This window comes from Myxine glutinosa, chromosome 7 (assembly GCF_964187855.1).
Source record: "Myxine glutinosa chromosome 7, kmMyxGlut1.1, whole genome shotgun sequence".
NCBI lineage: Eukaryota > Metazoa > Chordata > Myxini > Myxiniformes > Myxinidae > Myxine > Myxine glutinosa.
In genome coordinates, this window is record NC_136267.1 from 115,733,443 (window position 1) to 115,848,818 (window position 115,376).

The window sequence follows — 115,376 nt, forward strand, 5'->3', positions numbered from 1 at the left end:
GGAGGGGGGAGGGGGAGAATGGAGGGGGAAGGGAGGGGGAGGACGGACGGGGGAGGGGGAAGGGGGAGGGAAGGGGAGGGCCAGTCAACAATGACGTTGCAGTTCTCATGGTCGGAGAGCAGCACAACAATCGCGACATCGTCCTGCATCTTCGCAAGAGCACGAAGCGGATTTTGGAGACTCACCGATCCTGTGACCCACGCCCTCCAGTACCGGTGTTGCCGGGCGGGGGAAGGGAAAAACTTCCGCGTCCGGAGAGGACGCTGGCGTCGCTTGCTCGCCGCTTCTCTGACTGGACCATTGTCCGTATCTTGCTTTTCTGGTGGTCGTGGCGGATTTTTGGCCATTGAGTCTGCCCTCTGCATGGTCCCGGCTCTGCTCTGCTGCTCCTAGCTTCACCTGCTCGGCTCCTTCGCTGTTTCCTCGGGCCCGCTCCCGTGGGTTGTGCCCATTGTTTGCAGCGGTGGTGATGGCGGTTTGCCGCCGTGATCTTGATTAGCGGCGGCGGTCGTTTGCCGCTGCATTTGCCGCTTTGCCTCCTCAACCTTGGCCTCGTGCTCGTCTCTTCGCTCCTGTCTGCCCTCTGCATGGTCCCGGCTCTGCTCCTAGCTTCACCTGCTCGGCTCCTTCGCTGTTTCCTCGGGCCCGCTCACGTGGGTTGTGCACATTGTTTGCAGCGGTGGTGGTGGCGGTTTGCCGCCGTGATCTTGATTAGCGGTGGCGGTCGTTTGCCGCTGCATTTGCCGCTTTGCCTCCTCAACCTTGGCCTCGTGCTCATCTCTTCGCTCCTGCTGGCATGGCTCTGCGGTACTCCGCCGCAAGGCTTCTCCTGCTTAATACCCGCTCCACCCCATCATGCATCTCTGCAATCAAATCCAATGGACTCCTGCGTCGACCCAGGTACATTCACCATGGCTCCGGTCGTAAGTTTGTTTATTTACAATCAGGTCACTCCATACCCATCCTCTGGTCGGCTCAGCGCACTCCCACTCATCGTCCCAGCGCACCTGGTCACAACAACGCACACAATCGCACCTCCTGTCTGCGAACCCTGGCCAAATCACCTGAATTCATACCCGCCGTACAAAACAACATCAAGCTCACCCTGTTCAATACCCGGTCCCTCAACAACACATGCCTCATCCTGAACGACTACATCCTGGAAAATAAACTGGACTTTCTCTGTCTCACTGAGACCTGGCAACAACCTCTGGACTACTTCGCACTCAACCTCACCACACCCAATGGATATTCTTACATCAATAAACCACGCTCGGAGGGCCGAGGTGGTGGAATTGCCGTTATTCACCGACAAGACATCAGGACCAGCCTCATCTCCATCGCATCTGATCCATCATTTGAACACCTGGCTTTTAAACTCTCTGGTCACACACAGTCAGTCATGGCTGTTGTCTACCGCCCTCCCAAACCACACCCATCATTCCTGTCTGACTTCTCCTACTTTCTGACCCAGCTATGTTCCCTCTCCCCCTCAATCCTCCTCCTTGGTGATTTCAATATCCACATGGACTCCACTGACTCCACGATAACCACTGACTTCACTGATTTACTCACCTGCTTTAACCTCACTCAACATGTCAACTTTCCTACCCATAACCGTGGTCACATTTTGGACCTTGTCTGCTCTACTGGACTAATTTTGCACCATCTCTCTGGCTCTGACCTCATTCTCTCTGAGCACTTAGCCATCACTCTGACCATCAACATCCCCACCCCAGCACTAAGGCATTATCGCACTATCAACTTCCGTAAGCTAAACGCTCTTTCACCTACCTCATTCTCATCCACCCTCTCTGAAAAAATGTCCACTTCTCCCTTCGTTGACCTCCACACCCCTTCTGACCTCACTGACTACTACAACCACACTCTCTCCTCCTGCCTTGACCAGCTTGCGCCTATGAAAACCAAAACAGTTTCTTTCACCCATTCTGCTCCCTGGTTTACCCCTGAACTCCGCCTGATGAAAACTCGTGCTCGCCAACTTGAAAGACTCCGCAATAAAACAGGTCTCACAGTTCACTCCCAGGCCTACAAGGACCACCTACAACACTATAAAGATGCCCTCTCCCGCGCCCGCTCCGCCTACTACTCTCAAATTATCCACTCTGGCTCCGGAAACCCAAAAGCACTCTTCTCTACAATAAACAAACTCCTCAGCCCCCTGAACACCACCACCCAGTCATTCACAGTAGACAACTGCATCTCCTTCCTTTCATTCTTCCAACGCAAAATTGAAAACATCTACAACAGCTTGACCACCGCTGCACCCGCTCCCCCTCAAACCACCTTTGTGCTTTGTGCCCTTATCCTGCCATCCCCTGTCTCAATTCTCCCCAGTCTCCCCTACTGACCTCTCTGAACTCCTCATAGGAATGAAAACTGCCACCTGCACTCTTGACCCCATCCCCTCCAGCTTTATCAAGGCCTCCCTTCCTGCTCTCTCTCCACTTATCATTGCAACAATAAACTCCTCCCTGTCTACAGGCATCGTCCCACCGTCCCTCAAAATTGCTGCTGTTACCCCCATTCTGAAAAAACCTGGACTAAACCCTGACACCCTAAATAACTTCAGACCCATCTCCAACCTACCCCTTCTGTCAAAAGTTTTGGAGCGACTCAACTCAAACATCACCTCTCTGCCAATAACCTGTATGAAACATTCCAATCCGGATTCCGCTCCAACCACAGTACTGAAACTGCTCTCCTCAAAATCACCAACAACCTTCTCCTCTCCTCTGACGCTGGAAACCTCAACATTCTCATCCTCCTCGACCTCAGCGCCGCCTTTGACACCATCGATCACACCATCCTACTCACCCGACTTGAAACCACCTTTAACATTACCGGCACTGACCTCTCTTGGATTAAATCATACCTCTCTGACAGACGCCAGTTCATCTCCATCAATAACTGCAAATCCCCCATTGCTCCCCTCCCCCAAGGTGTCCCCCAAGGTTCAGTTCTTGGCCCCCTCCTCTTCATCCTTTACCTGTCCCCCCTCGGTCACTTAATCCGCCGTCATGGTCTCCAATTCCACTGCTTCGCCGATGACATCCAGCTTTTCATCTCCACCAAGTCCATCTCCACCGCCAACCACTCTATCCTGACAAACTGCATCACTGAAATAAAATCCTGGCTTCAAATCAACTTCCTCAAACTTAACTATGATAAATCTGAAATAATCATCATTGGCCCAAAAACGCTCATAAAATCCACCCATAACTTTGCCCTCAACATCGACGGTATCCCAGTATCCACCTCCCCTCACATCCGGAATCTTGGCATCATCTTTGACCGAACCCTCTCCTTCGACAAACACACTAAACAGATCACAAAGACAGCCTTCTTTTACCTGAAAAACATCGCCCGTCTCTGCCTATCCCTCTCCTCCGTGGCTGCAGAAACCCTCATCCACGCCTTCATCACTTCCCGTCTGGACTACTGCAATAGCCTCCTTTATGGTTCACCCTCAACAATCACCAATAAACTCCAATACATTCAGAACTCCGCTGCCCGTCTACTCACCCATTCCCGGACCCGTGAGCACATCACCCCCGTCCTTTACAAGCTTCACTGGCTCCCCATCTCCCAGAGAATCCAGTACAAAATCCTCCTCTTGACCTACAAAGCCCTCCATAACCTGGCCCCATCCTACCTGGCTGACCTCCTCTCCAGACACACTCCCACCCGCAACCTCCGCTCTGCTGGTACCAACCTCTTGACCCCCCCCCCCCCCCTATCCGGACAAAATTCAGATCCTGGGGGGACAGGGCCTTCTCCATCGCTGCTCCCACCCTCTGGAACTCACTACCTCACACCATCAGAGACTCCTCCTCACTCACCACATTCAAAACATCACTAAAGACCCACCTGTTCAGCACTGCATTCAACATTCAACCCACAGCATTTAACCCCTGACTATCACTTCTCCTTCTCCCTCCTTTTGCTTTAAATATTTCCCTATTGATTCTTGTCTTTTTGCAATTGTTGTTTTCATGTTTTGTTATGCATTATGTTTTGCACTCTGTCAAAGCGTCTTTGGGCTTCCTGAAAAGCGCTATATAAAATAAATGCATTATTATTATTATTATTACATTCCCAACCCGTACAATCGCCCTCTCGACTCAAGCTCGTATTCGATTCGTATTCGAAATCGAAAGGGGAAAGGGGAAATCCTTCGTATTCGAATTAAAATTTAATTCATATCGCACAAAATCGACACAAAACACGATCGCATAATGGTGAAAAAAGACAATCGCTTTTCGCCCTGAATCACGTGCAAACGTGTGACGTGTGACGGGATGGAACATCACGTGATCGCTCTGAGCGAATCAGCGAGCTGCTCGCACTGGCTGAGATTAGCGGGTACTTCGCTGAAATGCGCTGAGGTAAATATGAATAAAAAATATGGATCTCGTCAAATATTGTCTCGGCCATGTTCGTCCCAGGCTCAATGGCCATGTCTATGCCAAATATCAAGCACGTGAGCCTCTCCGTTTCGGAGTCTATCGGTAACATTACACACACACACACACACACACACACACACACACACACACACACACACACACACACACACACACACACACACACACACACACACACACACACACACACACACACACACACACACACACACACACACACACACACACACACACACACACACACACACACACACACAAACTGTGTTTTATATATATAGATGAATACGCGACATTGTGCGGGGTCTGTAACCAGGCCTTTGAATTTGATGTAAATTGTAAACTTGTGCAGTATGTAATTTGTGAGTCGACAGATGAATACTTTTTATTCTTCTTTTTCTTCGTTGGTGACGAAGGATGCGAAACGTCATCAATAATTCAGAAAGGCCATAGCCATAGCGAAATAAGCTTTTAACAAAAAAAGGAGCTTCTGAGAAATAACTTCACAAACAGTTGAAGAGAGGTTGGTGAAATCCTTGATTTTTATTTTTATTTTGTATATTAAGTCGAGGCTCGTGTAAGGGCTAATACATAGAACATATAATAAAGGGAGTGGGAAACGAGAGTTGAGTGGGGGAGATTTGAAAGAGGTGGATTTGGGGTGTTTTAACGGGGGTAGAAAAGATTAAGGTTTTGGATGGGGGAACATAAGAGATGGTGGAGAACAGCTGTTTTAAAGACCTGGAGGGAGGAGTGGGATTGAAGAGAGTGTGGGAGTTTGTTCCAGAGGTGGGAGAAAAGAGGAATGAAAGAGTGAAGGTGAGCAGAGAGTCTTGATTTTGGCAGTTTCACCAGAAGAGGGTTGCTGGCAGATCTTGTGCGTCCTGAAAGAATATTTGGGGGGACAGAACACAGACAGAGCTGGGGGAGCAAGGCCGGAGAGGAGTCGGTAGAAGACAGAAAGACCACCAACCTGCCTGTGGTGAGAGTGAGAGGCCCTCGGAGTGTGCTTCATCACAGGAGATTCCAATGATTCTGAAAGCTTTGGTTTCAACAGCGTGAAGACGAGCTAGGTGTGAGGCAGGAGCACCGGCCCAGAGGAGGGAACAGTATTCCATTGAGCTGCGGATGAAAGCCTTGTATGTGGTGAGGAGCTCAGGTGTGCCAAGGAAGGACTTCGCACGACAGAGGATGCCGATCGACGACTGGCTTTGGAGGCCAGCTTGGAAATGTGGTTTTCCCAGGAAAGATCTTCACAGATAGTGAGACCCAAAAGCTTGAGTGGCAAAACCTCTTGGAGAGGATTTTTGAGAAAGTAAATGGGAGGGTTGTCCAGACGGTCTTTTCAGAGAGACAAAGTGAGTGTGAGATTTGTCAGGATTTAAAGACATGTTATACTTGTTTGACCAGTCTGTGCCATAGACTGATAGGCCGGATCTGGATTTGGACCTGAACTAAAATTTCATTGGCTTGTTCTCATCGCCTAACCAACTCATCCACCAAGGTTTGTTATAATCCGTCCACAACATTTTGGAATATCTTGCTATATATCGTTTTTGGCTCTATCTCTCAATGGCAAAGAATCATTTATAAAATTAAAATAAAATTCTCTTATCCGGCTACGGATCCAGATCTTCACTAAAATCGAATCAATTCGTCTTTGTCACACATTCAACCTGTCCACCAAGAGTCCGTCCGTGACCTTTTTGAGATGTTCTGCTCACAGATAAACAGACAGGGGTGAAAAGAACCTCCATTCAACTTCTGTAGCAAATGTAGAGAGCATTATGCAAAGCCCGGCCACATATGACTTGTACTCAAACTAAACTTGACGAAAACAGCAGTATATATATATATATTGTTGGGGTTTTGAGTTTTGGTAACAGTCAGTATAATAAAGGTTAAATTTCCCCCTCATAGTTAGTCACACAAGCAACATGTAGCCTCGCGATAGTGCAGTTATCTCTTAGTATTTGTGAGAATAGTCCTTTTCCTGTGTTAGTTCTGCATTGAGTTGAGTAAGGAGAATAGGTCCTACTCCTACTTCCATTGACTGATCCCGCCTCCCTAGCCTCATGCCTCCTTGTGCTGCCTTTGATTCTTTTGGCGCGAATTAACACGAGGCAGGCCTAGGAGGGTCGGGGCGGGACCGAATGAGGGCGGCAGAGAAGCTGACGGTAAGCGCGAGCCGCCAATCAGGGCTCAGAGGGTGTGGCGGCAGGACTGCGTCACAGGGCGTGGTTGGAAGGTTCGAGGGGGTTCGAGAAGGTTCGGGACGTATCGATATAAGCGGTTGCACAAAGTCCCGAGGAGGACTCTCGAGTTGAAGCAGTGCGGTGAGTTTGAGTTGAGTAAGGACTGACGAGAAGGACTCGCGAGCAGCTGGATTGAAGAGAGCAGTAAGAGGACTGAGTTGGCATTAAGTGGAGAAAGACGCGCATGAACCGGGATACGCGCTCATATGAAAGTAACGCTCGATTGAGCTTGGAGCCGAGCCGCGTACAGTGCATTGAGCTGCGCGAGTGATAGCGCGCTGTGTAACTGCCAGCCGCGCTGAGAGATGCGTATTTTCCTTCCTACCTCATCGGCTGCCTTTTGTTCGGGAGACACGCTACGAGGATCCTTCCACCGCCTGCGCGCCTTCTTCGCGGGACGTGCTGGGACCGTGGAGAGCCGGATGGGGCCGTTCCTGGACGACCACGTCGACGCGGTTGGCCTGAACATCAACCTGCCTGCAATTCCCTGTGTGAGTGTGACGGGCCTGAGTCTGGGTGTTAAGAATAAGACTGTTTAAGGCTGCTCTGTGTCTCTGCTCCTACCGATCATTGTACATACTAGGGCATGCCCGTACTATATATATATCTAAAATTATATCCCCCCCCTCTATTTACATGAAATGGTTTGGTCCAAAGCGAACGGCTTGCGAGTACGGTGACAATCCCCCCCCCCCCTCTATTTACATGAAATGGTTTGGTCCAAAGCGAACGGCTTGCGAGTACGGTGACAATCCCCCCCCCTCTATTTACATGAAATGATTTGGTCCAAAGCGAACGGCTTGCGGAGTTTGGTAAAGAAATCGCCATAGCGTGCACAAACGCGCAGGAAAGCGAAAGAATCGCAAATTAGTTTTAATTAGTTTTAAAACATAGTTTAACGCCAACATAGCGCCAACATAACGTACGGGCACGTGAAATAAATGAATACGCTCTCAAATGTGCCGTCCGAGACAGAGTCTGTTCGCCACGTTCGGCACACGTGATAGCTCGCTGCTCTCTGATTGGTTGAATCGTTTTTTGGACATAGCTCGCTAACTACTTGTCCGATTAATATGAAACCTTGAAAAGGCACATCCTCGGGTCCCCAGCAATATACCTGGCAAGTTTCAAGTATATCGGACCCGTGGTTGTCGAGAAACAGCGGTCACAGACAGACACACAGAGATTACTGGCATTATAGATAGATGTGTGGGAATAATAATTAAACCTGTGTTCTTCCTTTCCATTCGATCTTTCCTGTGATTTCCTCATTGACTAAGCGTGGTACGAATAGAACCGCTCAAATCGGGGTCCAATAATTAATGGTGACTGTACGGATCACGTGGTAGTCAATCCGCTCGGTGTACCCAAATCACACGTGGCTCATGCGAGGCTTGCTTCCCCGCTTCCGTGGCGGCGCAGGGATTTAGGTACGAGCGAGGATTGTCCTGAAACCCTACCTTGCGTTTGTCCGGAAGAGGCGTTTCAAGTCTCTCGGTTCCGCCAAGCCCAGAAAGAACAAGGGGCTTAATCCCCCCTTGGTAAGGGTAAGAAGGGCGGCGGAGAACCGTAACAATTGGTGTCAGGAGTGGGATTTGGAACCCTAACAAAAAAAATTTGGACAAATTGGCCCCAAAATTGCAAGCGACTGAAATTTAGTATTAAAAACAAATTTAATTCGTACCATGGCTAGCCAAGACAGTCGAATGCCGGTGGGGGTAGATGATGAGGAGGAATTAATGACCCAGGGCCCACAGGAAGGGTTGGTAGAAGAGGAGGAAATTGATGAGGGGCCGGCAGCAGGGGTAGAAAATGGCGGCGCCTCGCACGTGGCGGCGAGAGCCGAGCCCGCGGTGCAAGGGAATTGGGACCTATTTATGGCACAAATGAGGGCCTACATGGTCAAGTCGGGTGAGGACATGAAAGAAATGAAGGGCGAACTGAATGCGAAAATGGACGCCCAAAAGAATGACATAAATAAAATAAATGGAAAGATGGATACCCAGAGTGACAAATCCACCAAGGAGATGAAAAATGGGTTATTAGGGTTGGAAAACAAAATGGACGCCCGAAGTGACAAATACATCCTGGGAATAAAAGAAATTGGGGAGGACATTGGGTGCAGGTTGAGCGAGGAGGTCGCATTGGTACGCGACGAGGTGACTCGATGAGAGGAACGCGTGGGGAGCGAGCTTCGGCAGAGCGCAGCTAAGTTGACCGAGGGTATAGAAATCGCGACACGGGGTGTAAAAAAAACCGACGGTCGCCGAATTGGACAGGGAAAATTCATGTGCGCCGGCGGTCGTCGAGGAAATAATTGAAATAAAAGAAATGATTGGGGCCGAAGAGACGGCAGAGATAGAAAATGAATCGCGGGAGAGAGTAATGGAATGCACACAAAGTTGGTGTTCACATCGTGATGTCGTGCTTGCTGACAAAATGAAAAGATTGCAGGTGCTGCCGGAGAAGAAGGTCCCCAAGGTGAGTCGGAATAATGGCGGGAGTGTGTTTGGCGCGAAAAGGGTTTTGGCGCGCTTGGGAAAGAAACGAAACCCGGGTGGTCGTGGAAGGTCCATTGTGTGGTCTACGAGGGCGACTGGCGCGTGTGAGAGAAAACTGTGCACCGGAGTGCGAGTGTGAGCGAGAAAAGTGTGCTGCCAGAGTGTGCGGTGACGGAGTGTGTAACAGGAGAGTGTGTTACAGAGAGTGTGCAGGAGTGCACACCCGAGAGTGGGGAAAAAGAGTGTAGGATGATTGGGTGTGTACCAAGGATTGGGTGTGTACCAGGAGAGTGCACACCCATGGGTGTTAGAGTGTGTAACAGAAAAGTGTGTAACGGATTGTGTGGAAGGTATGAGTGCGCCTAGGTGTGCAGGTGCGAGTACGGTGTGCGAGGGAGAATGCACACCAGCGGACGTGGAAGGAGAGTGTGCTGTAACAGAATGTATGGAGTGTATGGGGGTGCCTGGGTGTGCGAGGCCGGAGTGGGTCGCGAGTGGTGAGAACGCGGCTCAAGCATCGACACGGACCGGGGTAGCGTTTAGCGCGACGGATAGCCGACGTGAGCCCTCGGTGAGTTGTGTGCGGCAGGGACCGGCGGGGATCGATGCCACGGCCGTGTCACAAGAACGGACGTGCACGATTCGTGCCGGCCCCCGCCCTATATGGTTGGTGCCGCGCCGTGGCGGTAAATGCAATTGGCGAGGTTCAAGGGGAGGTAGGAGAGTTCGGAGCCGCGCACCTTTGCGGGTGTGGTGCTCTGACCGTGGGCGGTTGGGCCATCGTGCGTGGGACCGCGAGGCCCCGCGCAGGGATGGGGCCCTGAACCTTGGCCCATCCATGCCTCCTCCCCTGGATCGAAAATGCCGGACGGACCCAACCTACAGGAGACAAACCAACCGAATGGATCGCTTGGCCTTTCGAAGCCGAGCTGTGACGATGTATTTCCGCACGAAGAGGCTGGCTCGAGTGTAGTGGACGAATGGAAGTAGTGTACCCTACGTGTGGGAATGGTAATTTAACCATTCCTCACACGCTCAGGGCCCATGAGCATTAGATTAGGGGGATGGCAGTGACAGGCACATGGGGGGCCAGCGATGGTTACCTCCATGGGTCACCGAAGCTAGCCGAGGGAGGGCTGGGATAATTGATAGGGAATTAGAAGACCTTAGAGACATGAGAATTAAGTAGGGACATCTGAACTATAGTGGGGACGTAGGTAGTTTAGATGGATGATAATGACGAAGGGAGTGCTTAGTGTAAAGGGAAGACGGGGAAGCAGGAGTTTTAGGGGAAAAGCAGGTAGATAGATGATGCTGTGTGTGTGAGAAATTGTGATGAGAATAAATGGAATTGTGTTTGAGGTGTGTGAGGGGAAAAAGGGTGTGTGAGATAAACAGGCGTGTAAGCACAAAAGGTGTGCAAGATAATTGGTGTGCGAGGCAAAAGGTGTGTGAAATAAATGGTGTGCGGAATATTTGGTGTGGAATGCTTGGTGTGGAATAAAAGGTGTGGAATGCATGGTGCGAAGGACTGAATGGGGGAAGAGTGGAACCCATTCGCGAAAGCCCGGGGTGGGTAGTGTAAAGCCAGGTAGAGGGCCTAAGCAAAATTTGTAAGGATATTGACACCTGTGGTGCAGGTAGTGGCAAAGTAGTGCTTTGGAGGGTGCATGAGTCAGTGAAATGGCTGGGCGTGTGGTTTAATTGGTGCGTATGGTATTGGGGCACTCCGCCAATGGTAGTTTGTCGGGCAGGTGAGGCCGCAGATAGGCTCTGGGAGCCAGTTATGGTAGTTGTGAGTTGTTGAGTGGGGCCCGAGGATCCAAGAGAAGGACCCTGGTTGCCCAATGCCAAGGTGGGCATCAGGGGGTAAAGAGCCAGGAGGGGCCTTCCCCAGTTTAGGTAGTCGCAGGAGCAGGTAAGCTCAGGTGGCGACTTCAGTGGCGGAGGTGCGCAGGTAGTTGGACCTGCTAGTGGAGCCACACGACCCAGCCCCGAAATTGTGCAAGGGCACAGTATGAAAATTCAGTGGGAGTGAGACCCAAATTTTGGAGAGCATCACAGGGTGGGCAATGGGAATTCGGTTTTTAGAAACACATAGTTTAAAGATGGCCAATTGGCAGGGTACAACCCCGGGTAGTTTAAAAGTAAGTGTCAGTAGAGTAGTTAGGAATTGAGGAATTCCCTTCGCGCCATACACAGCCATTCACCGAGGAGGACGAAGCTCCACACCAGGGCCAAGTGAGCTGATTTGAGTGAGTGAGACGCATCACGATGTAAGAGGACATTGTGGTTGTTCCATTCCTTCCTTCCTGGTAGGGATTGGGAGACGAATTTGAGATAGAGGGGGATATGGGAGACAAGACGTAGAAACGAATTTGTAAATACAAAAAGGGCTAGGGTCATGTAAGCCGACGTTGGGGGGGCACGGACGGCTAGGGACGAGCCTGCACTGCTCGCTCCTCCGCGCCCCTCACGCTGCATAACCTTGTATTGCTGTGTACCTTTGTGCCCTTTCCGCTTTGCTGGTCGTGCTTTGTCTCTCCCCCCACCCCAAGGACCATTTTGGAGGTGGAACTGTGCAGCACCAGCGACCTGTGCAGCACCCCGGATGCACTTTACTACATCTGTGCAGCCAAACTGTGCGGCACTTTGTTGCCGTATCCTGTGTTTTAACTTTGCTGCACCTGTGCAGCACCTTGCTGCCACAAACACTTTGCTGCACATTATTACACATTATGGACCACAAGTTTTGTGGCCTTACACCTCACCTGTGCAGCACTTTGCTGCAAATTCACCTTGCATCTTCGGACCACTGGTTTTGAGTGGCATTAATGTCACACAGTCGGACCACATAGGGTTGGCCCTGCTGGCAAAATACAATAAACACAGTTTTTGTGTGTTTTTATTATGGTGTGCTAGGGACGAGAAGATTTGTAAGGTTAATTAGCCCTGAAGAGCAGGAATGGCCTGTATGCCGGTCCGGGGGCTTGCCGGTTTGATATATGCACACAGAAGATGTAAGAAGCAATATGCAAGATGCAAGAAGCAAGCAGCAAATATGAAATATGAATTCATGTGTTTTGTGTATTTTGATGTGCTTTCTCTCCCCTCCAATCTTCCTTCCAAAAAGGACAGGTCCTGGGTCATAGAATTGTAAATAAGAGTAGGTTTTGTGCTTGTATATAAAATGCTGCCCACCGGCTTTATGTTTAGTTTGACAAATTCCGGATTCGGTTAATTGTGGGCGTGATTCTGTTGGAGTAGCTACTCAACGCAGTCGGTGGGACATATTTAGTGTTTTAAAACTGTCGCATACACGGTTAGAGTAAATGTTAGAGGGAACCACATCTATATGTCACATGTAAAAGTAAAAGTTAGTTCCCAGATCTTTCTCAAAACCGGTCGTTCCAATTTTTGTAGGTTCGACTCGGGGATGAGTCTGACGTGGGAGAGGGGTAGTGTTGCGGTTTTGAGTTTTGGTAACAGTCAGTATAATAAAGGTTAAATTCCCCCCTCATAGTTAGTCACTCAAGCAACATGTAGCCTCGCAATAGTGCAGTTATCTCTTAGTATTTGTGAGAGTAGTCCTTTTCCTGTGTTAGTTCTGCATTGAGTAGAGTAAGGAGAATAGGTCCTACTCCTACTTCCATTGACTGATCCCGCCTCCCTAGCCTTATGCCTCTTTGCGCTGCCTTTGATTCTTTTGGCGCGAATTAACACGAGGCAGGCCTAGGAGGGTCGGGGCGGGACCAAATGAGGGTGGCAGAGAAGCTGACGGTAAGCGTGAGCCGCCAATCAGGGCTCAGAGGGTGTGGCGGCAGGACTGCATTACATGGCGTGGTTGGAAGGTTCGAGAGGGTTCGAGAAGGTTCAGGGCATATCAATATAAGCGGTTGCGCAAAGCCCCCAGGAGGACTCTCGAGTTGAAGCAGTGCGGTGAGTTCGAGTTGAGTAAGGACTGACGAGAAGGACTCGCGAGCAGCTGGATTGAAGAGAGCAGTAAGAGGACTGAGTTGGCATTAAGTGGAGAAAGACGCGCATGAACCGGGATACGCGCTCATATGAAAGTAACGATCGATTGAGCATGGAGCCGAGCTGCGTATAGTGCATTGAGCTGCGCGAGTGATATCACGCTGTGTCACCGCCAGCCGCGCTGAGAGACGCGTATTTTCCTTCCTACCTCATCGACTGCCTTTTGTTCGGGAGACGCGCGACGAGGGTCCTTCCACCGCCTGCGTGCCTTCTTCGCGGGACGTGCTGGGACCGTGGAGAGCCGGACGGGGCCGTTCCTGGACGACCACGTCGACGCGGTTGGCCTGAACATCAACCTGCCTGCAATTCCCTGTGTGAGTGTGACGGGCCCGAGTCTGGGCGTTAAGAATAAGACTGTTTAAGGCTGCTCGGTGTCTCTGCTCCTACCGATCATTGTACATACATGTCGGAATAATAATTAAACCTGTGTTCTTCCTTTCCTTTTGATCGTTCCTGTGATTTCCTCATTGACTAAGCGTGGTACGAATAGAACCGCTCGAATCGGGGTCCATTAATTAACGGTGACTGTACGGACCACGTGGAACTCAATCTGCTCGGTGTACCCAAATCACACGTGGCTCGTGTGAGGCTTGCTTCCCCGCTTCCGTGGCGGCGCAGGGATTTAGGTACGAGCGAGGATTGTCCTGAAACCCTACCTTGCGTTTGTCCGGAAGAGGCGTTTCAAGTCTCTCAGTTCCACCAAGCCCAAAAGAACAAGGGGCTTAATGCCCCCTTGGTAAGGGTAAGAATGGCGGCGGAGAACCGTATCAATATATATCTCAATTGATGGTTCAATTGATGGAAAAGATGGTTCAATTGCTCGCTTTAAAGTCGCCCGATCAACGGGAGGGGCTAGGTCAAGTAAGGGTTGAAGGCGTGCCAAATCGGGCCATATCTCTCCACCGGACACTATGTAGCCCAAAAGATCTATAGTTCTCACAGAGTAGCTACACTTGGCTTCATTGAATGACATCGGTATTTACGAGCCACTTCCAAGAAGCGCCGCAGATTAGCATCATGGTCCTTCTGGTTCTATCTGCACACAGTCACATTATCAACATACACGAATACATCTTTCAATTGTTCCTTTGAAAGGATATCATCTATTGCCCGTTGAAAGCATGAACTCCATTTGTAACGCCGAAGGGGATTGTACGAAATCGTTACAACCGCTGGCCAGACTCGAAGGCCGTGTAGGGCCAGTCGGCTTCCCTTATCGGAATCTGATGATAGGTGCTATGAAGGTCCAGCGTACTGAAAACTCGATATTTCGATACTGCCCGGACCATGTCATCCATTCTCGGGAGCGGGTCGGCATCGAGTTGTGTGAAACGGTTAATCGTTTGCAAGTAGTCAACGACCATGCGTTTACGATGATTAGCGCTATTCACGACCAGCAGTTGAGCTCACCAAGGTGAGCAACTGGGTTCGATGATTCTCTGAAGCAAAAGACGTTTAGTCTCGCCGGCTATAAACTGGACATCAGGCTGAGAATACCGCCTAGATTTCACGGTGACAGGGTGGCAATTAGATGTGAAACTTGAGAACAGCGGGGGAGGTTCGATAGCTATCTCTGCTAAGCCGCATACCGAGCCCGGCACGGAACCTACAGAGAGTGTATGCGCACCACCGAACTGCATCTCTAGGCGTGTATGCTGGTTCAAGAAATCATGTCCGAGAAGCACGTCCAAGCAAAGGTTCTGAAACACCATTAACTTCACATCTGAGTACGTAACATCATTGGCAATCAGCTTAAACGCACAGAATCCACGTGACGCTGCCACAAGGCCCCTGAGGCCATGTATACGCACTGTGTCACAGCAACGGTGGACCACCCATGGCGAAGTGACCTTTTTCCCTGCAATTGTGGCACGTCGTCTCCCAAGCAGGACATAATGAGCGGGGGTGGCGGCGATTTCCACAGACGTAGCATTTGGCCGTTGCCGCAGCAGGGGTAGTCGCGGCTGCGGTGCTTGGCTCTCTCCCCTCGTCGTCCGAGCGCTCTCCATGGGAACCCCGGCTGAGTACGTACCTCGCGATACCTCGCGCGGGCACTCGCTCGCCGGCAGATTCGGACTCCCTGTGATCATCGCCGTAGGCCGTAATACCAGCAGTTACGAATGGCCGGCTGTACATTTCAGATCTGACTTGAGCTGACTGGAGGACTCGGGCTCGGTCGAAAGCCGTTTTGAAGTCCAGCGTTTCGCTCTCGAGAAGACGCTGTCGGATCGCGGGAGACTGGAGCCCAGTTATGAAAGCATCGCGCACTAAATCATCAGTGCACTCTACGACCGTGCAATCTGGGATGGCACACTCTTTGCCAAGCTGTCGTAAGATCTGGGCATATTGCTCCAGTGATTCCGTAGTCTCCTGTGTGCGCGGCGCCAGAAGATGCCGCACATATAGAGTGCTGCGTGGTTTAACATAAAGAGCGGTCAAGGTTGCTACGGCATCAGCATAGGTTGTGCAATGGGAAACATATTCATAAATGGTATGGGACGTTGCAAGACAGAATGTTCAGTCGCTGGGCCTCTGTAATCTCTGGGACTAAGTCTGTGTAGAGCCCCAAGGAGTGAAGCCAGTGGGCCGGCTGGCCGACGGCGTCGCTCACGTTGGGGTCTCCGCATAAGCGTTCCACCTTGATGAGCTTGTCCATGGTCCTTGAACATCTCAGAAACGATTTCAATAAATTGTATTGCAAAAGCTTTCAGACCTCACTTCAAGATACGAGGCGTTATAGAAATCGATCTTTGGCATCCTACACAACATGCAATAATTTAATCAGTCCTACAAAGCTAATAAAGCATTATAAAGCAAAATCAAGCATTCTAAACATTAGTCTTCAATCCCAGTCACTTCTTACCAAGAAGATCCAGCGCTCATCTCTGCATAACTCATTCAGCAGACAAGATACTGACCCCCCTCGCTCACCGAGCGCTCGCCCATAAATAGGCATCTTTATGCCCCACGCCTACGAAGGCTCTTCTTCTCCTTCATTTTAACCACAATAGTCCTTAGAAGGAACATTTTCCAAAAAATCCATTGGACATGAAAAAAATTCAATGTGACTGCCAATTTCAAGATGGCCTGCCATCCAATACCTTGGCCTGTCATCCATTACTGTGCCCTGTTATCCGATTCCGTGACTAGCTAGCTATCCAATTCCATGACGTGTTATTGGATGCCATTGAGCCACTGTCTGATACCTTAACCATGTATCCGATTCCATGACTCATTCAATTCCATGATCCACTCACTACCTGATGGGACTGAGTCTCAGGCAATTCTCCTGACAATAGCAGCCCTTTGATCGACAACCATATCTTCTTGTGATGTAAGCCAGTGGCCAACTTGCTAGTATCAACAACAGTGGGGCCATAGTTGGGCAAAACAAGTGAGGGAATGAGTGAACAACAAAAGTTGAGAGAGGGGAGGGGAGGAAACCCAGTAACCTCCAAATAAGAGGGTTGAGTAGGGGAAGATTATTGTGGGCAAAGGAGATTGCGGTTAGGGATTGGGGACATGAGACATGATACTCAGTACTGCACATTGTGGGAGTAATGTGTGTTGCCATCATACTGAATGTATTTCCCATTTTCATTTGGGTGCAAAGGAGAATTTTTGGTTTTGTAGTGAAATTACGTTTTTCAAACTTATTGGGATAAAAAGAAAGAGTTCAATTAATACAGGATGAGAGGAAACAATGTCACTGATGATAGGCGGACATGACGTCACAATTTAATGTTTTTTGATATTGCTATCAAATAATCACATCGATTGCAGTAATTTGATGGTATTTTCAAGGGAGGATATTGTAATAGTATATTATATTATCTTAACTCGTTCTTTTTTATGAGATGGCAGTTTATAAGATGTTTCCTGCTTTTATGTTGCTGCAGATTCAGACCCGGATAGCAGACGAAATGTACCTGCGCTCACATCCAGAAATCCAAATCCTGCTGATTGACTTTTTGGAGTAAGAAGCTGCTCAACAACATATTATTGTGACAATAAGATCTGCTTAATAGAATTGCAAGTAAAAAACTGGAAAGCATTTGAAAATGGAAAGCCCATCCGCATTGTCTGTTTTTTGGACTTCTTCCTCTTCTTCTGTTTAATAAACATAACAAAAACAGCTAAAAAATACAAAACAATTGATTTACGGCGAACTTGACCTTTTGACCTCAACAACAATAGACTTCAGTGATACAATATGCAAACCCTTCTCAAATTACTGGTTAATCGGATGAAAATTGGCGATTTCATGCAACCTTGACCTTTGACCATTTGATCTAGAATAAAAAAAAACAAAAAATAAACAATCGGCTTAAAGATTTTGATTGGTGAACCAATTCAGTGACCCGATATGCAAATTCTCGAAATCTCTCAAACTGAAATCCTCCCTCCATCCCATGCGGTTCAGGTTGTTGCGATTCTCCAGGTCGTTCAAAATGCTTGACAACGGCCTTTGCTTATCGATACAAGGCGCTGAAAGAGAAAGTGAGGGTAAGAATTGGAGGGACGGGGATGAAAGAGCGAATGTAGCACTCCTATTTGCACAAATAAGCATCACTAAGGTTTACTAATCCTGATGTTGACTTAAGATATTACTATTAGGGTCGTGAGTTTGAGCTCCTGTCGTGCCATTAAATAACACTTGGTGGTTCATTCAGCCTGTCATCCTCCCGAGGTTGACAAAATGAGTATCAGCCTCCTGGAAACAGGGGCACTGCATCAGCAGCACAGCTGTGCTCCCAGCAATGATGCAACCAGCAACCGCAGGCTACAGCACATTAGCCTTTTGACGAGACCCACTCATAAACATCACAATAATGACGCAACTTATCTATATAGTATAATGGAGCAAGTGTTTGTATGTATGTATGTCCGCTCTTCACCCATTGGTTGGACAGCTGACCTGACTCCACCTACAAATGTAACCTGAAATACTTAAGCTAAAGTACCCGGAGGACCCAAAAGACCCTTCCCTCGCCCCCCCCCTCCCCCCTCAAAACCCCGGGGACCTTCAAGACCGAGAAGATCCAGAAAAACCCCGACATCCCTTAAAGACTCCGAAGACCCAAAAGACCCTGAATACCGAAAATACTCCAAAGACCCTTAAAGACCCAAAATACCCTGAAGACCCAAGATAACCAAAAGACCATGAAGACCCCTAAAGACCCCGAAGACCCAAAAGACCCCGAAAAGACAAAAAGACCCCGAAGACCCTTAAAGACCCAAAAGGTCGAAAATACTCAATGCACCCCCCAAGACCCAATATACCCCAAAGACCCTTAAAGACCAAAAGACTGAAAATACTCAAAAGACCCAAAAGATCCTTAAAGTCCCCAAAAACTCCAAAGAATGAAAAGACCCTAAAGAATGAAAAGACCCCAAAAACCAAAAAGACCCCAAAGACTGAAAAGACCCTGAAGACCCAAAAGACCATGAAGACCCAAAAGACCCTGAAGACCCAAAAGACCCCTAAAGGGGAACCCAAACACAATTTTTTTTCTGAAAAACCATTGGTAATCATTAATCACGTTCTAATTTGAAGGGATTTTTTATTTTATTTGCGAATCACAAAGTGCTGAAAAGACCCATAGACTGTCGATTTTCAAGATTGCCAGTGACGTCACATTATTAACTCACCGTGATCCTGCCGGCGATGGTACATAGAGAAACAGAGCATTGCGAGCTCGGATTCCGCTACTGATTGAGGATGGTGAAGAGGGGGGACCTTGTGGGGTGGTCGTGGGGTATTGTTATCTAGGGTGACGGTTGATGGGGGATTGTGAGTGGATGGTGGGTGTGGGAGGTTGGGGTCGTGGGTATTGTTAGCTAGGGTGATGGTTGATAGGGGATTGTGAGGGGTGGTGGAGTAGGGTGAGGGGTGTGGGGCGGTCATGGGTATTGTTAGCGAGAGTGACGGTTGAAGGGGGATTGTGGGGGGAAGGTGGAGTGGGGTTGTTATGGGTATTGTTAGCTAGGGTGACGGTTGATAGGGGATTGTGAGGGGATGGTGGAGTTGGTTAAGGCATGTGGGGTGGTCCTGGGTATTGTTAGCGAGGGTGACGGTTGAAGGGGGATTGTGGGGGAAAGGTGGAGTGGGGTTGTTATGGGTATTGTTAGCCAGGGTGATGGTTGATGGGGGAATGTGAGGGGATGGGGGAGGGGGAGTAAGGTGGTCATGGGTATTGTTAGCGAGGATGACGGTTGAAGGTGGACTGTGGGGGAGGGGGGGGAGTGTGGGGTTGATGCTTGATGGGGGATTGTGAGGGGATGGTGGAGGTGAGGGGAAACAGGGGGTGTGGGTTGGTTGTGGGTATTGTTAGCTAGGGTGATGTTCGATGTTTTTTTTTTCTGGAAAATTGAGATGCCTCAAAAACCAAGGCCATCTAAGTTGAACAGAAATCATCAAGAGCAATATTACCAAAGGAAATCAGCAAATATTCCAAGTCAAAGCAGTTGTGCAAGCAGAAATATCCAATGGCAAAAAAATGTGTTGCACACCTGGAACAAGATCGCCCATAGGGTCGCCCTTGGGCGGGTACTCTGCTAGTGTATACAATTAGCGATATATACCAAGCTTACTACCAGTGCTGACAATATCCATGTACCCCTCTATCCCAAATGCTTCAAATATCGTGAATGTTCATACAAAGACAGACAAGACCGCCATTCTAGATATCGGTTAACGTTTTGAAGATGATGTGGTGTGATGGAAATTGATCAGTATGGACTTCTGCTCAAATGTAACCTTCCATTTTTCTCATTCCAAGCAGAACAGTGCTTCAACAGAAGCCTGAAGATGTAAAGGAACTTGCTGCGGGTGAGTTGAACAAGAACATGAGGACAAATGCTGGTTTGTAAAAAATATATGGGATTCAGTTCCTGCTTCCATCAAGTGAATGCATATTTGAATGACATTCAATTACAAGGAGGATCCACTGGTTGCATCATTATTACTGAGGTGTTGCTGTACCGTTGATGAACTGTCTCATCAACTTATTCGAATTTGACAAAGGTTCCAGCTCACGATGTCATACTCTTCATATTTACTGCTTAAATAGTTATTTGGTTATGCTGGTAATTGTGTTTAACAATAACTGGACATCATTTTCATTCCTACTGATCTCATTATTGTGAGAATATGATATACAGTTATCACGAGGCTTTGTGTGTGTGTGTGTGTGTGTGTGTGTGTGTGTGTGTGTGTGTGTGTGTGTGTGTGTGTGTGTGTGTGTGTGTGTGTGTGTATATATATATATATATATATACAGTGCGTATCAAAAAAAAGGTAATCCGAATTCAAGGGGTTAATATGCAAAGGTTATTTAGTTTGACAATTTACATGTGGTTTACCAATTATGAGGAGATCCTCAGCTTTCCATTGATGCCTTTCATGCATCATTGCTGTCACACATGACCGAGTACATTGAAAATGACAAGTTCAAATCGCATTTTTACAAGTTTGGCTAATCGGTGCAAGACAGTTTGAAATGGACGCATTACTTGTCGACTGCCAAGTTGATTATGTCAAATTGTTAAGCTGGTCTGGTAATCATCGGTTGCGTCATCCTTTGTTTAAGATGAGTATTTAAGATGGGCCTACAGTGTATGGGTTCAGAGACAGTCTGAGTCATTGAAAAGATGGTTCAACTTACAACTGAACAGCGGACCTTCGTGGTTAACTGAACAGCGGACCTTCGTGGTTACAACCTTTCACCAAACTGGAAGTTTGCAGCAAACTCGTATGCGTTCAGGGAACGTTTCCCAGAACGGGAGCCTCCAGCAGCCAAAACCATCTGGGCGAATGTTAGAAAATACCAAGGCATGGCACTAGCCTCAACCGCAACAAGGGGAATTCTGGTAGGAGGCGCACTGGGCGATCGGAAATGAACATTGCAGCAGTAAGGCAGCAAGTTTTGGAGCATCCTCTGGATACCAGCGCAAGACGAAATGGGATGGGATTGCCTTCGGCAACATTCAACCGAATCACAAGACTGGACCTCCACCAACATCCATATCGGATTCACATCCGGCATCAACTTACGCCAGGGGATTTTGCCAGGAGGCTGGTGCTTGCCGGATGGTTGACAGCACGTTGAGAAGCAGATGTCAATTTCCTGCGGTATCTCGTTATCGGCGACGAAGCTGCTTTCGCCATGGACGGCAAGGTCAATACCCATAATGTTCTTGAATATGCACCGCCAACTCATCCCGGACAACCCCCGGAATTTAATTTTGACACCAACATGAATCGACAAAAGTGGACTGTTTGGTTGGGACTTTCTGGAAGTGGTCAGGTGATCGGACCATTTTTCTTTCAAAGGAATGTCAATGGTAACAGGTATCTGCAGATGATCAATGATGAAGTTTTACCGCAGCTGGAGGAGAACTTTGAGCGACAGGTTCGTGGTGTCTTCAGATATCTCTGGTGGGCCCAAGACGGCGCCCCAACACATCATCTTATCGCTGTCCGAGATCGACTGGGGGAACTCTTTGGAGACCGAGTCATCGCCCTCAACCATGCAGTGGAATGGCCGCCATGTGGACCTCACACCTCAACCTCAACCATGCAGTGGACCTCACACCATGTGATTATTTCCTTTGGGGAAATTTAAAGAACAAGGTGTTTGTAACTCCTCCCCGTGATCTTGACGAATTGCAGGGCCGTATTCGACATGAAGTGGATGCTTTGCGCAATGACCCGGCTATGGTGAGACGAGCAGTTCAGGGCATGCTCCGCCGCTGTGAGCTTCGTGTTGAAAGGGGAGGTGGACATGTTGAAGGTGTGGGTGCATAAAGGCCAATCATTCCTGAGAAAAGTTCACATCTGACGTTCATTTTGCACCAATTATCCTGACTTGCATCGATTAGCCAAACTTGTAAAAATGCGATTTGAACTTGTCATTTTCAATGAACATGTACTCGGTCATGTGTGACAGCAGTGATGCATGGAAGGTATCAATGGAAAGCTGAGGATCTCCTCTTAATTAGTAAACCACATGTAAATTGTCAAAATAAATAACCTTTGCACATTAACCCCTTGAATTCGGATTAGCTTTTTTTTGATACGCACTGTAAATGTTGTGTGTGTGTGTGTGTGTGTGTGTGTGTGTGTGTGTGTATGTGTTTGTGTGTATATGTGTGTGTGTGTGTGTTTATGTGTGTGTGTTTATGTGTGTATGTGTTTGTGTGTTTATATGTATGTATATGTGTGTATATTTGTGTGTGTGTGTGTGTGTGTGTGTGTGTGTGTGTGTGTGTGTGTGTGTGTGTGTGTGTGTGTGTGTGTGTGTGTGTGTGTGTGTGTGTACGTGCATTTTGGAAAAGCCAATTTAGTGAGTTAAATATGTGAATGGTTATCTTAATTATCAGAAGAATTTTTATTTTTCTCAACTTTGGTTATCTGTTTCCAAAGATAGGTCTCTGTTGACATCGGTGTGCTGAAGCGAGTCGCAAAGTATTGTCAGAAAGGTGGATTGTGTTATTGAAACAATCACCCCTCTCGAGCTGGAGTGCATTATTAATGATTACATTAATTTGTCTAATAGGAAACTGGGCTGGCATCAGTGCCCAGAGCTGGTGAACTCGCCTTGAGATGTCCAGCGTGGGTTTGAATCCCGACCCAGCTATAAGGCTATCAACCTGGTGTTTCGATGCTGGGCGATACCTCAATGTGTGCACCGTCCGTCGAGAAGGATGTTAAATTGGAACACTCGTCCACCAGCACTGGTAGTTTATGGATCTTAAAGCTCTCCTTTGCAGAGTGTGTGAGTTATCACCGGCACCCTGAGAAAAATATCAATTCCTGCCAATTTTAGTCAAGTTTCTTGCGATGGAGTGACGATCTGTGCAGGATCGGTTCTTGCCTTGTAATGTTTCTTAACTTGCAATGAACGCACTAAAACTCTGTCAAGAGTTTAGACGTCTATTATCATTATTGTTTATTCAAATATTATTATTAGAAACCAAATGTCAATAAACAAAAAAGGTCAAAGCATCTTGCACAGAGCTTTGAAGACATCATAACAAGAACTTGTTAGAACATCTTTTACCTTTTACTATTTCTTTGGAGCAATTAAGACTAATGATAATGAATATGTTGGTTCTCCAACATACACATTTACCCTTCCTTTCAAAGAAACGAGATGAAATGTAAATGATATAGTGACACAATGTTTCGCAGCGTACTTCACTGAAGAGAGCCTGATAGATCGGATTCTGACCAAGACTCGAGAACTTCATGACATTCCCCCATCCAGTGACATGTCCTGAATCTGCACAACGTACACATTGCTGTGTTTTTCTTTTTATTGTTTACTGTGCATTTCACACCATGTTCTGTTTCCAACCTTCCTTTATTCCATTCAAGATCCAAAGAAAGCATGGTTAATTAAAATTTGGTGAGTAAATTAATGCGATTAAAGAAATTAATTGAAATATTTCTTATAGCATTCCTGATTTCAAGAAAGAACACATTTCGTTGTATATACTGATGATTCGGGCTCAAAACCGGAATAAGGTACTTGTCTCAAAATAAAATGAGAGACGACATTAACAAAAAGAAATGCAGAGTGAATAATTGATGGTACTTTGTTAACAAGAAATACAGGAGATTGAGGTAAATAATTTGTGTGTAAGCAAGATCATATATACAGTCACGTGAAAAAGTAAGTACACCCCATGTAAAGTTTCGACTTTTTCAACGTATTTCAACATACAGCTATTTGATCTTCATTTCAACAATATTGATAGATAAAGGTGATATAATATAACAAATATCATGAAACATTTACATTTTGCAGTCCATTGTATAATTTAAATAAACATAAATGCAAATTTTGCATGTGGAAAAAGTAAGTACACCCCTACATTTATCACTACTTCAAATACCTAAAATTTGAATCAGGTGCACCAGCTCAGGTGCAAATGATTAGAACATCGTTAGAGAGGATCTTGGAGGAACCTGTCTTATTTAAACCTCACACATTTAGTTTGGTTTGCTCTTTGTTGTTGAAGTGTGTGGCGTCACCATGCCTAGATCAAAAGAGCTCTCTGAGGCCTTCAGCAATAAGGTTATAGACGCCTACGAGTCTGGGAAGGGGTTTAAAAAGATCTCCAAACAATTTGACATCAATCATTCGACTGTCTGGAAGACCATCTACAAGTGGAGAAGATTCCAAACAACTGCCAACTTGTTCAGGCCAGGCCGCCCCAGCAAGTTCAGCCCGAGAGCAGGCCGCAAGATGTTGAAAGGAGTCTCTAAGAACCCCAGAATGTCATCATGGGACCTACAGGTAGCTCTTGCCACTGTTGATGTCAAAGTGCACGAGTCTACCATTAGAAAGAGGCTGCACAAATTTGATCTACATGGGAGGTGTGCCAGGAGGAAACCTTTGCTGTCCAGAAAGAACATCGGGGCAAGACTAAAGTTTGCCAATGGACACCTAGGCAAAGACCAGCACTTCTGGAACAATGTGCTCTGGACAGATGAGTCAAAGGTAGAGCTCTTTGTCCACAGTACCAGAAGACATGTTTGGCGAAAACCAAAGACAACATTTGACCACAATAACCTGATACCAACTGTAAAGTATGGTGGTGGAAATATTATGGTTTGGGGCGGCTTTGCTGCATCAGGGCCTGGGCAGCTCACCATCATAGAATCCACTATGAATTCTTCATTGTACCAGAGGGTGCTTGAGGATAATGTGAGGCTATCTGTCGGAAAGTTGAAGCTCAACCGAAGGTGGACCTTGCAACATCACACTGACCCTAAACATACCAGTAAATCCACCAAGGAATGGCTGAAAAGAAAGAAATGGAGGATTCTGGAATGGCCAAGTCAAAGCCCGGATCTAAATCCCATCGAGATGTTGTGGGGGGATTTGAAACGAGCTGTGCATGAAAGAAACCCCTCAAACATCGCACAGCTGAAAGAATTCTGCATGGAGGAGTGGGCAAAAATTTCTCCCAGTCGATGTCAGAGACTGGTAGACAGTTATAAGAAACGCCTGCTTGAGGTTGTTTCTGCCAAAGGGGGCAATACCACCTATTAGAGCCAAGGGTGTACTTTCTTTTTCCACATGCGAAATTTGCATTTATGTTTATTCAAATTATACAATGGACTACAAAATGTAAATGTCTCATGATATTTGTTATCTTATATCACCTTTATCTATCAATATTGTTGAAATGAAGATCAAATAGCTGTATGTTGAAATATGTTGAAAAAGTCTTAACTTTACATGGGGTGTACTTACTTTTTCACGTGACTGTATATATACAGTGCATTCAGAAAGTATTCAGACCCCTTCACTTTTTTCACATTTTGTTATGTTGCAGCCTTATGCTGAAATCGTTTAAATTCATTTTTTCCCTCATCAATCTACACTCAATACCCCATAATAACAAAGAGAAAACAGGATTTTAGAAAGTTTTGCTAATTTATTGAAAAGTAAAAACTGAAATATCACATTGACCTAAGTATTCAGACCCTATGCTATGACTTTTGAAATTTATCTCAGGTGCCTCCCATTTCTCTTGATCATCTTTGAGATGTTTATTCACCTTGATTGGAGTCCACCTGTTGTAAATTCAATTGATTGGACATGATTTGGAAAGGCACACACCTGTCTATATAAGGTCTCACAGCTGATAATGCATATCAGAGCAAAAACCAAGCCATGAGGTCGAAGGAACTGCCTGCAGATCTCAGAGACAGGATTGTGTCGAGACACAGATCTGGGGAGCCTCCAAAAAACAATTCTGCTGCATTGGAGGTTCCCAAGAGCACAGTGGCCTCCATAATTCTTAAATGGAAGAAGTTTGGAACAACCAGGACTCTTCCTAGAGCTCCCCGGATAATTTTTTTTAGTATTGCCTAGTCATCCAAAATATGCCTTCAAACCATGGTCCTGAGAAAATGGTCACGGAATCTATAAGCTGGTCCCCTACTAATAGCTCTATTGCATTGGTAATAAATAAAAAATAGTTGAAAGTAATTACATGAAGAACTAGATGGTATTCATTCCTGCCAATTCGTTTAAGTCTGAATACTTACCCTACACAGTCAACTTGGTGCGAGCCAACTCTTCTGTTTTTTAACGTTTTGTTTTTTTTGATCCAATATGGCTGCCAGACCATGTGAGCGATGATATCATAAATTTATATTCTCTAAATAATTGTTGCAGAGATCATGCTCAATAAATTTCAAACTGATCAGACTAAGCGATGTCCCTGTCAAATCATGACGTCATAATTATGGCACCAATGATGTCATCATTAACAACACCTATTCCCCATATGGAGTTCTTTACAATGAGCCACGTTTAAATTTTTTCCATTGAGCGGTTTCAGAGATAGAGGTGCAACGTTTTTCGGTTTTTCCAAGTTGGCACATGTGCCATGTGATCTATGATGTCATAACTATCATTTAAATTTTCTGCAGGAAGAGGCGCTCCTATGGTGAAAATTTTGTGCCCATCAGATAAACGGTTGCAGAGAAAAAAAATTCATACTGATCGAATCAAGCGTTGTACTTGTCGAATTATGACGTCATAATTAAGGTACCGATGACATCATCATTAACACATCTTATTCCCCAAGGGGAGTACTTGACAAAGCCATGTTTAAATTCTTTCCATTGAGCAGTTTCGGAGATATAGAAATGCAACTTTTTTCGATTTTTCCAAGATGGCACCTGTACCACGTGACCTATGACGTCATAATTATCATTAAAAAATTATACAGGAGGAGCCGCTCATATTCTGACCATTTCTTGTCCATCGGTCTAACAGTTGCAGAGGAAATTTTTTTTTCATATTGATCAGATCAAACGTTATACTTGTCGAGTTATGTCATAAAGAAGGCACCGATGACATCATCATTAACGTATCTTATTCCCCATGAAGAGTACTTGACAATGAGCCAGGTTTCAATTTTTTCGATTGAGCAGTTTGGGAGATATAGAGCTGTAACGTTTTTCAAATTAAAGAAAACAAAATGATGTGATAAAGCATTAAACAAAATGTGATTAAAGATTTTTTTTTTTTTTTCTCATTTTTAAACTTCCCCAACTGGATTTCTCTCAGACCAATAGAGAACTCCCGCGACCCTCTCAACTGCCAACACATCCAGTGCAAGGGTAACAAGAAAGGGCAATCAGAGATTGCAAACCCTCACCAGGACGTATTTTCAGTGGTTTTTAAGGCTTTTGTGTCAAAACAAATATGGCTGCCGAACCACGTGACCGATGACGTCATCACTTTTTTTTTCTAAACTAATTTATTCCTAGATTATGCTCAAGAAATTTCATCTTGATCGGATGAAGTTTTGTACTTGTCGAATTATGACGTCATAATGGAGGCACCTATGACATTATCATTAACATATTTTATTCCCCATGGAGAGTTCTTTAGAATGAGCCATGTCTCAATTTTTTCCATTCGGAGCTTTCCGAGATATCGAGGTGCAACGTTTTTCGTTTTTTCCAAGATGGCGGCGGAAACACGCGATATATGACGTCATAATTATCATTAAAAAATTATACACGTGGGGTTGCACCTATCGTGAAAATTTCCTGTCAATTGGACCAACGGTTGCAGAGAAAATCATATTTATTCTGTGCGGACAAACAAACAAACAAACAGACAAAGAAGGCGAGGGTAATAATCGTGAATCCAATCCGAAGCTATTCATTCAATCCAAAGCATCGTACTTACAGAATGCCAGCAGCTGATTTACAAAAGTAAAGTATCTTAGGGAAAATGAAAATAAGATGCAAGCAGGAAGACTTCACATTCTGCTGCTACTTCAGGAAGTGTTAGTATGTAGAAAAGGCCTTGAATGTTGTCATTCGGAAACGATGCTTTCCTGATTTCTTCACCTTTTGGTAGTCAACCCCATCCCCACACACCATATTTTAGAAAATCTTAAAATTATTGCATCATTTGTTTTCCGAGTGTCAACGTTTTGTGAAAATATCTCCATTTTGATCTGTGAATAATGGTGTTTATTTCTTAAAATCCGCTGTTTTCCCCCATCGAATAATTCGTGTAAAAATGAAGAGTTGTAAATCGTGGACATTATACTGGGGAGACAAACTCAAGGATGTTGCTGCAATATGGCTGAATGCAGAAAGTTATGCAGTTCATGTGGGGATGGATACCTGTGGAATCCTTGTGCATGTGCCGATGGCTTATGGAATCCTGCTTTACCTGTTAAAATTGCCTCTCGTAATACAACACCGAGGACGGTATTTAGCCCTCATGTTGAAATGGAAAATCCAACTCCATATTTGTATTCACAGTTACAATCAGCTCTGGCCAATTAATGAGTTGTTGGCCACAGTTGCCATCATGGGTGAGAAATACGATTGGCACCTCATTTATTCATACGATTGGCCATCAATATCAATCTTTTAAGCTCCTTATGATTGGAGTGGATGCAATTGCGCTGCCATGTGTTACCTGCCCTTTATAGTCTACAGTGAAGAAACAAGAAATATACTGTACACATATTACACTTGAGAATGTTTTTTTTGATAACTATTTTATCACAATGTGTGTTGTGCTGGCAGGATGGCTTTGAGGTTTACGCACTTGTAGGAGCTATGCTCCAACGTAAATCGAAAGAATGGACGCGACAAAAAGCTGGAATTCGTCCGAGTTTCTTTATTGTGTCAAATCAACTCGGGTACTCTGAAAAGCCCGTTTATCGGGCAGCAATATCTATACACATTATCCCGGAGCGTTTGCCCGGGAAAGGCGAGAGGGGGCGTGCCCGGGCGTCCTGGACGAGGCCTGGCAAGTCGAGAGCGGGCATGCCCGGGCGTCCCGGACGAGGCCTGGCAAGTCGAGAGCGGGCATGCCCGGGCGTCCTGGGCGAGCCCGGCATGGTGATCGCTCCGCGTCCTCGGTAGGTGCAAGGCGATTGTGTATACCCAGCGGTAGCCGCTACACACTCACCTTTGAGTTGTCTAGAGCCACGTTTGGAATCTCGGAACCAGCTATAAACTGCCATCGTGGTGTTTTGCAGGTGGGGTTGGGCATCGAAGTGTCTGCCGTTCATAATAAAAACAAAGCCGGAAAACGTGCCTGCCAGTATTGTACTAAACTTCCTGGGAAACTTCTTCTTCTGCTTCTCCTTCTTCTTCTTCTTCTTCCTGGGAAAACCACATTTCCAAGCTGACCTCCAAAGCCAGTCGCCGCCTGGCCATCCTCCGTCGTGCGAAGTCCTTCCTTGGCACACCTGAGCTCCTCACCACATACAAGGCTTTCATCCACAGCTCATTGGAATAGTGCTCTCCCCTCTGGGCTGGTGCTCCTGCCTCACACCTCGCTCGGCTTCATGCTGTTGAAACCAAAGCTTTCAGAATCATTGGAATCTCCCGCGATGAAGCCGATTCTGAGGGCCTTTCACTTACTCACCGCAGGCAGGTTGGTGGTCTTTCTGTCTTCTACAGACTCCTCTCCAGCCTTGCTCCCCCAGCTCTCTCTGTGCTCTGTCCCCCAAATATTCCTACAGGTCGCACAAGATCTGCCAGCAACCCTCTTATGGTTAAACTGCCAAAATCAAGACTCTCTGCTCACCTTCACTCCTTCATTCCTCTTTACTGCCGACTCTGGAACAAACTCCCTCACTCTCTTCAATCCCATTACTTCCTCCAGGTCTTTAAAACAGCTGTTCACCACCATCTATCTTCCTCCCATCCAAAACCTTGATCTCTTCTACCCCCGTTAATTCACCCCAGATCCACTTTTCTGAAATGACGACTTCTTTACTGGAAGTCCTCGCAGTGTCCACGTTTGTTTTGTTTTTTTACCTCTCCCACGCCCCCCCCTTCCCACGCCTCCTCCGCCCCACAGATCACCCGATGACCCTGCTCTCAAATGTTGAACTTGCGTGCTTCCCCTTCTCCCTATCTCGTCTCCCGCTCGCTTTATATCGTCTTATGTGTCCGTTTGTTTTTTTTGGTCATTAATGTTAGCTCTTACACGAGCCTCGATCTTGTATGCAAAAAAACAACATTAGTGGACGTTAAATATCCCATGGTGTCAATCACCAACAGAAGGTGAGTTATCACCAGCACCCTGAACCAATTACCAATGACGGGACGGGGTGAAAACATATCCTCCACCCACCTTCGGTGGATAGATGTTGTAGATTCACCCCTGTATTTGTTTGTGATCAGGATCTCAAAAGTTGTGTGCGGATTCAGACCAAATTTGGTGGACAGGTTGGGTGTGTGACAAGGACGAAATGATTAGATTTTGGTAAAGATCCGAATCCGGATACTAGAATATTTAAGTGATTCTTCCCCATTTTTAGATAGGGCCAAAACGATATACAGCATGAAAACTCAAAAAGTTGTGGAAGAATTAAAACTAAACTAGGTGGATGAGTTTGGATATGTGACTATAACAAGCCGATTCGATTTTGGTTGAGGTCCGGATCCAGATCCGACCTATCGGTGGATACAAAACATAAACTGTGCAACCTGGTGGAGGTATGCGTGCTCTATCTAGTGTCGTTCTACTTCCGACTCTGACTGACTGATGGGAAGGCAATGGCAAACCACCCAGCATAAACCTTGCTGAGAGATTGGTTCAGGAGGACCGGACGCTCTGTAATAAAGAGTATGACACAATGATTATGGTCATAATTTAATGTATAGGAATTTTAAAGATTTATACACACAGCATAATATTTAGAATCACAGAGCTTTCTTGCATCCCCAATAAAAGCTTGGCATTATGGCAACATTATTCCCAGTATATTATCAGTAAAATGCTTTTTATCATTGCTGTATTGTACATAGGACTTGCGTAATCAAATGCATTCTCAATCAGTGGCCTCCACATGTTACAGACAAAATGGTGACATTTTAAACCAATCAGGGGCCTCCACATGTTACAGACAAAATGGTGACATTTTAAACCAATCAGGGGCCTCCACATGTTACAGACAAAATGGTGACATTTTAAACCAATCAGGGGCCTCCACATGTTACAGACAAAATGGTGACATTTTAAACCAATCAGGGGCCTCCACATGTTCCAGACACTGGTGACATTTTAAACCCTCGTCCACAACTCGTACAGCTATCTCGGTTTCATCCATTCAGTTCCTCTTTCTTTCTTGCGATCCACAAGCTCCGCTATATTCCCCTCCCTCCTCTCCAATGCCCCTTATTCTCCCCTTTCACCATTCTTCCCTTAATTTATTTTATTTCAAAAATCGATGCCCCTTCCTATTTGGGTGTGCAACACAAAATGGACTCCTGCACTATGCCCTCTCATGTGGACAGAATAATGGAATATTTGAACTATGCCAGAGAGACGTGCGAATTGTCCACGTCAACGTCGATTCCACAAATTCCCAAATATTCTTCACGGTCCGGTATTACCAATTTAATGTAGTTTTTCTCCATTGCCGAGCACACAGCAGTTGTCGCACCACCAATACGAATAAAATGATGGAGTCCACACCTGTTGAAGAAAGAAGAGTCGGGATTGATTGAAAAGTTTATGAAATTAAAAAAATTGTTTTTTGCTAATTAATGGCCAGGGCTGCCCATAAATTAACCATTTATAGCCTAACCATGGCCCTTAATATATAGTACATGTTTACCTGTGATAAAATGTATTCATGTGTTAAAACTAATGCAATGTACCGCAGGGGCGGATCCAGGGGGGGGGGGGGTGCAGGGGGTGCGCACCCCACCCCCTTCGATCCAGGATAAGGGTGGAGGCAGTGCGAATCTGCCGAACTGTTGGACCAGGGAAGAACACAAGGAACTGCAGAAACTTCCAAGAACGCACGAAATGCCGCCGTTTCTGATGATCAATTTTTTAAGATTTCCTGGGGAAGGACCCCCAGACCCCCCCCCCCCCCCAGCGCTCTAGTTTCATGCACCCCCCCCCCCATCTTGAAATTCCTGGATCCGCCCCTGTACAGTATTATGTTTATTGGGGTGAGGAAGAGGAGGAAGGGCGCGGTGTGTGCTCCGAGACAGTATTAAGACTTCGAAAGAGCCGCTCCATTCACGGCATGAGGACTTACAAGCATTTTCTGTATTAAAATTAACTAGTGGGGTCTCCCGTGGGAATCCCACGGGCATGGAGGTGTATCGTTGTGATCGGTGCAGCCGTTTTTGCGGTAACCGGGAGTCCAAAGCTGAAAATGCTTGAGACCAAAGCTTAAATTGGAAAAACAATATAGCCTATTTTACTCCAGGGTGTCCCAGGATTACCCACCCAAAATTTCGCTGCGATCGGTTGAGCCGTTTTTGCGGTACCTTCGAACGGACAGACAGACAGATGGACAGACATTTGGTGAATTATAGTAAGATGTATAGAGAGAAGGTGTCCTTCGTGCCATCGCTAGGGGGATGGTGTTATCAAAACCAGAAGGTAAGGATGTCCTGTCTAGTGCAACAGGCTTCCCAACGAAGACTGGGCCTCACGTACACCGATTGGTGTAGGGATCACGCTTGTATGCCGAAGCAAGCATAATTAAATAACGCAGGCACCCCCCAAACCCCCCAACACCCATTGTTTGTCCAAGTCTCCCCCTTCAACCCCAGTGCTGGTGTGTCAACTCTACTGTTCCTTTTGCCCTGTTACGTCCTGATCCATTCAGTCCACTAGCTCTCCCACGAGCTTTCACATTAAAGCATCAGCAGAGATGGAAGATGCTACTGGGATATGGAATTATTTGATATCATAGGAGTCATCTACGAAACGGAAAAGCATTTTCCTGTCCGTAAAACAAGTCACGAAAGTACAGAAGGAAGACTGGGCCAAATATGCTATCTTCGGATACTCTATGGCCTCTGGAGAAAGAGAAAAAGAAGAAAGAAAGAAAGAGCGTCATGAAAGCGCTAATGGCGAAGGCAAATATGGTTACACGGTTGGGACTCGCACATGAAATAGATACAAAACCACAAACTAAACATGAGAAGATGCAGGAATTGATACCATAGATCCACAACATCTTGATATATCCTGCTATTCATCGTTTTTGGCACCATCTCCCAATGGTGAAGAATCACTTTTAAAATTCTAGTAGCCGAATCCGGATCTTCACCAAAATCGAAACATTTCGTTCTTATCACATGTGTTACATCTCTGCCAAATTTAGTCCGAATCCGTCCACAACTTTTTGAGATATTTTGTTCACAGACAAACGGACAAACAGACGGGGGTGAAAACATAACATCCATCCACCTTTGGTGGTGGAGGTAACGATACCATCTTTACCTAATGCTTGCTTCAAGGCCTTAAACACACTCTTAAACATACCCTCGCCGACGTGTAAAGGCTTCTTTGTTATTTAAACGCTTGTGATTAGACTGTGATTGCGCATTAGATAAACACCTCGGCGAACGGCGACTAACTTTGAACGGTCATCATCGCACGATTAGCCACTCAACACGTGTCTAACTCTTAAACGCCTTTCGTAAATTCGGCCTCATATGTTTAACATTATAAAATCGATTTTTAAACTCACTTGACTCCATGTTGCATTTCACGATGTACTGATATAGTGATTCTGATATTGAAATTCCGAATGCCATGGAGGTCGTTCCGGTTAAACAGGGTCACAGAGTTAATTAGATATTCTTCATCGAGTTCCAAACGCAGCCAAGGGTTCCACTCAAGCTGGGTGAGGCTGCACAAAGTCAAGCACTCTCTGGCACCAAACGCGTTGTCCAGAACATTCTCAGCTTCAGTTTCGCTGTTGTATGTGCTAGACTGTGTGACTTTCCCATAGACAATGGCATCTATGGTTTCAAAAAGAAGAGGACAAAAACATTAATCTCATATGGTAAATGTAGCTCACAATGAAGTAAGTGCAATTTTTACAACATCTATGCCTGGCCATGTGTGTGTCGCCATTTTTCTCAGATGGCAAAACCGATCTGCATCAAACTTTCCGAGGTTCATCATTGAGTGACGTCAAGGGGGGGGGGGGGGGGGTTACTTTTTTTTGTATACAAGATCGAGGCTCGTGTAAGAGCCAACATTGATCACAAGACAAACCGACACATAAGACATGAGATAAAGGGAGCGGGAGACAAGATGGAGAGAGACAGGGAAGCACACAAGTACAACATTTGAGAGCAGGGACATCGGGAGATCTGTGGGAGGGAGAGGGGATGGGGGGAGGAGGCATTGGAAGGAGGGGGGGTGGCAGAAGTAACAAAAAAGAAACACATGGACACTGCAAGGACTTTCAGGAAAGAAGTTGATCTGAAAAAGTGGATCTGGGGTGAATTAACGGGGGTAGAAAAGATCAAGGTTTTGGATGGGGGAAGATAAGAGATGGTGGTGAACAGCTGTTTTAAAGACCTGGAGGGAGGAGTGGGATTGAAGAGAGTGAGGGAGTTTGTTCCAGAGGTGAGTAAAAAGAGGAATGAAAGAGTGAAGGTGAGCAGAGAGTCTTGATTTTGGCAATTTCACCAGAAGAGGGTTGCAGGCAGGTCTGGCAGAAGGGGGGGGGGGGGGGGGGGGGTAGTGTATTTTATGCAAAAAAAAATAATTAAGTTTTGGAAAAAATAGTTTGATTTATATTTTATGTTTCAAAGTACGATTTTTGAGTGTTATCGTGCCTCTGTTATCTATAGTGCCGAAACATTTGTAGCTATGTGAAAAATAATATGAAATTTTTCCCTGACCCCATTCCATAGTAGGTGGAGGTAAGTGCTTTAGGCCCCCCCCAAAAAATGTATTTCTTCAAAATGCCAACATGATTAGAACAGCACTAGACAACGCCGGGTATTCCTCCTGCTAGTATGATAAACAAATACAATACAAAAGTTTGTACAACGGTAAAGAATTTCTGAAAATAAAAGCAAATTTCCACAAAAAGGAAAAATGTATTTTTCACCATTCCTTTGAAGAAGGTTCAAAAGCTGGCAAATTAAAATGGTACGTGGTGTAGAAATCAGTCTTTGCTGAGAGATGCCCAATTGTCTCTGATACACCAACAGCAAGAATTTACTCTCGCACTCTTAAATAACACCAATCACACTCCAAAGAGCAAAGGCCTCGAATACTCTTGTACCTGTGTGTGCAGATGTGCAAACAGACAAAACAGCCACACATGCAAGACATCCAGAATTAATGAATACAATAAAATTATTAGGCACAAGTTGGGTCACCGATCAAGATCAGGTTATTTAGACTTTTGTAATGCTATTTTTTACGGAGTAGTCCATAGGGCAAAGCCATCTAGAAAGAAGAGTGGTTGTTATTGGCAAAAAATAAATAAAATTTTTTGCAAGTATGTTGATCACTCCAGTTTGTGTGTTCTTGTTTGTTTGTGTTTGTCTGTCCACTCACTTATACTTGCCTACAGGTCACAATCTTAAACCGATATTCAGGAAACTTCACCAAATGGTAAAGTTCTTGGTCCGACAAAATCCTATATATTTTGAGGTCAAAAGGTCACAAGGTCAACATAGGCCAAAGGTCAACCACTTTTTTTCAAATTTCTAAAATCCTCAATTTTCATCCAATTGACTTGAAATTTGATTAGGATTTGCATAACGGCCAACTGAACTCAACCACCAACTATTTTTGAGATCAGCTTAAGCCAAAAGGTCAACATAGGCCAAAGGTCAACAACAATTTCAAATTTCTAAAATCCTCAATTTTCATCCGATTGACTTGAAATCTGATTATGATTTACATATCGGCTAACTGAATTCAACTAACTATTTTTGAGATCAGCATAGGCCAAAAGGTCATAGTCCAAAGGTCAACCACTTTTTTTGAATTTCTAAAATCCTCAATTTTCTTCTGATTGACTTTAAATTTGAATAAGATTTTCATATCAGCTAACTGAATTCAACCACTAACTATTTTTCAGATCAACATAGGTCATAAGGTCAACATAGGCCAAAGGTCAACCAATTCTTTCAAATTTCTAAAATCCTCAATTTTCATCCGATTGACTTGAAATTTGAAAAGGATTTTCATATCAGCTTACTGAAACCAACCACCAACTATTTTTGAGGTCAACATAGGCCAAAAGGTCAACATAGGCCAAATTTCTAAAATTGACAATTTTCATCTGATTAATTTAAACTTTGAAGACGATTTGCATATTAGGTCACTGAATTCAACCACAAATTGTTTTTGAGGTCAAAAGGACGCTCCACTGAGTGCCATTCTACTTTGTTCTGTTTTGCCAAGTGTCGCTCTAAGAGTGATTTTTCATCTGTCTGTATGTATGTATGTATATTGTATGTCTATCTATGTATGTATGTCTCTCTCAAACGCACACCAATCTGAGCTGAGGATCTAGTCGCACGACAGGGGTGATGTGATGTGATCATATCTGTGATGTCATTACGGCATACGTTTTGCCATTTTGGTGTAAGTTTTGCCACTCCACACTGCCATTTTGATTTATATGCCATTCAACCCAAACATATCGTTGAACCTGTAATATATCACAATCTGCATGCTCTACCTTCACGTTTTTTCATTCAGTGTGAAACACAAACAAATTGATTGTTAAAATGACCATCAAATATTGAAAGCATAGGCGTTACAGGTCTTCCAATGGCACATTACATATAGGCCTTAAGCTTCATGCCTTCATGCCTCATCTTAAGGCCGCTTCGGACAAATTAGCCCAGGTTTCTTAATGAAGTAGTGTCATTTTCATAAAAATAATAATGATAACGTTGATAATAATAATATAATAAATATAATTGTAATGCTGCAATCCCTTTGTCATGACTGCAAAGTTACTGGATTGAAGCAGTGTATGTTGTTGTTGACTTCATTGTTGGTTCATTGTTGACTCGAAACATATAGAGTAAACCATTGTCTCAATGCAATCTCTTCACTTCCATGGTGACAGCTTAGAGACCTACAGTACTTCAAAACAATTCAATACTTACATTATTTGCTTTTGCTTATCAAACAAGCCCGGCTACACCGCTATTAGACTTTCGGTCTTATTTACTTTAACCTACCCATGATCATGACCTACCCATGACCTATACCCAACATGACCTACCTACCCATGACCTATACCCAACAGCCTGGTGTTGGCTTAGCGGTTAGTGTGCCGGCTTGGGATCCTAGGATCCTGGGTTCGAATCCCGGTCGATCGCTGAATTAACGCCAGGGGGGGTTGACTCAGCCTGTCATCCTTCCGAGGTCGGCAAATTGAGTACCAGCTTGCTGGGATGAATGATCCCGGTGTCTACCCCGGTTTAGAATAGGTACACCGTATCCCTGCGCATTGTAAGAGGCGACCAAGGGTTGGCGTCAGGAAGGGCATCCGGCCATAAAAACATTGCCTCAAACAGGGAACCATGATTGTCATGGGGCCCGCAAGGGGCCATAAAAACATTGCCTCAAACAGGGAACCATGATTGTCATGGGGCCCGCAAGGCCAACCCCCGCTCTAGCGGGGAAAATGGCCTTAAAACGATCATTCATATTCATTCTTTCTACCCATGATCGTCCAACAGTGGCACATCAGGAGAGAGACAGAGCTTGGACTGCGCAAGTTTGTTTGGTCGGAAGGAGATGCAAGGTCCAAAAAGTCACTGTTGGTTCACGAGTTATCAAACCACTATATTCGTCATGTGTGTGCGTCTGTCTGTGTGTGTGTCTGTCTGTCCGCAGCATAACTACCCGATGATATCATCCGATCTTGATGAAACTTGGGTGGGAGGTTGATATCATGATCTAGTTGTGTCCTGCCTAGAGTGGGCGTATTGCGCCCATTGTGGGCGGAGCCACGCCCAAAAAAGATGTCTTTTTAGAGGTAATCGCGTTCAAGCTACATCTTCTCCGAGGGGTTTGGTGGAATCTGACAGGGGTTTCGATATTTGGTTAGGCCAATGTCATGTGTCTAGTGTCATGTGTCCCCACGAAGCTCGATTTTTCAGTTTTCATTTTTTTTTGTTTTTTCATTTCATTTTTCACCGAATTTTCGGTATTGTGTAGCTAACTAACCTCATAACTGATTAGACATTATTTTCTATCTCATTTCAAGGTCAGTAACCTACGTTTTGACATTTCCGGGCCTGTCCTGTCCGGGCCTGTTTCGGTTATAGTCCGTCCTTTGTCATTGAAAACCGCTCGCTCGTGAACCATCGTCGTCTCCCGACTTGTTATTTATTGTTTTTACACAGATTTGATCAGTAATTGAAATTTTTTGTTATGATGTTGACCTTCCACATGTGAAAATTATACAGCACCTAAAATATCAGTGAAATTGTAAACGGATAAGGAACAACCAAGGATAATACACACACACACACACACACACACACACACACACACACACACACACACACACACACACACACACACACACACACACACACACACACACACACACACACACACACACACACACACACACACACACACACACGTACTGTACATACAGTTTAAAATCCAGGTCTGTCTATACACAAGACTACATGATTTAATTCCTTCAAAAATAGAACGTAATGAGTAATTCTTACTTTTGGTCTTGTTCACAGAAGTGATTGTGGCTTTGATGCTGGAAATTGTGCCCTTGTTAGGGCCACAAACTGTGATGTGTTTGATTTTCCTACCAAGGCAGATGAAAGTCTTACCTCGGACGTCTTCAAGAACTGCAAGCTCACAACTGCCAGGGCATGCCATGCGAGTGCAAGTGTGCAACACATTATTCAAAGAAGAATCGAGAAAAGAAAAACTCATTTAAAAGTGAACAGTATTGTACGTTGAAAGGTAGTACTCAGTTTTCACTTCGTTTGTTGTTGTACACCGCTTCTGTCCTATTCCATCTCCAGGCACCATATGGCGTCATCGCCGGGCACCGAAGGGTGCCTGGAAATGACGCATGCCGAAAGAGAGTACTTGGTTTTCACGCTGTTTCTTTGTTTGTCCAGGCGATATCTCAGCCATCCTTTGAGATAGGAAGCTGAAATTTCGGCACAATAGTGAGCAAGTACTTTGTCAAAAACATTATTCTTTGTTTTTTTCTTTAATCAATTATTGCATTGGTTACTTAATTATTATTGATTAATTAAGCATTATTTATTTCCTTTCTCACCTGGGCAATATCTTAGGCACCTTTTGAATTACAACAACAACAACAACAACATGCATTTTTCCCTGCTAGAGCAGGGGTTAGCCTTGCGGTCCCCATGACAATCTTCTCCATTTTGCCCTATTTTCTGCATCTCTCCTTGTTAACCCCCTTGCCCGCATTTCTTCTTCCACCATCTTTAGCCAAGTCTTTCTCGGTCTTCCCCGTCCTCCACCTCCTTCTACATTCATTTCTATCACTCTTCTCAACCAGTCACTTTCATCCTTCCTCAACACATGACCAAACCATCTCAACCTGTTCCTCTTCACAGCATCAATCACAGGCTCTATTCCCATCATCTTTCGCAATTCATCATTTGTCTTCCTCTTTCTCAACGATACTCCACACATCCACCGAACCATTCGCATTTCCACCCTTTCCAGCCTACGTTGCTGCTCTACGTTCATTACCCATGTCTCGCTCCCATAAATCATAACACTTCTCACACATGCAGCATACACCTTTCCCTTCAGCTTCAACGACACTCCCCTCCTCATCAGCACGCCACTCAGTTCCCGAAACTTCTTCCATGCATATCTCACTCTAGCAACCGTTGCCGAGTCTGATCCACCTTCTCCATTCAGCATGTCTTCGAGGTAGCAAAATGTTTTCACACCTTCCAGCTTCACGCCGTCTCCAAGATCCAACTCAACATTTCCTCCATCTGCAGCTCCCTCTGTGCACACCTTATGCCCCCATTCCACTTATGCCGATTGGCCCCGATTAGCCCCGATTAGCCCCGATTAGCCCCGATTAGCCCCGATCTCCAGGTCGGGAGCGATCGGGACACTTTGGGAAAAAACTGGTCATCTACGCTGTATCTACGCTGTATCTACGTCCTAAATACGCTCCGATTACGATCACTACGCTGTAACCACGCTCATCGTGGGTAGATCGGGTCCCTGAAGACCCGATCGAAGCCGTTTAGAGCCGCTGTGTTCCCGCTCGCGGACGCCGTAACCACGCTGCATTCGCGATTGCCGCCGCTCTGACACGATGCATTCCCGATCGCCGCCGATCTAAAACTGACCCAACGCCGATGCTGCCGATCTATTGCCGTTTCAACTACGTCATTCCCGACCAAACCGATCTAACTACGCTCTATTCCCGTCTTTAAGCCGACTAAAAAGCAGATTTCAGGTCCCGATCCGTATAAATAGGGCCCGATTTGCTTGCCGATCATCAGTATCGTCGAAGACAGCCATGGATCAACATCAGAGAAATGGCCGTCTGCAGCTCGCTCTACTTCTCCAACAATATGCAATTAATGAAAGAAGAGCTGCTCAAGTGAGAAGAAGAATGAGAAGAGGAAGAAGAGCCCCTCAGTTCTGGGTCCGGCCATGGTTGACAGAAGAAAGAAGATTGCAGTTTGGGCACTACGACCGCTTGATGAATGAACTGAGGCTGGAGGACATCAACTCTTTCCAGAACTTTGTGAGGATGCCACCTGCTCTCTTTGATGAAATCCTCCACAGAATCACCCCCAGGATTGAGAAAAAAGATACCAGGCTGAGAAAGGCCCTACAACCTGGAATGAAGCTCGCCATCACCCTGAGGCATCTGGCTACAGGAGACCTCTACCCAACTCTCTCCTACGACTTCAGGGTCAGCAGAAACACCATCGTCAAGTTCATTCCGGAGGTGTGTCAAGCCATCGTTGCAGAGTTCAAAGAAGAAATGGTGAAGTGCCCTACCACCCCAGAAGAATGGACAGAAGTCGCTGATGATTTCGAAAGTAAATGGAACATCCCTCATGTGCTCGGAGCTCTTGATGGCAAACACGTCGCCCTCAGATGCGCACCCAACTCAGGCAGCCTCTACCACAACTACAAGGGCTTCTTCTCGATCGTGTTGATGGCACTGGTGGACGCCGACTATAAGTTATTGTGGGTGGATGTTGGTGGAATGGGACACATGTCAGATGCTCAGATTTTCAATGCTTCGGAGCTCAAAGAGTGCATAGAGAATGAAACCATTGGATTCCTCGACCCCCTGGCCATGCGGAACGATGATGAAGAGATGCCATTCTTCATCCTTGGAGATGATGCCTTTGCTCTCCGCACCTACTTGATGAAACCCTATGCCAGACGTGGACTCTCTCCTGAACAACTCGTCTACAACTACCGCATCTCAAGGGGTCGACGAGTGGTGGAGAACGCCTTTGGCATCTTGGCAAACCATTGGCAATGCTTGCTCAAGACACTACAACAGTATCCTGAGGTGGTGCGTGACCTGGTCGAAACTGCTATCTGTCTGCACAACATGCTCCGCATCCGGTTCCCAAGTATTCAGCATGCCGAGGTGGACCAGGAGGATTATCGACACAACATCATCCCTGGTGAATGGAGAGATCAAGCCAACATGTTAGAGGTGGAGCAGGCAGTTCGAGGTAACAGGGACAGTGTAGAGGCCAAGCGTCAGATGGAGGTACTGAGACTCTATTTTAACAGCCCTGCTGGTGCAGTTCCATGGCAGGAGAGGATGGTGAGACATCATTAGAGACACTATGGGAAGGAGTTGAAAGACATTTTGGAGGACATTGTTGTATTGTTATGTATTGCATTGATAATGATTTCTATTGATAATCATGTGACAATAAACATTATGAAACTTGATATTCAATGTTTGCCTTGTGTTGGTTGGAAAGGGAGAAGTTATTATTGCTGGGTTGAGGGGATGAAAATGCATTGCAAAATGAAAGGTCTTCAAAATAAAAGCTAAAAATTTGACAAGTTTTTGCTGGGTAGAGGGGATCAAAGTTTGCATTCACTTAATTAAAAGGTCATAAAATTAAAAGCGGTAAAATTGATCATTAATAATATTTGTTTAACTTGTACCGCTTTTAATTTTAGACCATGGGGTTATTGGGCAATGCAATTTGGCTCATGCAGTTATCAATTCCACTTAACAACGTTGACAAAAAGTGTTCTTTTTTCAACTTTTATTCTTCATTCAACACAAAGCATCACTTTCACTCATACATCATCAAAACACAAAGACTCATAGATCATTAGCAGTGTCTCCATCTCCCTCCTTCTCCTTCTCCTCGTCTTGGCGGATCTGGCGGAGCAATCTCTTCTTCCTCCTGGTCTGTGCAGTTCACGTGGAGCCGGTCTTTCTTCTGCCTCTTCGTGGGAGCACTCTCTTCTTGTTCAACAGGCTCTGAAGGCAGCTCCTCTTCTGCCTCTTCTTTCTCCATTTCAGGCTCACGCTCAGGGGCAGGGGCAGCTTCAACAGGTGCAGTTTCCTCCGGGGGGTAACAACAATCTTCTTCTTCGTCGACTTCTTCTTGGTCCTCGGACCCCTCGGTGCCATTTTTGATCGGAGATATTGCGAGCGATGTTGTCGTGTCGAAATACTTGATCGGGTGAGGCTGATGCAATCCGGACAGATTTATATACAGCGGCTTTGATCGGCATTGGAGCGGGACGGATAGGTAACGATCGTCGTCGAAACGGCACAAGATAATCCTCCCGCTGCAACGACGCTGTAATCACGATCAAGCCGTTCTAACTACGATCAAGCCGTTCTAACTACGATCATTCCGATGGACTACGTTGCATTCACGCTGTAATCACGATCAGTCCCGCTATTTCAGATCGGGATGGAAATTTTAAACATGTTTTAAAAATCGCCCCGATCTATTTTTTTGTCCCGATCGACAAAGATCGAAGACGTTCCGTTTACGATCATGCCGATTGATCCCGTTCCAAATAGGATCGTTCCCGTTGTGCAGATCGGGGTCGATCGGCAGAAGTGGAATGGGGGTATTAGATTTGAATGTAGCTGCCACACTGGTTAATGACCCTCTCAGACCACTACATTTTTGATGAACCCACTCAGCGCACATTGTACATTGAATGGAGTTCACTCCGACACCCTTCCTGCACACAGCACATGGCCACTTCCCAGTTCTTTCCACCTCACCACATGCTTTACCACTTGCCATCCGCTTCGTCTTTCCTATATTCACCTTCAGACCTTTTGTCTCCATACATTCCTTCCACTTGTTCATCTTTTCCTTCAGTCCATCCATACTTTTCGCAATCAACACCAGATCATCTGCATACAAAAACTCCCACGGTAAACCCTCCTTTACATTCTGAGCCAGCACCTCCATCACAGCTACAAATAGTAGTGGACTTAGCACCGACCCCTGATGCACTCCCACCTTCACCTCAAACTCACCACTGTTCCCGTCCTTCGTCCTTACAGCTGTGCGCGCTCTTTTGTACATTGCCATCACTACTCTGATCAACCATTCCTCCACTTCTAATTTCCTCAATGCCCATGTCAATACTTCGTGTGGAACCCTATCGAATACTTTCTCCAGATCAGCAAACCCAAGAGACAACTTCTTCCTCTTCTCCATATACTTCTCCTGCAACTGCCTCACAATAAAGAGCGCGTCTGTCATTCCTCTTCCTGGCATGAATCCAAACTGCATTTCGTCGATCTTCACCTTCTTCCTTATCCTCCTCTCCAACACCCTTTCCAATACCTTCATTCCATGCTCCAATAACCTTATCGTTCGGTACGAGCCACACTCCAGAGGGTCACCTTTCCCCTTGTATAGAGGGACGAGGGTACTCAGTTCCCAATCCACTGGAATGCGGCCTTCTTTCACCACCAGATCACAGATCTCTCTCATTCTCTTCACACCCCAACTTCCTGCTGCCTTCAGCATATCTCCCACAACTCCCGTCGCCCCTCCCGATTTTCTACTCTTCATTTCTTTTATCGCTTCCTCAACTTCCTTCTCAGTTATCTTCTCTGCCGGTCCTAAACTTGTCTTAACCTTAATTAACCCGAAACAATAACATAACCCTTACCCTATTCACAGTTTACGTTATGTTTCTCAAGCTGTTACCCAATTCAATTCATTTCCCGATTCATCCCGTTTCTCTTTACACCTTATATTCACGGTTCCCCGATACCTACCCAATTCAACGAATGTAGAATTGAAGCTTAAATCTCTACTCTATTAAGATGACTGAGAGATAGAGAATATCACTTTCTTGTGAACGATTTAATCAAAACTTTCTTTCACAAACTCACTTCGAGTTTACACCAGATACCTTTCATTGCACAGCACACAGGATGTCCAGCAAGGTTCTCTCTTCTTCCAGGGTACAGCTGGCTTTTTATACTTTGTGCCGCTCCCTGAAATCCGTGCGAGGGCATACAGCAATAGAAAAGGTCATTGTATTCGCAGACGAGCTGACGCCAATGTCCAGATGTTCCCCATTATTAACAGGGTGTCGCTTTTTTTTTTTCTTTTTCTTTTTTTTTTGTATACTGAATCGAGGCTCGTGAAAGAGCTGACATTTATTTCACAAACAAATCAACCAGACAAACAAAATATATAAAAAGAGTGAGCGGAAGACAAGAGAAGGGGAAGCACACAAACACTTGAGGGCACACAACATTTAAGAGCAGGGAGATGTGTGGGAGGGAGAGGGTGGGAGAAGTATAAAACACAAGGACACCAAGGACTTCCAGGACAGAAGTTGGTATTTCAAAAAAGTGGATTTGGGGTGAAATTAGCGGGGGTAGAAAAGATCAAGGTTTTGGATGGGGGAAGATAAGAGATGGTGGTGAACAGCTGTTTTAAAGACCTGGAGGGTGGAGTGGGATTGAAGAGAGTGAGGGAGTTTATTCCAGAGGCGGGAGAAAAGAGGAATGAAGGAGTGAAGGTGAGCAGAGAGTCTTGATTTTGGCAGTTTAACCATAAGAGGGTTGCAGGCAGATCTTGTGCGACCTGTAGCAATATTTGGGGGACAGAGCCCAGAGAGAGCTGGGGGGGCAAGGAAAGAGAGGAGTCGGTAGAAGACGGAAAGACCACCCACATGCCTGCGGTGAGTGAGTGAAAGGCCCTTGGAGTTAGATTCATCGCGGGAGATTCCAATGATTCTGAACGCTTTGGTTTCAACAGCGTGAAGACGAGCTAGGTGTGAGGCAGGAGCACCAGCCCAGAGGGGTGAGCAGTATTCCATTGAGCTGCGGATGAAAGCTTTGTATGTGGTGAGGAACTCAGGTGTGCCAAGGAAGGACTTCGCAGGACGGAGGATGCCCAGTCGGCGACTGGTTTTGGAGGCCAGATTTGAAATGTGGTTTTCCCAGGAAAGATCATGGCAGATAGTGAGACCCAAAAGCTTGAGTGACAGAACTTCTTGGAGAGGATTATTCAGAAAGAGGATGGGAGGGTTGTCCAGTCAGTCTTTTCGGAGAGACATCATAAGAGTGTGAGATTTGTCAGGATTGAAAGACATGTTCCACTTGTTTGCCCAGTCTGTGATTTTGTCCAGGTCTGCAGAGAGTGAGGAGGCTGCAGACTGCTGATCTGAGGGATGAGGAATGGAGCGACAGGGAGTAGAGTCGTCAGCAAAGAGATAGAGAGGATTTTCAAGAGAGTCAGAGAGATCATTGATGAAGACCAGAAAAAGCACAGGGCCCAGAACACTGCCTTGGGGAACTCCAGCCTGAACAGGAAGCGGAGATGAGAGAAACCTATTCAGGGCCACACGTTGACTATGACTAGAGAGGAAGTCCGCCAGCCATGCGTGGAGATTTCCATGGATACCAAAGGAGGAGAGTTTGGTGAGCAGAGTGGGGTGCCAGACCGTATCGAAGGCATGTGATATGTCAAGGGAGACAGCTCTAATTTCCTGTTTGGCATTGAGGACCTCCATCCATTTTTGAGAAAGCAGAAGCAGCATGTCCAGAGTAGAGTGACCAGGTCTGAAACCAAATTGATGATCAGAGATCAAGCCATTGGAGAAGAGGAAAGATTTCATATCTGAAGCAATTATGGATTCCATGACTTTGCTGATAATTGGGAGAAGGCTGATTGGTCTGTCGTTGCTAGGATCTGTTTTTGCACCTTTTTTGTGCAAAGCGGTGATGTTGGCTAATTTCCAAGCAGATGGCAGATGACCTTGAGCAAAAGAGAGGGTGAAGAGAGCAGAGAGAGGGAGTGAAAGAGCGGAAGAACAGGATTTTAGGACCCGTGGACTGATGCCGTCAGGTCCAGTTGCAGAATCAGAGTCGAGGGTTGACAGAAACTTTTCCACCTTGTCAGGAGGAAAGGACACAGAGTCCAGGAGCAGCTGGGTACGACTGGGTATGGTGGGTACAGAGAGGGATGGGTTTGGGACACAAGATTTCGAGGCAAACACAGAGTTGAGGCCTTCAGCTTTTTCATGTGTGGAGTCAGCTGTATAGCCGTTTGAGGTGAGGGAGGGGATGGAGGGGGAACAAATACCAGAAACAGATTTGACCAGACGTCACCAGGATTTGGAGGAGGGAGACAGATAAGAGAGTTCGGTCTTGAGAACGGAGAGATATTGTTTCCTGGCTCTCCTGAGGGTGGACACACACTTGTTTCGGGCTTTGTGAAAGGAAATGAGATTTCCTTCCGTTGGATTTGCTTTCCAGGAGACTAAAGCAAGTTGTTTCTGGACAACAACCTCACCACAAGATTCCGTGTACCATGGACGGGAGGAAGGGTATGACAACTGAAGACGAGATGGGATAAATCTGTGCATGAGAGAGAGCAATTTACTTTGGATGAATTCCCAGGATGAGTTGATGTCAGAGGCGGTAAAGATGGGAGACAAGTCCAGATGATTGATGGCTGCTTGAAGACCATGCCAGTTGGCCTGAGTGAAATGCCAGACTCGTCGACGCTGAGGAGGCTCTCTGAGAATGGTCAGACAGATGCCCACTTTAACCAGCACATGATCAGATGAGCCGATTGGAGCAGATGAAGAGCAGCAGACATTTTCAGGGAAGTTAGTCATAACCAAGTACAGAAGAGAAGATGCTCCGTTGACTGAGATCCGGGTCAGGAAATTGACAGATTGTGTCAGTCCCAGTGAGTCGCCGAAGTCCTTTGCTGAAGAGCCATGGCTGGTGAGAGAGGTACCCACACCCAGCCAACTGGCATGGTGACAATTGAAATCACCACATATGAGGAAGAGAGAGTTGGGATGGGTTGATAGAAGTTGGTCCATATTGTCAGACAGCGAGATGTAGATGGAGTCATCACTGTTTGGTGGATGGTACAACACACATATGAACAAAAGGTGGGAGCGAAGGGGAAGCCGCAGCCAAAGGTATTCCTGGGGGTGAGGTGGAGAGAGGGCAGTGCAGGGCGAGTGAGGAAGAGTTTTTTGAGGAAGGTGCACAATAAATGTGAGGAAGGTGCACAATAAATTGATTGATTAATTGCATAATTAAAATCAATAAATAATTATCATAAAATATTTTCTTAATCAATTGGCAAATAGCATACCTAAACCACCAGTGCTTCATCCGAAGCTGTAACTTTTTGAAAATTAATGAAATAAGTCATTAATCGGGAAAAAATTAATTGATTAATCAATAAATAATTCATCGATTATATTGATTAATAAATCAATCAAAAATATCCATTATAGCCACATCACTTGGTCACTGTTGTGTCCAAATATCAGCTTCCGAGCTCAAAAGGTGCCTGAGATATTTCCCAGATGAGAAAGAAAATAAATAAATGATTAATAATGAAAATAAATAAATAATAATCATTAAATAGTTAAATAATTAATCAATTGGCTAATAGAATACCGAAAGCACCACCGTTTCATCCAAATCTGTAACTTAATTTTTTTAATATTAAGTCATTAATGGAATAATTAATCGATTAATTGATTAATCAATAAATCAAAAAATAGCCTTTACAGCCAAATCACTTGGTCATTGTGACGTCCAAATATCAGCTTCCTCACTCAAAAGGTGTCTGAGATAATGACCAGAAGAGAAAGGAAATAAATAAGTACTTAATTAATTGATAATAATTAAGTAACTAATTAATTAATTTATTAAACAAAAAATACTGTTTTGCCAATGCACTTGCTCACTATTGTGCCAAAAATTTAACTTCCTAGCTCAAAGGATGGCTGAGATATTGCCCGGACAAACAAACAAACAAGAAAGAAACCGGAGTGAAAACCGAGTACTCCCTTTCAGTGCGCGTCATCGCCGGGCCCCCTTCAGTGCCCGGCGATGTCGTCATTCAGCACCTGGAGATGAAATATGAAAGGCGTGGTGTACAAAAATTTTCCCTGGAAAATATCACCATTTTAACAAAACCAAGAACTATGAAATCTAAAGACTTGTTTTAGTGCATCACACAGTTATAATACGGCTTAAAGTAATATAGAAACATACGTGCTGGAGGCAGAGTTGTCTTCGTTTGAGACATAAATTTTAAATTTTTCATTATTTCCTTTGATTGTCACAGCTCGAACATAAAATTCCTCCTGAAGCTCTTTGTTCCACCAAAGGGCGTCGCCTTCACAAAGTCTTGCAGCTTTACTTGATGAGGATGAAACGTCGCCATCAGTCTGAGCAGCATCAGTTGCAACATCTCTTCCTGTATGAATTAATTAATAAATATAATTAAAAACCACAAAATATAGTGATGGTAAAATATCAAAAATAAATATAAACATGCAAACGTTTCAATGTTTTATAAGTTTTTAAACAAAGACCTCCATGATGATGAAGATGACCGATAATGCATCAAATGAATGGCATGGCACAACCTGCGGATAACAGGTTTTGCATACTCTCCAGATGTGGCGGAGAATAAACATGTATCAATTTCCCTCGTGCAAGCGAACATGTTTTCACACGAAACACACTATCAAATGACCTACTAATCGTGTTGTTTACAAAGTGAGCCTTCCCATGTTCACAAATCAGACACCTCTTTCAATATTGATTCGATCTTGCCACTGTTTTGGTGCAGTTTCATCGTCATAGTTTCACCATTGTATACCTCACTTGATCTATTTATGTATCTGGAGTTGACATTTGGTGATGAAGACCTTGTATGGCAACATTTGTTACAACATTGTCGGAGGCGTTTTAATAAACTATGAATGGCTTAATGGTTAGGGTGTAGCGGCTACCGCTGGGTTTTCACAATCGCCTTGCACCTATCAAGGACGCGGAGCGATCACCATGCCGGGCTCGTCCAGGACGCCCGGGCAGGCCCGCGCTCAACTTGCCAGGCCTCGGTCGGGACGCCCGGGCATGCCCGGGCATGCCCGGGCAGGCTCGCCCTCAACTTGCCAGGCCGCAGCCAGGACGCTGGGCCACGCCCCCTCTCGCCTTTCCTGGGCAAACGCTCCGGGATAATATGTATATATATTGCTGCCCGATAAACGGGCTTTTCAGAGTGCCTGAGTGTTTGGTTTGATTAAAGCAACTCGGATGAATTCCAGCTTTTTGTCGCGTCCATTCTTCCGATCGACGTGGGATCCCCAGCTCCTTCATTGGTGACCTACCGACATGGACATGGCAGTCGCCCTTAAACTGCCTACCTTCTGGGAGGCTCACGCGGCGGTTTGGTTCGCACAGGCGGATTCCCTGTTCGCCCTGCGAGGCATCACGGCCGACGACACCCGCTTCCACCATGTGGTAACAGCGCTCAGTTCGGCCACCGCGGCCCGCGCCCTGAGCCTCCTCGAGAGCCCGCCAGCCGCTGACAAATACGGCGCGATTAAGAAGCTTCTCCTCGACGCTTTCGCCCTCCCATCGGCGGAACGCGCACGGCGCCTGCTCGACCTGCCCGAGCTCGGCGACACGCGCCCTTCCGAGCGAATGGACTACATGCTTTCACTGCTCGGCGAGCACTCTCCGAAATTCCTGTTCCGGGAGCTGTTCCTCCGTCAGCTGCCTAACCCGGTACGCCTCGCCCTGGCAAGCACGACGATCACAGATCCCCGGGCCCTTGCCAGAGAAGCCGACAAGATCTCCGCCGCAGGACAGCGCATCGCAGCGGCGACATGGGACCCACCGCCGTCCGACGCAACACCCATGGCGCCCGAGCACCCGGCACGGTCGACGACCGAACTGCCGACGCAATTGGCGGCCGCTACACCGAGCCGACCACCTCCAGCACGACGACCGGGGCCTCCACCTGACCAAGCGTGGTGTTACTATCATGCCAGGTTCGGACAGAAGGCCCGGACATGCCGACCCCCGTGCACCTTCGGCAGGCCGGGAAACGGCCGGGCCGGCGTTCATTACCAGCCATGAGCGCCGGCCACACGGGCAACTTACTGTTCATCATGGATAAAGCGTCTGGACGGCGCTTCCTGTGCGACACCGGCGCCCAACTGAGCGTCATACCCGCCTCTGACCAGGACAGGCAATCCGCGGTTTGCGGCCCCTCCTTGGTTGCGGCCAACGGATCGACCATCCGCACCTTCGGCCCACGCAACGTCACCCTCTGCTTTGGCGGCCAACGCTTTGCTTGGACGTTTGTAACCGCAAACGTGCCCATGGCTCTGCTAGGCGCCGACTTCCTCTGCGCACACAGACTGCTGGTGGATGTCCAACGGCATCGTTTAATCAACGCCGAAACCTTCAGCTCCCTGGTATGCACATTGAGCAGCTCCGCGCCGACCGAACTGGCATGCGCCGTCCCGGCGGCGAAAGAGTTTGCTCGCCTGCTCACGGAGTTCCCGGCCCTCACGCGGCCGACGTTCTCGGCCGTCGCAGTACGGCATGGGATCGAGCACCACATACCAACCACGGGCCCGCCGGTCTACACCAGGGCCCGCCGCCTCAACCCAGCCAAGCTCGCCGTGGCGAAGGCCGAATTCGACGCGTTGGAGCACCTCGGCATCGTGCGGCGCTCCGATAGCGCGTGGGCCTCGCCACTGCACATCGTGCCAAAGCCGGGGGGTGGATGGCGCCCGTGTGGCGACTACCGCCGTCTCAATGACGCTACCACCCCCGACAGGTACCCGATCCCGCATATCCAAGACTTCTCCGCCCGTCTGGCGGGACGGGTCATTTTTTCGAAAATTGATCTCATACGGGGATATCACCAGGTACCTGTCAGGGCGGCCGACGTCCCTAAAACGGCAGTCATCACGCCGTTCGGCTTATTCGAATTCTTGCGGATGCCGTTTGGTCTCAAGAACGCGGCTCAGGCGTTCCAGCGCTTGATGGACGGCGTGCTGCGTGACCTGCCGTTCCTTTTCGTTTACCTGGACGACATCCTCGTCGCCAGCACGTCGCGGGCCGAGCACCTCCTCCACCTCCGAACACTGTTCGGGCACCTCAGCGAGCACGGCCTCATCGTCAACCCGGCCAAATGCCACTTTGGCACGACGGCCGTTGATTTTTTGGGCCACCACATCACCAAGAACGGGGCCGTGCCGCTGCCAACCAAGGTCGAGGCCATCACCACGTTCCCGCGTCCCCGCACCATAAAGGCCCTGCAGGAATTCCTGGGAATGGTGAATTTTTATCACCGCTTCGTGCCCCGCGCTGCTCAACTCATGCGGCCCCTCTACGAAGCCCTCCGGGGCAAGCCGGCCAAGCACGACATCGCCTGGTCCGCAGCAATGGATGCGGCCTTCCAAAGCTCAAAGCGGGCCCTCGATGACGCAACACTGCTCGCTCACCCGGTGCTCAACGCTCCCATCGCCCTCACCACGGATGCCTCCGACTACGCGGTGGGTGCCGTACATGAGCAATGGGTGAACGGGGTTTGGCAGCCACTCGCTTTTTTCAGCCGGCAGCTCCGGCCGAACGAGCTCAAATACAGCACGTTTGACCGGGAGCTCCTCGGTCTACACCTGGCCGTCCGCCATTTCCGCCACCTCCTGGAGGGCCGACCTTTCACGGCGTTCGTCGACCACAAGCCGTTGGTTTACGCCATGGCCAAGGTCACGGAGCCGTGGTCGGCCCGCCAACAGCACCACCTCTCCGCCGTGTCGGAGTTTACCACGGACATCCGGCACGTCGCCGGCAAAAACAACGCCGTGGCCGACTGTCTTTCCCGGGCCAGCGCGAACGCGGTCCACCTGGGCGTGGACTTTGCGCTTATGGCGGCGGACCAAACCACCGACACCACGGTGCAAGCCCTCCGGGCGGCGGACACGGGCCTCCGCCTGGCCGAAATCCCCTTCGCGGACACTGTCCTGCTCTGCGACGTCTCCCAAGGCCAGCCTCGCCCCATCGTGCCCGTCACCTGGCAACGCCGCATCTTCGCCTCCCTCCACGGCCTTTCCCACCCGGGCCGGAAAGCTTCCCAGAAGCTGGTGTCGGCGCGATTTGTCTGGCACGGCCTTCGTCGGGACGTCCGCGATTGGACCAGCACCTGCACGGCCTGCCAACGGGCCAAGGTCCACCGACACACCCAGGCCCCGCTGGCACCTTTCACCGTGCCTGAACGACGTTTCGACCACGTCAACGTGGATCTGGTGGGCCCCCTCCCCCCATCACGGGGGTTCACACACCTGCTCACCATGGTGGACAGGACCACCAGGTGGCCGGAGGCCGTTCCCCTCGTCTCTACCACCACCGCCGACGTGGCGCAGGCTTTCATCGCCACCTGGGTCGCCCGCTTCAGTGCACCGGCGGACATCTCGTCAGACCGCGGACCACAGTTCACCTCCGAGCTGTGGGGCGCGGTCGCCCGCAACCTGGGGGTCAAGCTCCACCGTACTACGGCCTACCACCCCCAAGCAAACGGGTTGTGCGAGCGATTCCACCGCTCCATGAAGGCCGCGCTCATGGCCGGCCTTCAAGACGGCGGTTGGGCCGACCGGCTGCCGTGGGTCCTTTTGGGCCTCCGCACGGCCCCCAAGGAGGACCTCCAGGCATCCACCGCCGAGCTTGTCTATGGCCAGGCGCTACGCGTCCCGGGCGAATTCGTGCCCGACGCTACCAGTCCCTGGTCCGCAGCTCACCAGCGCTCGGACCTCCAGGAGGCCGCCCGACGGTTTGCCCCCGTGCCAACATCCCACCACGGTGACCCCCAGTCCTACGTCCCCCCAGCACTTCGCACAGCGGAGTATGTTTTTGTGCGTCACGACGCACATCGGGGGCCACTCCGGCCGCCGTACGACGGGCCCTTCCGGGTGCTGCGACGGGACGCACAGTAGTTCGTCATCGACATCGGCGGCAGGTCGGACCGGATTGCGGTGGACCGCCTCAAGCCGGCGCACGTGGACGTCGACCACCCACCACGGGTGGCCCTTCCGCCGCGGCGAGGCCGCCCCCCGTCCACGGTGCCCCCCACTCGACCGCCCACCACCACACCGGACCCCTTCCCACGACCCGCCAGGGGTCGCTTCGGCCGGGTCATCAGGACCCCCCTCAAATTGACCCTGCCGGTGCAAGTCGATTCTGGGGGGACGTGTGTAGCGGCTACCGCTGGGTTTTCACAATCGCCTTGCACCTATCAAGGACGCGGAGCGATCACCATGCCGGGCTCGTCCAGGACGCCCGGGCAGGCCCGCGCTCAACTTGCCAGGCCTCGGTCGGGACGCCCGGGCATGCCCGGGCAGGCTCGCCCTCAACTTGCCAGGCCGCAGCCAGGACGCTGGGCCACGCCCCCTCTCGCCTTTCCTGGGCAAACGCTCCGGGATAATATGTATATATATTGCTGCCCGATAAAAGGGCTTTTCAGAGTGCCTGAGTGTTTGGTTTGATTAAAGCAACTCGGATGAATTCCAGCTTTTTGTCGCGTCCATTCTTCCGATCGACGTGGGAGCCCCAGCTCCTTCAAGGGCATCTGCACCGAATCTGGAAGGTTGGTGGTTCGTAACCCCAGTGGAGTCATACCACTTACGTTTTGTATCACACTGATAGGCTGGATCTGGATCCAGACCTGAATCATAATCAAATTGGCTTGTTCTTGTTACCTACCCATCTCATATGCCTAGTTTTCTCATAACTCGTCCACAACCTTTTCAATTATCAATAGTGACTTTTAAAATGGTATATGACGCTTCCTTGCCCGACACTCAACATTTAGTTTTAGAGGATAGACATCTCTTGAACGTCTTGGATCTCTTGGAAGGTGGAGGGGAAAAAAAACTTATGCACTTTTCAAGTGGACTTTTCTGAAGGGAAAAAAGACAATAAAAATGGTGCCACTGGTACCCACAGTGCTCAAAGACTCCAAGCTCATGACATTCGTCAGAAAACAATGCGGTAAAATCATATATATATCCTCTGGAAAATCCTCTAATATATCCTCCGACTCTCTGGAAAATCCTCTATCTCTTTGCTGATGACTCCACTCTCTGCCGCTCCATTCCTTATCCCTCAGATCGGCAGTCTTCAGCCTCCTCACTCTCTGCAGACCTGGACAAAATCACAGACTGGACCGACTGGAAAACCCTCCCATCTACTTTCTCAACAATCCTCTCCAAGAAGTTCTGACCCTCAAGCTTTTGAGTCTCACGATCTGCCATGATCTTTCCTGGGAAAAACACATTTCCAAGCTGGCCTCCAAAGCCAGTCGCCGACTGGGCACCCTCCGTCGTGTGAAGTCCTTCCTTGGCACACCTGAGCTCCTCACCACATACAAGGCTTTCATCCGCAGCTCAATGGAATACTGTTCTCCCCTCTGGGCCGGTGCTCCTGCCTCACACCTAGCTCGGCTTCACGCTCTTGAAACCAAAGCCTTCAGAATCATTGGAATCTCCTGCGATGAAGCTAACTCCGAGGGCCTTTCACTCACTCACCGTAGGCAGGTTGGTGGTCTTTCTGTTTTCTACCGACTCCTCTCCAGCCTTGCTCCCCCAGCTCTCTCTGTGCTCTGTCCCCCAAATATTCCTACAGGTCACACAAGATCTGCCAGCAACCCTCTTATGGTTAAAACTGCCAAAATCTAGCCTCTCTGCTCACCTTCACTCTTTCATTCCCCTTTTCTCCCGCCTCTGGAACAAACTCCCCCACTCTCTTCAATCCCACTCCTCCCTCCAGGTCTTTAAAACAGCTGTTCACCACTATCTCTTATCTCCCCCCCCCCCCCATCCAAAACCTTGATCTTTTCTACCCCCACTAATTCACCCCAGATACACTTTTTTGAAATTCCAACTTCTTTCCTGGAAGTCCTTGCAGTGTCCATGTGTTTTATACCTCTCCCACCTCCCCCCAAGCCCTCCCCCTCCCGCAGATCTCTCGATGTCCCTGCTCTCAAATGTTGTGTTTGTGTCCTTCCCCCTCTCACCGCATCTTGTCTACCGCTCCCCTTATTATATGTTTTATGTGTCGATTTGAATTTTTGTGTGATTAATGTTAGCTCTTTCACGAGCCTCGGTGTCTTGTATACAATATATATATATATATATATATATATATAGTATATATATAGTATATATATATATTATATATATTATATATACATGTATATATATATATATATAATATATATATATATACATTATATATATATACATACATATATATATATATACATGTATATATATATATATATATATATATATATATATACATATATATATATACATACATATATATATATATATAATATATATATATATATATACATATATATATACATATATATATATATATATATACATATATAATATATATACATATATATATACATATATATATATATATATATACATACATATATATATATATATACATACATATATATATATATATACATACATATATATATATATATACATATATATATATATATATACATATATATATATATATATATACATACATATATATATATATATACATATATATATATATATATATACATATATATATATATATATATATATATATATATATTTATATATATTATATATATATATATATATATATATATATATTGTTACGGTTCGCGGTTAAGGATGTTATATTTGCCGAGCGGAGGCCCCGCGACCTAACAGTTTCCCCGATTCACCCAAACGTTGGCCCAATCGCGCCACAGCTATTCGATATGGAAACCTCTAAAGCGACCGAATGTAAAGAGGAAGAAGAAGAAGACGTACGGAGGAATAACAGGTTTTATTATTACACACACAAGCAAAAAGGAGCAGTCGCGGTTATGTACAGGGACATGAAAGGAGCAGGCACACAGTGAAATCTTTAGCTTACCTATACAAGCTTAATTAATAAACCCCAGGACAACGTTGAAGACAGACGGACGATCACACTTACACGGGGAAATGCAGGTCAGGAATGAATGGCTTGGAGATGGGTGGCTTTTAGAGGCAAGGAAGGTTCAGCGGGTACTGTACTGGGCACGGTCGGGCCAGAAGGCACCGCCGTCAAGAAGCCGAGGTTTGGTCCCAAACTGCGCGGGCGAAGTTCCTTTCTCTGTACTGCTGCCTCGTGCGCTCCTTGCATTGCTCCGGTCCGCTTTTCCTGCAGCGTGGCACGTTTCACGGCGGCTCGGTCACACCTGCTCGTCTCCAGCGCATCTCCTGGACCCATCTCCGTAAAAGCTCATCTCAGATCCCTTTGGGGAGCGTCCCGCGGCGGGTTATATAGGCCCTGCCCTTCACCCTTTTTCGAACCTTCCCCAAACGTTCTCTCTCCGCCCTCTCAAGCCAAACCCCTCGTTCTGGGTTGGATGAGCAGGGCTGACTTACTCCTCCCCTCTATGACGAGGTGGAGACCCGCCTTTCTTCTTCGGCGTTACCTCGTGCATAATGGAGTCAAATGCAGCACAGTGGACGGCAGATGGAAATGCAGCAAAAGTGCCTAAAGAGGCAATTGCAGCAAAGTGGCGAACCTGGCACTTGGAAGCTGCCATGGGGCGTCAGAGGGCCTACTCTTATTTAATTCGGTGCAATGAAGAGTCAAACTAGTGGGAAACACATCCTTAGCCTACACAGAGAATAAGGGACTAACTATTTAAAAGGATATATCGTGTCCTGTGTGTAGGTTTATGGAATTAACTAAAGAGGACGAGCTGTGACCATTCTTTACATTACGAGGGTCACTTACACACAACAAAACCATACTTTTCACATTCGTTACACTTTCTCAAAATTGTTACACTTCTCAAATTCGTTACAATATATATATATATATATATATATATATATATATATATATAATATATATATATATATATATATATATATATATAGATTAACAACCTCATAGCCAAGAATAAAGATATATTATTTACATTCAGGTTTGAGGACTTGATAATTAATTTAGCAAAGGCCAAACTTTAATATAGGAGGATTAAATACAAAATTATTGGCAATACAAACTTGAGCAAAGGCTAAAGTTTGTTGAATTGCACTGCACACAGGTGGAAACTGGCATCACATTATCACCTTGTGGAGATTTATGTAGCAAGACTTAACTAAAACAAGTACAAAAAGTTTTAATTAAAACAAAAGCCGCGTCGATGTTACACAATGCCTAGATGCAGCTGTGCCTATAACGTCGATGTTATAGGCACAGGACATTCCTATTGATTCGATTACTTGATGTTATTTTGTGCAAAGTGAAAATATATCTCGGCAATTTCCCGTGTGTGGCGACGAATTTTTAATATATCTCGGCATTTTCCCGTCTGTTATTTCAGGCGGTGTATGACTGACCATGCCGCGATTAAAAAAAATATATTTCTCGGCAATTTCCCGTGTGTGGCGACACGTGAACGAAGCTATGCTCCTCTCTCCACATTATTGTGACGACGTATAAATTAAATATTTCATCGTGACGATTGTCATCAAATGGACGAATTTTTAATATATCTCGGCATTTTCCCGTCTGTTATTTCGGGCGGTGTATGACTGACCATGCCGCGATTAAAAAAAAAAAAATCTCAATGGACTTGAAGTTACAGGCCTTTGAGAATTCATTTCGTTCTATAAAGGGCAACTTTCATCGGAATTTCTTCCCGTTTTTTTTCAACCGAGTCTAAAACTATGTTAGCGACTGAAAAATGAAATGATATATCGAATTTGATTTGAAATAAAACTGTGTGAGAGAGGAAGACACCACAGGCCTACAAAACAGGCCTCAAAGCTATGCGAGTTAATAAAATGGTGGATATTTGTTTATATGAAGCCTCTCCCACAATGGGTGGAGCTATGGTTCCCAGAATGGGTGGAGCTTTGAGGTTTTGTCTTCTCTGCAAGAAGAACAAGAAGAACAAGAACAACAGCAGAGTGCACTCTATGACCAGCATCTTGCGACGCGGCTAAAAATAAATAAACAAAATAAAAAACTTTATACTCTTTAAAAACTATTACAGTAATTATATTTGATGTTTCTACACCAACAAGATGAGAAAAAATAACTTGCGTATCTGTGCGTTGATGCTTCCACAGCCTGAAATCAATGTGACTAGGATTCCCAGCCATAGTCGAATCATCAACTCTGAAAACAAATCAATGGAAGAAAAATGAAAAAGCTAATACCACATTTCCAACTTTTTGGTCTGACAGCACATTTTGCTAATCTCTTCCATAACTTCATTCCTTTTGGAAAAACTTTCAAAAAGTACTGAAAACAACATTTCAGAGTGAAATATCAACATCCTTTTCTTGATGGTGATCAATTATGTTCCATCTTCTATTCATGGACTAAGTTTCACTTCATACGACTTTTACAATCGTATTCATACGACTTTTACAATCGTATTCATATTCGTATTCCTACGACTTTTACAATCGTATTCATATTCGTATTCATACGACTTTTACAATCGCATTCATATTCGTATTCATACTTTTACAATCGTATTCATATTCGTATTCATATGACTTTTACAATCGCATTCATATTCGTATTCATACGACTTTTACAATCGCATTCATATTCGTATTCATAAGACTTTTACAATCGTATTCATATTCGTATTCATATGACTTTTACAATCATATTCGTATTCGTATTCATGACTTTTACAATCGCATTCATATTCGTATTCATACGACTTTTACAATCGCATTCATATTCGTATTCATAAGACTTTTACAATCGTATTCATATTCGTATTCATACGACTTTTACAATTGTATTCATATTCGTATTCCTACGACTTTTACAATCGCATTCATATTCGTATTCATAAGACTTTTACAATCGTATTCATATTCGTATTCATATGACTTTTACAATCATATTCGTATTCGTATTCATGACTTTTACAATCGCATTCATATTCGTATTCATACGACTTTTACAATCGCATTCATATTCGTATTCATAAGACTTTTACAATCGTATTCATATTCGTATTCATACGACTTTTACAATCGTATTCATATTCGTATTCCTACGACTTTTACAATCGTATTCATATTCGTATTCATACGACTTTTACAATCGCATTCATATTCGTATTCATATGACTTTTACAATCGCATTCATATTCGTATTCATACGACTTTTACAATCGCATTCATATTCGTATTCATAAGACTTTTACAATCGTATTCATATTCGTATTCATATGACTTTTACAATCATATTCGTATTCGTATTCATGACTTTTACAATCGCATTCATATTCGTATTCATACGACTTTTACAATCGCATTCATATTCGTATTCATAAGACTTTTACAATCGTATTCATATTCGTATTCATACGACTTTTACAATCGTATTCATATTCGTATTCATACGACTTTTACAATCGTATTCATATTCGTATTCATATGACTTTTACAATCGTATTCGTATTCATACGACTTTTACAATCGTATTCATATTCATACAACTTTTACAATCTTATTCGTATTCGTATTCATACGACTTTTACAATCGTATTCGTATTCATACGACTTTTACAATCATATTCGTATTCGTATTCATAAGACTTTTACAATCGTATTCATATTCGTATTCATATGACTTTTACAATCGCTTTCATATTCGTATTCATACGACTTTTACAATCGTATTCATATTCGTATTCATACGACTTTTACAATCGTATTCGTATTCGTATTCATACGACTTTTACAATCGTATTCATATTCGTATTCATACGACTTTTACAATCGTATTCATATTCGTATTCATATGACTTTTATAATCGTATTCGTATTCGTATTCATACGACTTTTACAATCGTATTCGTATTCGTATTCATACGACTTTTATAATCGTATTCGTATTCATACAACTTTTACAATCTTATTCGTATTCGTATTCATACGACTTTTACAATCGTATTCGTATTCATACAACTTTTACAATCTTATTCGTATTCGTATTCATACGACTTTTACAATCGTATTCATATTCATACAACTTTAACAATCGGATTCGTATTTGTATTCATACGACTTTTACAATCGTATTCATACAACTTTTACAATCGTATTCGTATTCATACGACTTTTACAATCGTATTCCTATTCATACAACTTTTACAATCGTATTCGTATTCATATTCATACAACTTTTACAATCTTATTCGTATTCATATTCATACAACTTTTACAATCGTATTCGTATTCGTATTCATACGACTTTTACAATCGTATTCGTATTCATACGACTTTTACAATCTTATTCGTATTCATATTCATACGACTTTTACAATCGTATTCGTATTCATACGACTTTTACAATCTTATTCGTATTCATATTCATACGACTTTTACAATCGTATTCATATTCGTATTCATACGACTTTTACAATCGTATTCATATTCATACAACTTTTACAATCGTATTCATATTTGTATTCATACGACTTTTACAATCGTATTCGTATTCATACGACTTTTACAATCGTATTCATATTCGTATTCATACGACTTTTACAATCGTATTCATATTCGTATTCATACGACTTTTACAATCTTATTCGTATTCATATGACTTTTACCATCTTATTTGTATTCATACGATTTTTACAATCTTATTCGTATTCATACGACTTTTACAATCTTATTCGTATTCATACGACTTTTACAATCTTATTCTTATTCATACGACTTTTACAATCTTATTCGTATTCATACGACTTTTACAATCTTATTCGTATTCATACGACTTTTACAATCTTATTCGTATTCATACGACATTTACAATCGTATTTGTATTCATACGACATTTACAATCTTATTCGTATTCATACGACTTTTACAATCTTATTCGTATTCATACGACTTTTACAATCGTATTCGTATTCATACGACTTTTACAATCGTATTCGTACGACCTTTACAATCGTATTTGTATTCATACGACTTTTACAATCGTATTCGTATTCATACGACTTTTACAATCTTTAAACCTTGATTTAAATTGAATTATACCTTTGAACATGAGTACATAAATCGCATACTTTGAAATTCTAAGAACCTCCAGTTTAGCAGTACTTAGACATGTAGGTTGTTGTTGTTGTATAGCCCCGGAGAGTTCTCTCGACCAAGCCAGCGGCATGGAGACAGCCGATTGATCCTGCAGGGACAACCCAGAGATCCCCCACATCCAGAATGGTGTACCTCTGCCTTCACAAGGTTAGAGCCACGACAGACTTAGAGAGTTATCATGGGAGACAAAGAGAAAACGACCAAAAAAAAAAGAGGCAGAGACAAGAAGAAAAGGTCTGGTCCAGTGGACCGATCAGTACTCTGACTGTGACCGCGCTGCCTTGACCAATCCGGGCAGCAGGGGAAGAATGGGGAAGATTTGGCCCCCAACTTGTGTTTGTCGAGTTATTGTTGAATGACCACTCTGCTTTCCTCAGTTTGAACAGTATGAGGCTTACCTGGTGACTGTTTTGGAAGAATGCTGCCGGTTTCATCAAACTGCTCGTTACCTTGCGCTCGTAAAGTGAAAAGCGGGGTGAAGCATTCAGTTATGTACGTGTGTGCCGTACGTGTCTGCTATTTAAAAATTCTTTTTCTCGTCAAACGTTGGTCCGATTGACATGAAATTTTCACCATAGGAGCACCTCCTCCTATCGAATATTTTAATGCTAATTATGACACCATAGGTCACATGGTACAGGCGCCATCTTGGAAAAACTTCGCACCTCTATCTCTGAAACCGCTCCATGGAAAAATTGAGACCTGCCTCATTGTCGACTACTTCCCATGGGGAATAAGATACGTTAATGATGATGTCATCGGTGCCTTCGTTATGACGTCATAATTAGACAAATACAACACTTATCCATCCGATAATTATTTTAAAAATTTCAGCAACTGTTGGTCTGACGGACACGAAATTTTCACCATCGGAGCACTTCCTCCTTTAGAATATTTTAATGATAATCATGATGTCATCGGTCATGTGGTACAGGCGCCATCTTGGAAAAACCGAAAAATGTTGCACCTCTATAATCTCCAAAACCGCTGCAGGGAAAAAATTTAAACATGGCTCATTGTAAAGAACTCCATATGGGGAATATGTGTTAACGATGACGTCATTGGTGCCATAATTATTATGTCATAATTCGACAGGGAAAACGCTGAGTCTGATCAGTTTGAAATTGAGCATGATCTATGCAACAATTATATTAGAGTGTGGGGGTTACCCCATTGGGACATAATCCACAGGCATGGGACCAGTGGGGCTATTGATGGTATGGGCATGGAGTGCGCTCGGTTGTTGGAGCCACGCCCCCTTAAGAGTGATTTGTGTTATAAAAGATGCATGAGTTCCGGTCGTGAGTTAGTTCTGTTGGAATAAAGGCGCTTTGAACAAGCTAAGAAGTGTCTCGCCCTCTCGTCATCCGCAACTCCTACATTGTTGACCCCGTCTTGCTCTCAAACGTTTTCAGAGCTTCAAACGAACATGGCGACAAGCGCAGTTTCGATTAAACTGCCGGAGTTTTGGGAACGACAAGCTGCCGTTTGGTTCGCACAAGCTGAGGCCCAATTCGCCATTCGGAGCATTTCTGCTGATGACGCAAAGTATTATGTCGTGTCTGCGCTCAGCGGCTCCACTGCGACCAGAGTGGTGAGCCTTCTCCAGGATCCTCCGAAGGGCGGCAAGTACAAGACGCTAAAGGCGCTGCTGCTCGGGACCTTCGAGCTCACTGAAGCCGAGCGCGCCCGCCGGCTACTTTCTCTACCCGGGCTGGGCGACTCCAAGCCGTCGGAGCTTATGGACCACAGGTTGTCTCTCCTAGGCAGCCAACGACCATGTTTCCTCTTCAAAGAACTGTTCCTGCAACAGCTGCCAGGTCAGGTATGGACAGCCCTGGCCAACTCGTCTGTTAAGGATTTCCGCGCCCTGGCCAGGGAAGCAGACAAGTTTTTCTCCGCCAGACAGCAATGTAGTGCAGCTGCATGGGACCCCGGCCCTGTCGAGCCTACGCCGCTGGCGGACACCGTCGCGGCCGCCATTACAGCCCGGCGGCGGAAGGCCGCAGGCTTGTGCTTTTACCACGCAAGGTTTGGGCCCAAGGCCAAGGCATGCCGGCCACCCTGCAGCTTCAGCGAGTCGGGAAACGGCGTGGCCGGCGCTCATTAACTGCCATGAGCGTCGGCCATTCAGGCAGTTTGTTGTTCATTTCGGACACCGACTCCGGGCGTCATTTCCTCTGCGACACAGGGGCCCAGGTGAGCGTTCTACCTGCGTCGGCATTGGACCGGGAGGCCGGGAGTCACGGCCCCACCCTGGAAGCCGCCAACGGTAGTGCTATTCAGACTTTTGGCAAACGGACTGTGGCATTGTGCTTTGGCAGGCAGCGGTTTACATGGGATTTTGTCACGGCGAGGGTTTTCACCCCCCTTGCTGTGCGCTGATTTCCTCTGCACCAACGGCCTATTGGTGGATGTTCAAAATCGGCAGCTCATTAATGCGGAAACATTCGGTTCTCTTCCATGCTCGCTGAGCGGGTCCGCCTCGACGAGGCTTGCGTGCACGCTCTCGACCTCTGATGAGTTCGCCCGCCTCCTCACTGAGTTCCCGGCCCTTACACGGCCCACCTTTTCGGCCGTTGTCGTCAGACATGGGGTGGAGCATCACATTCCGACAACCGGCCCGCCTGTCTACGCCCGGGCTCGACGCGTCGACCTGGCGAAACTCGCTATCGCAAAGGCGGAGTTCGACACGTTGGAGCGTCTTGGCATCGTGCGATGGTCCGACAGCCCGTGGGCCTCGCCTCTCCACATTGCGCCGAAGCCGGGTGGCGGTTGGCGCCCATGCGGGGATTATCGCCGCCTTAACGACACCACTACCCCTGACCGCTACCCAATCCCACACATCCAGGATTTTTATGCCTGCTTGGCCGGTAAAGTTTTTTTTTGAAGGTGGACCTCGTTCGTGGTTACCACCAGGTCCCCGTCCGGCCGCAGGACGTTCCTAAGACTGCGGTGATTACACCGTTCGGGCTTTTCAAATTCCTCCGTATGCTTATTGGGCTCAAGAATGCGGCCCAGGCTTTCCAGCGCCAGATGGACAGCGTGTTGTGGGATTTGCCATTTGTTCGTCCACCTGGACGATATCCTCATCGCCAGCCCTTCCAGGACGGAGCACATGCTTCATCTCCAAGCGCTCTTTGAACGCCTCAGTCAGCATGGCCTGATCATTAACCCGGCCAAGTGCTTGTTTGGGGTGGCCTCAATTGACTTTCTCGGCCACCACATCACGAGGGAGGGGGCCGTCCCACTGCCATCTAAAGTGGAGGCTGGGAAGGATAATACGGTCGCCGATTGTCTCCCCCGGTCCATAGCTGGCGCGGTTCACCTTGGCATCGACTACGCCCGCATGGCGGCCGATCAGATCTCCGACCCGGATGTCCAGGCCTGCAGGGCGGCGGTCACAGGGCTTCGACTGTCTGATGTGCCGTTCAAGGACACGGGCACCATGCTACTGTGCGACGTATCTTTGGGACAGCCTCACCCCGTCGTACCCACCAGCTGGAGATGGCTGGTTTTTGATGCCGTCCAAGGTCTTTCTCACCCGGGCAGGAAGGCGTCGCAAAAGTTGGTGGCGGCGAAGTTCGTTTGGCATGGGCTCAGGAAGGATGTGCGCGACTGCGCCAGCACCTGCGTCGAGTGCCAACGCTCGAAGGTGCATCGCCATACCTAGGCCCCATTGGCGCCATTCACAGTGCCCGAGCGACGGTTTGACCCTGTTAACATGGACCTGGTAGGGCCCCTCCCCCCCTCGCGGGGATTCACCCACCTCCTCACGATGGTCGATAGGACCACCAGGTGGCCAGAGGCCGTCCCGCTCACATCTACAACGTCCGCCGATGTGGCCCGGGCGTTCATCGGCACTTGGGTTGTCCGTTTTGGCACCCCCTTGGACATCTCTTCAGACAGGGGGCCCCAGTTCACTTCAGAGCTCTGGCGTGCTGTCGCCCAGGGGTTGGGGGTAAAGCTCCATCGCACCACTGCATATCATCCCCAGGCTAATGGATTGTGTGAGAGGTTCCATCGCTCTATGAAAGCTGCTCTCAGGGCCAGCCTCCGGGATGACAGTTGGGACGACAGACTCCCGTGGGTCTTGTTGGGCCTCAGGACAGCCCCAAAGGAAGACCTCCAGTCCTCATCCGCTGAGCTCGTCTATGGCCAGCCGCTGCGGGTTCCCGGGGAGTTCATGTCTGACGCCACAAGCCCCTGGTCCACTGCCAGTCAGCGGCCGGTTCTCCGGGAGAATGCCAAGATGTTTGCACCAGTGCCCACATCTCAACATGGTTTGCCTCAGGCCCACGTCCTGCCGGATCTACGTACAGCGGAGTATGTCTTTGTTCGCCATGACGCACAACGGGGGCTGCTTCGGCCGCCTTACAACAGGCCTTTTTGCACGTTCTGGAGGCCGGGGACAAGTCCTTCATGGTCGACATCGGCGGCAAACCGGACCACCTTTCGGTGGACTGCCTCAAGCCGGCTCACTTGGACCGAGACCAGCCCCCTCGGTTGGCTCAACCCCCACGGCTGGGCCGTCCCCCGTCGGGTAAGTCCCCCGGTTGGCCCGCCTACCGCCAAGCCGCTAACAGTCCCTGCTCGGGTCATCAGTCATTTCGGCCCGGTGGTTAAGGCCCCCCGAAAACTGACATTGCCCTTGCGAGTGAATTCTGGGGGGGCGCATGTGGGAATTACTCCATTGGGACATAATCCACAGGCACGGGACCAGTGGGGCTATTGATGGTATGGGCGTGTCGTGCGCTCGGTTGTTGGAGCCACGCCCCCTTAAGAGTGATTTGTGTTATAAAAGACTAGCAGAAGTACCCGGCATTGCTGGGCGGGGGAGGGGAGGGAAACGGGGGGAGGGGGAAGGGGAGGGGAGGGGAACGGGGGGGGGAGGAGAGGGGGAGGGGGGAGGGGGGAGGGGGAGGGGGGAGGGGGGAGGGGGAGGGGGGAGGGGGAAGGGGAGGGAGGGGAGGGGAGGGAGGGGAGGGGAGGGGAGGGGAAGGAGGGAGGGAGGGAGGGGGAGGGGGGAAGGGGAGGATGGAGGGGGGAGGGGAGGGCGGAGGGGGGAGGGAGAGGGGGGAGGGGAAGGGGAGGATGGAAGGGGAAGGGGAGGATGGAGGGGGGAGGGAGGACGGAGGGGGGAGGACAGAGGGGGGAGGGGAGGGAGGGAGAGCAGGGAGGGGAGGGAGAGGGGAGATGCGGAAGGGAGGGAGAGGGGGGAGGGAGAGGGGAAGGGGGAGGGGGAGGGAGAGGGGGGAGGGGGAAGGGGAGGGAGAGGGGGGAGGGGGAGGGGAGGAAGGGGAGGGCCACTTCAACAAAGACGTTGCAGTTCTCATGGTAGGAGAGCAGCACAACATTCACGACATCGTCCAGCATCTTCGCGACAACAGCACGAAGCGGATTTTGGAGACTCACCGATCCTGTGACGCCTTCCAGTACCGGCGTTGCCGGGCGGGGAAGGGAGACCCGTACATTCTCAACCCGTACATTTCCCCTCTCGACTCAAGCTCACTCGGACAAAAGCCTCGCACAAATTACACCGTGAAGGCCCAATGGCCATGTCTATGCCACAAATCAAGTACATGAGCGAGTCTGGCGCACTGAATTGAAAATATATAGAACGCTCATACTCAGTGAAAAGTGTAGCCGCCGTGTCGCCATCTTGGTTAGCACGACTCGACCAACTCGCTTCGCGGATCTCGTTTGTTTTGAACGTGTCCCATATTTTAAAGCCAGACAACTGTTAAAATGCCATTTTGAGCAGCAATAAACTGCTCCAATCGGTTACGGAAGGGTTGTGGAAAGACGTTTCACAGCTGTTTCAAAGACGTTTAATTCATATCGCAGAAATCGACACAAAACACGATCACACAAAAGGTGAAAAAACGCAATCGCTTTTAACTCTGAATTACGTGCAAACGTGTGATGGAAATCACCATCGCCCAGCATCGAGTGCCAACCAAGATGGCGCCCGGTAGCTGCATCTCCACCGATGTGGTGTGAATGGCAATGGTCATTGATTCGATATATTTTCCGTTCAATGGTCTGGCGGCGGGATGGAACATCACATGATCGCTCTGAGCGAATCAGCGAGCTGCTCTGCCACCGGCTCAGATTCCGTGTATAATATTCCTCGCTGAAATGCGCTGAGGTAAAAATATGGTATAAAAATATTAGGAAATTATTTTTTTTAGGTAGGCCATGTTCTTCCCAGCTCAATGGCCATGTCTATGCCAAATATCAAGCACGTGAGCCTCTCCGTTTAGGAGTCTATCGGTAACATTACACACACACACACACACACACACACACACACACACACACACACACACACACACACACACACACACACACACACACACACACACACACTGTGTTTTATATATATAGAAGATGCATGAGTTCCGGTCGCGAGTTAGTTCTGTTGGAATATAGGAGCTTTGAACAAGCTAAGAAGTGTCTCGCCCTCTCGTCATCTGCAACTCCGACAAGAGAATATAAATTTATGATGTCATCGCTCACGTGGTCTATATATCTTTGTATATATGTATATATATGTTTATGTGTGTGTATATGTATATATATATATATATATATATATATATATATATATATATATATATATATATATATACAGTATATATATGTTTATGTGTGTGTGTGTGTGTGTGTGTCTATATAATATATATATTAATATATATATATATATATATATATATATATACATATATATATATATATATATATATATATATATATATATATATAGATATATATATATATATATATATATATATATATATATATATATTATATATATATATATATATATATATATATATATATTATATATATATATATATATATATATATATATATATATTATATATATATATATATATATATATATATATATATATATATATATATATATATATATATTGTTGCGGATATGGGATTTGCATCCATCCATATCCGCTTGTAAATATTCCCCTATTTCCTCAATACTTACCAACTCTCCCCAATCCCCCATTCCCTAGTCCAATTTTCTGTAAACAACACTCTGTAGACCCGACCTCCCCCTATTTCCCCCATTAAATGTCGCACCTAGGTTCACCGCATCTCATGTAAGACAACTATAGGACATCTTGCTAGTTATTCTTAGTCTATGTCAGTTAAGGATTCGTTTCCATTAATTCTGACCCTTCGTTGCACCAGAATGTGATTGTATGGCACCGTTAGGAAGTTTAGGACCTCCCAATACCTCCCCGCAGCTCTTCCTCACAGTTCAGCAACAACAACAACAACAATGAGCGCAGGGAGTGCACGTCCTCACTCCGGCTCGGTTGGTAGGGGTGGTGGGAGGGCACCAGGCCTTCCCAACGAGCCGCCATCGGACATGTGCTCGACGGGGTTACCAAACAGGGGCTCCCTGTCGGCTCCTCATCAAGGGCGGAGCCCGGTAACCCCCGCACCCAATGGAAGCGGCGGACCGGCCCCAGTGGGGCGGAACCAACCAGCCGAGGGCGTGTCACTCCCCGCTGAGCATGCGCAGTGAGAGGGAGGTGACGTCAGATGCGCGCTGAGCTTGGAGCAAGCAAGACCACCTCCGAGCGCTGTGAGACCTCCCTGCATCTTTGAACCGTGCTTTATCCTGTCCCCGAGCCAAGGTGCACCTTGTGCCATCGACCGACCTGCCCATTCCCGCCATCAATCCCTGTGTAAGTCTACCTTGTCCGTTTGTCCGTGGTCTGTCTGGGATAAGATAAGACTGCATTTAAGTGCCCATCTCTTCTGTGTCTTTACCTCACTCTGCCTTGTAATCTACCCCCTTTTCTCCACCACTGTAATTATACCCTCCTCCGGAGGTCTTGAGAACTGTACCCCCCTTGCGTCGTTTCCTCTTTCCCAGTCGTCGTGTCCTTTCCATCATTGATTTAGCATAGCGCGATTTGGCCAACGTCTGGGTGAATCGGGTGAGTGTAAGGGAAGAAACGGGGAGCAACTGTTCGGCCGCGGTGACCTCAGCTCGGTAAATAACATCCAATCCGCGGTCCGTAACAACTGGTGTCTGGGAGTGAGATACGAGGCCCGAACCAAATTTAAAAAAAACAAAAACATCTAGACAAAATTTGGTCAAAATTATAAAGTACCGAAATTGCTTTTGTTTTACAAAAACCCGAATTTTGAAAGTCGCGCTATGGGAGATCAAGACGGCTGGGTTCCGGTAGAGGAGAGTGAGGCAGGGTCGATCCAGGACCAAATTGAGGGACATGAGGAGAGCGAAGCAGTGAGGGTGGCAGGTTCGCAAAATGGTGGCGCTAGGCATGGGGAAGAGGAGCGCGAACAACAGGTCGGCGCCATGCAGGGGATAGCGGTAGCTGTACCCGTGCCGCCGATGGACATGCAAGTCCTCATGGCGCAAATAGGGGCCCTGTTGGCCCAGAATATCGAGAAATTGAGGGATGACATGGGAAACCAGATCGGGGGTTTAAGGAATGACATGGGGTCCAATAGCGAGAAATTGAGGGAGGACATGGGGGCCCAGATCGGAGGGTTAGGGAGTAAAATAGAGGGATTAGACAACAGATTAGGGGAAATACAGGAGGGGTTAACGGGGGTAGAAAACAGAATGGCCGCTCAAGAGAATCAAATGGAAGGGATGAAAAAGGGGTTAGAGGGGTTAGAAAACAGTATGGAAGGCAAATTGAGGGACATGAGGGACCAAGCGGAAAGGGAAGTTAAACAAATGGGGCAGCAGATAGAGGGGGTCAGAATGGGGGTAGAAACTAAATTGGATGCTCACAGGGAGGAAATGGAGCAGATGAGGGTGGCATCTGGGCAGGAGATGCAAGTGATGGGAGGGGAGATCAGAAGAGGTGTGAGTGAGGAGGTCGGAGGAGTGCGCGAGGAGGTGAGGCACTGTGAGGAGCGCATGGAGAAGGAGGTGAGAAAGGGGACTGTAAAATTGCAAGGTGGTATAGAGGAGTTGACGCTGGGAGTGGAACAGCTGACGGAGGGACAAAAATAACTAACGGAGCAGGTTCAAAGGAACACTGCGGTACTAGGAGGGTTAAAAGCGACACAAAACGACATAAAAAATGACTTGATAGCGACACAGAGGCAATGTCAGATGGTACGTGAGGGACTGACAACGAGGTTGGACGAGGTGACAGAGGTAATGGAGACGAAGGACCGGCAGGTGAGGACGCACATAGAAACGGTCAAGGTAGCCTTAGAGGACGAACTTGAGGAGACGCACCGGGAAATAAAAGAGGTGAAGCAGAAATTAGAAGAAGAGGAAGAAGGGGTGAGCGAAATTAAGAAGCGACGGAGAGGGGATAAGAAAGAGATAAAAGAGGAAGTGAAAGAATTGGTCCAAATTCTGTGTTCGGATCGTGATGATGTGCTCATTAACCGGGTGAGGGATTCGCAGGTGATGGAGGAGAAGCGAAGAGAAAGAGGACCCGGTGTAAGTGGTGACCAATATGGTCGTGCGTATGATGCGCCAGGTGATTTAATAAGCTTGGGGGTCGAGATGGACCCGGGTGTTCGTGAGAGGCCGTTGGTGAAGTGTGCGACAGGTCTGGCGTGCGAAAAAGGAGGTGTGCGAGAAAGTCCGACTCTGGGGTGTGTGAGGAAAAAGTGCGCGCCAAGGAGTGAGGGTGCTGTCGAGAGTGAGTCGGTCATAGCGCGTGTGCGAGGGAGCACATGGAAGCGCGGTGTGGTGAGTGTTACGGAGGAAGTAACGAAAGAGTGTGCGCAAGAGGATGCGCGAGAAAGGTGTGTAACGGACAGGTGCATGGGGAAAGAGTGCGCTGTCAAGAGTGAAGGAGAATGCACGCCTGTGGTGAGTGTTACAGAGGATGTAACGGGAGAGGGTGCGTGAGAAAGGTGTGTAACGGACAGGTGCATGAGGAAAGAGTGCGCTGTCGAGAGTAAGGGTGAGTGCGCTGTCAAGAGTGGTGGTGAAAGTAGTAAGAGTGGCACGGAGCGTGAGTTGGTGGTGGCAGGTGAGAGAGGATGTACACCTGGAATGGAAGGATGCACACCTGGAATGGTAGAGCGTGTGTGGGAATGCACACTTGAGTTGGTAGTGAGGCACGTGGTTGGGTGTGCGAGTGAGAGCACACCTGTGATTGTCACAGAGGAGGTGACCGAGGAGGGGGCGCGAAGATGTGTGTTGGTGAGGTGTGCGAGCGACGGATGTGTGCCAAGGTGTTCGGTGGTCAGGTGTGTGACCAAGTCTGTGAGCGGAATGAGTGTACCTGGGTGTGTAAGAGAAGGTGCAATGACCAAGAGCAGGGAGAAGGCTGGATGTATGACCAAGAAATGGGTAGCGTATGCGTGTAAGCATGCAGGTGAGGCATCGACGGTAACCGGGTTAGCGGTTAGAACGACATTTAGCCGAATCGGGCCCTCGGTGCGCGTCGGGCAGCTTCGCGTGCCGCGAGGACCAGCGGGGATCCGAACCACGGCGGGTTCGAAAGGACCGCCGTACGCGATCCACGCTGGGCATCGCTTTGAACGGCCGCGTCCGTGCTCTACTAGGCGGAGCGGGCAGCCCGATAGGAAGGGTCGTCATGGCGACCCCCTTTTGTTGACGCGTTCCAGCAGGTCGAGATCGGGCCATGGGATGGCTCCGTGCCGAGGTGGTGCGTGGGATCTCGGCCCGGGTAAGCCCCCGTCCCTGCACCGAATGCGGGACGTATCCAGCCGCTGGCACCAAACAACCCGCATCTTCATTGCTCGGCTTTACGAAGCCGGGCTGTAGAAGTGAATTGGCGCACCGAGAGGCATTAGTAAGTAGACTAATGATGAGGATAGTGGTCTGGACCCGAAATTAGAAAAACAAAATTTGATGATTGGCAAAGGATTGGCAGTAATGATTGGCAGATGATGGGTAGTGACTGGCAAATTTTTGATTTGTTGAAATTTGATGTGCAAAATTGGTAGTGGGAGATGCCCGATGTGGTGGGATGGCAACTCTGTCATCCCTCACAAAGTGGGGGCAAATGCGCTATAGTTTATGGGGTGGGTATGACAACCGAGCCAGGGAGGGCTTGGTTATATTGATAGGGACTAGAGGTGACTATAGGTGACAAGATTTAAGTAAGAGACTTGGTACCTGTAGTGGGGACGTAGTAGCTTAGTGTTTGATAATGACGTGGGAGCGCTGAGTGTAAGGGAAGACGGAGGAGCGCGAGTTTTAGAAGGGAGTAGACAGAGCAGATGATGCAGTATGAATGGAAGTGCTGGTGAGCAGCTTCAAATGAGGCATTGGTGAGGCAATGCTCCGAGGTGTGTGTGAGTGTACAAGTGATGAATGAGAGAGCATTGCGGATGAGTGTCATGGTGAGTAGTGAGTGTTGTGGATCAGCGCGAATGTGCTTGGGGGAGAGAAGGGTGCAGGCGGCACCAAGTATGAGAGCACAGGTGTGCAAGTACAGGTGTGTGGAATATATGGAGCAGAGAATGAGTGGTGTGGAGAGAGTTGGAGTAAGTGGTACGGAGTGGTGTGCATGGTGCGAAGGTGTGGATGGGGGAAGAGTGGACCCCTTTCACGAGTACCCGAGGAGGGTAGTTTAAAGAGTAGTTAGAAGGTATAGGTAAATTGTGGTTGGATATTGGCATTTGTGGTGCGGTTGCAGAATGGTATTGTGGATGGGTGCATTAGTGTTGTGGAAATGGCTGGGCGTGTAGCCTGTTAGTGTGTGTAGTTGGTTTGGGCACTCCACCACTGTGAGGATGTCGGCCAGGTGAGGCCGCAGGTGGGCTCTGGGAGCCGGTAGAGTAGTTGTGGATGGGGCCTGAGGATCCGGAGGATGGACCCGGGTAGCCCAGTGCCAGAGGGCACCAAGGGGTGACAGAGCCAAGAGGGGCCTTCCCCAATTAGATAGGTTAGGGTGAGGAGCTAGGTAAGCTCGGGTGGCAACTACAGTGGTGGAGGTGTGCAGACCTGCTGGGAGAGCTACACGTCACAGCCCAGAAATTGTGCAAGGGCACCGGGAGATGAATCGGGGGAGTGAGACCCCAAATTGAGCAGCACCACAGATGGTCAATGGGATTTTGGTTCTTCGAACCACATAGAGTAATGAGGGCCAATGGTTTGGCAGGAGAAAGACCCCGGTTAATGTAAAGTTGTTAAAGTCATTTAGGAAATAGTTAGGATTGATGAACCTGTCGCACCATACGCAGCCACGTACCTGAGGTGATGATGATGACTCCACACCTGTGTTTTCTTTGTTTTGTGTTGCAGGAAATGAGAATTGCTGTTTGGATTTGTGAGACGCATCACGACGTGGATGAGACATTGGGGTGATTCCATCTCTCCCTCCTTAGGAGGGACTGATGATGAATTGGTGATGGCAAATTTTGATGAGAGTTGGAAATGGCAAATTTGATTGGTTAGGAGGGAGAGAAGACGAATTTGGTTTATGGGAGGAACGGGGAAGACAGTAGGGACGTTTGTTGATGTGTAAAGTAGATGTTTATGGGTAGTGTTGTGTTTTGTGGATACAGTAAGGGGTAAGGGAGGGGCAATGTAGGTTACCTGGTGGGGGGGGGGGGGGGGTGTACGGTAGGAACGTACCTGTCTCACCTGGTTCCCATGTGCCCCCAGTGTGCATTACCTTGTATTGCGTGCACTTTTGCGCCCTTACCACCTTACTCACTTGTCTTCTTTTGTCTCCCACCTCCGAGGATCTGGCTTTGGGGCAGAGAGAGAGGAGAGAGAGGTGCTGGTTCCGCAGTTGTGGGCCTGTACTTCCGCTGCTTGCTGCCTGGATCGATACACCATATGGACCGCAATTTTTGTGGCCGCCCACAATGGACCGCAGTTCTTTTGCGGTCAAGCACCACCCGTGGATGGACCTGGGTCAACGTGGCACCTATGCCATACAGGTGAACCACTTTTAGTTGGCCCCCTGACGGCCACAATTAAGAAATGGACGCGGTTGGCACCTTTCTTTATTTCTAAAGAAGCCAGAAGGCCAAGTGCACTCCATGAAGGCAAGACCAGCGGCAGAACATCGGCCGGCTGCGACACCACCGGTGACCATGGACACTTGATGGTGCATTGTTATTGAACACTTTTTGGTGCACTGGATGGTGCTGACTGTGCATTATGGGGTGGTGCTTTTGGTGCTTGGAAGGGGTGCTCTGCACATTATTAAAGGCTGTAGGGCCACAGGGCACTCGTGGGTTGGTGTATCGATGCTGGCATGCGTGCTCTCCCTATGCATAACATCTGCATGTGTTCCTCAAAGAACAGGTCCTGGATCGTAGTGTAAATATCAGTGTAGTCTTGTATAAATGATGCTCCCTACCGGCTGTATGTTTAGTTTGAGGATGCTTTCCGCGATTCGGTTATCCTGTGGGTGTGTTTCTGTTAGGAGAAGGGTGCAACGTCGCAGGGGGACATATTTACTCATTTGTGAACATCTGTAAAACTGTCGCACTCAGGGTTGAGTTAATAGTAGAGGGAACTACATCTGAGTGCCACACTAAAATAGGTAAAAATTTATCGGGTCGGGCGCCCCGAGGTCGAGAAGGGTGCAGTGTTGCGGATATGGGATTTGCATCCATCCATATCCGCTTGTAAATATTCCCCTATTTCCTCAATACTTCCCAACTCTCCCCAATCCCCCATTCCCTAGTCCCATTTTCTGTAAACAACACTCTGTAGACCCGACCTCCCCCTATTTCCCCCATTAAATGTCGCACCTAGGTTCGCCGCATCTCATGTAAGACAACTATAGGACATCTTGCTAGTTATTCTTAGTCTATGTCAGTTAAGGATTCGTTTCCATTAATTCTGACCCTTCGTTGCACCAGAATGTGATTGTATGGCACCGTTAGGAAGTTTAGGACCTCCCAATACCTCCCCGCAGCTCTTCCTCACAGTTCAGCAACAACAACAACAACAACAACAATGAGCGCAGGGAGTGCGCGTCCTCACTCCGGCTTGGTTGGTAGGGGTGGTGGGAGGGCACCAGGCCTTCCCAATGAGCCGCCATCGGACATGTGCTCGACGGGGTTACCAAACAGGGGCTCCCTGTCGGCTCCTCGTCAAGGGCGGAGCCCGGTAACCCCCGCACCCAATGGAAGCGGCGGACCGGCCCCAGTGGGGCGGAACCAACCAGCCGAGGGCGTGTCACTCCCCGCTGAGCATGCGCAGTGAGAGGGAGGTGACGTCAGATGCGCGCTGAGCTTGGAGCAAGCAAGACCACCTCCGAGCACTGTGAGACCTCCCTGCATCTTTGAACCGTGCTTTATCCTGTCCCCGAGCCAAGGTGCACCTTGTGCCATCGACCGACCTGCCCATTCCCGCCATCAATCCCTGTGTAAGTCTACCTTGTCCGTTTGTCCGTGGTCTGTCTGGGGTAAGATAAGACTGCATTTAAGTGCCCATCTCTTCTGTGTCTTTACCTCACTCTGCCTTGTAATCTACCCCCTTTTCTCCACCACTGTAATTATACCCTCCTCCAGAGGTCTTGAGAACTGTACCCCCCTTGTGTCGTTTCCTCTTTCCCAGTCGTCGTGTCCTTTCCATCATTGATTTAGCATAGCGCAATTTGGCCAACGTCTGGGTGAATCGGGTGAGTGTAAGGGAAGAAACAGGGAGCAACTGTTCGGCCGCCGTGACCTCCGCTCGGTAAATAACATCCAATCCGCGGTCCGTAACAATATATATATATATATATATATATATATATATATATATATATATATATATACAGTGGAACCTTGACTTACGAGTGCACCAACTTACGAGTTTTCCGAGATACGAGCCGTCGCTCGGGCGGTTTATTGCTTTGAGATGCGAGCCGAGATCTGAGTTACGAGCTTACGTCACCCGCCACCAGGTGGTTATCTTGCCGTGCAAGCAGCTCTGCCGTATATAGCTGCTGCTTTGTTTTCGCATTTTGGTTATTTTGGAAAATTTCTTAGTTTTAACCATGGGTTCTAAGAAATTGAGTGCCAAGGGCAGTACTGAGAAGAAGAAGAGGATGATGTGCTTGGATATAAAACACGCAATCGTCGAAAAACATGAGCGAGGTGTGCGTGTTGTCGACTTGGTGAGGCGGATGTGAAGGCAGCTGAAGATTTTATTATAACTTTTGCTGAACTGATAGAAGCCGAACGATACATCCCCCAGCAAATCTTCAACTGTGACGAGACAGGGCTCTTCTGGAAAAAGATGCCGAGGAGGACGTATATAACGGCAGAGGAGAAGAGCATGCCAGGCCACAACTTGTTCAGAGTGCCGGCGATAGCTCGCCTTCTCTTTGTGGAAAACACGGTGAGATCCTTAACATCCAACAACTAATGGGACGCAACGGGGCGCCCAGTTTAGCGGTACACGGCAGAGCATGCCAGGTTTAACACGGCGGTTTAACGGCAGAGGAGAAGAGCATGCCAGGCCACAACTTGTTCAGAGTGCCGGCGATAGCTCGCCTTCTCTTTGTGGAAAACACGGTGAGATCCTTAACATCCAACAACTAATGGGACGCAAACGGGGCGCCCAGTTTAGCGGTACACGGCAGAGCATGCCAGGTTTAACACGGCGGTTTAACGGCAGAGGAGAAGAGCATGCCAGGCCACAACTTGTTCAGAGTGCCGGCGATAGCTCGCCTTCTCTTTGTGGAAAACACGGTGAGATCCTTAACATCCAACAACTAATGGGACGCAAACGGGGCGCCCAGTTTAGCGGTACACGGCAGAGCATGCCAGGTTTAACACGGCGGTTTAACGGCAGAGGAGAAGAGCATGCCAGGCCACAACTTGTTCAGAGTGCCGGCGATAGCTCGCCTTCTCTTTGTGGAAAACACGGTGAGATCCTTAACATCCAACAACTAATGGGACGCAAACGGGGCGCCCAGTTTAGCGGTACACACATTGATGAATCACCCTGCCTGTGATTCACCCATGACAGGTTATAGCTGGGTCGGGATTCAAACCCAGGCTGGACAGTTTAGAGTCAAGTGTGCGTACCTCCAGTCCAGGCCATCCTGCCAACTTGTATGCTGCATACAGGTGAAATATAAAGCGCGAGATATTTTTATATATACTGTATATTTAAAAAAAAATTGGTGTGGTTTTTGGCGGGCTGGAACGGATTAATAGCATTTCAATGCATTTTAATGGGGAAATTTAATTTGAGAAACGAGCAAATTGAGTTACGAGCTCGGTCACAGAACGAATTAAACTCGTAAGTCAAGGTTCCACTGTATATATATATATATAGATATATATATATAGATATATATATATATATATATATATATATATATATATATATATATATATATATATATATATATATATATATATATATATATATATATATATATATAGCTATACATACATATATATATATATATATACACAGACTTGGCACTTAATATGGATTATTTTATTTTCCTTGACTTGGGCTTACTTTCTTCACTCAGTATATCAATCTGGTGAGTTTCTTTTACACTTTGGTGATTTATTTGTTAAAAGAACCATGTCACTGATTGTGTTTCACAGCAAGAAGTCAATAACAGGATAATATCACAGGTGGCGTGACAAAATGTAAGGACAGGTACATTTGACGATTGGCTTCACAATCGGGTATATAAGGGTTGTTGCGTTCTGTATTAGTGGAAAACAACTGCTGCACGTCTCCAAAAGTTATTGCCGCTTCCTCTGGAGATGGTCCGTCAACTCGACAATGCTGTTTGTCATGGAGTGGTGGCTTTACGAAATTACGGCATGAAACAGCGTGCTGTTGCTTGGCAGTATGGCATCACTCAAGGTCAGGTGTCAAAGATCCTGAAACGAAATTCTCAGAGGGATGTCCCTTCTCCAATACCGAGGCCAGGACGTCCCCGCAGAACCACAAGGAGGGATGATCGCCAGCTGCACCGGTTAGTCCGCAATGGCCGTACCAAGTCAGCTAATCGGCTTAGGGCTGAGTGGCAGCAACTGACAAATGTGCCTGTATCCAGAAGGCTAGTCAACTAACGACTGGTTCAAGCAGGCTATCGTGCCAGGCGTCCCCTGAGAAAGTCACGCCTGACCAGACAACACCGCCAGCGCCGATTGCAGTGGGCCAGAGAGCACCGTCAATGGCAGCCAGGACACTGGAATCATGTGATCTTCAGTGACGAGTCTAGATTTCTGGTCTATCGTCAAGATGGCCGCGTCCGAGTGCGCAGACAAGTGCATGAAGCCTCCAACAAAGATTGTATAGTGCCAAGAGTCCAAGCTGGAGGTGGTGGGGTGACAGTTTGGGCTGCTTTTCATGCAGGGGGAAAAACTGACCTGGTTGTTCTGAATGGAATCCTGAACCAGTTCAAGTACAGGGCCATTCTGGAAGAAACATTGCTTCCATTTGCTCGTGCAGCCTTTCGAGGAAACTTTCTTTCAAGATGACAATGCATGGCCTCATCGTGCTCGCATGATCCAACACTTTCTTGCTGACCGTGGTGTAGAGCATATGGGGTGGCCTGCCCTGTCCCCGGATATGAATCCGATAGAGAACTTGTGGGCGGAATTAACGCGTCAAATCGACCACTTGGACCAGCAGCCGGCCTCTGTGCGTGAATTGCAGCAGGCTCTGGTCACTGCATGGCAAGCGATTTCTGTCCAAACCTTGGCAAATCTCGTGAACAGCATGCCTCAACGTGTACGTGCTCTCCTGAATGCTCGTGGGTGTTACACGAAGTACTGAACTGTAATTTTACTGTCCGTAATCCCAGTTGTAATTTAACTTTTGTTTAAATTTTTTTTGGCTAATGTGCAAAATAAAGAGATACTTATGGAAAACGTAGAGAAGTTTAACACAGTACTGTCCATGAATTGAGTTCGATATCAGTTTACATCACTTTCAAGGATCAATTTATTTGTTTCGAAATGTCAAATGTGGTTTTTGTTTCTTTTAAAGGTCACATTAACAAAATCTAGAATAATTTCAACATAATTCCAAAGAACTTTTGGTTCTAAGAGATCTTGAAAAGTAAGTTCACCCCACAAAACAAATATTCCATATTAAATGCCATATATATATATATATATATATATATATATATATATATATATATATATATATAATATATATATATGAGCTGAACGCTCACGTGGCAGTATGGATTTATGTGTGTGTACATAAATCCATACTGGATGGTGTATATACACACACCACCAAATGGACCACGGTGTGTGTGTGTGTGTGTATATATATATATATATATATATATATATATATACACACACACACACACACACACACACACACACACACACACACACACACACACACACACACACACACACACACACACACACACACACACACACACACACACACACACACACACACACACACACACACACACACACGAACATATATATATACACACACATAAACATACATATACATATATACAAAGATATATAGACCACGTGAGCGATGACATCATAAATTTATATTCTCTTGTCGGAGTTGCGGATGACGATATATATATATATATATATCGATATATATATATATATATTGTAACGGATTTGGGAAACCCTGCACTTGGTGTAATTGTTGTATATATCAACCTCTGTAAATAACAATTCTTTGTAAATACCTCCATTCGTGTAAAGGTCAAAGGTCGTCCCCTAGTTAGTCCATCGCACCACGTAGCGAACCATAGGATCTCTCCATAGTTATATCCTTATTATGTGTGTCAGGTAAGGCTATGTTTCCACGAGTTGACCTTACGTTGCATCAAATCAAATAAGGATAGGCCCTACAGCTCCCTCAACATCAGCGCGATTGATTTTCTAACCCATGCGCCGCCATTACGCACGCGGTCGTCTTGGAGAAGAAGGGGGAGGAGTCAGTCAAGCGCCAGGAACAAGGCATGGCTCTGCCAACGCCTCATCAAGGGGCGGGACCGGTGAGCCCTCACGACCAACCAAGGCCGAGGCGAGCTCACCGGTGGGCGTTTCCAAAAGGCAGGCGGCCTGATACGCGGGCGGCCAATATAAGCGCCGCCGCAGACTACTTACAGAGGTCGAGTGGAGCGAGCAGTTTGAGGGAAGATAGGAAGGGCCGGCACGGTGCCCCCTGGTGGTTGCGGCATTCCGGCTGGGCAAGATTAGACCATCGGGCAGGAGACCGCAAGGCTCCGCGCCGAGGTGGACCGTGGGATCTCGGCCCGAGCAAACCCCCTCCCCTGAACCGAGTGCCGGATGGATCCAACTGCAGGAAACAAACCACCCGCGTTCATTGCTCGGCTTGGCGAAGCCGAGCTTTGAGCATGTAACGACGCACCGAGGCTCAGAATAATGGACGATGGTCAGGGTAGTGAAATTTGATTGGCAAAATTGATGGGCAAGAGTGATTGGCAGTGATTGGCAAATTTGATTGGCAGAAAAATTGGATGGGCAAAATTAATAGTGAGAGATAGCCGATGTGGAGGGATGGCAAATCCACCATCCCTCACATCATCCCGGGCACATGAGCACTATTTATGGGGTTTTGGCAGTGTAAGCTCGCCGAGGGAGGGTTTGGATAATGGATTAGGGATATAGAGAAATGACCATAGGTAACGGTAGGGTTAAGTAGCGACATGATACCCGTAATAGGGTACGTAGCAGATTAGTGGATTATAACGACGAGGGAGCGCAATAGTATAAGGGGCGACTGGGAAGCACGAGTTTTAGAAGGGCACCAGGTAGATCAGATGATGCTGTGTGTGTGTGTTGAAAGTGTATGGAGCAGCGTATTGTGAAAAGTGTGAGGTGATTGTGCATTGTATTGAATGAATGAATGAAGAAGCCTGGGAGGAAGGAGGGTGCAGGAGGCACCAAGAGTGTGGACACAGGTGTGCAGATACAGGTAAGAATGGTTTTCGGAATGAATGGTCTGGGATACATGGAGTATGGAATGGATGGTGTGGAGTGAGTATGGTGGAAAACATGGAGTGGAGTGGTTGGTGCGAAGGGAGTGGATGGGGAAGATGGGCCCCCATCACGAATACCCGGGGAGGGTAGTTTAAGAGTTAGGTTGAGGGGTATAGGTAAATTGTGGTTGGATATTGGCATCTGTGGTGCGTGTGGAAGAATGGTGTTTGGATAGGTGCATTAGTGATGTGGAAATGGCTGGGCGTGTGGCCTGTTAGAGGTATGGTTGGTTGAGTGCTCCGCCGCTGGTAGTCTGTCGGCCAGGTGAGGCCGCAGGTAGGCTCTGGGAGCCAGTTAGAGTTCAATGGGGCCCGAGGATCCAGAGGAAGGACCCAGGTAGCCCAGTGCGAGAGAGGGCACCGAGGGGGTAAGCGCCAGGGAGGGCCTTCCCAAAGTAGGTTAGTGAGGAGCAGGTAAGCTCTGATGGCAACTTCAGTGGTGGAGGCGCACAGGTAAGTAGACCTGTTAGGGGAGCCACATGACCCAGTCCTGAAATTGTGCGAAGGCACAGGGAGTTGAATCGGGGGAGTGAGACCCCAAATTGATGAGCACCACCATTTGGTCAATGGGAATTGGTTTTTAGAACCGCGTAGAGTAAAGATAGCCAATGGTTTGGCAGGGAGAGACCTCGGGTAGTGTAAAGTGTGTTAAAGTCATTTAGAGGATAGATAGGATTAAAATCTCCTCACACCATCTACATCCACTCACCTGAGGTGATGACGTAACTCCACACCATGCCATGTTTTGTTATTTTATATTTGTTGCAAATGTTTTTGGGAATGTGAGAAGCATCATGACGTGGGTGAGACATTGTGCTGGTTGTTCCATCTCTTCCTCCTTATGAGGAATTGATGAGGAATTTGAGTGATGGCAAATTTGATTGGAGGGATGGTAACGAATTTGGAATTAGGGGAGCTATGGGGAAGACGTGACGATAGAGACAAATTTGTAAATGTGTAGATTTTGTAAATACGGGGTAAGGGGCGAGGGTAGAGTAGGTGACAGGTGGGGTGGCGTACGTTAGGGACGAGCTTTCTCCGCTCGCTCTTCGTGCGCACCTTGCTCTGCATTACCTTGATTGATGTGTACCCTTGTGACCTTACCCCTCGCTAACGCTGCTGCTTTGTCTTCCTTCCCTACCCATGGACCGTGCTCTCTGGGCACTGAGGGGGAGTGTGCGGGAGCCCGCATTTGTGTGCCCGAATTCCCGCTGCCAGCTGCCTGCATCCATGCACCACTTATTGGACCGCACGTCTTCCGGCCATGCACCACCATATGGACCACGGTTCTGTGGCCGGGCACCACTGATGGACCCCACGTGTTGGGGCCTGGCCCCTCTGCTGGGACCGACCATTGCGGCCAGAAATCTTCGCTTGCGGACCTCGGTGAGGTGGCACCATGCCATGCAGGTGGACCACCATAGTTGGCCCCCTGCTGGCCATAATTTAAAAAAACAGACCCGTTGTGTGCCTTTCTTTTTTTATTTATTACCATCAAATAGGCCGCAAGCAAGAACAGCAAGAGCAAGAACAACATCAAGAACGACGGACCAGCAGAGCAGGAGCAGAAAGAAGACCACCAGTTGTGTTTTTAAAAATGTGTTGTGCAATGTTGCACCGATTGGTGCTTTTTATTGGTGCTTTGATTGGTGCTCTTTGATTGGTGCTTTGGTGTTTGCATGCTTGGGGATGCATGACAGAATCTCAATTCTGCATCCCCCAGGCATGTGAGGTGGTGCGTCGATGCAGTGCATGCTGGCTCCTCCCTCCCACAGGATTCTCCTTGTTTCCAAAAACAGGTCCTGGGTTGCGTTTTTTAAATAATGTAATAATGTCACCTGTAAATAATGCTCCCCACCGGCTAAATGTATAGTATGAGAATTAATTCCGCAATTCGGTTAATTGTGGGCATGAATCTGTTCGGTAGGATGAAACGTAATAGGGGGACATATTTAATTGTGTTTTAAAACTGTCGCACTCAGGGTCAGATTAATAGTAGAGGGTATTACACCTGTGTGCCACATTAACTTAAAGTTTTTTCGGCCCGGGACGTGCCTGGAGAAGTGAGGGTGCAGTGTAACGGATTTGGGAAACCCTGCACTTGGTGTAATTGTTGTATATATCACCCTCTGTAAATAATAATTATTTGTAAATACCTCCATTCGTGTAAAGGTCAAAGGTCGTCCCATAGTTAGTCCATCGCACCACGTAGCGAACCATAGGATCTCTCCATAGTTATATCCTTATTATGTGTGTCAGGTAAGGCTATGTTTCCACTAGTTGACCTTACGTTGCATCAAATCAAATAAGGATAGGCCCTACAGCTCCATCAACATCAGCGCGATAGATTTTCTAACCCGTGCGCCACCATTACGCACGCGGTCGTCTTGGAGAAGAAGGGTGAGGGGTCAGCCAAGCGCCAGGAACAAGGCGTGGCTCTGCCAACGCCTCATCAAGGGGCGGGACCGGTGAGCTCTCACGAACAACCAAGGCCGAGGCGAGCTCACCGGTGGCGTTTCCAAAAGGCAGGCGGCTTGATACGCGGGCGGTCAATATAAGCGCCGCCGCGGACTACTTACAGAGGTCGAGTGGAGCGAGCAGAGGCGAGCAGCAGAAAGAGAGCCACGGAGATTGACCGGCAGAGATTTGAATTGCGTATGCAACATACCAGCTTTCCCCCACTAGATTAATTGTCCGGTCGCGTCCAATGACACGTGGAGCTGTTTGCCGGGTTTTGCCTCGACCCCAAAGCGTGGACCGGAGCGCGCGCTTGGAGCCGGACCTCGACGCCTATCATCTGCCTGGACCCTTCTCTGCCTTCCCATACCATCCCTGCCATTCCATCCTTTCGTGTAAGTGTGTTTGTTCTGTGCTGGGCGTTTGATAAGTTAAGCCTGTATAAGCTTGCCCTGTGTCTGCTTCTTCTTCTTCCCTTGTACATGCCCTTCTTTTGTTTCCTCTTCGGGTTTTTGTGTGTAGTTACTAAATCTTTGTTCTCCCTTTACTTTGGTTTCCTCTCTTATTCGATCGCTTTCGTGATTTCTGTCAATTGAGTACCTGTGGCACGATTTTGGCAGAACCGCTTTACAATCGGGTTAGTCCTTTGCTAACGGCTCGGATTCTGGATTGATAAACCGCTCGGCAATTACCATCTTGTCCGGGATTCGAGTGGGGCCACCCACCTGCTTTGTGGAGGGATTGGCGGAGGTGTCCGGGAATCCCTTGACCAATCACCTTGGCCAATCCTATCCCACTAAGGAGCGGGGTGAGTCCAGGAACGGAGACGGCCAGCTTAACGACGAGGGGATTAAACCCCCCTCGGTAAGGGGAGTGCCGTACTCCGATTCCATAACAATATATATATATATATATATATATATATATATATATATATATATATATATATATATATATATATATATATATATGTATATATATATATATATATATGTATATATGTGTATATATCGATATATATATATATGTATATATGTGTATATATCGATATATATATATATATATATATATATATGTGTATATATCGATATATATATATATATATATATATATATATATATATATATATATATATATATATAATATATATATATATATATATATATATATATATATATATATATATATATATCGATATATATATATATATATCTATCTATAATTCCAGTAATCTCTGTGTGTGTGTCTGTGTGTTTGTCTGTGACCGCTGTTTCTCGACAACCACGGGTCCGATATACTTGAAACTTGCCAGGTATAAACTTGTCATAAAAAGCTGAATTTTATTTTCTAAATATTAGCTTATTGCACCCAGAAATCCTAAAATACTCCGGACAATATTGTTGGCACCTTTTAGAAGTTGTGAGAAATAATTGGATTTCAAGCAGGTGATTCTCCTTTACTTTGGAATTGAACTCACTTCTGGTGAATTGCAGGTGCCTGCAATATAAAAAAAATAATCACTCATTCAACCAGTTTGAATGGAGAGAAGGAGTCATTCTGCTGTTTGGTGTCACTGTGTACCGCAATGAGCATGGAGAAAAGAAAAACCAGAGAATTGTCTGAGGATGTCAGACACAAGATTGTAGCCGAGCATGGACAATCTCAAGGCTACAAGTTCATCTCCAGAGACCTGTGTCCACTGTACGATATGTTATCAGGAAGTTTAAGGCCCATGGCACTGTAGCCAACCTCCCTGGACGTGGCCACAAGAGAAAACTTGATCGAAGATTTCAGCGAAGGATTGGTCGAATGGTGGAGAAAGCACCTCGATCAACTGCCAAACAGATTCATGCTGACCTTCAGACACAAGGTATGACAGTTTCAACTCGCACAATCTGTCACCAACTCAATGAAAGGGGGTTCTATGGGAGGAGGCCCAGAAGGACCACACTGCTGGGAAAGCCTGACTGGAGTTTGCCAAATCACACATGAACAAGCCAAAATCCTTCTGGGAGAATGTCCTGTGGACAGATGAGACCAAATTAGAGCTTTTTTGTAAAAGACATCTGTTTACAGAAAACAAAATGAAGCCTTCAAAGAAAAGAACACCTTCCCCACAGTCAAACATGGAGGAGGTTCATTGATGTTTTGGAGTTGCTGTGCTGCCTCTGGCACCGGGTGCCTTGAATGTGTGCATGGCATCATGAAATCAGGAGATTACCAAGGCATTTTGGAGCGCAAAGTTCAACCTGGTGCCAGAAAGCTGTCCACCATCAACTTGCTCTTCAATTTTGTATGAAGAAAACCAACCAAAAGGTGACAACATCCTTGAAATATTTATTATTGTCAAATTAATAGGAACACAATCATAAAATCATTATTACTATCAAGCAAATTACATTGACAAAAAAACACATGCGTACGTGAACAATGTCGTCGCCTAAACGTACCTGACATTTTGAGGCGACGCTCAGGTGATCGATCCAGTTCAAAAAAGCCCTCACGAGTTTTTATGGAAAACATTGTTGTAATCGAGACGCTTCCTTGAGGTTAAATTACAAGCATCACCCAAAACAGACACAAATAACTTTTGTAGTGAAGGATATCTGAAAACGGGTTTCTGATAACAAAGGAAAATTGAAACGCAAAAGGTAAATACTAAAAATATAATTTCTAGAAACGAATGTGTATATTTATGAAAGGGTTCACTCATAATGGAAAGTGAAAGAGATATACCAGGGAGGAATAAGAAAACAACTGCAATTGAGAGGAAATAAGATCTCATAAAGAACGAGACCGACACTCTGTAGAGAGCATACCTCCACCGGGCTGAACAGGTTACGTTTTGTATCCCACTGAGAGGCCGAATATGGATTCGAACCTGAACCAAAATCTAATCGGCTTGTTCTCGTCACCTGCCCAACTCGTCCACCAAGTTTAGTCATAACTCGTCCACAACCTTTTGAAATATCATGTTACATATCTATTTTGGCCTTATCAATCAATGGTGAAAACTCACTTTAAAAATTGGTGGGTCCGGTGGTCCATTGGACCAAATACATTTTCATTGGTCTTCACAGCCTTGTGGCATGCATGCCCGCTATAGTAGTGCGGATTAGTGTCACAAACGGTAAAACAAGCACCAAACTGCATATACACCCCATTTGGGTCACTCATTAAGAAAATCCAAGATGACCGCCATTTTTCAAGATGGTGGCCCCAATCATAGCCTAGCATGATTTTTTCAGCCAGAGAACTCGACACAGGTAACCAATTTAAATGATCTTGGTGTTAATTCCGATGTTTTTTACCATGCTGAAGCCGATTCTGCATATTGGAGACCTCTCAAATGCTTTATTTTATCATTTGTGACCATTTTAACCCTCGCTGGTGGGTTTACAGCAAGGGTTCTTAACCTTTTTTGGTGCACACACCCCTTTGGTTCTTCGAATATTTTGTCGTACCCCTTAGCAAAAATCAATGACTTTGGACAGGTCTGAGAATTAAAGACTTTGAACTATATTCCTCGCACTCCTTTGCGGCACTGAGACAGGGGTGAAAACAACCTCCATTCACCTTCGGTAACGGTAGTAAAAAGACAGAGAAAAATAATTCTATTTTGCATCCTCTTAACTTGGTACTAAGGCGGTTCACCAATGGGTGAGGGGTGGGGGGCGGATTTTGATTATGGCTGGTGACCCTTAGGTGTTACTGCAGAAGGCTCTCAGACAGAACATCTTAGGGGTCTAAGGGGTTTAAAGGGTCTTAATGGATATAAAGTTTATGGAGGATCTTAAAGGTAAATACTACGGGGTCTTAGGGGTCGAGAGGATGTCAAAGGGTCATTATGGTCATGGAGGTCATAAAGGTTCATGGGGTCTTGAAGGGTCTTTGGGTATTAAGGTGTCTTCGTGGTGTCAAGGGGTCTAAATGTATAGAGGGGTCTGGAAATCCAATGCATGCACGGCCGGACACACACACGGCTCCCTTTGTAGTCGAGATTACATCCATTTTAGGTGAGGGAATATAAGAAACAGAAATGCAGTCCGATTTTAGGATGTAAAAATCTGAATATTATGTTTTTAATTACACACCATGAGCCTTCTACTTGGTCATCAATTCCTTTTTCATAATTTGCGAGTTCTTAGTCTCAAAAAAAAATAGCAGTCTAAAAAAAAATTGGAAATGTTGCTCAGTGATATAGTTAGGGAAGCACAGAGACATCTTTTGTTTCTTCCTCTTCATCTACGGTTTTTGCTATTGATGCCTAAAATAAGAAAATTACCTCGACGTTGAGCCGCGAAGTGGTAGGCCACACAATGTCACAGAATGGGACTGTCGAGTGCTGAAGCGCGTAGAGCGCACAAATAGTCTGTCCTCGGTTGCAACACTCACTACCGAATTCCAAACTGCCTCTGGAAGCAATGTCAGCACAACAACTGTTCGTCGGGAGATTCATGAAATGGGTTTCCATGGCTGAGCAGCCGCACACAAGCTTAAGATCACCATGCGCAATGCCAAGCATCGGCTGGAGTGGTGTAAATCTCGCCACCATTGGACTCTGGAGCAGTGGAAACACGTTCTCTGGAGTGATGAATCATGCTTCACCATCTGGCAGTCCGACGGACTAATCTGGGTTTGGCGGATGCCAGGTGAACGCAACTGCCTGAATGCATAGTGCCAACTGTAAAGTTTGGTGGAGGAGGAATAATGGTCTGGGGCTGTTTTTCATGGTTTGGGCTAGGCCCCATATTTCCAGTGAAGGGAAATCTTAACGCTATAGCATACAATGACATTCCAGACGATTGTGTGCTTCCAACTTTGTGGTAACAGTTTGTGGAAGGCCCTTTCCTGTTTCAGCATGACAATGCCCCTGTGCACAAAGCGAGGTCCATACAGAAATGGTTTATCGAGATTGGTGTGGAAGAACTTGACTGGCCTGCACAGAGCCCTCACCTCAACCCCATCAAACACGTTTGGGATGAATTGGAACGCCGACTGCGAGCCAGGCCTAATCGCCCAACATCATTGCCCGACCTCACAAATGCTCTTGTGGCTGAATGGAAGCAAATCCCCACAGCAATGTTCTGAGATTGAGTGGATAGCCCTCCCAGAAGAGTGGAGGCTGTTATAGCAGCAAGGGGGGATGGATGGGGGGGGGGGGGGGGAGGGGTGGGACCAACTCCATATTAATGCCCATTCATTTTGAATGAGATGCGTGATGCTCAGGTGTCCACATACTTTTGGTCATGTAGTATATAATTATACATACATATTGTCGTGTGGCCGCCTTTGATTAAAATCAGACGATCACAGAAGCCGATTACGAAGGCCTTAGCTCTCGAGGCGAAAACTCAATGGCGGAAAGCTACATGACATTGCGCGGGATGGAGGGGTGGCGCAAGATCCCTGCAGTCTTGCCTGTTAAATAAACCACACGGAAACTGCTTTCAGATATATACAGAAAAATAATACAAGGGTTTATTCACAAGGATAGCGGGACAGGAAAAGCATGTGCCGGTAATAAATGTCCTAACCGGAACGTCCCCACACACAGATTTCGGATACAGACGAGGGAAAATGAATTCAGGAAAATAAAACGTTCGTTATGCTCGGGAAATTTGTGGGGTGTGGCCTTATCTGTTCATCGTCTTGCCCACACGCGGCTCCAAGCTCCGGTGCGAAGAAACCCTTCGTCCGCTAGCACGCTTCGCCAGGCCCCGATGCGACTCGCTCCGCTGCACACCACGAGGTCCCACCCGCTCAGCACCAACACTCGCTCCCTGCACCAACAGCACCACTCCAAGCACCACTCCACACCAAGAGCGAACCGTCAGCACGAAGAAGAGAAGCGCAGAGACCAAACGATGTCATGCAGCGTCAAGAGACCAGCGAAGAAGAACGGGCCAAAAGGGAGAGAAGGAGCAAGAGACCAGCGAAGAAGAACGGGCCAAAAGGGAGAGAAGGAGCAAGAGACCAGAGAGCAAATGCGACTGCATGCTGTGAAAATCCAGAGCCAAGAGAGAAAATGTCGTGCAGCGTGCGCTTTTATGACCTTCGTTGACTCTCCTCCAATGTTCTCTTTTGCTGGCTGCCTCTCATTGGCCGGGTGCCTCCCGCCTGTGGTGTTGCTCGCCCTTCCCCCTGCCCAATCAACAGTCCTCCTGGGCGTGGCTCCCAGCCTTGCCACGAGGCTGGTTCCTCGGCCAGCCGGTGGTGTGGCTGGCTGCGGCCCCAGCCTGGCTTTCTGCCTGTTTTCCAAAGTCGTTGTGGTAAGGGAGGGGAACTAATTAATGTGTGCACTAAGGACCTATCTAAGTGTTTATAGGAGTGTGTTGCCATAAGGGACAAAGGAATGATTTCCAGGTCTGACACACAGGGGCTTATCTTAGTCCCTACACTATTTAACACCCGAACATCCTTGTATGTTCACAGGTATAATCTTATCCCGACAAACTGCCTAAAACACAGAACTTATTACAGGGTAGATTCCCGATCACGAAAGTCGAATACCTACCTATACAGATCTACCTGGCTCAAGATATTCCTTTAACCCCCAGACATAACAATAATATATATATATATAAACCAGCTGCGCTCGCCTCACCACGTCGTGTTAGAGGAACGGGCTTCTTTTAGCTGAGGATAATGACTGTACCTGAGTTGCTGTGTTGTCATGAGTTACACCAATCATAATACAAACAAGTACAGATACATTCAAAGTACACCGCCCCCATGCCAAATAATTAAATATCCTACAGCGCAGCATTGCCGGGGCGCCTCAGGCGCCCGGCAATACCGCAGTGCAGCTCATAGAGACTGCATTGGGAGGGAGAGGTGTATACTAATTGATTGATTAATTGTATAATTAAAATCAATAAAAGATTATCACAAAATATTTTCTTAATCAATTGGCTAATAGCATAACTAACCCACTAGTGCTTCATCCGAAGATGCATCTTTTAGAAATTTAATTAAATAAGTCATTAATAAAAATAAATAAATAAATAATTGATTAATCAATAAATAATCAATTAATCAATAAATAATTGATCGATTAAATAATTAATCAATAAATCAAAAATATCATTGACAGCCACATCACTTGGTCACTGTCATATCCAAATATTAGCTTCCCAGCTCAAAAGGTGCCTGAGATATTGGCCAATTGAGAAAGAAAATAAATAAATGATTAATAATGAAAATAAAGAAATAATAATCATTAAAAAATTAAATTATTAATCAATTCGGTCACAGAACACATAAACCACCACCATTTCATCAGAATCTGTAACTGAAAAAAAAAAATTTTTAGTCATTAATCGAATAATTAAATAATTAATCGATTAATTGATTAATCAATAAATCAAAAATATCCTTGATAGCGACATCACTTGGTCACTCATGTCCAAATATTAGCTTCCGAGCTCAAAAGGTGCCTGAGATATTGCCCAAATGAGAAAGAAAAGAAATAAATGATTAATAATGAAAAGAAATAAATAATAATCATAAAAAAATTAAATTATTAATCAAATCAGTCAGAGAACACATAAACCACCACCATTTCATCACAATCTGTAACTTAAAAAAAATTTTTTTTACTCATGAATCGAATAATTAAATAATTAATCGATTAGTTCATTAATTGATTCATTAATAAATCAAAAATAGCCTTTGCAGCCAAATCACCTGGTCATTGGCATGTCCAAATATCAGCTTCCTAACTCAAAAGGTGCCTGAGTTAATGGTCAGAAGAGAAAGGAAATTTGATTAATTAAATAAGTACTTAATTAATCGCTAATAATTAAATAACTCCTCAATTATTTGATTAAGCAAAAAACAAAAAATACAGTTTTTGACAAAGGACTTGCTCACTATTGTGCCGAAATTTCAGCTTCCCAGCTCAAAGGATGGCTGAGATATCGTCCGTACAAGCAAGAAAACAAGAAAACACACAAACAACCAGAGTGAAAATTGAGTACTCCCTTTCAGCGTGCGTCACTGCCGAGCCCCCTTCGGTGCCCGACAGTGACGATTTGCAATGCCTGGAGATGGCATAGGAAAGGAGCGGTGTACAACAATTATTTTGCACAAATTTATTTGTAGTGTTTGTGATAGTACATTTTTATAAGCAATTTAGTTTGAAAAATTTTTTTTTTTTCAAAAAATAACCCCTCAGCACATACATCGGGGAGGGGTAGCTGCAGACTTGAAGTTTGGGACGATCACACCTCACCACCACATAATCTAAAACACCTCACCACCACATAATTTAAAACACCTCACCACCACATAATTCAAAACACCTCACCACCACGTAATTCAAAACACCTCACCACCACGTAATTCAAAACACCTCACCAACACGTAATCCAAAACACCTCACCACCACGTAATTCAAAACACCTAACCACCACATAACTCAAACCATCTCACCACCACATAATGTAAAACACCTCACCCCCACCTAAATCAACACACCTCACCACCAATGAATTAAAAACACCACCACCACATAATTCAGTTCTTGGCCCCCTCCTCTTCATCCTTTACCTGTCCCCGCTCGGTCACTTAATCCGCCGTCATGGTCTCCAATTCCACTGCTTCGCCGATGACATCCAGCTTTTCATCTCCACCAAGTTCGTCTCCACCGACACCCACTCTATCCTGACAAACTGCATCACTGAAATAAAATCCTGGCTTCAAATCAACTTCCTCAAGCTTAACTGTGATAAATCTGAAATAATCATCATTGGCCCAAAAACGCTCACAAAATCCACCCATAACTTTGCCCTCAACATCGACGGTATCCCAGTATCCACCTCCCCTCACATCCGGAATCTTGGCGTCATCTTTGACCAAACCCTTTCCTTCAACAAATACACTAAACAGATCACAAAGTCAGCCTTCTTTCACCTGAAAAACATTGCCCGTCTCCGCTCATCCCTCTCCTCCACGGCTGCAGAAACCCTCATCCACGCCTTCATCACCTCCCGTCTGGACTACTGCAATAGCCTCCTCTATGGTTCACCCTCAAAAATCACCAATAAACTCCAATACATTCAGAACTCCGCTGCCCGTCTACTCACCCATTCCCGGACCCGTGACCACATCACCCCCGTCCTTTACAAGCTTCACTGGCTCCCCATCCCCCAGAGAATCCAGTACAAAATCCTCCTCTTGACATACAAAGCCCTCCATAACCTGGCCCCATCCTACCTGGCTGACCTCCTCTCCAGACACACTCCCACCCGCAACCTCCGCTCTGCTGGTACAAACCTCCTGACCCCCTCCATCCGGACCAAATTCAGATCCTGGGGGGACAGGGCCTTCTCCATCGCTGCGCCCACCCTCTGGAACTCACTACCTCACACCATCAGAGACTCCTCCTCACTCACCACATTCAAAACATCACTAAAGACCCACCTGTTCAACACTGCATTCAACATTCAACCCACAGCATTTAACCCCTGACTATCTCTTCTCCTTCTCCCTCCTTTTGCTTTAAATATTTCCCTATTGATTCTTGTCTTTTTTGAAATTGTTGTTTTCATGTATTGTTATGCATTATGTTTGCCACTCTGTCAAAGCGCCTTTGGGCTTCTGGAAAAGCGCTATACAAAATAAATGAATTATTATTATTATTATTATTAATTCAAAACACCTCACCACCAAGTAATTCAAAACACCTCACCACCAAGTAATTCAAAACACCTCACCACCAAGTAATTCAAAACACCTCGCCACCAAGTAATTCAAAACACCTCACCACCAAGTAATTCAAAACATCTCATCACCAAGTAATTCAAAACACTTCACAACCATGGAAAAAAAGTTTCAGGGAGTAGTTGAGTGACAACACAACAAAAGTGCCCAGATATGCAGATATATCTATCTATAATTCCAGTAATCTCTGTGTGTTTGTTTGTTTGTACGTTTGTACGTTTGTTTGTTTGTTTGTCTGTGACCGCTGTTTCTCGACAACCACGGGTCCGATATACTTTAAACTTGCCAGGTATATTGCTGGGGACCCGAGGATGTGCCTTTTCAAGGTTTCATATTAATCGGACAATTACTTACCGAGCTATGTCCAAAAAACGATTCAACCAATCAGAGAGCAGCGAGCTATCGCGTGTGCCGAACGTGGCGAACACACTATGCCTCGGATGGCACATTTGAGAGCGTATTCATTTATTTCACGTTTGCAAACTATGTTGGCGCTATGTTGGCGTTAAACTATGTTTTAAAACTAATAAAAACGAATTTGCGATTCATCGTAACTGCGATTTGCGAACTTCCGGACAGTGAGGACTGCACTTCCGGCACCCAATCACAGAACGCGTTATTGCGTAGGCGTGGCCGATGTGAGAGCGAGCTGATGCTGAGCCCAGCGCGTGCGCCATTACGGTACGTAATTCGATTTCTTCCGGAGAAAATAATAATTCCTCGATTTCTTATGCGCATTATTTCTCCCAATTCAGTCAGAGCGAAGGGCGGAAGCGAAGAGCGTTGTTTTTTTTGTTTACGGGCGTACGGGCGGGGTTAAAACTAATTTGCGATTCTTTCGCTTTCCTGCGCATTTGTGCACGCTATGGCGATTTCTTTACCAAACTCCGCTAGCCGTTAGCTTTGGACCAAACCATTTCATGTAAATAGAGGATGGCGATTTCTTTACCAAACTCCGCAAGCCGTTCGCGTTGGACCAAACCATTGCATGTAAATAGAGGGGGGGGATATACTTTTAGATATATATATAGTACGGGCATGCCCTAGTAGATATTAATTCCAGTAATCTCTGTGTGTATGTTTGTATGTTTGTATGTTTGTATGTTTGTCTGTGACCGCTGTTTCTCGACAACCACGGGTCCGATATACTTTAAACTTGCCAGGTATATTGCTGGGGACCCGAGGATGTGCCTTTTCAAGGTTTCATATTAATCGGAGAAGTAGTTACCGAGCTATGTCCAAAAAACGATTCAACCAATCAGAGAGCAGCGAGCTATCACGTGTGCCGAACGTGGCGAACAGACTCTGCCTCGGACGGCACATTTGAGAGCGTATTCATTTATTTCCCGTCGGCAAACTATGTTGGCGCTATGTTGGCGTTAAACTATGTTTTAAAACTAATTAAAACTAATTTGCGATTCTTTCGCTTTGCGATGCGATTTGCGATTGCGTTAAACTCGCTCGGGCGTTAAACTATGTTTTAAAACTAATTAAAACTAATTTGCGATTCATTCGCTTTCCTGCGCGTTTGTGCACGCGATGGCGATTTCTTTACCAAACTCCGCAAGCCGTTAGCTTTCATTTTTCATTTTTTCATCTTTCATTTCATTTTCATTCGCTTTCCTGCGCGTTTGTGCACGCGATGGCGATTTCTTTACCAAACTCCGCAAGCCGTTAGCTTTGGACCAAACCATTTCATGTAAATAGAGGGGGGGGATTGTCACCGTACTCGCAAGCCGTTCGCTTTGGACCAAACCATTTCATGTAAATAGAGGGGGGGGGATTGTCACCGTACTCGCAAGCCGTTCGCTTTGGACCAAACCATTTCATGTAAATAGAGGGGGGGGATTGTCACCGTACTCGCAAGCCGTTCGCTTTGGACCAAACCATTGCATGTAAATAGAGGGGGGGGATATACTTTTAGATATATATATAGTACGGGCATGCCCTAGTGCCCTAGTACGGGCATGCCCTAGTGGCATGCCCAAGTAATTCAAAACACCTCACCACCAAGTAATTCAAAACACCTCGCCACCAAGTAATTCAAAACACCTCACCACCAAGTAATTCAAAACATCTCATCACCAAGTAATTCAAAACACTTCACAACCATGGAAAAAAAAGTTTCAGGGAGTAGTTGAGTGACAACACAACAAAAGTGCCCAGATATGCAGATATCTATCTATAATTCCAGTAATCTCTGTGTGTATGTTTGTATGTTTGTATGTTTGTCTGTGACCGCTGTTTCTCGACAACCACGGGTCCGATATACTTTAAACTTGCCAGGTATATTGCTGGGGACCCGAGGATGTGCCTTTTCAAGGTTTCATATTAATCGGACAAGTAGTTACCGAGCTATGGCGATTTCTTTACCAAACTCCGCAAGCCGTTCGCTTTGGACCAAACCATTTCATGTAAATAGAGGGGGGGGGGGGGGGGATTGTCACCGTACTCGCAAGCCGTTCGCTTTGGACCAAACCATTTCATGTAAATAGAGGGGGGGGATTGTCACCGTACTCGCAAGCCGATACGATTCGATATATATATAGTACGGGCATGCCCTAGTATAGATAAATTACAGTACCTGAGTAGCTGTTTTGTCATGGTTTACACCAATCATTTTTCAAACAATTATTTTGCACAAATGTATTTGTAATATACGTGATATTACATTTCATAAACAATTGAAGTTGAAGACAAGTTGAAAAAAAAATTTTTTTTCCAAACAAAAAAAAGAAAATGGAAATTTTTTCAAAACAAATACCCTCATGACGTACACACGGGAGAGGTAGGTACATACCTGAAGTTTGGTAGAATTTCACAAAAGTTTGAGGGAGTAGTTAAGTGACAACACAGACACTGCACATATATATTGATGCGGTTTTGTGAATAAAGGCAACCCCCCTATAGTTAGTTACACCACAACATGTAGCCTCCTATAGTTAGTTATTTCTTATTAAATGTAAAGCATAGTCCCCTTTCCAGTGTAAGGATGCGTTGATATGCGTTGAGGCAGGCAGGATAATAGTTGGCCTCATTGAAGCCTAAAGTGCCTCGTCATAGGACTAGGCCAGGCCCGAAGGAGGGGCTAAAGGGAGTGGTCAAGGAGGAGCAGTGAGCAACCAATGGGAGCTAAAGGGAGTGACGGAGGGAGTGGCCAATGAGTGAGCAACCAATGGGAGCTAAAGGGAGTGGCCGAGGGTGACCAATGAGGGGCTGTCACGACACGTGACCCCAGGCGGCCAATGGAGGCCCATGGAACATTCGAGTGGGGTTTCGGGGGGTTATAAAACACGGCCCAGACTCCCCGCTCTCTCTCTCTCGCTGGGCTCCTGATATACTCTCTCTTGCTGGGCTCCTGATATACTCTCTTGCTGTGTTCCTGCTCTCTCTGACACGCGCGCTGGTCTCGTGCTATACTCTCCTTCACTCGTTTGGCTCCTGCAGACTGAGTGCTCCTCTGGTTCCTGCAACGTGCACGTTACTGATTGTCGTCCCCCGCCGCGATCATCTCCGGCTGTGGTGTCCAAGGTTGGAGCGATTCTTGGGGCTTCCGTCCAACGAGCCCATTCACACGAACTGCAGGACCGAGCCCATCTGGGCGAGCTGCACAAAGCGGCTGCGCTTCTGGCGCATTCCCCTCTTCCCCTCTTCCGCGAAATGTCGATGATTTTTGGTAAAATTACTTCAGGGTAAAGTTACATAGGAAAACTCCATGTTAAATTTTCGTCGCCGAGGGACTTTATTTTTATTCCGCAGTTCATCCTGACTTCGCCTCTTGGAGGATAGAGGGTTATCTGTAGGCAACGGGAACCTTTATTTGGCGAGAATTGGACTGGAATTGACCGAGTTATTCAAAATATTAACTTATATAAAATTGCCGTTTAAGGCTGTAAACGCAGTGACGTCATCACGTGTCGCGGCACGACTTTGGATTCTGAAGAGATTTTGGTTCATTGTGCACGGCTTCATTTCACAACGAATTTGAATTCTGTGTCCAGTTTTGCCACGAAAATGAGGTCCCTGCATGGAGTGTGGTATCTTATTTGGTGAAATTCGGTCGATTTGAAGTGGTGAAAATAAAATATGATCGTGGAAAATCGTAGCGAGGGGCCATTTTGAATCGATTTTCGATTATTACACCGGGTTGCTTGTGGTGGATAGGAACACCACTAGGTAAGTAAGGATAACCTTTATTTAGCAAAGATTGGGCAAAAATTGACCGACTAATTCAAAATATTAAGTTATATCAAATAGGTATTTTAAGGTGAAAACGCGATGACGTCACCACGTCACGCGGCACGAATGCGCACCTGTGTCGTTGGAGGTATTGACTTATATAGGGTTGGTTTTCTAAGGCTGGGGCGCAGTGGCGTCGTCGCGTCACCAGCACGAGGGTCGATTCTGAGGAAATCTTGTTTCATTGTGCACGCAAAAATTGACCGAGTTGTTCAAAATATGGACTTATAAAAAAAAAAATTAGTCTCTTAATGCTGTAAACGCAATGACGTCATCACGTCCCCGGCACGACTCGATTCCGAGGAAATTTTGGTTTTATGGGGCACGGCTCCATTTCACAACGAATTTGAATTCTGTGTACAGTTTGCCACGAAAATAAGATCCCTGCATTGAGTGTGGTATCTTATTTGGTGAAATTCGGTCGATTTGAAGTGGTGAAAATAAAATGTGATCGTGGAAAATCGTAGCGAGGGGCCATTTTGAATCGGTTCACCGGGTTACTTATGGTAGATAGGAACACCATTAGGTCAGTAAGGACAACCTTTATTTTGCGAAAATCGGACAAATATTGACCGACTTATGGAAAATATTAACTTATATAAAATTGCGGATAACTGCGTTGTAGTCGTTGGAGGTATTGACTTATATAGGGTTGGTTTTCTAAGGCTGTAGGCCGCACCTCATTTTGTTGAATAAAGTGGTATTCGGGTGGTTCCGGTATTTGGGACCGCAGGGACGGAAAGTGCAGGTATGGGGTGCCAGTCACTCCCCAGCCGGCCCGCTCTGAAGGTTCGGATCGGGACACCGGGATTCATTCCGGTCGCCTGGTCGGCCCGGAGGTGGGGGTGCGGGGCCTGTCACGGAACGTCAAAACAAACGGCCTGCCGGGGCCGCCCAAAAGTCGGGCGTGAGGGGCGCGTCCACTAATGGAACGCCTCTCGCTTCCCAGATCGAGGGCCACGTGGTCAGGAGAACCTCGTCCCTTCCGGTTGCCTTGCCGTCCCACCGTGAGCGCCGGTCAGGGTGTACTTCAAACTAAGCTTAAGTGTCAAGTGTTAAGTTCCTCCTTGCCCTCGCAAGGGAAAGGCTAGGGTCAAGCTCTTCCAAATTTCCAAACACTAGAAATCGGACGTCTCAAATTAATTAATTAATTTGTTAATACATCTCAGTCGCCCGCGACCTCTTCAGCGCGGGCGTCGAACCAGTTCATTTCCGGTGCGACCGGGCCGAGTATCGGCCCGGCCGTGGCCGAAGCCGTTGATTCCGCCGTAGCACGCTAACGCGTAGGCTCGCGCGTCCCTGGTCCGCCGGGGCTCCGCGGGTGTCCTACCGTGCCTGGCGCCGCTATTCTCTCAACTTCCGGGAGTAGGTGCCGGTGCCCGGGGACGGATCTCGCTGTCTAAACATGGCAGCGCTAGGCCAGTGGGACCGCCAGGACCCACGTGCACTCAAGTTGTTCTGCGCGTGGGTGGCAGTATCAGACCGGGGCCCCCAAATGCTCCCCGGCTAAAGTTCATCCTGATGCGCCCACATTGTGCGGACAAACCCCACCAAGTCGAGGGCCACGTGGTCAGGAGAACCTCGTCCCTTCTGGTCACACTGTGCCTATCGGCCGGCCTCGAAGACCGAAATTGTGTCGGTTACCGATCCTTCGGGTTCGGAACTATGCCACCCTGAAAATCGTAAGATTCTTTACTTTGTCCGTTTCTGTACATACTGTGAATAAATACTGTGTTTGGTTTCCAACCTGGCCGTCATTGTGCTTTCCCATATTGACCTCGCATCGCCCCAAATTAAAACCGCTCGATCGGGTTCAATATCCTAAACGGCACGGGTCACGCGACGCACAAACCGCTCGGGCGTTAAGAATCAGCGTGTCTCGTGCGGGGTTCAGCCCCCGTTCTCACGGCTGCGTGTCCGAAGGTATTCGGGTCGTGACCGTTAACCCTTCCACGCACAGCTGCAGGCTCGGAAGCTGGAATTGCCCAGCAATGTGTCCACCACGAGTGTAGTTTTAGTAGGCGGCCTCGTGGACCCGGAGTTCGAAGGGAGGCAGGGCTTAAACCCCCCCTTAGTACGTCGACAAACTCGGGATCCGCAACAAAATTGGTATCAGGAGCGAGATTTGGACCTCTAGTGCACTTCACGTAATCAAAATTACGAGCGTGTAAAATTTAGTTTAAAACAATTTTTTTTGAATTCGGGCGATGGCAGGCCAAGATGACCAGGTACCGGTGGGTGTAGAGAATGTGAATGAATTAATGACCCAGGACCAGCAGGAACAATGGGAAGGGGGAGTTGATGAGGGTGCAGCAGGAGTGGGAGCAAATGGCGGTGCTTCGCACGCGGCGGCGGAGGCCGGGCCCGCTGTGCAAGGGTGTTTTAACATTGAGTTGTTCTTGACTCAAATTAAGGCATGCTTTGAGGTGCAAATGGAAAAGATGATTGATCGGATGGACACCATGATAAACGAATGAAGGTGTTACATGAAAAAGATGGGGGAGGACATTGGGCGTAAGCCGAGCGAAGAGGTGGCAGTGGTCGGCGACGAGGTGAAGCGGTGCGAGGAACGTGTAGAAGGGGAGATTTCGGGGGCGCACCAAAAAATAAAGGAGGTAGAAGACGGAATAATTGAAATAAAAAAGACAAGTAGAGACAGGGCGTGAATTCAGGGAGGAAGTGATGGAGTATGTGCAAGGTTTGTGTTCGCACCGTGATGAAATGCTTACTGACCAAATGGAAAGTTAACAGGTGCTGGAAGAGAAGCGGGGGAAGGAAAGCCCCGAGGTGAGTGGCGATGATTGCAGAAATGTGTTTGGTGCGATGGGAGGCTCGACAAGCTTGGGGGTCAGGATCGACACGGGCGGTCGTGAAGGGCCCAGTGAGAGGTGTGCGACTGGTACGGAGTGCATGGAGAGAGACTGTGCACCGGTGTGTGTGGGTATGGAGTGCGTGGAGAAAGAGTGTGCACTGGTGTGTGCGATGACGGAGTCTGTGAAAGGCGTGTGTGTGCCGGGGTGTGCGAGTATGGAGTGGGTAGCGAGATGTGATGACGCGGCTCAGGCATCGACACCGACCGGGGTAGTCCTTAGTGGGACGAGTAGTGCACGCGAGCCCCCGGTGAGTGCTGTGCCGTGGGGACCGGAGGGAATCGGTGCTGCGTCGGTCACGCAAGGACCGGCATGCACGATCGCAAGAGCGATCGGCGGGTTTTGAGGGGTAATTTTGAGTTTCGGACCAACGCACCTTACCGGGTGAGGTGCTCTGACCGTGGCCGGTTGGGTCATCGTGCGTGAGACCGCAACGCCCCGCGCAGGGATGGACCCCGGCACCTGCACCCATCAATTCCTTCCCCCTCGGATCGTCAATGCCGGATGGATACCACCCCATACAGGCGACCAACCACCCGCATGGATCGCTCGGCCCTTAAAGGCTGAGCCGCGACCAAGTACCTCCATGGATGGGGGCTCATAGTGTAGAAGACTGGGGGGAGTATTGTACCCCACATGGGGGAATGGTAGTGTGACCATTCCTCACACGGGGGGGGGGGGGGGGGGGGCACGAGCACCAGTTTAGGGGGATGGCAGTGTTAGGCCCATGGAGGGGCCAGCAATGGTTGCCTCCATGGGGCACAGAAACTAGCCGAGGGAGGGCTCGGATAATTGTTAGGGATTTGGAGAGACCACAGGGACTGAGAGTTAAGTAGTGACATGAACAGTAGTGGGGATGTAGAGAGTTTAGCTGGTTGTTAACAAAGGGTGTGCATAGTTTAAAGGGACGACGAGGGAAGCACGAGTTATAGGGGAAATTAGTTAGATAAATAATGCAGTGTGTAAGTGTGAATGGAATTGAATAAATGGTGTGAAAATAAATGGTGTAGAGTGATTGGTGTGGAATGCATAGTGCGAAGGATTGAATGGGGGGAGTGGAACCCATTCATGGAGGCCCGGCGGGGTAGTTTAAAGCTAGGTAGAGGGTACAGGTAAATTGCATGGATATTGACACCTGTGGTGCTGATTGTGGAAGGTCGTGTTTTGTGAGGTGCAGGAGACAGTGAAATGGCTGGGCGTGTCGTTTAATTGGTAGTTATAGTTATTGAGGCACTCCGTCACTGGGAGCTCATCGGCCAGGTAAGGCCGCAGGTAGGCTCTGGGAGCCAGTTAGGTTAGCGTGTGAGTGGGGCCCGAGGATCCAGGGAAAGGACCCAGGTTGCCCAATGCCAAGGTGGGCATCGAGGAGGTAAGCGCCGGGGAGGGCCTCCCCCAGGTAGATTAGAGTAAGGAGCAGGCAAGCTCGGGAGGCGGCTCCAGTGAACGGAGGGGCGCATGTAGGTAGACCTGCTGGTAGAGCCACACGACCCAGCCCTGAAATTGTGCGAGGGCACAGGGAGAAAATTTGTGGGGTGAGACCCAAATTCAGAGGGCACAACAGTGTGGGCAATGGGAATTCTGGTTATTAGAACCACATAGTTTAAAGAGGCCTACTGGCAGGGTACGACCCCAGGGAGTTTGAAAGAGTAATGTTGTTAGTGTCGTTAGGAAGGGGTCTCCCTTCACACCATCCACAACCATTCACCACGGAGGACAAACTTTACACCGAGAGGCTCTGTAGGCTGTTTGAGAAGTGAGATGCATCACAACGTGAGTGAAACATTGTTTTATTCCGTCCCTTCCTTCCTGGGAGAACCCGGGAGGGATTTGGGGATGAATTTGGCATTAGAAGGGGACATGGGAGACAAGACGTAGCGACAAATTTGAAATACAAGGGGGGCTCGGTGGTGTAGTCAACGGTGAGGGGTACGTACGGTTAGGGACGAGCTTACTCCGCTCACTCTGCCGAGTTCCTCTCACCGCACCAGGTATACTGGTACCTGGTCACCTTGTTTTTGCGTGTGCCACTGTTGCTTTTCCTTGTGCTTGTTGCGCCTCGTCTTCCTCCCCGCCCAGGACCATTTGGAGACCCACATGTCACAGCAACTTGCTGCCAAACCATCACTTTATGGACCACGAGCCTTGTGGCCCTGCACCGCTGCTGTGGTAGCTTTTGGCTGCCCCATCATTTTGCACCTTCGGACCACCTGGTGTGTGGCATTCTGGCCAACCATGGACCACCTGTTTGGTGGCATTCTGGCCAACCTTCAGACCACCTGTTGGGTGGCATTGAAACCCACCTTTGGACCACGTGTCAGTGGCCCTGTTCACCAGAGAAACAGCTCAATCTTGGAGGTGAAAACTTAGATGCCCCTTTTGCTTCAAATGGCCTGTATGCCGGTCTAGGGCAGCCGGTTTTTGTTAGGGAACCTCTCAAGAAAAGAAGCCGCAAGATAACGCAAGCAGCAAGTGCCTCCATTTCCTTCCTCCATTTCTTCCTCGAGTCCAGGTCCTGGGTTATAGTGTTTGTAAATAAAGGTTAAATTTTTGTAAATGTAAGAATGTTGCCCACCGGTTATGTGTTTAGTTTCAAAATTCCGGAAATGTGCAAACAGTTGTGGGTGTGAGTCTGTTAGTTAGCTGCTCAACGCATTAGGAGGGACATATCTAGTGTCAATGATGTCGCACACATGGGGTTAGAGTTAAATGTTAGGGGGATGACATCTATGTGTCATTGTGTCCCACTAATGGTAAAAGTAAACTTTGAATACCGACTCCACCTGTCGCTCCGGCTAAGGTCGACTCGGGACGCGTCTTGTCAGAGAGGGGGGTCGTGTTGCGGTTTTGTGAATAAAGGCAACCCCCCTATAGTTAGTTACACCACAACATGTAGCCTCGTATAGTTAGTTATTTCTTATTAAATGTAAAGCATAGTCCCCTTTCCAGTGCAAGGATGCATTGATATGCGTTGAGGCAGGCAGGATAATAGTAGGCCTCATTGAAGCCTAAAGTGCCTCGTCATAGGACGAGGCCAGGCTCTGCAGGCCCGAAGGAGGGGCTCAAGGGAGTAGCCAAGGAGGAGCAGTGAGCAACCAATGGGAGCTAAAGGGAGTGGCCGAGGGTGACCAATGAGGGGCTGTCACGACACGTGACCCCTGGAGGCCCATGGAGCATTCGAGTGGGGTTTCAGGGGGTTTATAAAACCCTGCCCAGACTCCCCGCTCTCTCTCTCTCTCTTGCTGGGCTCCTGAGATCCTCTCTCTTGCTGGGCTCCTGATATACTCTATCTTGCTGGGCTCCTGATATACTCTATCTTGCTGGGTTCCTGCTCTCTCCGACACGTGCACTGGTCTCCTGCTATACTCTCCCTCGCTCGCTTGGCTCCTGCAGACTGAGCGCTCCTCTGGTTCCTGCTACGTGCACGTTACTGATCGTCGTCCCTGCCACGATCATCTCCGGCTGTGGTGTCCAAGGTTGGAGCAATTCTTGGGGCTTCCGTCCAATGAGCCCATTCGTACGAACTGCACAACCGAGCCCACCCGGGCGAGCAGCACGAAGCGGCCGCGCTTCTGGCGCATTCCCCTCTTCCCCTCTTCCCCTCTTCCCCTCTTCCCGGAACAAATGAGGGCCCTTGTCTGGACACATAGGTAAGACCGTTAAGATTCTTTACTTTGTCCGTTTCTGTACATACTGTGAATAAATACTGTGTTTGGTTTCCAACCTGGCCGTCATTGTCTTTTCCAATATTGACCTCGCATCGCCCCAAATTAAAACCGCTCGATCGGGTTCAATATCCTAAACGGCACGGGTCACGCGACGCACAAACCTCTCGGGTGTTAAGAATCAGCGTGACTCTTGTGGGGTTCAGCCCCCGTTCTCACGGCTGCATGTATCCGAAGGTATTCGGGTCGTCACCGTTAACCCTTCCACGCACAGCTGCGGGCTCGGCGGCTGGAATTGCCGAGCATTTCGTCCACCACGAGTGTAGTTGTGGTTGGCGGCCTCGTGGACCCGGAGTTTGAGGGGGAACAGGGCTTAAACCCCCCTTAGCACGTCGACGAACCCGGGATCCGCAACAATATGTATACGAGCTTGGCTCGGCTCACTGCACTCGCCTCCCCAAGCGTCGTTACTGAGGAACGGGCTTATTTTAGCTGAGGATAATGACTGTACCTGAGTTGCTATGTTGTCATGATTTACACCAATCATAATACAAACAATTATTTTGCACAAATTTATTTGTAGTGTTTGTGATATTACATTTTTATAAGCAATTTAGGATGAAGATTTAGGTTGAAAAAATATATAAAATTAAAAAAATAACCCCTCAGCACACATACGGGAGGGTAGGTGCAGACTGGAAGTTTGGGACGATTACACCTCACCACCACGTAATTGAAAACACCTCACCACCACGTAATTGAAAACACCTCACCATCACATAATTCAAAACACCCCCCCCCCCCACCACATGATTTAAAAACACCCCATCACCACATCATTTAAAAACACCTCACCACCACATAATTCAAAACACCTCACCACCATGTAATTCAAACCACCTCACCACCATGTAATTCAAACCACCTCACCACCACGTAATTCAAAACACCTCACCACCACGTAATTCAAAACATCTCACCACCACGTAATTCAAAACACCTCAGCACCACAATTCAAAACACCTCACCACCATGTCATTCAAAACACTTTTTTTTTTTTTTGTATGCAAGATCGAGGCTCGTTTAAGAGCTAGCACATCAAACACATATCTACCATACAAAACACAATGGGTGTGTGTGTGCGTGTGTGCATGTGCGTGCGTGTGCATGTGCATGTCTGTCCCCCTTCATAAGGCTAGGTTTTAAAGGCTTTGTGTGGTGCTTTAGGAGGGATTTGAGTGTGGGGGTTTAAGGGGCAATCTTTGAATACACGACTGTGTCAACCGGTTAAAAAGACCTAAAAGACTGAGGACCCAAAATATCCCAAGGACCCAGAAGACCCCAAAGACCCAATGGACTCCAAACACTCAAAATAACCTGCAGACTGTTAAAGACAATGAAGACCCAGAAGACCCCAAGGACTCAAAAGACCCTGAAGACCCCTCAGAAGACCCCAAGGACTCAGAAGACCCAATGGAACCCAAAGGCCCAAAAGACCCAGAGGATCCAAAAGACCCAAACAACCCCAAGGACCCAAATGACAGAGGACCCAAAATACCCCAATGACTCAGAAGACCCTCAAGGACTCTGAAGATCCAAAATATCCCGAAAAACCAAAATACCAAAAATACCCCAAAGACCCAATGGACCCCAAACACCCAAAAATACCCTGAAGACCCAAAACACCCTGAAGACTGTTAAAGACCCAAAAGACCATGAAGATCCCAAAGACCCCAAATACCCGGAAGACCCAAAATACCCCGAGGATCCACAAGACCCAAACAATCCTGAGGACCCAAATGACCCAGAGGACCCAAAATACCCCAATGACCCAGAAGACCCAAAGGACCCAGAAGACCCAAAACACCCCAAATACACAAAATACCCTGAAGACCCAATGGGCCCCAAACACCAAAAATACCCTGAAGACCCCAAAGACACTGAAGACTGTTAAAGACCCCAAAAACCCCAAATATAAAATTAAAAAAATAACCCCTCAGCACACATACGGGAGACGGCGGCAGGGATTTTCGAAGCTCCACACGGTCTCTACGTTTTTCGAAGTTAAGTCTGTTCACAATTGTATTTTGACGAAACTGTATTTATCTTTCGGTGTGTGAAGTTATTGTGTGCAACTTTGGTTGTTTCTCGGTGTTTATCTTTCATAAATTGATCGTCTGTTTGCCGTGTCGCGAGCAAGGCCTTGTACAGTGTGCACTGTACAACCTTGAGGCTTTGTTTTTCTCTCAGTGGTCCGTCGTTTGTGATCCAATAACTTTCGTTCTCTGTATTCCCAGTCTTTTCACCCATAGCCTACTTCCTTGTGTAAATCTCAACTAAAAAAAAAACAAAAAAAAAAAAAACATTTCCTTCTCTGTTCTCATTCGTTTATTCATTCTTATTCGTTCGTTCGTTCTTCGACCACGTGTTTCTCCCCCATTTCCCCAGATAGTTTTCACTCATTAACCTTCAATGTTTACACTTTCCCCTCAAGTTATGTATTCCGTCATATTTTATAACACCTTTTTCTTCTTCTTCTTTAAAAGGCTGCTTTCGACTTGCTCACCAAATCAATTCATCCCAAAAAAAATATCCATCTCCTATAGTGCCTTTGTTCTACATTCCCTAAACTCTCCTGCACTCCATCCTCCATCCAGCGTCCTTAAACGTATTTTTAACTCGAAGGTCACAAGAAACTCATTTTGCAATAAATGTTCGTTTCCCATAAATCGTACACTTTCAAAAATCCAATCTCACCCCTCCCCTCCAAATCTTCCCCATAACCCCTCCCCTCCAAATCTTCCCCATCACCCCTCCCCTCCAAATCTTCCCCATCAACCATCCCTTTCAAATCTCCCCCCTTGCCCCCTCCCTCCTAAACTACTCCCTCACCCCTCCCCGCCAAGACGCCCCCTCGCCCCTCCCCTCCTAGACTCCTGCCTCACCCCTCCCCTCCAAATCTCCCCCATATCCCATCCCTTTCAAATCCCTCCCCTTGTCCCTTCCCTCCCAAACTCCCCCCTCACCCCTCCCCTTCAAATCTCCCCACCCTCATTGCTTCTCAATTTCCCCCCGCTCACTCCCCCTCCTCAAAGCGTCCTCCCCGCTTCTTCCCCCTTCAAACTCTCACCTCCATCTCCCCCAACCTTCTGCCTCGCTCTTCCCCCTCCTCAAATAACACCTCATTGTGGCTCACCCAATCACCATCAAACCTTTTGTCCACCCCATCCTTCCCTTTCTCCGAGCTATTCTGAAATCTCTGACACACCTTCAACAGCTCTCCCTACCTCTTCCACCTCTTCCACATCTTACCCTACCCCTCCTCCCCCCTGTTCTGTATCTGATGCTCCCCCTTCCTCTTCATTAACGGTATGGACCTCAAACATCCGGGGCCTTCGTTCAAACTTAACTGATCTCTCCATACAGGTTGCTTCTGTCAAACCAGACGTGATCTGCTTAACAGAAACTTTCCTCCTTTATGATGTCTCTGATTCCATAGTATCTCTCCCGGGCTACTCCCTCCTCCGGTATGATAGACCTGAGCCTCGTCCTGGAGGCGGGGTTGCTATCTTTATCAAAAACTCTCTTCCTCACTCGCCCTGCACTGCACTCTCTCCACCTCACCCCCAGGAATACCTCTGGCTACGGCTTCCCCTTCGCTCCCACCTCTTGTTCATATGTGTGTTGTACCGTCCACCAAACAGTGATGACTCCATCTACATCTCGCTGTCTGATGATATGGACCAACTTCTATCTACTCATCCCAACTCTCTCTTCCTCATATGTGGTGATTTCAACTGTCATCATGCCAGTTGGCTGGGTGTGGGTACCTCTCTCACCAGCCATGGCTCCTCAGCAAAGGACTTCTGCGACTCACTGGGACTGACACAATCTGTCAATTTCCCGACCCGGATCTCAGTCAACGGAACATCTTCTCTTCTGGACTTGGTTATGACTAACTTCCCTGAAAATGTCTGCTGCTCTTCTTCTGCTCCGATCGGATCATCTGATCATGTCCTTGTTAAAGTGGACATCTCTCTGACCATCCTCAGGGAGCCTGCTCAGCGTCGACGAGTCTGGCATTTCACTCAGGCCAACTGGCACGGTCTTCAAGCAGCCATCAATCATCTGGACTGGTCTCCCATCTCTACCACCTCTGACATCAACTCATCCTGGGAATTCTTCCAAAGTAAATTGCTCTCTCTCATGCACAGATTTATCCCATCTCGTCTTCAGTTGTCATACCCTTCCTCCCGTCCATGGTACACGGAATCTTGTGGTGAGGCTGTTGCCCAGAAACAACTTGCCTTCGTCTCCTGGAAAGCAAATCCAACGGAAGGAAATCTCATTTCCTTTCACAAAGCCCGAAACAAGTGTGTGTCCACCCTCAGGAGAGCCAGGAAACAATATCTCTCCGTTCTCAAGACCGAACTCTCTTATCTGTCTCCCTCTTCCAAATCCTGGTGGCGTCTGGTCAAATCCGTTTCTGGTGTTTGTTCCCCCTCCATCCCCTCCCTTACCTCAAACGGCTACACAGCTGACTCCGCACGTGAAAAAGCTGAATGCCTCAACTCTGTGTTTGCCTCTAAATCTTGTGTCCCAAACCCATCCCTCTCTGTACCCACCATACCCAGTCGTACCCTGCTGCTCCTGGACTCCGTGTCCTTTCCTCCTGACAAGGTGGAAAAGTTTCTGTCAACCCTCGACTCTGATTCTGCAACTGGACCCGACGGCATCAGCCCACGGGTCCTAAAATCCTGCTCTGCTGCTCTATCTCACCCTCTCTCTGTTCTCTTCACCCTCTCTTTTGCTCAAGGTCAACTGCCATCTGCTTGGAAATCAGCCAACATCACCGCTTTGCACAAAAAAGGTGCAAAAACAGATCCTAGCAACTACAGACCAATCAGCCTTCTCCCAATTATCAGCAAAGTCATGGAATCCATCATTGCTTCTGATATGAAATCTTTCCTCTTCTCCAATGGCTTGATCTCTGATCATCAATTTGGTTTCAGACCAGGTCACTCTACTCTGGACATGCTGCTTCTGCTGTCTCAACAATGGATGGAGGTCCTCAATGCCAAACAGGAAATTAGAGCTGTCTCCCTCGACATATCACGTGCCTTCGACACGGTCTGGCACCCCGCTCTGCTCACCAAACTCTCCTCCTTTGGTATCCATGGAAATCTCCACGCATGGCTGGCGGACTTCCTCTCTAGTCGTCGTCAACGTGTGGCCCTGAATGGGTTTCTCTCATCTCCTCTTCCTGTTCAGGCTGGAGTTCCCCAAGGCAGTGTTCTGGGCCCCGTGCTTTTTCTGGTCTTCATCAATGATCTCTCTGACTCTCTCGAAAATCCTCTCTATCTCTTTGCTGATGACTCCACTCTCTGCCGCTCCATTCCTCTTCCCTCAGATCGGCAGTCTGCTGCCTCCTCACTCTCTGAAGACCTGGACAAAATCACAGACTGGTCAAACAAGTGGAACATGTCTTTCAATCCTGACAAATCTCACACTCTTACTATGTCTCTCCGAAAAGATCGACTGGACAACCCTCCCATCTACTTTCTCAACAATCCTCTCCAAGAAGTTCTGTCGTTCAAGATTTTGGGTCTCACTATCTGCCATGATCTTTCTTGGGAAAACCACATTTCCAAGCTGGCCTCCAAAGCCAGTCGCCGACTGGGCATCCTCCGTCGTGCGAAGTCCTTCCTCGGCACACCTGAGCTCCTCACCACATACAAGGCTTTCATCCGCAGCTCAATGGAATACTGTTCTCCCCTATGGGCCGGTGCTCCTGCCTCACACCTAGCTCGGCTTCACGCTGTTGAAACCAAAGCTTTCAGAATTATTGGAATCTCCCGCGATGAAGCTATCTCTGAGGGCCTTTCACTCACTCACCGCAGGCAGGTAGGTGGTCTTTCTGTCTTCTACCGACTCCTCTCCGGCCTTGCACCCCCAGCTCTCTCTGTGCTCTGTCCCCCAAATATTCCTACAGGTCGCACAAGATCTGCCAGCAACCCTCTGATGGTTAAACTGCCGAAATCTCGGCTCTCCGCTCACCTTCACTCTTTCATTCCTCTTTTCTCCCGCCTCTGGAACAAACTCCCTCACTCCCTTCAATCCCACTCCTCCCTCCAGGTCTTTAAAACAGCTGTTCACCACCATCTCTTATCTTCCCCCATCCAAAACCTTGATCTTTTCTACCCCCGCTAATTCACCCCAGATCCACCTTGTTTGAAATTCCAACTTCTTTCCTGGAAGTCCTGGCAGTGTCCATATGTTTTATACCTCTCCCACTGCCCCCTTCCCACGCCCCCCCCCCCCCAAAGCCCTCGCCCTCTCTCAGATCTCTCGATGTCTCCATGTCTCTCGGTCCCTGCTCTCAAATGTTGTGTTTGTGTCCTTCCCCCTCTCTCCCCATCTTGTCTACCGCTCCCTATGTTATATGTTTTATGTGTCGGTTTGTCTTTCTGTGTGTTCATGTGATTAATGTTCGCTCTTTCACGAGCCTCGATATTGTATACAAAAAAAAAAAAAAAAAAAAAAAAAAAAAAAAAAAAAAAAAAAAAAAAAAAAAAAAAAAAAAAAAAAAAAAAAAAAAAAAAAAAAAAAAAAAAAAAAAAAAAAAAAAAAAAAGGCCTGAAGACCCTTAATGACCCCAAAAACCCATAAACACCCCAAAGGCCCAAAAGACCCCAAATACCCTTAAATACCCCCCAAAGACCCTTAAATACCCTGAAGACCCAAAATAACCCAAATACCCTGAAAGACCCTGAAAGACCCTGAAAACAGCAAGGAGCCAAATGACCCAGGGGACATAAAAGACCGACAGGTCCCGGAAAACCCAAAGAAACCAAGACCCTTAAAGATCCAAAAGACCACAAAAACCCAAAAGACCCCGAATACCCAAAAGACCCAATACACTGAAAGACCAAATAGACCACAAAGACCCTGAAGATGCAAAAGACTCTGAAGACTGTTAAAGACCCAAACAACCACGAAGACCCAAAATACCTCAAAGACCTTTAAATACCCCAAATATGAGGCTATATATGAGGCTATATATGAGGGCTATATAAACTGAACATCAAAAGAAACTTATCACTTTCATTTTTTGAAATGGGCAGCTTCACAAACATGTTCCTTCAATTGTAATGGCTGATTATGTAACGGGAACTTCACTTCAATCACCTGGTTGATCAACAATGGTATGCTTGAGTGGATCTGTATCGGGATTTTTCCCTTTAAATAATGACCAACAACAACAACAGGCATTTCAAGGCAATTTTCCCTGCTAAAGCGGGGGTTAGCCTTGACAATCTTCTTCATTTTGCCCTATTTTCTGCATCTCCCCTCATTAACCCCCTTGCACGCATTTCTTCTTCCACCACCTTCAGCCAAATCTTCCTCGATTTCCCCCGTCCTCCACTTCCTTCGACATTCATTTCCATCACTCTTCTCAACCAGTCACTTTCATCCTTCCTCAACACATGACCAAACCATCTCAACCTGCTTCTCTTCACAGCATCCATCACAGGCTCTATTCCCATCATCTTTCGCAATTCATCATTTGTCTTCCTCTCTCTCTCTCTCTCTCAACGATACTCCACACATCCCCCGAACCATTCGCATTTCCACCCTTTCCAGGCTTCGTGGCTGCTCTACGTTCATTACCCATGTCTCGCTCCCATAAATCCTAACACTTCTCACACATGCAGCATACACCTTTCCCTTCAGTTTCAACGACACTCCCCTCCTCATCAGCACGCCACTCAGTTCCCGAAACCTCTTCCATGCACATCTCACTCGAGCAACCATTGCAGAGTCTGATCCACCTTCTCCATTCAGCATGTCTCCGAGGTAGCAAAATGTTTTCACACCGTCCAGCTTCACGCCATCTCCAAGATCCAACTCAACATTTCCTCCATCTGCAGGTCCCTCTGTGCACACCTTACACTTGAATGCAGCTACCACACTGGTTAAAGTCCCTCTCAGACCACTACATTTTTGATGAACCCACTCAGCGCACATTGTACATTGAATGGAGTTCACTCCGACACCCTTCCTGCACACAGCACACGGCCACTTCCCAGTTCTTTCCACCTCACATGCTTTACCACTTGCCATCACCTTCGTCTTTCCGATATTCACCTTCAGACCTTTTGTCTCCATACATTCCTTTCACTTGTTCATCATCTCCTTCAGTCCATCCATACTTTCCGCAATCAACACCAGCTCATCTGTGTTGTGAAAATGAACCAAGTCCACAACTTTGTCCCATAGGTAGGTTTAATATCAATCAGATCTCTGGCATCATCCTGTAAAATACGATCATGCAATATATATATATATATATATATCATGATCTTGGCATCAAATAGGAAGGATCGATTATATTAGTCAATGCAAGCAAGCCTAGAATATGTGCGAGTACGTACCATTCAAGTCTACATGTCATAGTATAATGTCGCAGGAGTGGCCCCGAGTCGCGGACGTCCGAGGTCTTATAGACGCCTCTCAGCGGTTTAAGTGAGCATCACACCTGGGTTCAACTTTGATACAATGCAGCACATGATACATTTTCACTACATTCTCCCTGCCGTTAGAACTACACTGCCGCTAGGCAGGAAGCAAGCGTGCGTCAGCATTAATATAATTGATTGGGGATGTCATTCCATGTCAGTCGGTCCATCCGTAACGCTCAGGGTGGCGAATTACCCTGCCAGCACGGGTCCGGAAACTACCGGGTACGACATCCCCAAGCCGAGCCCGTGGGTCGCAATAGTCTTACAGTGGGGTCGTCGGCACAGTAGCTAGATTGGATAATGTGTACCTTGTCGAAGAGCGAATTGCCATTTGTCGCAATGCAGCACATTACAGTAAGATGTGCCAATGTGTAAGATGTGTAAGATGAGTAAACAGCGCATTACAGTAAGCCTCCACGTCGGCCTGTACCTGACTAGGCTCCCAAGGGTCATGGTCGATCCATGTTAGGTCCATGTCAGGGTTGAGGGTTGTAAAACGTGGTTACATCGACAAGCTCCTGCTTTGACTCGGCAAATAATGCACGTGACGCGAGCACCATCGGACGGCAGCTCGTACAAACTACACGCTCTTGCTTCAGCACATGAACGTACAGTTGGCTGCGATTCTTCTCGCGTGACACGAGCGCCCTCTGACGGCAGCTCGTACGGACTACAAGCTCCTGACGCCGCCTTCGGAGGGCGTTCGGATTCCAGTCAAGTAAAACATGGCGTGAGTTCCGCACATACAGCACAGTCGCGACAGCCCCGGCGAACGGTCGAGTCGACACTAATCCTGGGGTGTCGTGCAAAGCGCGCAGACCCTCCGCGATGCATACTCCTCCGAGGCCTCCGTTCACCTCGAAACGCAGACGGCATATCGTGTCCCGTCCTGCAGACGGCATATCTCGAGCAGCGAACTAGATTACCCCGGCATATCTCGAGATTACCCCGGACGAACACGCACGGCACGCGATGTCACGTGTATCCGAACCTAAAGCGTCCTTCCGGTGTCTTACTTAGAGGTAAAGCTCGGCGGAACGAAGAAGATCGGCTAAACCGGATTCGCCAACCATCCATCCATTCAATGCTTCCATTGAATGGCTCAGATCTAGCCGGATCGCTCCATGCACCGACGCCATGGAGTACCGCAATGCCCCGGATGGATTGTCCATCCATGCCCCGGATGGATTGTCCATCCATAGATGTCCCGGATGGATTGTCCATCCACGGATTTCCTATCCATCCATCCATAGATGTAGATGCCCCGGATGGATTGTCCATCAACGGATTTCCTATCGACAAACCCGAGAGAATGTTCTCATCTCACCCCCTCACTCATCCATCTCCACTCCCCCCCCTCCGAGATTGCAGCAGCGCGCTGCATACCGAAGTCGAGCGACCTTCACAGTCTGGGTCAGAGGGAAATGGAAAGAGGCAGCGGCCGGGCGAGGCGTCATGCAGTCTCGAAACGTCGTCGTGGAAATGAGCCAAGAGCCCTGTCCTATAAATAACAAGCCAAGAGTCAAGGGCGATCAGGCGGGGACGGTGCCTCCGTGGCTTGCTCAGGAGACGAGGGAGTCGGGCGCCACGCTCAATGTTACCATTTCACGAGGTCACTGAGTACTCCCAAATGCCCCATGGCCCTATCGAATAACGGCATGAGTCCCCGTTGAGTGCTAGATGCCCCGAAGGCCTATGGTCTCAGCGAATAACGGCATGAGTCCCCTTTGAGTGCTAGACACCCCGAAGGCCTATGGTCTCAGCGAATAACGGCATGAGTCCCCGTTGAGTGCTAGACGGCCCAAAGGCCTATGGTCTCAGCGAATAACGGCATGAGTCCCCGTTGAGTGCTAGACGCCCCGAAGGCCTATGGTCTCAGCGAATAACGGCAGGAGTCCCCGTTGAGTGCTAGACGGCGCGGGCGCGCGACCTCGAGGTAGCGCCGCGTTATGACACGCACGCATGTGCTGGGGCGGTCAGGTTGAGTATTTCCATTCTGTGGAGTTTACCAAGGTCCATGGAAATTTGAGTAAACGAACCCCGATGACGAGAGCGCGTGAAGCATGCACGCAAGTACGTTAATGACGCCGTAGGGCAAACACGTGATTAGTCGGTGACATCAATTGGTTCGGGCGCGTGCGGGCGGGTTTGACGGCAATTCGCCCCGTCCTCGGATTCCCCGAGCGGAGTTCCAGCTGAGCGGTATCCCCGCATGGAGTAAAGTGGCGCACCGACACTTTAGTCGCGCGTCCTGTCGAGAGAAACCCGAGAGTCGAACTCGGCCTGTCGATCCAGCGCGGCAAGCTGAGGCGAGTGGGCGAGCCAGTGATAAATTGCACGTCCTGAAGTAGCGTCTCGTTTGATAGCTTTCGGGCCGTGTTTGTCCGGAGTTAGACGCGGGGAATAGCGTCAACAGTGCGATAGCCATTCCGCTATCACC

General features: G+C 47.1%; 1 protein-coding gene and 1 long non-coding RNA gene across 2 annotated transcripts; one reads left to right on the forward strand and one right to left on the reverse strand.

Moving 5' to 3' along the window:
* The first annotated feature begins 13,088 nt into the window (after positions 1-13,088).
* Positions 13,089-24,099, forward strand: LOC137430611 (uncharacterized). Its single transcript, XR_010985119.2, has 4 exons — positions 13,089-13,550; positions 17,136-17,212; positions 20,022-20,068; positions 23,432-24,099. It is a non-coding gene; the product is annotated as an uncharacterized LOC137430611 (long non-coding RNA).
* A 6,804-nt stretch (positions 24,100-30,903) lies between these two features.
* Positions 30,904-86,440, reverse strand: LOC137430820 (uncharacterized). Its single transcript, XM_078782724.1, has 6 exons — positions 86,368-86,440; positions 58,486-58,560; positions 48,571-48,775; positions 38,750-38,895; positions 33,757-34,030; positions 30,904-31,733 (listed from the first exon to the last, which is right to left on the reverse strand). Exons 1-6 carry the CDS (start codon positions 86,438-86,440, stop codon positions 31,571-31,573), a joined length of 936 nt encoding a protein of 311 aa, XP_078638850.1. The 3' UTR covers positions 30,904-31,570.
* Positions 86,441-115,376: the final 28,936 nt, after the last annotated feature.

Bases quoted from the DNA above. Each gene is read 5' to 3' on its own strand.
- LOC137430820 (XM_078782724.1), bottom strand. From the start codon at position 86,440: ATGTTTTCCATAAAAACTCGTGAGGGCTTTTTTGAACTGGATCGATCA. The intron at 48,776-58,485 runs GCAAGTTATTTT...TAATTCATACAG, and splicing joins AAGCATCAACGCACAGATAC to GAAGAGATGTTGCAACTGAT. The intron at 31,734-33,756 runs GTGAGTTTAAAA...TTTCTTCAACAG, and splicing joins GAAATGCAACATGGAGTCAA to GTGTGGACTCCATCATTTTA.